This window comes from Scyliorhinus torazame, chromosome 15 (assembly GCF_047496885.1).
Source record: "Scyliorhinus torazame isolate Kashiwa2021f chromosome 15, sScyTor2.1, whole genome shotgun sequence".
In the NCBI taxonomy this organism is placed as follows: domain Eukaryota; kingdom Metazoa; phylum Chordata; class Chondrichthyes; order Carcharhiniformes; family Scyliorhinidae; genus Scyliorhinus; species Scyliorhinus torazame.
Genome location: NC_092721.1, coordinates 105,898,686 through 106,020,581, shown reverse-complemented (window position 1 = coordinate 106,020,581; position 121,896 = coordinate 105,898,686). Strand labels below are relative to the sequence as shown.

General features: G+C 49.7%; 2 protein-coding genes and 2 long non-coding RNA genes across 4 annotated transcripts; 3 read left to right on the top strand and 1 right to left on the bottom strand.

Annotated features, from left to right (window-relative positions):
• Positions 1–3,581: 3,581 nt before the first annotated feature.
• Positions 3,582–10,196, top strand: LOC140391739 (uncharacterized). The gene is made up of 3 exons (XR_011935162.1): positions 3,582–3,791; positions 9,363–9,709; positions 10,066–10,196. It is a non-coding gene; the product is annotated as an uncharacterized lncRNA (long non-coding RNA).
• Positions 10,197–14,850: 4,654 nt separating this feature from the next.
• LOC140391738 (uncharacterized) lies at positions 14,851–19,151 on the bottom strand. Its single transcript, XM_072476548.1, has 2 exons — positions 17,394–19,151; positions 14,851–16,504 (listed from the first exon to the last, which is right to left on the bottom strand). The coding sequence occupies exons 1-2, from the start codon at positions 18,456–18,458 to the stop codon at positions 16,223–16,225; spliced, it is 1,347 nt and encodes a 448-aa protein (XP_072332649.1). The 5' UTR covers positions 18,459–19,151; the 3' UTR covers positions 14,851–16,222.
• Positions 19,152–20,261: 1,110 nt separating this feature from the next.
• Positions 20,262–65,797, top strand: ddias (DNA damage-induced apoptosis suppressor). Its single transcript, XM_072476547.1, has 5 exons — positions 20,262–20,343; positions 24,478–24,598; positions 29,401–29,562; positions 51,458–51,575; positions 62,907–65,797. The coding sequence occupies exons 2-5, from the start codon at positions 24,486–24,488 to the stop codon at positions 65,511–65,513; spliced, it is 3,000 nt and encodes a 999-aa protein (XP_072332648.1). The 5' UTR covers positions 20,262–20,343; positions 24,478–24,485; the 3' UTR covers positions 65,514–65,797.
• Positions 65,798–81,649: 15,852 nt separating this feature from the next.
• LOC140391425 (uncharacterized) lies at positions 81,650–96,932 on the top strand. The gene is made up of 3 exons (XR_011935060.1): positions 81,650–81,776; positions 81,914–82,351; positions 95,892–96,932. It is a non-coding gene; the product is annotated as an uncharacterized lncRNA (long non-coding RNA).
• Positions 96,933–121,896: the final 24,964 nt, after the last annotated feature.

The following is a 121,896-nucleotide window of genomic DNA, read 5'->3' as shown; positions in this document are numbered from 1 at the left end:
GGAGAGTTTGAGTGATGGGGAGGGGAGTCTGAGTGATAGTGGAGGGGAACCTGAGTGATGGCGGGGGGAGTCTGAGTGATGGGGAGGGGAGTCTGAGTGATGGGGGAGGAGAGTCTGAGTGATGGGGGAGGAGATTCTGAGTGATGAGGAGGGTAGTCTGAGTGATGGGGAGTCCGAATGATGCGGAGGGGAGTCTGAGTGATGGGGAGGGAAGCCGTGAGTCATGGGGAGTCTGAATGATGGGGAGGGGAGTCTGAGTGATGGGGAGGGGCGTCTGAGTGATGGGGAATGGGCATCTGAGTGATGGGGGAGGGGCATCTGAGTGATGGAGAGGGGAGTCTGAGTGATGAGGAGGGGAGTCTGAGTGATGGGGAGGGTTGTGTGAGTGATGGGGAGGGGAGTCTGAGTGATGGGGAGTCTGAGTGATGGGGGAGTTTGAGTGATAGGGAGTCTGAGTGATGGGGAGAGTGAGTGATGGGGAGGGGAGTTTCAGTGATGGGGAGGGGAGTCTGAGTGATGGTGGAGGGGAGCCTGAGTGATGGCGAGTGAGTCTGAGTGATGAGGGGAGGGGAGTCAGAGTGATGGGGAGGGGAGTCTGAGTGATGGGGAGGGGAGTCTGAGTGATGGGGTGGGGAGTCAGTGTGATGGGGGGGGGGGTCTGTGTGATGGGGAGGGGAGTCTGAGTGATTGGGAGGGGAGTCCTAGTGATGGGGAGGGGAGTCTGAGTGATGGGGAGGGAAGTCTGAGTGATGAGTGGGAGCCTGAGTGATGGGGTGGTAGTCTGAGTGATGGGGGGAGTCTGAGTGATTGGGAGGGGAGTCTGAGTGATGGGGAGGGGCGTCTGAATGATGGGGAGGGGAGTCTGAATGATACGGAGGGGAGTCTGAGTGATGGGGAGGGGAGTTTGAGTGATGGGGAGGGGTGTCTGAGTGATGGGGATGTCTGGGTGATGGGGAGTCTGAGTGATGGGGCGAGTGAGTGATGGGGATGAGAGTTTGAGTGATGGGGAGGGGAGTCTGAGTGATAGTGGAGGGGAGCCTGAGTGATAGCGAGGGGAGTCTGAGTGATGGGGAAGGGAGTCTGAGTGATGGGGAGGAGAGTCTGAGTGATGGGGGAGGAGATTCTGAGTAATGAGGAGGAGAGTCTGAGTGATGGGGAGGGGAGTCTGAGTGATGGGGAGTCTGAATGATGGGGAGTGGAGTCTGAGTGATGGGGAGGGAATTCTGAGTCATGGGGAGTCTGAATGATGGGGAGGGGAGTCTGAGTGATGGGGAGGGGAGTCTGAGTGATGGGGAGGGGCATCTGAGTGATGGGGAATGGGCATCTGAGTGATGTGGAGGGGAGTCTGAGTGATGTGGAGGGGAGTCTGAGTGATGGGTAGGAGGGTCTAAGTGATGGGGAGGGGAGTCTGAGTGATGGGGAGGGGAATCTGAGTGATGGGGAGGGGAGTCTGAGTGATGGGGAGGGGAGTCTGAGTGATGGGGAGGGGAATCTGAGTGATGGGGAGGGGAGTCTGAGTGATGGGGAGGGGAGTCTGAGTGATGGGGGAGTCTGAGTGATGGGGAGGGGAGTCTGGGTGATGTGGAGGGGAGTCTGAGTGATGGGGAGGGGAGTCTGAGTGATGTGGAGGGGAATCTGAGTGATGGAGAGGGGAGTCTGAGTGATGGGGAGGGGAGTTTGAGTGATGGGAAGGGGAGTCTGAGTGATGGTGAGGGGAGTCTGAGTGATGTGGAGGGGAATCTGAGTGATGGAGAGGGGAGTCTGAGTGATGGGGAGGGGAGTTTGAGTGATGGGGAGGGGAGTCTGAGTGATGGTGAGAGGAGTTTGAGTGATGGTGAGGGGAGTCTGAGTGATGGGGAGGGGAGTTTGAGTGATGGGGAGGGGAGTCTGAGTGATGGGGAGGAGAGTCTGAGTGATGGGGAGGGGAGTCTGAGTGATGGGGAGGGGAGACTGAGTGATGGGGAGGGGAGTCTGAGTGATGGTGAGGGGAGTCTGAGTGATGGTGAGGGGAGTCTGAGTGATGGGGAGGGGAGACTGAGTGATGGGGAGGGGAGTCTGAGTGATGGTGAGGGGAGTCTGAGTGATGGTGAGGGGAGTCTGAGTGATGGGGAGGGGAGACTGAGTGATGGTGAGGGGAGTCTGAGTGATGGGGAGGGGAGTCTGAGTGATGGGGAGGGGAGTCTGAGTGATGGGGATGTGGTATCTGAATGTCATGATATGCACTCATGCACATAATGAGATAGACAGGCAGTGACAGACACCCAATACAGCCAATCAACCCACAGCACAGAACACAACCAATCACCAGACAGAACACTAGAGGGGGGTTTCCCACTATAAAACACACGAGGCATCAGCACTCCGCCTCTTTTCACTGGTGACAACTGTATTGACAGTCAGGGTGTTTATATCAGTTAGCACCTTCTACACGTGGCTCAGAGCTAGTCTGGTCTAGTTAGTTATATTTCACACACTTCGAGTAGTAGAGTGTCAACCCACAGCAAGCTGTGTGCACTGTTACAGAAGTTCAATAAATCGTATTGAACCAACGTCTAAGTTTGGTGTCTGCTTTCCAGTACAACTGCATCCTGTTGCAGTTCATGTTACCCCAGGGTGAATAACACGACACTGAATGGAGTCTGGTGGGAGGGAAAGGGAATCTGACTGTCTTTTGGTGGGGTGAATTTTAACGGATGAGTGGGAGGGGAGTCTGGCTGGGGGACAGAGTCTGTAGCTTGAAAGAGGCCTGTAACTGTCCGAATGAAGTGACGAAGTGGAAGTGACAGGAGCTGGGGCGTCATCAAAGAAGAAGGAAGCATTGTGTAAACATCAGGAATATGTAACTGAGCATTAGAACGAGTACAGCTGACACAATAGTAAAACTGCAACTTAATGGATATGGGGGTGGGGGGTGGGGGAGAGGTCTGTAACTGACAGGCAGCAGATGGTGTTTTACTAACAAAATGTGGTGGTTTTGTATGTCTAACTGGCAGGAAAAAAGAATGCAAAAGGAAGAAGGCTCAGTAAGACAGTAATTAACAGGAAGATTGCAGATGGTTTGTATTGCGCCACACTGACATAACAGATTCCAAGGTTCTTTTTCAAGGGCGTTGACAAATAGTCACCCAGACTCGAAACGTTAGCTCCCTTTTCTCTCCACGGATGTTGCTGAGATTGTCCAGTATTTTCTGTTTTTGTTTCAGATTCCAGCATCCGCAGTAATTTGCTTTTATCTATTTGAACAGGAACTGGGAAGTCTTCCTGCTCTTCTGGTTATATAATCCCTCAACCAAAATCACTTAAAAAGAAACAGAATGGTCATGGACCTGTTTACGAAACTGTGTTGTGCATACATTGTTTCTGTATTTGCCTATATCAAAACATTGACTATAATTAAAAATATTTCTTTAACTATGAAGTGTTTTGGACATCTTTAAAGTGTGAAAAATGTTATGTAAATACACACTTTCTTTTTTTATGTATTTTACAGATTTTCTCCCCCAATGTCCCAGATTTTCTTGTTTTTTATATAAATTTAGAGTACCCATTCATTTTTTCCAATTAAGGGGCAATTTAGCCAATATACTTACTGTGCTATCTTTGGGTTGTGGGGGCAAAACCCACGCAAACGCGGGGAGAATGTGCAAACTCCACACGAACAGTGACCCAGGGCCGGGATCGAACCTGGGACCTCGATGCCATGAGGCAGCAGTGCTAGCCACTGCACCACCGTGCCGCCCGTGTCCCAGATTTTCTGCTTTACCAGGAGATTGCATGCTTGAAGGTGGCAGGTAAGAGTATATATTGAGATGCCTAAAGACTATCAGGGGTTCCGCTGAACGATGTTTTCTTGGCCATTCATTTTTGCATCTTCACAGATACATAATCGCTTAGCTGTTTCCTTGCGATACAAAAATTAAATAATAAATCACAGGATTCAGCAATGAGTCGTATTTATGTTAAAGCAAAAAGCATTCAAAACAAAATTGGAGGTAGAAGCATTGTATGCGAAAGTAACTATAAATTTGTATAAAGCATATTTATAAATGTGGATCTATCATAATTACCTTCTCAGTTGAGGTGCATTCAGTACCAATGAATGGTGCTTTTTAAAACTTCTAAAATCTTTAATTGTTGCATTGTTTCCAGTGTGGTGTCACCAGGAGCTGTGTGCTGGAAGGACAGTACTTTCCTCCACTTCCTCGACAAGAGCTTTCCCAACTAAGATGGTCACAGGAAGTGTGGACTAACGTGGAATCGGTGCAACAAACATTAGCTGTGCCGCCTAATCAGGCTAAATAAGCCTCCTTTCTTGCTACGAGATTTGGGGGATCTTGCAAAGACACCACTGGCGGTACTTCTCCAGTTCTTTAAGGTGCCTGATGCAAGTTGTTAAAGTGTCTGAAGCATATAGGACTGAGGATCACTGTTGCCTGGAAAACCATGGATCTTGGTCCTCAAATACTAATTTCTTTTCCTCGGTCAACCGAAGGCTGAGCTGGCACATTGGAGCAATGAAGGTTTCCATTGTCTACATTTGCCTTGTCTCCCAAGGTACAGAAAATGGTCCACATTTTCCAGGATCTCACCATTGATCTTAATCGACAAGGAGAGATGTTGTGCTGTGGGAGTCGATTGGCGAGTACTTTAGTTTTCCAGGTGTTTGGTAGAGGACCCATTTTTTTCATATGCTTTGGGGAAGGAGTCAACAATGACCTGGAGCTCAGTTTCTGAATGAGTGCACATCCAAGCATCATCTGCAAACTGAAGCCGAATAGGAGGTTAAAGTGATTTTGTCTGCTCTAACATGTGATCTATTTCCACCCTACAGCCTGCTGAGAAAGCACATGTACTCAACTCAACGCCAACTTGACTGTTAATTTTTCTCAACTTAGGGAACCTGCAAGCTGTCAGAGATGCAATACCACTGTGTCTAGTGGTGGGCGACTCTTTGCATGTTGCACCTATAGTTGGGTGGGCCTTTAATTGCTGTTGCTGTTCCTCTGCCAATCCACTGTGTATCTGCAGCTTCATCCTTGGAGAATGGCTGAATGTTGCTCTTTACTTCCAAAATGTGCTCCTCTGCCTTCCTGCACCAGCTACACAAGGTACCCATGGTCAACTAAAGCTTTGCTAAGTCCTCGTGTATCCCACTCCCCACCCCACCACCTTGAGCAGATCAAAGACTTAAAAGCTATTTCTTTATCATGTGATATGGTGCAGACCTGCTACCAGAATACCCGAAAATTCTCATAGATGGCTAAATGCACATGTATCAGTGTGATTGCCTTTTGAATTCAGTTTGTGAAATGAGAAAAAAGTGTTTTCCTGTGCTCGCGACGAGCTGAACCTCCTCCAATCCCTTGTGTCACTACCTGGCAAATTTGTATAATATTTTGGCCAGCTGCCATCCCTTATTTTGAATTAACTTAGCACTCTGGAATTCACTTGGCCACAATTAGTTAGGCGCCATTGTGCAACCTGTTTAACAAATTCTGCAACTGACTGCACTAGACTATCAAAGCCTGAGGCTGCACTGAACTGCCTTGATCTTTGCTTATTCATAATCTCCTTGGTATCTACATCTTCTTCTTGAGTTCTCTGCCTGATGGCAGGTCCATGGTCCCTGGCAATATACACTTTTCATGTCGTAGTTCTGAAGCTGTGAATAATAATGGTTGAGGCTCCAATTTCTTCCCACCACATGGATGACCAGGAATTTCTCCCACTCTTACTGTCTGCCACTGGCCTATGTTGGAAGGATTTACACGTTAATACCCAACCTGTTTGGTCACGTTATGAACGTATCTTCCTTGGCCATCAAGTCCTGAAGTGGGACCTGAACCTGCAAAGCTACTACCTACTGAGCCACAGGATCTCTAGTATCTACATTTCCTACTAAGTAAATGGATGCTCTGGACACTTCTGTGACCCATGTGACTGAAATATTTTCGCCAGTATCTGGCCACACGTACTTCTATGATCAATTCCGGCTTGGGCCACTGTCTGTGCGGAGTCTGCACATCCTCCCAGTGTGTGCGTGGGTTTCCTCCGGGTGCTCCGGTTTCCTCCCACAGTCCAAAGATGTGCAGGTTAGGTGGATTGGCCATGATAAATTGCCCTTAGTGTTGGGTGGGGTTACTGGGTTATGGGGATGGGGTGGAGGTGTTGACCTTGGGTAGGGTGCTCTTTCCAAGAGCCGGTGCAGACCCGATGGGCCGAATGGCCTCCTTCTACACTGTAAATTCTTTGATAATCATCCATCACCCCCAAAGGTAGGCAACATTGCTTTTATGTAATGCAGTCATTTACCAGGCAGGCGGCAGTTGCACGGTGGTTCGACTTGCTTCACAGCGCCAGGGACCTGGGTTCGATTCCCAGCTTGGGTCACTGTCTGTGCGGAGTCTGCACATTCACCCTGTGTCTGCGTGGGTTTCCTCCGGGTGCTCCGGTTTCCTCCCACAAGTCCCAAAAGACGTGCTGTTAGGTGAATTGAGCATTCTGAATTCTCCCTCTGTGTACCCGAACCGACGCCGGAGTGTGGCGACTATGGGGCTTTCACAGTAACTTCATTGTAGTGTTAATGTAAGCCTACTTGTGACACTAATAAAGATTACTATTATTACTATTGCAAAGGACCAGCCAGTGTCTCACAACTCTCTTACACTTGTCTTAGTCACTGCATAATTGGCCAACTTGTCCCATGCAGGTTATCACAGAGGCCCTGTTTGCATCACTAGGCTTCTAAGAGACCAGCAGTGGTTTTCCTAATAATAATAATCTTTATTCGTGTCACAAGTAGGCTTACATTAACACTGCAATGAAGTTACTGTGACAACCCCTAGTCACCACATTCCGGCGCCTGTTCGGGTACAGTCGGAGAATTCAGAATGATCAATTCACCTAACAGCATATCTTTCGGGACTTGTGGGAGGAAACCGGAGCACCCGGAGGAAACCCACACAGGCACAGGGAGAACGTGCAGACGCCGCACAAACAGTGATCTAAGCCAGGAATCGAACGTGGGACCCTGGCACTGTGAAGCAACAGTGCTAACCACTGCCTCACCGTGCTGCCCAGTGGCCTAACTCACCATGTTTAAAAAGAATGAGCTCATTATCCTGAAATCTCTGATGCATACTTAACTACCTCTTCACGACAAGCTCAGGAGCTGGCTCACCATGTGATTCTTCCATCAGACAGTGTCTGGCCTTCACTAATACGGCAATCTAGGCTCTTCAGACTGTGCAATGATCACCATGTTGTCTCACTGCCCATGATCAAGTAACCACATCCTTAAATCATCTGGAATAATGTCCAAATATCTGTCTCAGGGATAAAGACAGTTCTTCATAATCTGCTATAGTCTTCTGTTTTTCAGCATTATTTGCACATGTCTTTGAGGTATAAGGACTACCTTGGCACATTGACTCTTAAAGCAATAAGTTAGTTCATACTATTTGCAAAATTGATGAGAAAAATAAACAATCACTGTGGCATATGGGGAGGCTGTGGTGTAGTGGTGTTGTCACTGGACTAGTAATGTAGAAACCCAGTGTAATACTCTGGGGCCCAGGTTCAAATCCCACCACAACAGATTTCAAATTCAATTTAAATTCAATAAAAATTTGGAATTAAAAGTCTAACAGATTGCTTGTTGTTAAAAACCCATCTGGTTCATAAATGTACATGAAGGAAGGAAATCTGTCATCCTTACCTGGTCTGGTCTATGTGTGACTCCAGACTCTTAGCAATGTGGTTGACTCTTAAAAACCCTCTGAAACAGCAAGCCACTAAATAGCAATTAGGGATGGGCAATAAATGCTGACCGAGCCAGTGATACCCACATCCCAAATAAGATGTTTTTTAAGAACATTGTCCATTACCTATGCTGCTGGGTGAATTGGACATTCTGAATTCTCCCTCTGTGGACCCGAACTGGCGCCAAAGTGTGGCAACTAGGGGATTTTCACAGTAACTTCATTGCGGTGTTAATGTAAGCCTACTTGTGAAAATAATAAAGGTTACTATCTATTCATATTTATACCACTTGGGACCAGCTAATGTTCAATAAATTTAAATTTGGAATGAAGAACTTCCATTAATGTAACACCTTCAGTATCCAGAGGATGACTCAAAGAAATTCACTTTGACGTTTAGTTGCTGTTATCATGGAAGCATGTGCAGCAGCCAATTTACGCACAGCAAGATCCTATGAGTCTGACAAGTAGCACTGCGATCAAAAACAAATTTTCCCTCTTGGTAATGGTAGTGTTGTTTCAAGCATAAATACTTGTCAGGACACCAGGAAAGTTTCCTGATTTTATTTGAATAGTTGCATTGTCTTTGTTTGATGTCCATTTAAGCATGCAACCAAGGCAACAGTTTACCATCTCAGCCAAAGGGAAGGTCTGCGATAGAGTGGAAGACAGGTGAGGTTAAATGGTAGAACGGGATCACAGTGCAAGGTCAAAGGGAGTAATAATAGGAGAAGCAAAGAAACAAAATATTATTTTTCATAGAATCTATAGTGCAGAATAGTGGGGCAGCACGGTAGCACTATTGCTTCACAGCTCCAGGGTCCCAGGTTCGATTCCCGGCTTGGGTCACTGTCTGTGCGGAGTCTGCACGTTCTCCCCATGTCTGCATGGGTTTCCTCCAGGTGCTCCGGTTTCCTCCCACAAGTCCTGAAAGACGTGCTGTTAGGTAATTTGGATATTCTGAATTCTCCCTCTGTGTACCTGAATAGGCGTCAGAATGTGGCGACTCGGGGCTTTTCACAGTTACTTCATTGCAGTGTTAATGTAAGCCTAATTGTGGCAATAAAGATTATTAAAATTAAATAAAAAATTAGAAGGAGGCCGTTCAGCCCATCAGGTCTGCACTGATCCTTCGAAAGAGCACTCTATCCAGGCCCACTCCTCCACCTTATCTCCGTAACCTGCACATTTCTGGACACTACATGGCCAATCCACCTAACAGCACGTGTGGACTGTGGGAGGAAACTGGAGCACCCACACAGACAGTCATCCACACAGACAGTCATCCAAGGCCGAAATTGAACCCGGGTCCCTGGCACTGTGCGGCAGCTGTGCGAACCACTGTGCCACCGTGCTGTCTAGAGAAGGTGAAAATTGGAAAAACAGAATCATGACATAAGCAAAACACAAATCCACAAAAAATGGAAAGAGAAGTTCAGATCTGAAATTGCTGATCACAATGTTAAGTATGTAAGACTGTAAAATACCTGTAAAAGATGAGGGCTATCCCTCAAGCCAATGATGAGCTTCATTGGAATACTATAAGAGACCAAGAATAGAGTGGGAGAGGGATACTCAATTAACTTTTCTTCCTCCTTTCAGGTGTCAAAGATCAGCAGCTTCAAAAACTCTCATTTTAATGCTCTGCCCCACTCCCACTGATCTCTTTGTCCGCTGTACTTTCCAATCTCGGGACTCAAGGAGGTTCACAAGAATGATCCCCGGAATGAAGGACTTATATGAGGAGCAGTTGAGGACTCCGGGTCTGTACTCAATGGAGTTTAGAAGGATGAGGGGGGATCTCATTGAATCTAACAGAATACTGAGAGGCCTGGATAGAGTGGACGTGAAGAGGATGTTTCCACTTGCAGGAGAAACTAGAACCCAAGGGCACAACTCGGACTGAAGGGATGAAACAGAAGAGGTGGAATTTCTTCAGCGAGAAGGTGGTGAGTTTGTGAAACTCTTTGATGTAGAAGGCTATGGAGGCAAAGTCATGGAGAGTCTTTAAGATAGAAACAGATCGGTCCTTGATTAACAAGGGAATCAGGGGTTATGGGGAGAAGGCAGGAGAATGGGGATGAGAAACACACTCGATGGGCCGAATAGCCTAATTCTGCTCCTATGTCTGATGGATTTATGGACTCGACTTTGGATCCAATAATTTCAAATTGTAACCTGTTTCTTTTTATTTTGTGTTTGGATGACAGCTGTTGATTGTGATTCTCCTTTCGGTTTGAACCTTCTCTCGATCCATCTTTTGTTTCTTTACTTGTCCCATTAGCATCTCCTTTTGCCTTTCTAGACTTATAAATATCAGGCCCTTCTGCTCATTCATTGGACTTCACCTCGGACCTGAGTCGAGACAGGTGTCAGGAGCCGAATCTCGAAGCTGCCTTCGACACCGGAGTTCCCAACGAGCTGATGGGCGAGAGATATGTGTTGTATTCTTATCTTATATTATTCTTATGTTATATTCTTATATCATATTATTCTTATCAATAAAGTAGAGTAGACAAACGTCTGTCATTGTTCTTTTAATTACATTGCGTCCGAATGGAGTAATCCAAGACAGACCTCAACTGTTCGCATTATATATTAATGATTTGGACGAGGGAACTAAATGCATTATCTCCAAATTTGCAGATGATACAAAGTTGGGTGGGAGGGTGAGGTGTGAGGAGGATGCAGATGATTCAGTGGGATTTGGACAGGCTAAGTGAGTGGGCACATGCATGGCAGATGCAGTATAACATGGATAAATGTGAGGTTATCTGCTTCGGTTACAAAAGTAGGAAGGCAGATTATTATTTGAATGGGTGTAAATTGAGAGGTGAATACTCAGCGAGACCTTGGTGTCCTCGTGCATCAGTCACTTAAAGTAAGCGCGCAGGTACAGCAGGTAGTAAAGAGGCAAATGCTATGTTGGCCTTCATAGCGAGAGGATTTGAGTATAGGAATAGAATTACTGTATTCATAGAGGGCATTGGTGAGGTCACACCTGGAGTATTGTGTGTGGTTCCGGTGTCCTTATATGAGGAAGGATGTTCTTGCTAAAGAAGCAGTGCAGCAAAGGTTTACAAGGCTGATTCCTGGGATGGCGGGACTGTTATATGAGGAGAGACTAAGTCGGTTAGGATTATATTCATTGGAGTTCAGGAGAGGGGATCTCACAGAAACACAAAAAATTCGAACAAGATTAGACAGGGTAGATTCAGAAAGTATGTTCCCGATGATGGGGGGAGTCCAGAACTAGGGTCATAGTTTGAGGATAAGGAGTAAACCTTTTAGGACTGAGGTGAGGAGAAATTTCTTCACCCAGAGAATGGTGAATCTGTGAAATTCACTACCACAGAAAGTAGTTGAGGCCAAAATGTTGTGTAATTTCAAGAAGGAATTAGATATAGCTCTTGGGCTAAAGGGATCAAGGGATATGGGGGAGAAAGGCAGGATCAGGGTATTGAACTTGACGATCAGCCATGATCATAATGAATGGCGGAACAGGCATGAAGAGCCGATGGCCTTCTCCTGCTTCTATTTTCTATCTTTCATCAGGATGACACCACATTTTCAGATATGCCTCATGTTGCACTCTTCATTGAACCAGGGTTGATTCCCCAGCTTCATGGTTAAGGTAGGGTGGAGGATATGCCAGGCCATGAGATTACAGATTATGGTTGTATATAATTCTGCTGTTTCTGGTGGTCCACAGAGCCTTAATGCCCAGTTTTAAATTGCTACTTCTGTTCAAAATCTATCCCATTTAGAACGGTGATAGTGTCACTCAACACGATGGAGGGTATCCTCAATGTGAAGATGAGACTTTGTCTCCACAAGGACTGTGCGGTGGTCACTCCTACCGACACTGCCATGTAGAGATGCACCTGCAACAGGTAGACTGGTGAGAATGAGGTCAAATAGGTTTTTCCTTCTTGTTTGTTCCCTCACCACCTGCCACAGACCCATCTTAATGCGCACAACCTGCCGACAATTAAGCTAAATTAGCATACAATTATCTGGCAGTGTTCTATCTGGCAGTGTTCTCGGCGTGACCATCTTCCGCTGCTTCAATGACCTCCCTTCCATCTTACAAGTCAGAAATGGGGATGCTTGCTGGTGATTGCAGTGTTTAGTTCCACTGTCTATTCCTCAGATAACGATGTAGTCTGTGCCCACATGCAGCAAGACCCGGGCAACATTCATATGTGGGCTGATAAGTAGCAACTAACATTCATGCCACACAAACACCAGGTAATGGTCACTTTTAATAAATTAGATCTAACCACCTTCCCTTGGCTTTCAATGGAATTACCACAACTTAAATACCCACCATCAACATCCTGGGGGTCACCACTGACCTTAAAATGAACCAGGTGAGCCATTTAAAACACTTTGGCTATAAGAGCAAGTCAGAGCCTGGGCATTCTGCACTAACACACTTCTTAAATCCTCAATGCTTTACCACTATCAATAACACTTAAGAAGTTCAATGCCACCCAGGGCATAGCATCCCATTTGATTAGCAGCTAGGGCAAATGATAGCCTTGCTAACAATGCCACATCCCATGATGAAATAAAAAAAAGCTCTTTAGTTGATTGAAAGGCCCCATATTTACTGGTCTTTCTTCGATAATCTACCTTTAATAGGGATCAATTTTGTGTGCATTCTCAACCGTTTTAGCACAACTATCTGCAACTTCTACCATTTGGTTACATATATTCAACTTCCTTCGTTGGTTGGTGCTCCGCCATAATTGAATGCTCAGCAGTGAGTGAAGGAATGTGTGTGGCCAGAGGCGGGATTCTCCGACCCCCCCTGCCGGGTCGGAGAATCGGTGGGGGGGGGGGGGGGTGTGAGTGCCGGCGACGGGGGTGAGTGCCGGGAGAGGGGGGGGGGGGGGTGAGTGCCAGCGAGGGGGACGGGGATGAGTGCCGGGGGGGGGGGGGGTGCCAGGGTCGGGGGTTGAGTGCCGGGACCAGGAGGGAGGGGGGACGAAAGAGTGCCGGCGAGGGGGGCGGGGGGATGAGTGCCGGGTACCGGGGGGGGGGGGGGGGGGGGGGGGGTGATTGCCAGGTACGGGGGGCGGGGGGGGGGGGGGGGTTGAGTGCCGGGGAGGGGTGTGAGTGGGCAAGGGAGTTTGTCCGCCTAGCCAGGTGCCATCCTCCAACAGTCGTGCCCATGCAGCCCATGCCACCTGGCTGGGGGGGGTACGGGCAATGGTGACATGTCGTCGTTCCCCCTGCAGGCCGTCATGTTTTCTGATCAGCCAGCGATGTTGGCCGCCGTGGTGACAGCCGCTATTCTCCAGGTTGCCCTGGAGGAGGAGGAGGAGATGCGTGCCAGAGGCGGTGATGCTGCCGCAGAGGAGCATGCCGCAGAGGGACAGGTGGCAGCCGCCCAGGCTGGAGGGACACCCGCCCGACAGGACGAGGAGGAGGAGCAGGGGGTGCACGTAGTGGAGGAGGAACACGAGGAGGGGGTGGGGGACGTCGCGGCGCCATGGCAATGGAGGCACCCGAGGAGGCCCCATGTGTACCGGCCCCGGTTGTCGCACTAGGACCTCACGGACCGGGAATGCAGGAGACTCCGGATGACCTGGGAAACCGTGGCACACATCTGCCACCTGCTGGCACACCCGGCACCGCGTGGCACTGGGGGGGACACTCCCTCACCCCGTGTCCGTCAAGGTTACGGTGGCCCTGAACTTTTATGCCACGGGGTCATTCCAGACGCCAGGTGGGGACCTGTCCGGCATCACGCAGACATCGGTGCACCGGTGCATCCGGGCAGTGACAGACGCCCTATATGCCATTGCGGACCGCTACAGCCGCTTCCCTGTGGACCGGGCCAGCCAGGATGCCCGGCCGTGGGCCTCTCTCCCATGGTCCAGGGCGCGATCTATGGGATGCACGTCGCCGTGCGGCCACCTGCAGATAACAGGGCCGTGTTCACCAATAGGAAGGGGACCTATTCCATGAACATCCAGCTGGTCTGCGATCACCGCATGATTATCCTGCACGTCTGCGCCCGGTACCCGGGAAGTGTACATGACTCATACATGTTGTCGCGGTCTTACATCCCCCGCATGTACAAGGGACGCCACCCCCGGCTGAGGCTGGTTGCTGGGCGACAGGGGTTACCCCGGCGGTCGTGGCTGATGACGCCTATACGGAGGCCACAGAATGACGCGGAGAACAGCTACAATGATGCCCATGCAGCGACAAGGGTCGTGATAGAGAGGTGCTTTGGCGTGCTCAAAATGCGTTTCAGGTGCCTGAACCTCTCTGGGGGCGCCCTCCAGTATACATCAGATAGGGTCGGCCGCATCATTGTGGTGTGCTGTGTCCTGCACAACATAGCACAGCAGAGGGGCGATGTTCCGCAGGCAGAGGAGGGCGGAGTGGAGGAGCAGCAGGAAGAGGCGCAGTCCTTCCCAGATGAGGGGGATGGGGCAATGGTCAGGGCAGACGGGCTAGACATGGGCGGGTGGCTGTCCACCATTACCGGCTGGGCCAGCGGGCACGGGACAGGCTGATAGCCGCTCGCTTCACTGACTAGGGGGGGCGTGGGAATCGGCGAGTATGGCCACATACTGCACAGCATGGCAACACCCGAACACCCTCACCCCCCCACCCATCCAGCACCCTCACACCCCCACCCATCCACCCACCCAGCACCCTCAACCCCCCCCCCCCAACCACACCCACCCCACCTGCATGCACACCACTCCTCCATTGCAGATCCACCTGCGGCACGACGGCCGGGCTCTCACGGGCGCCGGTGGAAGCGTGTCTATTGCAGGCCATGGAGGATGATGACAACCCGCCCTGCGATGAGCTCCTGGCTCCACATCGGTGGACGATGTCTGACCCATGGCCACAGTACCACCATCCCTGCATGCGGCTGTGACACTGCAGCGCACGGAACCGTCCTCTGCCCGGGGGGGGGATGGTGAGGGCGGCCCAGGGGACGGCGGCAGACTCACCTGAGGCTGATGTAAGACCACCCCTCACACACACACTGGCGCTCAACGTACATGACACCCCCGCACGCTTCGGACAGAGCACAAAGGCAGCTTCTGTAGGCGTTAAAGTGATTTTAATAACAAAAAGTGCATACACGTGCCCTAGCCCCTGAAACTCGTCTGTGCCCTGCACCAGTGCCAAGTTACTCAGTGTCTAATTGTTTGGCCTTACGGGCCCTTTAACTACGTCTAGGTGATTCCCCAGACGGTACAGCAGAACTGGAGGTAGACTCCTGCGATTCCTGCCCTCTGACTCGGGATCCCTTTGGGCCAGGCTGCGGCCCGGGCGACTGGGATGGCAAGCTGCCAGCCTGTCCTGCCCGTTGCCCACCCGATGCACCTGGAACGGAAGGGGGGGGGGGGGGGGGAAAGAGTCCGAGTTGCTGCAGTGTTCCTGGACCTCCCCTACAGGGGCATCAGGGACGGGCGCCAGCAACTCCTCCTCCCTCGGGGTGCCCAATTGCCCCCAGGCCTCTACATGGGTCAGGGGTGCGAACGGACCGGCCATCCGATGTCCCTCCGACACCTGGCGCTGCCAGTCCTGTGGGCCCGTGCTCGTATCGACAAGGGTCTGCAGGTATGGAGCTCAGGGAGTTGGGCATCCCTGTCTGTGACTGTGCGATGCGGGCTAGCACATGGGCAATGGCGCCGATGCCCTCAGCGATGGCCTGCTGAGACTGGGCCATGGCCTGCTGAGACTGGGCCATGGCCTGCTGAGACAGGGCCACGGCGTTGAGCGCCTCTGCCATCTGCCGCTGGATCATGGCCTCCTGTGAGAGGGCAGCCATGTCCTGGGCCACAGACGCCGCCTGCACGGAAAGCCCCAGGCCTCGCATACTGCTCCCCATGTCTGACACCGTCGCACCCATTGCCTTCACCGCGGACGCCACCCGTGCGGTCTCGGCCTGGGTGGCACGCATGACCGGCACCACTCCCAGCTCCTGGACGCGGGTGCACTCCTCCACCTGCGGCTGCAGCCGCTGCAAGCCAACCGTCACCCTCTTCGCTCGTCCCAGGTTCGGTGGTTGCATCGGGGCTATGGGTTGGTGTGGTAACTCCAGGAACCCGGGATCCAGCTGCGCAGCAAATGTTCGCTTGCGCCAGGATGCCCTCCGACCTCCCGGCCCCTCTGCTGCTCCTACCTCCACCTGCTGTACCGGGACGGCTGTGTTGTGCACACCAGTGAGTGTACCAGATGCCTCATCACTAAAGTGCCCAACCGAGGGGAGTGTCTCTGCGATGGTGGAGGGTGTTGGAGACAGCAGTGGCGTTGAGTCGGGCGCATCGTCCAACTCTTGAGTCCATGGCACTTTGGGGTGGCGGTTCGTCTCCACCCATCCACTCTGAGTCACTGTCCTGTATTTCAGTTTCCTGGGTAGGGCTGTCCTGGGTAGTGGTTTCGTGGCTCGGCTGCGACGGGGGCCTATGGCTGCCCCCCTATTGCTCCAGGTCTCTCCGTCTTCCGTGGTCGCTGTGGGGCATCCTGCGGGCGTCGCGTGCCAGAGGGTCCGGGTCTCTCCGTATCCAGTGGTCGCCGTGGGGCATCCTGCGGGTGTCGCATGCCAGAGGGTCCGGGTCACTCCGTATCCCATGGTCACCCTGGGGCATCCTGCGGGCGTTGCGTGCCAGAGAGTCCGGGTATCTCCGTATCCCGTGGCCGCCCTGAGGCATCCTGTGGGCGGTCGGCATCTGCGGGGATGGATGCCTCGACGTTTGTTCCTGCAATACACAATGAAGCATGCATGGTTAGACACACAGGCGGTGATCAGGTGATATGGGGGAGGGGGGGATATGGGGGAGGGGGGATATGGGGACGGGCTGTCGGTGGGCTCCCGACCTCTGCATCGTCAACCTCCCGGTCCTCAGGTCCGCCAGCCAGTTCCAGGGTCCTTTCCTCATGTACGGTGAGTGGCCTCTCATCAGCTGGGCCCCCTCCAGTCCTCTCATGCTCCCTATTGTTGTGTGCGCGCTCCTCCTGTGGGGGGCGGATGGGTGGCAGGGGTAAAGGTCAAGTGTTAGACAGGTATATGAATGCATGCCATCGGTTGCGCGTATAGTGCAGAGGTTAGGGTTGGTTTCGTCTGGGGGTGTGCCGCACATCGGGCAGGGAGGTGGGGGGGGACTCACCCTGACAAGATCGTTCACCTTCTTGTGGCACTGGGTGTCTGTCCGTGGTGTCAGAGCCACAGCACTGACGGCCTCTGCCACCTCCCTCCACAGACGACGGCTGAGGCATGGAGCGACCCTGCGGCTGTGTCCGGGGGACAGGGACTCCCTCCTCTCCTCCACTGCGTCCAGGAGCGCCTCGATGTCGCGGTCCTGGAACTTCGGGGCTGCGGTGGGCGGCCATCTTGTCGGGTCTTCCGGGGTGGGGGGGCGCGTCTTTTGAGCCGTCATGCCGTGCAGCGTCACCATCCACGTTGGGCGACGCCATCGCGAATGGCGTCAAGCCACTGCTAGCCCATTTGGGGCCGGAGAATGTGCGTTGTTTGGGGGGGGGGGGGGCCGACGCCGGAGTGATCCGCGCCGTTTTTGGCACCGAGTCCCAGGCATCGCGCCAGTTTTCAGAGAATCCCGCCCAAGATCGCAACTTCTCGGTTTCATTCACCGTGTCGGTATTTTCCCATCTTTTTCTCTTCTGTGCCAATTTTTTCAAAGTGTATAACGTCGGTTGAAGGTCCTGTGCGCTAAGTAGTCGTTTCAGTGATTCTTCGCCGTGGGTCCAAAGGAAAAAAATGTCATCGATGTATCTGGTGTATAACGTCGGTTGAAGGTCCTGTGCGGTGAGTAGGTCCTGTTCAAACTTGTGCATGAAGATGTTGGCGTATTGGGGTGCGAATTTGGTCCCCATGGCTGTTCCGTGCGTCTGGATGAAGAACTTGTCGAAGGTGAAGACGTTGTGATCCAGAATGAAGCAGATGAGTTGCAGAATTGCATCTGGAGATTGGCAGTTGTCGGTGTTGAGTACTGAGGCAGTTGCAGCGATGCCGTCGTCATGGGGGATGCTGGTATAGAGTGCCGAGACGTCCATTGTGACGAGGAATGTTCCTAGTTCAACTGGTCCATGGCTGTTGAGTTTCTGTAGGAAGTCCGTCGTGTCGCGACAGAAGCTGGGCGTACCTTGTACGATGGGTTTCAAGATGCCCTCGATGTAGCCAGAGAGGTTCTCACACAGGGTCCCATTGCCTGAAACGATAGGACGGCCTGGTGTGTTGGCCTTGTGTATTTTCGGGAGGCAGTAGGGATCTCCAATGCGGGGAGTACGTGGGATGAGAGCACGTAGGGTGCTCTGAAGACCTGGATCCAAAGTCTTAATCAGTCTGTTAAGTTGGCGGATGTGTTCCTTGGTCGGATCTGCGGGTAACTGTCTGTAGTGTTCAGTTGTCGGTATACTTCTTTGCAGTAGTCCGTTCTGTTCAGTATGACAGTGGCCCCTCCTTTGTCTGCTGGTTTGTTGACGATGCTGCGGTTGGTCTCGAGAGCGGATGGCATTGCGTTGTGCTTGGGTGACGTTCGGGGCTGTCTTGTGAATGCGACTGATGAATCTGGCATTGACGCGACTCCTGACGGCTTGAGCATACATGTCGAGTCTAGGGCAGCGGCCTTCCGGAGGGGTCCTCTTTCCTCTTCGGTTGCCGTACCGCAGATCTCTCGGTCTGCTGTTCCGGTTCATTGATAGTCTGCTTGGGTTCGCTGTTGGCCTCTTGGGGTCTGTGGAAGAATTCCCGGAGCCTCATTCGCCTGATGAATTCCTCCGTGTCTGCCGCGAGACTGATGGGGTCCATTTTGGTGGTGGTGCAGAAATTGAGCCCTCTGCTGAGGACTTCGATTTTGTCTGGTTGAAGGGTGTCGTCTGACAAGTTGACAATAGATTTCCCTGTATTGTTTTCTACTGTGGTACCGGGGGTGGCTAGGTTGCTGCTGGTGGTGATGCCGAGTTTCTCAAGCTTCCTGTTCTTGGTATGCATATAGGTGGCATAGTATTGTTGTCTCATCTGTTTGGCGGTGTTCCGCAGCTGGTCTGCTGCGTCCTGAGCGCAAGTTGAGAATATGGCCTCTATCTTGGTTTCCAGGTTGCGTCGTCTGCTGTAGAGCTGGCGTACGAGGTGGTTGAGGAGTGTGAGAGAGGTGCGACGACAGAGTCTCTCAGCGTAGTCTGTGTCTGTTTGTAGGTCGACTTGAGTGGGTTTGTGATCTGTAGCCCTTTCGGGATCTTGTCTGCTTTCTTGCATCTTTGTAGAAACTTAATGTCAGTGTCTATATGCGCGATCTTCCTGGAGATCCTCTCCACTTTGAGCCGGCAGTTTGTGGTGTAGATGGTAGCCATGATGTGGAGATGCCGGCGTTGGACTGGAGTGAGCACAGTAAGAAGTTTTACAACACCAGGTTAAAGTCCAACAGGTTTGTTTCGATGTCACTAGCTTTCGGAGCGCTGCTCCTTCCTCAGGTGAATGAAGAGGTATGTTCCAGAAACATATATATAGACAGATTCAAAGATGCCAGACAATGCTTGGAATGCGACCATTAGCAGGTGATTAAATCTTTACAGATCCAGAGATGGGGCAACCCCAGGTTAAAGAGATGTGAATTGTGTCAAGCCAGGACAGTTGGTAGGATTTTGCAGGCCAGATGGTGGGGGATGAATGTAATGCAACATGAATCCCAGGTCCCGGTTGAGGCCGCACTCATGTGTGCGGAACTTGGCTATAAGTTTCTGCTCGGCGATTCTGCGTTGTTGCGCGGCCTGAAGGCCACCTTGGAGAACGCTTACCCGGAGATCAGAGGCTGAATGCCCTTGACTGCTGAATATGTTTCTGGAACATACCTCTTCAATCACCTGAGGAAGGAGCAGCGCTCCGAAAGCTAGTGACATCGAAACAAACCTGTTGGACTTTAACCTGGTGTTGTAAAACTTCTTACTATGCTCACCCCAGTCCAACGCCGGCATCTCCACATCAATTTTTTCAAAGTACGTTTCCTCTCCCAGAGTTGCAACCATCTGGATATTTCACACAACTAGTCCTGTGCATCCCTGATTACCTCATTGACTATTTTTCACTGTGCCCCACACTTAAATCGAAGTGTAATAATCTCCAATGTAAATGCCCAAATCGTTCCCCCGAGCCGAGTGGGTGGCTCTGCTTCCCACCCTCCAGCTGCAACCCTGCACTTTAACAAGTGACTAACAGTGAAGGACCGGATATTAGAGTTTACAGGCTCCGCTCCACCGAGGCCTCGACCGGCCCCAAGGCCGCTCCCCAACATCCCGCAAACATCCTCCGGGACCCCGCCAACTGTTGAGGATGTTAACACTGACCGATCCGCCAGAAACGTGTCTTCAAGCTCAATTCGCTATTCCTGTCCACTCTGCTGTAAAGTTTTTTTTTAAAAGGGGGGAGACCCGGAAGGGAATCCACCCGGACGATTGGCGCCGAAGCCCAGCTTCCGGGAACCTAAAGGGCGACGGACACGAGAACAATCCCCATTGGATGATCACTTCCGGCGGTATTTTCAGAAAAAAGAGTCTCCTTTAAAAAGCGGCGACGGCGAAAGTGCCGGTGAGTGTCAGGCGGCGGTCAGATGCACATAGCCTAGCTCTTTCTCGCTTCTCGGCCTTTTGACTAAGATCAAGTGTAATGTAGATTGAGCCTTTGGTTCAGATCTGGTATGTCTCTCTTGTGGGGACCATGAATTGGATTCAATTTGAATTCGTTTTTTGGAGCTGGGTTAGGGGTTCGCCCCTGACCCGCACTCTGAGCCCTGGCTTTGTAACTTTAAAAAAAGCCCTTTCTCTCATGGCGAATGTACAGCAACAACTATAATTTTGCCAAAAGGAGAATACTGCGGTTGCTAGAAATGCGACCTAAAACAGAAAATGCTGGGAATACTCAGCAGGTTGTTGTCAACATCAGTGTTGGAGAAGCTAAGTTAAAATTCCAGCTCCGCCACCTTTGGTCTGCACTGGAAAAAGTTAGAGATGTGACAGGTTTTGACTGAGGGGGGAGTGGGGCAAGGATAAAAGGAAAGGAGGCCCGTGATCGGATGGAAGACAGGAGACACTGAATTACGGAATGGCTAGTCTTCCAGGGCCAAAGGGAATGGATTTGGGGCAAGAAAGGAAACTTAAAGATGTGCCTCGAGCAGGTGTGCTGTTAACGGAAAGAGGAAAAACCTAGAAGAAGCAAAGAAAAGGAAATAAAATGGGTGCTGAGATTTTGAGCTTAATGTTGAGTCCATAGGCTCTAAAGTATCTAATTGAAAGTCGTAACTGGGACAGTACAGTAGGCCAAAGACCAAAATATCAGTGTGAGAACAGAGGTGTTCCGCAAAGCGGTCACCCGGTCTGTGTTTGGGCACCTCCTATGTAGAGGAGGCCAACTGTGGTCTAAACTGAAAGAAGGATGTGTAAATCACTGCTTCATCTGGAAGGAATGTTTGAGACCGTGGATGGTGAGGAGAGAGGAGGTAAAAAGGCAGGTGTTACCTGATTTTAATTTATTGTCACATGTACCGAAGTACAGTGAAAAGTATTTTTCTGCGGCCAAGGGAACGTACACAGTACATACATGGTAGACAAAAAAGAATAATCAACAGAGTACATTGACAAATGATACATTGACAAACAGTGATTGGTTGCAGTGCGGAACAAGGACCAAACAAAGCAAATACATGAGCAAGAGCAGCATAGGGTGTTGTGAATAGTGTTCTTCTAGGGAACAGATCAGTCCGAGGGAGAGTCGTTGAGTCTAGTAGCTGTGCGAAGAAGCTGTTCCTATGTCTGGATGTACGGGTCTTCAGACTGTACCTTCTGCCTGATGGAAGGGTCTGGAAGAAGGCAAAGCCTAGGTGGGAGGGGTCTCTGAAAATGCTGTTTGCCTTCCTGAGGCAGAGGGACGTGGATACAGAATCAATGTGAGGGTGGCAAGCTTGTGTGATGCGTTGGGCTGAGTTCACTACACTCTGCAGTTCCTTGTGATCTTGGGCCGAGCAGTTGCCATACCAAGCTGTGATGCAGCCGGATAGGATACTCTCTATGGCACAGCTGTAGACGTTTGTGAGAGTCGATGCAGACATGCCGAATTTCTTTAACTTCTGTAGGAAGTAGAGACGTTGTTAGGCTTTCTTGACTGTTCCATCAATGTTAGTGGACGAGGACAGACTGTTGGTGATGGTGACCTTCCCCAAGAGCTTACCATCTCCACTTCCGAGCCATTGATGCAGACGACGACGGGGGTCGTGCTACGCTTCCTGAAGTCGATGATCAATTCCTTGCTCTTTCCGACATTTAGAGAGAGGTTGTTTACGGCACACCATGCAGCCAAGTGATCTGTCTCCCTTCTGTAGTCTGAATCGTCGTTGTTTGAGATATGACCCACCACAGTCGTATCATCCGCAAACTTATAGATTGAGTTGGAGTTAAATCTTCCCACACAGTCGTGTGTGTATAGAGAGTACAGTAGAGGACTGAGCACACATCCTTGCGGGGCCCCGGTGTTGAGGACTATTGTAGAGGAGGTGCTGTTGCCAATCTTGACAGATTGCAGTCTGTTGGTGAGGCAGTCAAGGATCCAGCTGCACAGGGAGGGGTCAAGTCCAAGATTGCAGAGTTTGGTTATAAGTCTCATCAGGGTAATGGTGTTGAAGGCGGAGCTGTAGTCTTGTGAACAGCAGTCTCACGTAGGTGTCCTTGTTGTCAAGGCATTCGAGTGTTGATTCTCGAGCCAGAGAGATAGCATCTGCTGTGGACCGGTTGCCGTGATAGGCAATGGATCGAGACCGTCTGGGAGGCAGGCGTTGATCCTTCTCATGACTAGCCACTCAAAGCATTTCATGATAATAGATGTAAGGGCCACCGGCCGGTAGTCGTTGAGGCACACTACCTTGTTCTTCTTTGGTACTGGTATTATGGTAGTCTTCTCTGTTTGCATGGAAAGGTGCTGTAGGAAGTAGTTAAGGTGTTGGGATGACTGAGGTGTGGATCACAGAGAGATTGGTCCCTTTCGACTCCTGGGAGGGAAAGGGAAGATATATTTGGTGGTGGTATCATGCTGAAAGTGGAGGGAAATAATCTACATGGAAAATTAGGACAAGGGCAATCGTATTGCAGTTCTAGGAGGGATGGTAAGGGGTGAGAGCAGAAGTGCGGGAAATGTGGCAGACACAATCGAGGGCTCTGACAACCAAGGTGCGGTAGAATCTTCGGTTGAGAAAAAAAATGGACATCTTGTGAGCGGTTTAGGTATTCCGGATCCAAAGGGACTATCATACTAACCTATTTCAGGCTAAGCCACCAAAAGAAGGAAATCTGTGTCTCTGGTAAGACTCCAAATAGCTCTCATGAGGAGAGGCTACTTTTCTGTGTCCCAAACAATTAAATAGGATTTCAGTTACTTTTTAATGGGCTGTGTATGTTTGAAAAAGGCACTTATGACTAAACCCCCACCCCTATCGGTCGTGGATCCTTGTCATTTAAGACTTCCTAAATGAGTGTCTAGGATCTAAAACTTATTGAGAGTAAGACTGCACAGTTTTATTATAAGATATTCTCAATTGATACATACAGAATTGCAAAGTTAAAAATATGAATTGATTAACAGTCCTTTGTTATCTGCTAACAAACTAACTTCTCTAAGAGAAGGATACATCTAAACATTTAAAATCCTAAAATATCTCATCAATTTCCAATACATTTTAATAGAAACATACTTACAAAAACCACAGTGGTCTTTGTTTGATGAAACCGGCTGAGGAAAAGAATTTTCACGCATTCTTAGCAGGCGAGAGAGTGAGTGATGATTCTGCCAATCTGCTTGTCTTTTATACATATTTCTCCCTATTTAGTGTGCGGCCATCCCTGTGTCTTATCTCCCCCACTGGGCAATTTCCTATAGCCAAATAGCCAGGTTTGTGGTTTATCAACAATGTGATTTAATGATCTTAGTGCCTGCTTGAATGTCAGATGTCTAAGATCTATGGTCTGACAGGGAGTTGTTGGAGACTTTTGTCTATTCATAGAATTTACACTGCAGAAGGAGGCCATTCGGCCCATCGAGTCTGCACTGGCTCTTGGAAAGAGCACCCTACCCAAGGTCAACACCTCCACCCTATCCCCATAACCCAGTAACCCCACCCAACACGAAGGGCAATTTTGGACACTAAGGGCAATTTATCATGGCCAATCTACCTAACCTGCACATCTTTGGACTGTGGGAGGAAACCGGATCACCTGGAGGAAACCCACGCACACACGGTGAGGATGTGCAGACTCCGCACAGACAGTGACCCAAGCCGGAATCGAACCTGGGACCCTGGAGCTGTGAAGCAATTGTGCTATCCACAATGCTACCGTTCTTAATGTGTCAAGATTCTTAAATATATAGATGTCCAGATAGCCGCTATTCCAAATGGCATTATCTTAAGTTTCAACGGTTATATAGTTAAGAAGGAAGTTTGCTTAATTTATATGACTTGTTATCTCTGTATACCTTCCTGGATGGGCTGTAATTTCCCAGGGTGGACAAGAAGTTGGTAAGGGATTGGGGGCACCGTATCAGTCGATTATCAATTGACCCACTACAAACATTGTCCATTCCACCTTTGAACGTTTTGACTGAAGAATTTCACTATTTTGTCTTACTCTAATATGAAAAGGTTATTAACTCTATGGTCTTGTGTTGTACTCTTTTTCCTAGGGAACCTCATGAATGGAAATAGATCCTTTGTGATTGCCTCAATATTATGTCTTCATGACACTTGTTTTCTATATCCAGCTTGCCACAAATGTGGATCGCGGTTACTTTTAAATCTTGGCAGGTAAGAAATTAAGGTGACTTAAGTGTTTTCAGATGAAAATAATATTACACTACATCACAGAATTTAATATATCATTCCATATTTGTCTGTTTTTCTATTTAAACCTCTGCCCGTGCATTTTGAATTATAGCGTTCTTTCATTCTAGATTTTAGTAATATCTATCAACATTTTGAAGCTGTGAGGATTGACACAACTTATTTTACAGTCTTCCGTTATACCCAGCTTAGATTGGCATTTGAAAATATTAATTGAATCGCTCTGATGACTATGGAGTTCTTCTTCCCTTTGAGAAATTTCTCATTTTGGCAATTGGATTAAGATTGGGAATTTACCGTACGAGAAATTTTAGGATTAACCCCATATTTATCACTGTGAAAAATAAATTGATATATCAACACAATTCATAATTATTCCTTTCCATTTTGTGTAGCATCCTGGAGAATCTATAATAACCTGGGAATATAATTTATATTTCATAAACTAACCCAATACAGAAGAACGAATGTGAGAATATTAATTGCATCCAATGGGTTCAAGCCCCCATCAATGATCAGTGTGCAATATAGGCCAGTATTTCAGTGTGGTACTGAAGGAATGCTGTTTGCTTTAATCATATCTTTTTGATAAGGCATTATACCAAAAAGAATAACTGTTCAGGCGAAAATAAAAGATCCAATGGCATTATTTTAAAAAATATATTTTAGTGTCTGAACCCTAAATTCTCAATCAACACTAAATATCAACTTGTAGTTTTAATATAGTAAAACACCCTGACACTTTTTCACAGGGGTGCTGTTAGACAAAATAAAGACAGGCTTGCATTTATATAGTGCCCTTCATGACCATCGAACATCCCGGCCACAAACTTTTTTTTTTGAAGTGTTGTCACTGTTGTAGTGCAGGAAAATTGGACACCAAGCCACAAAGAGGTGACATTAGGACATGTGACCAGAACCTTGGCCAAAGAGTGGGATTTAAGGAGTGCCTTAAAAAAGGAGAGAGATAGGACCAGAGAGGTTAGGGAGAGAATAACTTGGCACCGGGAAAGCTAAAGACATGGCCACCAAGGACAAAGGAAATCGCAGATTGGCGAAATGCAGAATTTACAGAGGGTTCCGGGGCTGGAGATGATTAGAGGTAGGAATGGGCAAGGCCATGGAGGGATTTGAGCATTAGAATGAAAATTTTAAATTCAATGTTTTGCTGACCTAGACTCAGCAAAACCTAGGGCTGCGATCAGAGCGAATGATGGGTGAACATGATTTGGTGTGAACTGGGGTGCAGGCAATAAGAGTTTTGATTGAGCTCAAGTTTCCAGAGGGTGGAGGAGGAAAAGCTGGAAGAGTTGAGTCTGAAGAGGAAGGAACTCTCCATTGGTTTGAGCCAAACCTAGAAAAAAAGGAAGATGGTTGCGATTTTTTTTTTTTTTTTTTTTTTGAACGCCAATCATGTCAGCTCCAGGATATAACTGCAGGAGTTTCTAGGTTAGTTTCCGAAACCTACACATCTTCAGCTGCGTCATTGACCTTACTTCCAACATATGGTCAGAAGTGAGGATGTTCACTGATGATTACATGGTGTTCGGTATCATTCGCAACTCTTCAGATACTGAATCAGTCCATGCTCACAAGCAGCAAGACCTAGACAAAGTTCAGGCTTGGGATAATAAGTGGCAAGTGATGTACATGCCACGCAAGTGTCAGACAATGACCATCTCCAACAAGATAGAATCTAACCATCTCCCCTTGACATTCAATAACATCATAATAATAATCTTTATTGTCACAAATAGGCTTACATATTACCATCACTGAATCCTCCGCCATAAAAGTCCTGGGCCGGCTTCCGGTGACGGCGGGCGGGAGGCAGCCGCACAATGGAGGGCTCCCGTTCGCGAACGGCATTTTCAGGGCTTTAAGCCCGGTCCCAGGGTCCACGGAGGCAGCAAAAGCAGGGAGAAGGCACAGAGGAGGCACAGTGAAGGCACAGTAAAGGAAGATGTCGAGGGTGAGCAGAAAAACGGCCGTAAAAAAACAGCTGAAGGTCCGTCGGGGAGTGGAAAGGTCACCGCGGGGTCACCAAGGAAAATGGAGGCTGGAGCACTTGGGGAGGCCGCATTGCTTACGGCTGAAGAAATAACTAAGGTGATGGCTGCGAAATTCGAAAGGCAGTTTACAAAATACATGGAGACAATGAGGAAGGAGGTGAGAGAGGTTTTGAGTGTGCTGGTGGAGGAGGTGATTTCCCCGGTAGCGGTGGTGAGCGCAGTGGCGGAGGTGCGGGAGTAAGGGGAGGCGCTGAAGGAAGTGGAGGAGAAATTATTGCAGCACAGTGATCAACTTACCTCGATGCAGAAGGAGATGCGGAAGGTGATGGAGATTAACAAGGATCTGCGAGGAAAAATGGAAGACCTGGAAAACAGATCCAGGCGACAGAATTTGACGATTGTGGGGCTGCCCGACGGAGTTGAAGGACCGAGGCCGACTGAGTATTTTGCCGCGATGCTGGCAAAACTATTGGGGGAGGGGGAGGATCCTTCCCGATATGAACTGGACCGGGCTCATCGGCCGTGGAGGCCTGTACCAAAGGCGAGTGAGCCGCCAAGGGTAATGACTCTGTGCTTCTGAAGTTACAGTGTGAAGGAAAAGGTCCTGTGCTGGCCAAGCAGAAGCGGGTGGTGCAGTGGGCTGGAGCTGGTATACGTGTATACCAGGACTTAACGGTGGAGCTGGCGAGGAGGCGGGCTGCCTTCAACCGGGTGAAGAGGGCACTGTACATTAGTAAGGTGCAGTGCGGCATTGTATATCCAGCGAAGCTGAGGGTGACTTACAAGCTCAAGGACTTTTATTTTGGAACGGCGGAAGCAGCGGAGGAGTTTGCGAAGGCAGAAGGACTGTGGCAGAATTGAGAAATGGCCATGTGCCGATGTAACCTCATGACTGTATTTTCTTCTTTTTTGTTTCACTGCGTGCGGGTGTATAGGCTAAAGGAGCCAATGTTGTATATATTTGGACAAGGGAAGTGATGGGACTTTCACTCAAAATTAGGGCTCTTTGGGGTATAGGTGGATATGCGGGGTTTGTGTGCTAAAAGGGGATTTCTGGGCTTTCCTAGGGCCGGGCCAGGGGGAAAGGGACCCAGGCGGGGGCCTCCATGCTGGCTGGTTTAAGCCGGCCAGTGAACGGGAGTGAGGTGGGGGGGGAGGGGCTGCGGCCATTGGAGCCTGGCAGAACAGGGTCCGAGTGGTCTCGCCGGGGTGGAAAGTTGGGGGGATGGAACCGAGGTTGGGGGGAGGAGTTTTACAAGAGGCAGTGGACGGGAGGGGGGGGGTTTACAACTCTTGGGTATCATGTACGGTACTCTTTCAGAGGTTGGATGGCGTTGAGTGTAGGGGGGGGTAGTGGACTCTATAGATTAATGGTGACCATGGGCGGTTCCCGGACTCCTTTTTTTTTCCTCCTTTTTTTTTGTTTCCACCGTGGGAGGGTTTGTTTTATTGGATGCATATATTGACAGGTGGGCCGTTGTTTGGGGTGGTGGGAGGATGGGATCGTTGTTATTGTTAAGGGGATTGATTTTGTATTTGTTACCATTTACTGTTTGTGGGCGGGGTGTAAATTTTGGAGGAAAATGTGAAAATGGAGAATAAAAACATTTTTTTAAAAAAGTCCTGGGCCAGGATTGGCCAGAAACCGAACTGAACCAGCTATATAAATACTGTGGCTATTAGGGCAGGTCAGAGGCTGGAAGTTCTGCAGAGAGTTACTCGCCTCCTGACTCCCCAAAGTCTTTCTGCCATTTAAAAGACACAAATTGAATATCCCCACTTGCCTGGATGAGTACACTCCAACAACACTCGAGGCCTGATTGGTCCCATCCATCAAATTAATCATTCACTGACACACAGTGGCAGCAGTGTGTACCATCTGCAATAACTCAAATGCTCTTTCAAAATCAATTTTCATAGCCACAACCACTACCACCTAGAATGCTGCGGACAACAGATACAGGGACTGCAGCGGTTCAAGAAGGAGCTCACCACCTCCTTCTCAAGGGCAATTAAGGATCAGCAACAAATATTGGCTTTTCCAACAGTGCAACATTCCCTAACAAATTTTAAACACTTCAGTATTAAATGACCGAATGTAGAATTTTCCTTTTTTAATTCATATTTCCCATGTCAACAGTGACTGAATTGCTGTAATTTTATCTCTGTTCATATGGAGCTTCCAAGCAAATTTTAAATAAGCATCTTGACAATTGCTTTCTTTTGACATTTTATAACAAACCAGATGTAATTTTGTTGCTGATGATAGTTGTTCTTTTCTGGTCTTTGGCAATCATGGGCGAATCATAGAATTTACAGTGCAGAAGGAGGGCTTTGGCTCTTGGGTTCTGCACCGGCCCTTGGAAAGAGTATCCCACCCAAGCCCACACCTCCACCCTATCCCAGTAACCCCACCTATGCACACTTGACGGGCAATTTAGCGTGGCCAATCCACCTAACCTTCTCATCTTTGGACTGTGGGAGCAAACCGGAGCGCCCGGAGAAGACCCACACAGACACGGGGAGAAAGTGCAAACTCCACACAGACAGTCACCCGAGGTGTAATTGAACCTGGGACCCTTGAGCTGGGAGGCAGTAGTGCTAATCACTGTGCCACCCTACACTGTATGTGTGCATTCAATTCTTCCAGTCGCAAGGTGTGCAGTGCAACTTTCTATGTAATACAAGCATAAGAAATGTGTGTCTTGTGAAAACTGAATTACGGTGATTTTTTTGCCCCCAATTCTTCTGTAGGTTCCATTGCCCAAAAGATGCCTGTGAGTCCACAGCAGAGAATACAAATTACAGATATAGACTTTCTGTTAAAGCTTCTAGGGAAAATGAGATATTTAACATTACCGTCTTTGGGAGCTGCCTCGAACCTTATTTTGGAACAACAGCAGGATGTCTACACAGGTAAAAATTAAATATTTTAAAACATCTTGGTAACACCATCAGCCCTGATTATAAAATGTAAAGTTTCAATACCTATAGACAAAGAATAGCCTATTGTGGCATAATAATTGGATCCTTCAACAATCTAAGTTTCAAAATAACGCTTAAAGTATTTTAATATAAAAGCAAATTATTGCGGAAACAAAAACAGAAATTGCTGGACAAATCTCAGCAGGTCTGACAGCATCTGTGGAAAGAAAAGGGAACTAATGTCTCGAGTCTGGATGACTCTTTGTCAAAGCTGAAGTAAAGCTACAGTATTTTGATTGCTGAAAAAAATGCACACCTTTCGAATGGTGCATATATTACAAAATTTTGAAATACATATCACATTCAGAACGCAGAGAATGGTTGATCCCTAATACAAAAGTATATTATCAGTTCTATTTCTATTCAATTTGTAGAAACAGAGAATAAACAACAACACAAAAGTCTTAATTAATCATTATAGTCGAGAGAAGTAGCAAAAGACAGGTTGCAATTTTTTATTGAAGATTATGAAGTTAGTCACATAGAACATCTATTTGATCAGGTAGTTTATTAAATATAGTTTTTTTTTTTAATACAGCACTTTGCCAAGACCACGCAAGTGATGTATCATATGATGAGCAACCTTGTTCTACAATGAGATATAAAAGGGATATGTTAGAAAAAGGATTCTAAGCCATCTTAAATGAGTGTGTGAACATGTACTGTTAAGGATCTTTTTGTTGGCAAGTAGTTAGTGCTTGTTATTTTGCACATTTAATGAACACCATGATCAGCACACCATGTATAACAGCAAAGCAATATGCAAAAATCAACATACCTATTCGTTTAGAAAGTTGAACATTTGGTAAATTTCCGAAAGGAAAATCTGGGAATGCTGAAAATAAAAACTGAAAATGCTGGAAATACTCAGCAAGTCTGGTCACATTTGTGGAGAGAGAAACAGAGTTAACATTTCAAGTTGTGACCATTGTTCGGTAAGACTTTTCCCGATACATGTTGATTTCAATTTTGCCAGATCATCTTGATGCTATATTCACTCAAATACTGCTTTGATGTCAAGGGCTATCACTCTCTCCTCACCTCTAGAATTCTCTCCTCATCTCTAGAATTCAGCCCATTTGTCCATGTTTAAACCAAGGCTGTAATGAAGTCTGAAGCCAACTGGCCGTAGCAGAACTCAAACTGAGCATTAGTGAGCAGAGTATTGGTGAGTAACACCACTTGGAAGGTGTTATCGACATTGCTATCATCACTTTTCTGATGATTGAGAGTAGGCTGATAGGGCAAGAATTGGCTACGTTGGTTTGTGTACCGGGCATACCTGGACAATTTTCCGCTTAGTTGTGTTGATGTTGTTTTGCAAATGTACTGGAATAGCTTGGCCCAGGGCACCATTTATTATGGAATACAATCTTCCATATCAGAGCAAATATATTATGAGAGTTCATAGCCTATCCAGTGCAATAAGCCCACATCCTGGTGTTTTGTGGAATTAAAACAAATTGGCTGAAAACTGGCTCTGTGATGGAGATCTCTGGGAGATGCTGAGACAAACATTTACTTGGCACTTGTGTCAGAAAATGGGTGTAAATGCCTTATGTATTGTACTGTACTCATGTGCTGGCCTCCCGCATCATAGAATCATAGAATTTACAGTGCAGAAGAAGACCATTCGGCCCATCGAGTCTGCACCAGCCCTTGGAAAGAGTGCCCTACCCAAGCCCAAACCTCCACCCTATCCCCATAACCCAGTAACCCCACCCGACCTTTTTGGACATCAAAGGCAATTTGGCATGGCCAATCCACCTAACCCGCACATCTTTGGACTGTGGGAGGAAATCAGTGCATCCAGAGGAAACCCACGCAGATTCGGGGAGAACGTGCAGACTCTGCACAGACAGTGACCCAAGCCTGGAATCAAACCTGGAACCCTGGAGCTGTGAAGCAACTGTGCTGCCCATGCTGCAACATTAAAGTTAGGGTGTTTTTAGCACCTCCTCCTCCAATTGTTTAATAATCTGACACCATTCACAACTGGATATAACAGACTGCAGAGCTTTGATCTGATCCATTCTTTGAGAGTTCAGAACCTAGAACAGTACAGCACAGTACAGGCCCTTCAGCTCACAATGTTGTGCTGACCATTTATCCTAATCTAAGATTAACCGAACCTACACCCTTTCAATTTACTGCTGTCCATGTGCCTGTCTAAGAGTCGCTTAAATGTCCCTAATGACTCTAACTCCACCACCTCTGCTGGCAGTGCATTCCACACACTCACCACTCTCTGTGTAAAGAACCTACCTATGACATCTCCCCTATACCTTCCTCCAATCACCTTAAAATTATGTTCCCTTGTGACAGCCTTTTCCACCCTGGGGAAAAGTCTCTGGCTATCCACTCTATCCAGGCCTCTCATCACCTTGTACACCTCTATCAAGTCACCTCTCTTGCCTTCTTCGCTCCAGTGAGAAAAGCCGTAGCTCCCTCAACCTTTCTTCATAAGACATGCCCTCCAGTCCAGGCAGAATCCTGGTAAATCTCCTTTGTACCCTCTCCAAAGCATCCACATCCTTCCTATAATGAGGCAACCAGAACGGGACACAATATTCCAAGTGTGGCTAACTAGAGTTTTATAAAGCTGCAACAAAACCTCACGGCTCTTAAATTCAATCCCCCTGTTAATGAAAGCCAACACACCATAGACCTTCTTAACAACCCTATCAACCTGGGTGGCAACTTTGAGGGATCTATGTACGTGGACCCCAAGATCCCTCTGTTCCTCCACACTTCCAAGAATCCTGCCTTTAACCCTGTATTCAGCATTCAAATTCGACCTTCCAAAATGAATCACTTCACATTTATCAAGGTTGAACTCAATCTGCCACTTCTCAGCCCAGCTCTGCATCCTGTCAATGTCCTGTTGTAACCTGCAACAACCCTTAACACTATCTACAACTCCACCAACCTTTGTGTCATTGGCAAACTTACTAACCCACCCTTCCACTTCCTCATCCAAGTCATTTATAAAAACCACAAAGTGCAGAGGTCCCAGAACAGATCCTTGCGGGACACCACTGGTCACCGGCCTCCAGGCGGAATACTTTCCATCCACTACCACTCGCTGTCTTTCGGCCAGCCAATTCTGTATCCAGACAGCCAGATGCCCCCTAACTTTCTGAATGAGCCTACCATGGGGAACCTTATCAAATGCCTTACTGAAATCCATATACACCACATCCACTGCCCGACCTTCATCAATGTGTCTCGTCACATCCTCAAAGAATTCAATGAGGCTTGTGAGGCATGACCTGCCCCTCACAAAGCCGTGCTGACTCTTTAATTAAACTATGTTTTTCTAAATAATCATAAAACCTATCTCTCAGCATCCTTTCCAGTATTTTGTTCACCACAGATGTAAGACTGATGGGTCTGTAATTCCCAGGGATTTCCCTATTCCCTTTCTTGAATAGGGGAACAACATTCGCCTCCCTCCAATCATCCGGTACTACTCCAGTGGAGAGTAAGGACGCAAAGATCATCGCCAACGACGCAGCAATCTCCTCCCTCGCTTCCCGTAGTAACCTTGGGTATATCCCGTCAGGCCCAGGGGACTTATCTATCCTGATGCTTTTCAAAATTTCCAGCACATCCTCCTTCTTAATTTCAACCTGTTTGAATCTATTAACCTGGTTCACACTGTTCTCATGGGTAACAAGGTCCCTCTCTCTAGTGAATACTGAAGCAAAGTATTCATTTAGGGCCTCCCCCCATCTCTTCAGACTCTAGGCACAAGTTCCCTCCACGAGCCCTGATCGGCCCTACTGTCACTCTGATCATCCTCTTATTTCTCACATAAGTGTAGAATGCCTTGGGGTTTTCCCTAATCCTTCCCACCAGGGCTTTTTCATGCCCCCTTCTAGCTCTCCTCAGCCCATTTTTGAGTTCCTTCCTGGCTACCTTGTAACCCTCTAGAGCCGAGTCAGATCCTTGCTTCCTCAACCTTACGTAAGCTTCCTTCTTCCTCTTGACTAGAAGCTCCACTTCTCTTGTAATTCAAGGCTCCTTCACCTTACCATTCCTTCCTCGTCTCAGTGGAACAAAACAATTCAGCACTCGCAGCAAGTGCTCCTTCAACAATCCCCACATTACTGTTGTGCATTTCCCCAAAGAACAATTGTTCCCACTTTATGCTCCTCAGCTCCTGTCTAAAACCAGTATAATTTCCCCTCCCCCAATTAATTACCTTCCCATACTGTGTGTTCCTATCCCTTTTCATGACTATGGTAAAGGTCAAGGAGTTGTGGTCACTGTCACCGAAATGCTTTCCCACCGAGACATCTGACACCTGGCCTGGTTCGTTGCCGAGCACCAAGTCCAATATGGCCTCCCACCTAGTCGGCCTTTCTTGCTTAACTCTGGCTGCTTCCACTGCTGAGCATGCATGTAATCCTCTTAAATTGCAATGGCTATTCAGTGTTGACCACTTATCTTGACCTCTACCTCTCCATTATTTCTTCCAATCGAGTTAACTTGTGCCTTTTCTTTTTTAATTAATTTTCATTCCGTAAGCTTTCACCACTATTCATTAGTATCTATAGATTTTCTGTTGAACTAGCCACCACATCCTGGTCATCTGCAAATCTCACTACCTTCTCTAATTTTAATTTTTGCACCTTTCTTTACTTCATTGTTACAAATGCAAAGTTTTATGAAATTTTGTTTCAGGACTGTCTTTAATTCAGGATAAAATGGAGAAATTAATTGGTTCACGTCACCTATTCTGAATTCTACTGACAGCAAACCTGGGTGGCTTGTGTGTTAAAGATTAATGGGGGCCCAGTTTGTTTTGCTGGTAAGAAAGCCTGTAAACAATGACCAAAACATCTGTGCTGACAGTGAATAGACTTCCAAAAATCCAAGAAGTTGTTAGGAATGTCAGGTTTTGTAAACTGTTATCCTTGAAGCTGTCTGTTTAGTTTCAAAATAGAATGAAGTTGAAGCCTAAAAGAGAGCTAATTCACATTTCTACCTGCATAAAGGGTCCATATGATTTATATTGCTATGGAGGTGGGTTGTGAAAGAAGGTGAGTCCATAGGAAGCCATGAAGGGTCAAGTAGCAGAGTATTTTCTTAAAATATCACTGAACCTCACATCAGGGTCAGTCTGACAGAATCCGAGCGAGCTGAGAGATAGATGCAGTAAGTCCCCGTGGTTTGCCATGCAAGAACCGCCATGCAAGAACCCAGATGATTTGATTTGAAGAGACCAAATTTGTTATGATTTAAACAAGACTGGAATATTCACCCAACTTTGGCTAGAGGGAGGAATCTCCAGGGTAACCCTACCGTAAAAGCCTGTTCAGGGATTAGAAGTTATCTGGCTGGAAAAGATGAAAAACAGGTAAGCAATCCCTCTGGAACAAAGAATTACTTTGGACTGGATCCAAGAACATAGGGCGGGATTCTCTCAACCCAGGGAAGGAGCGGTGAATCCCCGCGACCGGCGCAAATCGCAGCACGACGCCCCGATTCGATTCTCCACAGAGCAGCGAATTGGCGGCGGCGGGCGGCCCCCCGCCGATTCTCGGCCCGTCGTAAAAAAAAACGAGTCCCGCTGGCGCCGTTTACATCTGCTCTCAGCTGGCGGGACCTCGGCGTGGAAGGGTCCGGGGGCGGCCTGTGGGATGCGAGGAGGGGTCCGACCCCGGTAGGGGGCCGAATGTGGCCTGGCCCGCGATCGGGGCCCATCGATCGGCGGGCCGACCTCTCTGGCTGGGGGCCTCCTTTCATCCATGCCGGCCCCTGTAGCCCTGCGCCATGTTGTGTCGGGGCCGACGCGGAGAAGGGAGCCACTGCGCATGCGCGTGTTGGCACCGGTGCCACTGCACATGCGCGGACCCCGCGGCGCCCAGTTCACGCCAGGATCAGCAGTTGGAGCGGCATGGATCGCTCAAGTGCCGTGATGGACCCCTGTAGGGGCCAGAATTGCTAATACTGAGGCCGTGTTGACGCCATCGAGAAACACAACGCCGTTTCCGACGGCGTCAACACTTAGCCTCAGGATCACAGAATCCCGCCCCCTGTGTCCATTTAGAGATCGAGTGAACTATAACAATGGAGGGAAATTTTCGGTCACATTAAGTTGCTTACAAAATAGTGTTTAGTTGATATTGCTTTTAATTTGTTTGTGAGTTACAGTAAAAGTCTTAAAACATGAACGCTTGTGCAATTCCTTTAAGCTCGCCACTAGGAATTTGAATTTACTTTTTTAAAATTATCCATCTCTGTGGGGATTGTATTATCGTCTAGTTTTTCTTTCATCATGGCTTCCACAAAAATGTTAATAGTGATAGTAAACTGCCTTGTCCCACGCTGCCTGAATACACTAGATTCAGCTTCACCAAATACTGTTCCGATTGCCTGTTCCAGGTATAGAGCTACAATTGGAATTTTCCCACCTGTCAATTCTGATCACCGGCACTTTAAACAGCTTTTGCGTCAAATCAGATGATGGTTACTGCTGTAACTTCTTCAAACATTAAGATTGCTCAGCAGAAAAGTGAGTCGAGTAAGAAGAGAATCACCAAGACTGTAATTTCAAGTGTCTTGTTGCACAGGGCTAAAGTATGGTCCTTGAGAAAAGCAGACATCCTTGGTGAGAAAATTATGAATGGCATTCTGAAGAAGGATAGAACAGGTCAGTTGGAGAGAGCGTTATTAATGAGGAAGTTCTTGGGATGATGAAGGAGGAAAGGTAACTGAAGAATATCATCAAGAAAACAACATTCGATTGGCAATCTTCTGGCGCATGAGAACTTCATGGCGATTTAAAGGAAGATTAAAGGGATGTAGACCAAAAGGAGAAATAGAATTACGATGTTAGACAACTTGAAATTGAATGAGTAGTTCCAATGAGCAACTGAAGAAGAAAGTGCAAGATGAGGAATATGCTGGACTAGAGGCTACAAATTGTCTGCCTCATGAATGCCCAGTTTTGAGCTGAAAATTCTGTTCTAAATCTATTCCTTTAGCATACAACATAATGGAGGCTGTCCTCTATACAGCTAGGTTTTCATCTACACAAGGACTGTGTGATGGTTACTCCTGCCAATACTTCAGAGGATAGATGTATCTGCCACAGTTTGGTGAGAAAAGGGACAAGTACCTTTTTCTCAGGGCGGCATGTGGCACAATGGTTAGCACTGCTGCCTACGGTGCAGAGGACCCAGTTTCGAATCCGAGCCCTGGGTCACGATCTGCGTGGAGTTTGCACTTTCTCCTCATGTCTGTGTGGGCTTCATCCCCACAACCCAAAGATGTGCAGGTTAGATGGATTGGCCGTACTAAATTGCCCCTTAATTGGAAAAAAAATTGGGTACTCTAAAATTTTTTTTTTTTTTTAAAGGTAGCATTTTCACTTGTTTTGTTTCTCTCACCACCTGCTGTAGGTACAGTTCAGTAGCTATGTCCTTCTGTTCTGTTAGTTGTTGTGCTATCAAACCACTGTTGGTAGTGGTCATCCCTCACCCATCTGTGCTTCTGGCAAGTAATGCTCACCATCCTCGTCCTTCAGGTGCCATGCCCTAAGAGGGCATTGGAGACCATGGACATCAGTGGATTGGTCCATAATTATGTTTGGCAAGACACTGCAGTGGTATGCTGTTGCCTTCTGCAGTATGGGTGACCAGGAAACTCTCCCGCACGTTACACCGTGCCATCGGATGTATTGGAAGAATTTACTGACTGATAATCGACCTGTTTGGCAAGTTATGAACCTTCTATGGCCATCAAGTCCTGAAATTAGTCCTGACTATTCCGAAGGACAGACAGGAAGGTAAGGGAAGTGTTGTAGCTCTGATATGCAAGGATGACATTAGGGTGGTAGTGAGAGATGATATAGGTTCTATGGAGAAAAAAGTTCAATCCATTTGGGTGGAAATGAGAAATAGTAAGGAGAAAAGGTTTCCCAGGGTAGAGGGGTCAATTATTTCCCAGGGTAGAGGGGTCAATTTGATAGTCAGAGACTTTTTCCTAGGGTAGAGGGGTCAATTACTAGGGGGCACAGATTTAAGGTGCGAGGGGCAAGGTTTAGAGGAGATGTACAGGCGGCGGAATGTGTACTTTTCACACTAACTTCATTTGAAGCCTACTTGTGACAATAAGCGATTTTCATTTTGTTCATTCATTTTCTTGTACGAGGTAAGTTTTTTACACACAGGGTAGTGGGTGCCTGGAACCCGCTGCCGGAGGAGGTAGTGGAAGCAGGGACGATAGTAACGTTTAAGGGGCATCTTGACAAATACATGAATAGGATGGAAATAGAGGGATACTGTAGCCACCTGGGTTGGCCAACTCCCGATGTAAAATGGAGGACAGCAAAGGCTGCAGGGAAATTCAGCCAACAGAGGCAGAAACTAGCAGGTGCAAGTTTACTGTGTATTAAACTGTGCAAAAGCTCAGGCAGCATCGATACAAGCAGCCATCTGCATAATAATGTAGCAGCCATCTACATACTAATGAACGATCCCCGGGAACAATCGAAACATTTGGGATAAACAAAGCCAAGCCAGACTCGCCGGCGCCAGCAGTAGCCAACACAAAAGAGGTTAACGGACACCTCCAGACCGCCCATCGATCAGGTAACCGCTGCAGTATTGGAGAAATCGAACCAAGCGATTGGAACGAAGTCCAATCACCTAGAACGAGGTACAGGGTCCGCCCCGAAAGGCGGGAAGCCCCTGGGGACTATAAAGTTAAGCCCCCAAGTTCAAATCGTTCTTCTTGACTGGGTCACTCAGCAACGCAAATCATCCCTTGACAGTGACCGGTGCAGCTGCCGCCGATATCCAGTAAGTCTTAAGTCAACGCTCGCTACGAGATAGGCGCTCCTAGCTACCAGTCCGTACCAACTTCGAATCCCGCAGACTCAGAACCCGAACGAAAGGCCATTTGTTCCCCTGACCTGGTGGACCAGTCCGAAGCTAAGTATAGGCCTGTTAGTTGTAGAAGTAGCTTAGGAGTAGAATTTATGCATGAGTAGCGATTACTGTGTATAATAAATGTGTTTTGATTTGAATCTTACTAATTGGTGTATTGAGTTATTGATCATTACTTGAACCTGAACCTCGTGGCGGTATAAAGATACCTGGCGACTCGAGAGCAAAGGTTATAAAACAGAGCCAATTGAACCAACCCAAAGTTAGCAACATATTACTGGCGACATCTGATGGGACCCGAACTAGAAGTGGCTTAACCACTCCGGAAGAACCCAAAAGTTTGAATTAGAGATCCAATTGGGAACAGAAAACCACAAGTATTCAAGCAGTTCTGATCAGTTCCTCATAATTCGGAAGTGTGTTAAATGCATGCTTAACTAACAGGGTTATAAGGTAATACTGATAGATCTTTTTGTTACGACAAAACTGTCGGGAGTTTGTATTTCGGAAATTAGCGAAAGCCTTACCCGTAATTACAGCACCGCCTTGGACCCCTTGTTCCAAATTTAAAAGAAGCATTCAGATAAGAAAGATGGTAATGCAGGCAATGCAACGCCTCATGAACCCAGAAGATTTTGTGGTCGCAGCGACCAGCAGCAATAGAGTAGGACAATGTCCCGTATGGGAAGAAGAAATCAGGAAGTACCTCAAAGGGAAAGGATGGCCCATTTGGAGCGAATTCTGTAGCAATGAGGAAACATGTCCCAGGAATATAGGACATACTTGGTGGGAGAACCTGAGCGAGATTCACAAGAAGAGCTTAGGAAAAGCTCACAAGCCGATGGCAATCGTGTCCTGCTTAGCACAATTGCGAGGCACAGAGGAGGTCGTTAGGACGCTCCTGAAAGAGAAAGAAGGCATACATCGAATGAGCAACGTCGATGTTAGTGAGGTAGAAAGAGAGAATGTAGAGTTAAGGAGGAAGTTGGCAGCAAAAGACGGAGAGGTGGATGATGCCAAGTGGACACACCAGTCTTGTCTGGCGCACCTAAGCAGCTTCCAGTTCCAGTATGAAAAGGCCTATCAGGACACGCAACGTGCAGTTCTGGTACAAGAAGAAACCGAGAAGCAGGTAGAGGCATTGCAGAGGCAGTGTAGTGACCTGAAGGCAGCGTTAAGGGCACTCCATGCTGCCACCACGGAGCAAAGACAAAGCTCACTAGAACACGCAAAGTGCCGGAAGCAGATTGCAGAACTGCAATCTCTGCTTTCAGTTCAAAAAGGATTCCAGGAAACCTTTGGAGCAAAATTAGATGAGGAAGACGGCCCTGATTGGGAAGAGTTGAATGAGACAGCGCAGAGATATGTTCAGGGAACATGTGCGCATGGAAAGCCCCAATAGAGGAAAGCGTCCCACCCCCCACAGAGCAGATAGTTCAGGCTCCAATGAACCCAGTCACCACCCACTGCACAGCCACATCGGACGACACAGAATTTCTGTACACCACCCCCTTAACAGTGACCCAATTACGGGACGCGTGCGAGAAAATCACACTGTTCCTCCCCACCTCAGACCCCCACCACTTCTTTGCCAGAGTAAAGCAGCAGGCGACCATGTACAGCCTGGATGAGCGAGAGCATGTAAAGCTCACAGTTTTGAGTCTAGACCCTTCGGTCGTAGCCGCCCTTCCCGACCCACAGAATGTAGGAGGAGGCACCCTTGCAGAAATGCATACCGCGGTCCTAGACGCGATCGGGTATAACAGAGGTGACCCCGTAGATGGCCTCAATAAATGCAGACAAAAGAAAACCGAGCACCCCACAGCGTTTGCTGGATGCCTGTGGATCCACTTTGCAGCAGTTTTGGAGACTGACAAACAGACAACATGGCCAAATGGACCCGCACCCTTATCTCCCATGCCACAGAAACAGGACAAAAAGCTTGCGTGAATTATGATCCCTCAGAGGTGGCTCATAATGAGAAATGGGTCGTAAAAAGATTGCCCCTCACCTGGGAGCAATCTATACAATACAAACCCGCAGTTAAAAATTCCGAGGAACAGCAGGCAGAAGCAGACACACAAGCAGTTAAGGCACACCAGAACCCCGCATGGGTAAATGAAAGCAAGAACAGCCCCCCACCAAAGTCACAGGAGTGTTACAACTGTGGACAGTTGGGACACTTCGCAAGAGAATGCAATGCCCCACGAAAGCCACAGAGAGCCCAGCAGACGGGCACTCTAAGTAAGAATAAGACAGAGTCCATACATAGTGTGAGCACCCGTTCAGATCAGACGGACCTGAACGGAACGGACTGACGGTGTTTGGGCTCCCCCAGTTGGGTCTGCGACACCCTATGGGATAGGTCCGGACGACCGGTAGTTGCAGCGAAAATACGGGGACAGCCCATTGAGTTTCTCTGGGACACAGGAGGGTCCCGCACCACAATAAATTCCTCCACCATGTTCCAAAAGGACACGTGGCCCACTACAGCCACTATCACCCTCAGCGGCTTTACAGGCCACTCACAGCAGGGACACATCACAGCCCCTGTACCCATCCAAATCGGCAACATCACCACCAAGCATCCCATTGTTTTAGTCGATCTACCCCACACAGCAGAACACATTTTAGGCATAGACTTTATGAACTCCCACCACCTTTCATTTGATCCAATCAACCAGTGTGTCTGGAAAATAGCAAAATCTGCAAGAGCCCCCACAACGCTCACAATAGGTGAATACGCCAACAAAATTAGCGCAGTAGGCGAATTTAAGCTTAACCCGACGACAATTAGCACGGACAAGCAGATTAGGGCAGTGTTACAAAAGAACAGGACAGCATTCGCGACCCACAAACACGACTGTGGCCGGATGACTGGTTCAGTACAAATCACAGGACCTGAACCTAGACCCCAAAAGCAGTATGGATTTCCCCAAGAGGCAGAGGGAGAAATCTCAAAAGTAATCGACAGCTTATTAGAGCAGGGCGTACTTAGATCAGTAGCCTCCATTAATAATGCCCCGATAATGGCCAGTGAGAAAGCCCGATGGATCATGGCGACTGACCATCGATTACCGGGAACTCAACAAAATCACCCCCACAGCTGCCCCCACAGTAGCAACAAGTCCCAAGACCATGCTCAAGCAGGGACTCAATTCCTGATACTTTACGGTTTTGGATATCAGTAATGGATTCTGGTCCATTCCATTGGCAAAGGCGTGCCAGTACAAATTTGCCTTCACCGTTAAAAATCAACAGTACACGTGGACATGCCTTCCACAAGGATTCCACAACTCCCCTTCCATTTGCCGCCGGCAGCTGGCAAATGGTTCAGCCAAATTTTCTCGCCCCGAATGTCTGGTCCAGTAAGTAGATGACCAACCACTGCAGACAGACACCAAGAAAGAACACATCGAGCTTCTGTCCGAACTCCTGGAGCTCCTACAAGCAATTGGATGTAAAGTTAACCCCAAAAAGGCCTGGATTTTGGAACACAAGGTGATATATTTGGGTACAATTATCACACATGGTAAACGCGAGATCGAGCATAAAAGGATTGACTCGATTGCTAAATTGCCCCTTCCCCAGAACGTTTCAGCCCTCCGGTCATTTTTAGGACTGGTTGGCTACTGCCGAAACCATATCGATGGTTTAGCCAGCAAGGTAGCACCCCTCTCAGACCTCCTAAAGAAAGGAGCCCCCTGGGAATGGCTTCCGCAGCATACGGATGCTGTGGACTCTTTGAAACAAGCACTCATAGCAGCCCCCGCACTACAAGTTCCAGACCCGCTTTCCCCCTACGCTATAGAGGTAGCAAGCACAGACCGCACCCTTTCGGCCGTGCTCCTTCAGGAACGGCACGAGCAGTTAAGGCCCGTAGCTTATGCCTCCAGAGTTTTAGATGCTGTGGAGCAGGGATTTTCAGCCTGTGAAAGGCACCTGCTCGCAGTTTTTGGGCAGTACAGTATTTTCCTTACATAACTGGACTAAACCCCATCACAATCCTCCTGGAACACACCCCCACCCAACATTTACTGGACGGACGACTCCAGGACGGTACAGTTAGTCAGATTAGAGCAGCTAGATGGACCCTTCTTTAGCAGGGACTGGACATCACTGTTAAAAGGACAAAGACCCACACTTTTTTAGCCGATAACCTACAATACCCCGGAACCCCCCATGAATGTGAAATTATCTCTCCGCACCACAACACAGGCCCCTTTAATGCTAAAACACCCCCAGAAAGAAGGGGAAACACCCCCACAATATTAGAAGGGAAACGCATAACAGGATGCGGTATTTACGTCGAGGACGCGCCCTAGAAGAAATAGCAATAAAACTTCCAGGACACTTAGGCGCGCAGGCAGCAGAACATGCGGCCATCGCATACATAGTGGAACACCCAGATTCCTTCCCCAGCCCAGCAGACATATATTCGGACAGCCTCTATGTCTGCAACAGCCTTACGGAATTCCTACCCCTGTGGAAAGAAGGAGGATTTGTTTCCGCAGACGGAAAACCCCTCCCCTCAGCCCCATTGCTCCGTCACATTTTAGAGCGAGCACAGAACAGGACCTTTGGAATAGTCAAAGTTCGAAGTCACCATCGTTCCTCCCCCCCCCCCCCCCCCCTGGAAATGTAAAAGCCGACGCACTGGCTAAAGCAGGTTCCAGGCATGGATATTCTTGGACCCCCCCCCCCCCCCCCCGAAAGCGCACCAGTGAATGCAGTTCAGGTCTCGCAGACTAATATCGAGGATTTAGTGCAGGCCCAGAAGCAGGACAGCAATCTCTGGGAGATTTTGAAAGGAAACTATCCAGCCCCCTATGATAGATTTAAAAACGCTCTGACCACACATGACGGTGTGGTGTTAAAAGACACCCTTTATGTGGTTCCTGAACAGGACAGGAATCAACTGATTTTTTTATTCCATGACAGGCATGGACATCAGGGAATTGATCGAACTACAGCCCACCTCAGGCAGCTCTGTTGGTGGCCGAGTTTGAAAGAAGATGTAACTCACGACGTTGAGAATTGCCTTATCTGTGCCCAGAACAACCCGGACAGATACGCAAAAAAAGCAACTCAGTCACACCCGACCCGTTAATGGCCCCTGGACTCACCTCCAGATTGATTATATAGGACCATTGCCCCCTTGCAGGAATGGTTATAAATATGTACTCGTGGTGATAGACACGATTACAAAATGGGTGGAAGCATTCCCATCCAGAACGAACACGGCAAAGACCACAGCCAAGATTTTAACCCACCACATCTTTACGAGATGGGGACTCCCCCGCAGCATTGAATCCGACCAAGGTTCCCATTTTACGGGACGTGTCATGAAGAACGCCCTCACGATATTTGGCATTACCCAAAAATTCCACATTGCATAGCACCCCCCAGTCGAGTGGTATCATGGAGTGCATGAATCTGACCCTAAAATCAACCCTCAGAAAAATGGTCCAGCAAAACAACACCACTTGGGACTCGGTCCTCCCTTTTGCGCTAATGTTTTTGCGAAATACAGTTTCCACATCCACAGGTTACACCCCACACGCCCTCATGACCGGGCGCCCCATGAAAGGCACAGAATTTTTCTTAGGATTAGATTTGACCAGCCCCGAAGTGACGGCCCTCACACACGAGAAAGCAGTAGAACAATTAGTGGTGAATGTTAAAACGGCTCAGCTAGCAGCCGCAGTGAAATTGGGCACAAGGAAGAAACTGAGCAAGGCCCGTTTCGATAAGACAGTGCATGCGACTGAGTTCAGTGTAGGACAGCAAGTCATGCTCTCCGTATACAACCCCAGCACATTCCTGTCACCAAAGTATTCGGGTCCGTACTCCATTGCGGACAAAGTCAGCCCTTCCGTCTACAAAATAAAGTACTCCAATAGAAAGACTGCGTGGTTCCATATCAACCAGATGAAGGCATATGGAACACAGTCTAACCACGTCATGCTCGACGCAGCAGACCACGCCCCGCCCACAGCCAACGTAACCCTACCCTCCCCCAACACATCCAGCCCGGACACAACCTCAATTCCACCCCTGAACTATACACTCTGCCCTGGAACGCCCACAGACAGCAGCGACTGTGACTCAGACAATAGCCACAGCACGCCTCCCTACTATCTGCATGCAACAGGACCGACACCCAGCAAATCTGACCACGATTCGAGTGATCCCATCATGATCACTTTCCTAAACAAGTGATTTCCTAAATGACCACCGACCTACAATGACAACCCCGATTCCGTCCCCACAGAACCAGACACCACATTTTGGCACCGAGATAATTCATACAGACTCGTCCGGAATGACGAAAACGATCCCAGATCACATCATGCAGCCCTATCAGCCCTGATACACTCGAGAGTTTGGCATCCGGGAGAAGATGACGACTTTGAGTCTGACTCCCAAAACGAGAACCCCTTTGCAACCCTGTTCGCAACCGATAACTGAGGTGTCCAGATGATGTTTTAAAAAGGAACCGCTTGGGAGAAAATGGTGTCCTTTCTGATGGAACCTGCAGCATGTTTTATGTTGTTTGTAGTGTATTGTTAAATGTTGTATGTTAGACCGGAATTTTTTTTTCCACGGCCCCACGCCACCACCCTTCTGACACCCACTGGCAGTCAGAGAAACTAGTTTGGCCAGACGCTAGTTCAGAGGAACTAGTTTGTCCACAGAGACTTGTTAATGTCCCAGACGCCAGTTCAGAAGAACTCGTCTGTCGACAGATACACAGACCCCCGTTCGTAACTGCCCTTCTGGTTCGAAGGAAGAACCTCACGGCAACCCCCCACGATGACTACATCTCTTGCCCGTTCTTGTCGGTTGCTCAGGCAGTGGAGAAACGGCATTGGGACCCGCCCTGCCTGGGAACCCCCCTCTGGTCAGCTTCCCTCGGGTAGGGCACACACGGCATTGGTCGCCGTCCTACCCGGGGACTCCATCCAACTCTCACCCGTCGCGGCCCATACGCACCTCATTTTGGAAATTTTAGTTCAAAAAGTTTGTTTGTTTCAGGTAACCCTTAGGTTGCCAACCCTCTGCTATTTACATCCTCAAACATTTGGATGGTAAACCGCACAGTCTGCGAGACAGCTCGCACTGGTTCAGTATTTGTAAGTGTCTTGTCCTGAAATTCGGTTTTTGAAAAAAAAAATGAGGGAGTCACACATAGTGACCAATTATAAAGGGAGTAGTTGGCACTGAAGGACAGACAGGCTATCATACGAGATATTAAACCAAGATAGTAACAGACACTATGCTTGATCACACAGAACTCCAGAAGCTCCAGGACCAGAGAGGAGAAAAGAAGTGAAAGAAGAAGAACCATGAGGACATCCTCCGCGTGGCTCATAACCCTAATGGACATTTGGTTGCGTGCGAACGCGAACCCGCTGACCCCGAACCCCCCCCAGCCGTTAATGATTCACTTCCCCACAGTACCCAGAGCCCAGTCACAAGCGACACCACACCTTCTTGGTGTGACCGGTTTATAACCTGGTACTCCCTGTCCTACTTGATAGAATCCCTATTAGTATTGGCGATACTCTGCTGCATCGTGCAGACTATTCGTCTGAGAAAATGGAGAAGGAGAGTCTACTGCGCTCGCACCCCTGTATAGAATAAGATCCCCTATTTTCGGATATGACCAGACCCCCGACCCCCGCGATCGATAATAAAGAGCATTCGTTTGCGATTTGTTGTAAATAAAGAAATGTTCATGAGCAATTGTACAATCCTGAGTTTGACTGCCAAGCCAGAAAATGTGTATAATACTGCTATGATTTTGTTTGTATGGTTTAGGAAGTTAGTGTGATGAAATATTTGAGTGAGTGTAGTTTATTAAGGATAGTTAGAGGTTCCGATTTTCTTGTTTTGGAATGCGTGTCCCTGTTTGACATAGCGCCCCTCAGAATTGTCAGTTAAAAAATGTTTGCATAGTTATGGTCAGTGTAGAGGCCATAGGAGAGTGCTCGCCGGGTCAGGGAATGAAAAACAACGCAGTTATGTGATCCTTCACGCTTCGCGTTAGGATCACAAGGAGGGAATGTAGCCACCTGGGTTGGCCAACTCCCGATATAAAATGGAGGACAGCAAAGGCTGCAGGGAATTTCAGCCAACAGAGGCAGAAACTAGCAGGTGCAAGTTTACTGTGTATTAAACTCTGCAAAAGCCCAGACAGCATTGATACAAGCAGCCATCTGCATAATAATGTAGCAGCCATCTACATACTAATGAGTGATCCCCGGAAACAATCAAAACATTTGGGATAAACAAAGCCAAGCCAGACTCCCCGGCGCCAGCAGGAGCCAACGCAAAAGAGGTTAACGGACACCTCCAGACCACCCATCGATCAGGGAACTGCTCCAGTATTGGAGAAATCGAACCAAGCGATTGGAACAAAGTCCAATCACTTGTAACCAGGTACAGGGTCCGCCCCGAAAGGCGGGAAGCCCCTGGGGACTATAAAGTTAAGCCCCCAAGTTCAAATCGTTCTTCTTGACCGGGTCACTCAGCAACGCGAACCAACCCTTGACAGATATCCAGTAAGTCTTAAGTCAACGCTCGCTACGAGATAGGCGCTCCTAGCTACCAGTCCGTACCAACTTCGAATCCCGCAGACTCAGAACCCGAACGAAAGGCCATTTGTTCCCCTGACCTGGTGGACCAGTCCGAAGCTAAGTATAGGCCTGTTAGTTGTAGAAGTAGCTTAGGAGTAGAATTTATGCATGAGTAGCGATTACTGTGTATAATAAATGTGTTTTGATTTGAATCTTACTAATTGGTGTATTGAGTTATTGATCATTACTTGAACCTGAACCTCGTGGCGGTATCATAAAGATACCTGGCGACTCGAGAGCAAAGGTCTCAAAACAGAGCCAATTGAACCAACCAAAAGTTAGCAACGATACGGATCCCGGAAGTGTAGAAGATTTTAGTTTAGACAGGCAGCATGGTCGGAGCAGGCTTGGAGGGATCAAGGGTCCATTCCTTGGCTGTACTTTTCTTTGTTCTTTGAAAAGGTCACTGTTAGGCGTAGTCTATAGGTCACCAAATAAAATAATCTAATAATAATCTTTATTAGTGTCACAAGTAGGCTTACATTAACAACGCAATGAAGTTACTGTGAAAATCCCCTAGTCACCACACTCCAGCGCCTGTTCGGGTACACTGAGGGAGAATTCAGTATGTCCAATTCACCTAACAGCATGTCTTTAAAACTTGTAGGAAGAAACCCACGCACACACGGGAAGGACGTGCAGACAGTGACCCAAGCCGGGAATCGAACCCGGGTCCCTGGCGCTGTGGAGCAGCAGTGCTAACCACTGTGCTACCGTGCAACATCATCGTTGGGCGGGCAATAAACAAATAAATAACTGATGCATGTAAAAATGGTATGGCAGTTGTTATGGGGCATATTAATCTACATGTCAATTGGTCAACCAGCCTTGAGGAGAAGTTCACAGAATATATCCGTGAAAGTTTCCTCGAACAGTATGTAATGGAACCTACGAGGGAGCAAGCTATCCTAGATCTGGTCCTGTGTAATGAGACAAGAATAATTAATGACCTCGTAGTTAGGAATCCTCTCGGAAGGAGCGATCACAGTATGGTTGTATTTAAAATACAGATGGAGGGTGAGAAAGTAAAATCCAATACCAGTGTTTTGAACTTAAACAAAGGAGTCTACAATGGGGTGAGGGAGGAGTTGGCGAAGGTAGACTGGGAGCAAAGGCTTTATGGTGGGACAATTGAGGAACAGTGGAGGAATTTTTAAAGCGATTTTTCACATTGCTCAGAAAAAGTTGCATACCAGTGAAGAGGAAGGATTAGGAAAAGGGTTAATTAGCCATAGATATCTAAAGAGGAAGGACTAGGAAAAGGGCTAATTAGCCATGGATATCTAAAGAAATAAAGGAGGGTAACAAAATGAAAGAAAATGCATACAAAGTGGCAAAGATTAGTGGGAAACTAGAGGATTGGGAAATCTTTAAATGTTAACAGAAAGCCATGAAAAAAGCGATAAAGAAACGTAAGATAGCTTATGAGAGCTCAGAATTTAAAAACACAGCAAAAGTTTCTACAAATATATAAAAAGAAAAAGAGAGACTAAGGTAAACTTTGGTCCTTTAGAGGATGGGCAAGGGAAATGAGGAAATGGCCGAAGCATTGAACAGTATTTTGTGTCGGTCTTCACAGTGGAAGACACAAATAAATTGCCAATAATTGATGACAACGAGGCTATGGCAGGTGACGATCTAAAAACAATCATTATCACAAAGGAGGTAGTATTGGGCAAGCTCATGGGGTTAAAGGTAGACCAGTCTCCTGGCCCTGATGAAATGCATCCCAGGGTACTAAAAGAGATGGCAGGGGAAATAGAAAATGCACTCATGGTAATTTACCAAAATTCACTGATCTCTGGGGCGATCCTGGCCAATTGGAAAACATCAAATGTGACTCCACTGTTTAAAAAAGGAGGTAGACTATAGGCTGGTTAGCTTATCTTCTATAGTGGGGGAAATGCTTGAATCTATCATCAAGGAAGAAATAGCAAGACATCTGGATAGAAATTGTCCCATTGGGCAGCATGGGTTCATGAAAGGCAGGTCATGTTTAACTAGTTTATTAGAATTCTTTGAGGACATTACGAATGCGGTGGACAACAGGGAACCGATGGACAACAGGGATGTGGTGTATCTGCATTTCCAGAAGGCACTCGACAAGGTGCCACACAAAAGACTGTTGCATAAGATAAGGGTGCACAGCATCACGGGTAATGTATTAGCGTGGATAGAGGATTGGTTAACTAACAGAAAGCAAAGATTGGGGATAAATGGGTGTTTTTATGGTTGGCGATCAGTGGCTAGTGGTGTGCCTCAGGGATCAGTTTTGGGAACACAATTCTTTACAATTTACATAGATGATTTGGAGTTGGGAACCAAGTGTAATCTGTCAAAGTTCACAGATTACACTAAAAATAATTTTAAAAATAATAATTTTAGAGTACCCAATTCATTTTTTTTCCGATTAAAGGACAATTTTGCATGGCCACTCCACCTAACCTGCACATCTTTGGGTTGTGGGGGGGAAACCCACGCAAACACGGGGGGAATGTGCAAACTCCACACGGACAGTGACCCAGAGCTGGGATCGAACCTGGGATCTCGGCGCCGTGAGGCAGCAGTGCTAACCACTGTGCCACCGAGCTGCCCAGATTACACTAAAATGAGTTGTAGAATAAAGTGTGCAGAGGACACAAAGTCTGCAGAGGGATATAGATAGATTAAGTGAGTGGGCAAGAGTAGCAGAGGGAGTACAATGTTGCCAATTGTGAGGTCATCCATTTTGGCAGGAATAACAGCAAAATAGACTATTATTTAAATGATTAAAAAATTGCAGCATGTTGCCGTGCAGAGGGACCTGGGTGTCCTTGTGCATGAAACACAAAAAGTTTGTTTGGAGGTGCAGCAAGTAATTAAGCAGGCAAATGGAATTTTGTCCTTCATTGCTAGAGGGATGGAGTTTACAAACAGGGATGTTATGTTCCAGCTATATAGGATGCTGGTGAGGCCACACCTAGAGTATTGTGTACAGTTTTGGTCTCCTTCCTTGAGAAAGGGTGTACTGGCACTGGAGGGAGCGCAGAGAAGATTCATTAAGTTGATTCTGGAGTTTGAGAATTGGCTTATGAGGAGAGACTGAGTAGACTGGGACTGTACTCATTGAAATTTAGAAGAATGAGGGGGGATCTGATAGAAACATATACATTTGTGAAGGGAATAGTAAGATAGAAGCAGTGAGGTTGTTTCTATTGGCGGGTGAAATTAGAACTAGGGGGCATAGCCTCAAAATAAGGGGGAGCAGATTTAGGACTGAGTTGAGGGGGAACTTCTTCGCCCAAAAGGTTGTAAATCTGTGGAATCTCCTGCCCAGTGAAGCAGTTGAGTCTACTTCGCTGGATGTTTTTAAGGCAGCTTGTTCCAGACACTCACCATCCTCTTGTGGAAAAAACGACCCCTCTAGACCCTTTTGCATCTCTCCCCTCTCACGTTAAAGCTATGCCGTCTAGTTTCAGACTCCCCTACCTTTGGAAAAAGATGTTGACTATCTACCTTATCTGAGCCCCTCATTATTTTATAGACCTCTATAAGATCATCCCTAAGCCTCCTATGCTCCAGGGAAAAAAGTCCCAGTCTATCAAGCCCCTCCTTATTATTCAAACCATCAAATCCAGGTAGATTTTATAATAATTTTTGGGATGTACAGGTTTGTCTCAACTATTGTAAATCTAATTCTTATAGATTATTACACCCTCTGAAGTTTGTGTTTGTAATCTGTGATATACATTGTGTTTTCTGGAACATGTCTAACTTCATGTTGTGCACATTTGCATATGTAATGGTTTTAATCATTGTGGCACTCTGGTAAAAGCCCTAACCCCTCAACATGATTTTCTATGTGTAGCTTTGATGTCACTAATTAGGTTATAGTCATCCTCTACCACGGCAGCACGGTAGCATTGTGGATAGCACAATTGCTTCACAGCTCCAGGGCCCCAGGTTTGATTCCCGGCTTGGGTCACTGTCTGTGCGAAGTCTGCACATCCTCCCCGTGTGTGCGTGGGTTTCCTCCGGGTGCTCTGGTTTCCTCCCACAGTCCAAAGATGTGCAGGTTAGGTGGATTGGCCATGATAAATTGCCCTTAGTGTCCAAAATTGCCCTTAGTGTTGGGTGGGGTTACTGGGTTATGGGGATAGGGTGGAAGTGTTGACCTTGGGTGGGGTGCTCTTCCCAAGAGCCGGTGCAGACTCGATGGGCTGAATGGCCTCCTTCTGTACTGTAAATTCTATGATAATCTACGCTCCTTCCTCCTAATCATGCAGCATCTTCAATTTGAAATAGGTACTGTGAAGATTTGAAGAAGAAATTGCAAAAGTCAGAGGGAGAGAAGGTTCAGGATTTTCTCATCCAGGCTGTGGAACACTGCTTTATTGGAAGAAGCTTTATCTTCGGATTGAAGGTAAATTTTGCAGTTTTTCCTACAGGGAATGGGCTTCTTCATTATAAATTGTGAGCCAAAACAGTTTCATACCTTTGGTTATTTCTGCCAATAATTTCATAGTGATTAATAATAGTAGTGCTTAACCCAGGTAATGTCAAAAATCCAAGGCTAATTAACAGGAGGAAAAATCTGGAAGTCCCTCGAGGCAATTGAATCTAGCTCAGCAGAACAATGACAATTGTAGCGCACAAAGACTTACGAGAGACGAATAGAGATGAAGTCGATGAGGCTTTATTAAGCGTGACTTGTTCCCCGCAGTTCAGTAGCTGACTGGCCTGCGGGGGAGAACTCCAGGTTCTTATACTCCGCCTTCAGGGCGGAGCTAGAGGTCAACAGCCAACCAGGACCCGGGATCTGTCAGCCAATGACATCACAGCTTCACAGTCCCACATGACCCCTAATGCATACTACCACATTCACCCCTTGTTAAAAATGAACCCGGCGGGGTGGTGCTTCGTATGGTGGTAAGGGTTTACAAGGCTGGTCCTGGGAGGAAAACTTTTGCATGTAGAGAGGTTTTTTTTTGTTTTGAACTATTTACAGTAAAAGGGGGAAAAGGAAAACGTTCTCGTTACAGTCCACAATATAGTAGTGTTACATTGATGCCACAAGTCGGTCGGGCGGTCTGGTCATCCTCGTCGATCGCCTCGGCCCCGGTGGTGATGCTTGTTCCCGTGTTGTCGTCTCCGGGAGCCTTACGGTTTCTGCTTCTGCTTCACTTCTGGTCGGACCTGGGAGGAGGACCGATCCCCCCGGGAAGGGGGCGCTCGCGGGGTGCGCCGGTGGCAGGGAGGGGGTGATTGGTGTCGGGGGGGTGTGTGTGTTGCCGGCGGGCGCCAGATCTCGCAGGGAGACCGTGTCCTGTCGGCCGTCGGGGTACTCCACGTAAGCGTACTGCGGGTTCGCGTGGAGGAGGCGAAACCTCTCGACCAACGGGTCCGACTTGTGCGCCCGCACATGTTTTCGGAGCAGGATGGGTCCTGGGACCGCCAGCCAGGTCGGCAGCGACGTTCCAGAGGAGGACTTCCTGGGGAAGACAAGGAGGCGCTCATGAGGCGTTTGGTTAGTGCTAGTACACAGTAGCGACCGGATGGAGTGGAGAGCGTCCGGGAGGACCTCCTGCCACCGTGAAACTGGGAGGTCCCTGGACCGTAGGGCCAGTAGGGCGGTCTTCCAGACCGTGCCGTTCTCCCTCTCTACTTGCCCGTTCCCCCGGGGGTTGTAGCTGGTCGTCCTGCTCGAGGCTATACCGTTGCTGAGCAGGAACTGGCGCAGCTCGTCACTCATAAAGGAGGACCCCCTGTCGCTGTGGACGTATGCGGGGCAACCGGACAGTGTGAATATGGTGTTAAGGGCTTTAAAGACTGTGGCCGCTGTCATGTCAGGGCAGGGGATGGCGAAGGGGAAACGGGAGTACTCGTCCACCACGTTCAGGAAGTATATGTTGCGGTCGGTGGAGGGGAGGGGCCCTTTGAAATCCAGACCAAGGCGTTCAAAGGGACGGGAAGCCTTGATCAGGTGCGCACCATCCGACCTGAAAAAGTGCGGTTTGCACTCTGCGCAGATGTGGCAGCTCCTTGTGACTGTACGGACCTCCTCCACAGAGTAGGGGAGGTTGCGGGACTTTATAAAGTGGTAGAACCGAGTGACCCCCGGGTGGCAGAGGTCCTCGTGGAGGGTTTGGAGGCGGTTAATTTGTGCGTTGGCACATGTGCCGCGGGATAGGGCGTCGGACGGCTCATTCAGCTTTCCGGGACGATACATGATCTCATAGTTGAAGGTGGAGAGCTCGATCCTCCACCTTAAGATCTTGTCGTTCTTAATTTTGCCCCGCTGTGCATTATCGAACATGAAGGCTACCGACCGTTGGTCCGTGAGGAGAGTGAATCTCCTGCCGGCCAGGTAATGCCTCCAATGTCGCACAGCTTCCACTATGGCTTGGGCTTCCTTTTCCACTGAGGAGTGGCGGATTTCTGAAGCGTGGAGGGTTCGGGGGAAAAAGGCCACGGGCCTGCCCGCTTGGTTAAGGGTGGCCGCTAGAGCTACATCGGAGGCGTCGCTCTCGACCTGGAAGGGGAGGGACTCGTCGATGGCGCGCATCGTGGCCTTTGCGATATCCGCTTTGATGCGGCTGAAGGCCTGGCAAGCCTCTGTCGACAGGGGGAAGGTCGTGGTCTGTATTAGGGGGCGGGCCTTGTCTGCGTACTGGGGGACCCACTGGGCGTAATATGAAAAAAAACCCAGGCAGCGTTTTAGGGCTTTTGAGCAGTGCGGGAGGGGAAATTCCATGAGGGGGCGCATGCGTTCGGGGTCGGGGCCTATTATCCCATTGCGCACTACATATCCCAAGATGGCTAGCCGGTTTGTGTTAAACACGCACTTGTCCTCATTGTATGTGAGGTTCAAGGCTTTAGCGGTCTGGAGGAATTTTTGGAGGTTGGCGTCGTGGTCCTGCTGATCGTGGCCGCAGATGGTCACGTTGTCGAGGTACGGGAACGTGGCCTGCAACCCGTGTTGATCAACCATTCGGTCCATCTCTCGTTGGAAGACCGAGACCCCGTTTGTGACGCCAAATGGGACCCTTAGGAAGTGGTATAATCGCCCATCTGCCTCGAAGGCTGTGTACTTGCGGTCACTTGGGCGGATGGGGAACTGATGGTAGGCGGACTTGAGGTCCACGGTGGAGAAGACCTTATATTGGGCAATCCGATTGACCATGTCGGATATGCGGGGGAGAGGGTACGCATCTAGTTGTGTGTACCTGTTGATGGTCTGGCTATATTCTATGACCATCCTTTGCTTCTCCCCTGTCTTTACTACTACCACCTGTGCTCTCCAGGGACTGTTGCTGGCCTGGATTATGCCTTCCTTCAGTAGCCGCTGGATTTCGGACCGAATGAATGTCCGGTCCTGGGCGCTGTACCGTCTGCTCCTACTGGCGACGGGTTTGCAATCCGGGGTGAGGTTTGCAAACAAGGATGGGGGCTCAACCTTGAGGGTTGCGAGGCCGCAGATAGTGAGTGGGGGTATTGGGCCGCCGAATTGAAACGTTAGGCTCTGCAGGTTGCACTGGAAATCTAATCCCAGTAATGTGGGCGCGCAGAGTTGGGGAAGGACGTAGAGCCTGTAGTTTTTAAACTCCCTCCCTTGCACCGTTAGGGTCATTATGCAGAAGCCTTTAATCTGTACGGAGTGGGATCCTGCAGCTAGGGAAATCTTTTGCGCACTGGAACGGATGGTCAAAAAACAGCGTCTTACTGTGTCGGGGTGGATGAAGCTTTCCGTGCTCCCGGAGTCGACCAGGCATGGTGTCTCGTGCCCGTTTATCAGCACCGTTGTTGTCGTCGCCTGGAGCGTCCGGGGCCGTGCTTGGTCCAGCGTCATTGAGGCCAGACGTGATCGTAGTGTTTGAGCTTCTTCCTCGAACCCCGTGGAGCCGTCGACACTGGGGTCCGTTGTTGCCGTCCAAGATGGCGGCGGGGGTGAACAAAATGGCCGCCCCCATGCATCGCACATGGCTGGGGGGTCACAAGATGGCGGCGGGGGTGGACAAAATGGCCGTCCCCATGCGTCGCACAGGTCTGGGGGATCCCAAGATGGCGGCGCCCCTCCTCCCCTCGTGGTGGCCGGGACCCAAAATGGCGGCGCCTGCGGGTCGCACATGGGGCGCTGGGGGGGTTGGGGAGCATCAGAAACGCGCAGATCGCCTTGTTCTCCGGGGACAGCGGTAGTCGGGACCCAAACTGGTTGCGCCTGCGGGTCGTACATGGGGCGCTGGACAGCGGTGGCCGGGACCCAAACTGGTTGCGCCTGCGGGTCGTACATGGGGCGCTGGGGGGGTTGGGGAGTGTTAGAAGCGCGCAGGAATCCTTGTTCGCCGGGAACCGCGGCGACCTCCCGGGACCGGCACACAGCCGCGAAATGGCCCTTTTTCCCGCAGCTCTTACAAGTCGCTGCGCGGGCCGGGCAGCGCTGCCGGGGGTGTTTCGCCTGGCCGCAGAAATAGCAGCGGGCTCCCCCGGGACGACTTGGCGTCTGAACCGCGCAAGCCTGTGGGGTGGGGGGGAGGGGGGGGGGGTTTGTCGCGACGGGAGTCCACGGAGCCCAAGGGGCTGCCACACGGTCGGGGCCGTAGGCGCGGGCGTTTCGCGCGGCCACATCTAGTGAGGCTGCAAGGGCCCGTGCCTCTGAGAGTCCTAGCGACTCTTTTTCTAAAAGTCTTTGGCGGATTTGGGAAGAGTTCATATCAGCCACAAATGCATCACGCATCAACATGTCCGTGTGTTCCATCGCGTTTACCGGCGGGCAGCTGCAGGCCCGTCCCAAAATTAGTAGCGCGGCGTAGAAATCATCTATCGATTCTCCGGGACTTTGCCGTCTCGTTGCGAGTTGGTAGCGTGCGTAGATCTGGTTCACTGGGCGAACATAGATGCTTTTTAGTGCTGCGAACGCTGTCTGGTAATCCTCTGCGTCTTCGATGAGAGGGAAAATTTCCGGGCTTATCCTCGAGTGCAGGACCTGTAGTTTCTGGTCTTCTGTGACCCGGCCGGGGGCCGTTCTGAGGTAGGCCTCGAAACAAGTCTGCCAGTGTTTGAAAACTGCTGCTGAGTTCACTGCGTTGGGGCTGATCCTCAGGCATTCCGGGATGATCCTGAGCTCCATAGTTCTTTTAAGCACGCTTAATAAATTGTAGCGCACAAAGACTCACGAGAGACGAATAGAGATGAAGTCGATGAGGCTTTATTAAGCGTGACTTGTTCCCCGCAGTTCAGTAGCTGACTGGCCTGCGGGGGAGAACTCCAGGTTCTTATACTCCGCCTTCAGGGCGGAGCTAGAGGTCAACAGCCAACCAGGACCCGGGATCTGTCAGCCAATGACATCACGGCTTCACAGTCCCACATGACCCCTAATGCATACTACCACACAATATACAAGATGATAAAAGGTATTGACAAAGTAGATGTAGAGCAGATGTTCCTCTTGTGGGGCAATCTAGAATTAGAGGTCATAGTTTTAGGATGAGGGATAGCAGATTTAAACCAGATATAAGGAGAGATTATTTCACTTAAAGGGTCGTGAATCTATGCAATTCACTACCCTGGATGCCGGGACATTGAGGAGATGGACAGATTTTTAATTAGTAATGGGTTGAAGAGTTATGGAGAACAGGCAGGAAAGTGGAGTTGAGGCCGAGATGAGATCAGCCATGATCGTGTTGAATGGCAGAGCAGGCTCGAGGGGCTGCATTGCCTAATCCTGCTCCTGGTTCTTATGTTCTTATGACTTGTACTACTTGCTACCTCCCTTGCGTATGATGCAATGTCAACCTCAGCCAGGAAGCAGTCCAGCTCTCTTGTCGATATACAGTGAGCCAGCACTACATTTACATAAAAGCTGAACAATTACGATAACATTGGAATGAAGGTAGCTTGCCCTCTTTTAGTGAGGTTAATCACCTATACTTTAGGTGAAATTTGCAGGTCCAGTTTTTTTTAGAGCCAATCAAATTTACATTGGTTTTTGAAAGGAATATGAATGTAAGAAGTGGACTTTCTGTGGTACCCATGGAATGAGTGGTCGCACACAGGGTGGCTCCTGCTTGAAGGCAATGGGTTTGGTCCCTTTTACCCGACCGTCGGGGAATTTTGGCGGAAAGGTTGTGCGGAGAGTGGAGGGGGATCAATTCTCTCTGGGATGGGCATGTCTGTGGATTATCAAACTCAACAGAAAACACTGAGTCCTGGCTTAAGAGATGGAGGAGACTCGTGGTGCAGATTTAATTGGAAAAATAGCGGAGGGGGAAGGGTCGTGTCGCCTGGAAAGATGCCAATGGAGCAGTTGATAAGCTTCATTAAGGACGAATTTCGGCAGCAGCGTAGAAAAATGTCGAGCGACTGGTCGATGGCGATTAAGGGGGCAGCAGCACCTCCTTGTGCGACTGGAACAGGTGGAGAAGAGCTTGGGGGTGCAGAGGGCAACAATCCAAGAGGTGGAGAAGGTTGTGTTTGACCAGGGTGACCGGACTCTGTCACTAGAAGCAGAGATGGCAGTCCTGGGGGACGTGTGCAAGATGCCGTGAGCAAAGGTGAAGGACCAGGAAAACAGGTCCCAGGCGGCAAAATCTTCGGATTGAGGGCCTACTGAAGTGAGTTGGGGAAACGAGTGCACGAGCTACGTCGCAAGGGTGTGGGCCAGGTTGGTGGACAAGAAGGTGCTCGACAAGGCCCCAGAGGTTAAACCTGTGGTTCCCTGTGGCAGAAGCCAAGAGCGGGGGAGCCGCCACTGGTGGTGATTGTGCATATGCACAAGTTCCAGGATGTTCCAGAACAAAGAAAATATCCTGAGGTGAGCCAAGGCGCAGCGGGACTACGATTGGGAAGGAACTGAATTTGGATTTATCAGGACATTGGTGCAGAGGAGTTCAACAAGGCCAGGATACTGTTGTACCAGCGCCAGATTCGGTTTGGGGTGTTGTACCCGGCCAAACTTTGGGTCACTTTCAAGGGCTGGAAATATTACTTTGAGACACCGGCAGGGGCAAATGACTTTAGTAAAAAACATAAGTTGGGGGAGGGCTGAAAGAGGAACGTGGGTGGAAGTTCTGTCTCTGTTAAATTTTGTTGCATGTTTTTGGAAGCCGATTGTTTTTGAAAACTCACCACTATTCTTAGAATTCCCCCTATACCAAAAAGAGCCGACATTCTAAATGGTGATCAGGGATTCTCACTCCCCGACTCCGACGCAAGCTTCAGTGGGTGCTATTCAGGTCAAACTATATTTTCAAGTTATCCCCCAGTATAACCCATACCTTCACCGACAATTTCATCTACTTACCCTTCAGTAGCATTGATATCCTGGGTCCTGCGTTGCTAAGTAAGTAAAGTAGGCTAATAACCACTGTTTCAGGTTAAAACTTTTAAGTTATTTTGTTATATATATTTTTTTCTCTTTTTCTAAAAGATGCAATCACTGTCTTTACAGAAAAGTAAAAAGATCTTGCTTCTGGATCCTTCTGGTTGGTTGAAAGGACCTTCAGGCCCAACTTGACAATCAATCTTCTTTAAAGTCTGGTCTTCTTTAGATGTATTCGCTGATTAGCTCGGTTGCTGTGTCCTATCTTTCCATTGTACCGAGCTATGAGAGCTATCTCTGATCTGATTCTGAGCTAAATCTGCCTATTCTTTAAATTCTTGTCTTCCTTAGATGTATCAGCTATTTTAGCTCGGCTGCTCTGCCCTGTCTCTTTCCCATGACCGAGCTGACTGTAATCTGACTCTAGCTGCTTGTTCCTTCTCTGCTTCTCTCTCGCCCTCTGAGCTCTGGTTCTCGTTCTGGTTCTTCCTGCCCTGGTCTCTTGGTTTATATTCGCTTTCTAACAGTTAAGTTTTTATGATGTTATTGTAAAGTAACTCTTATTTTCTTTGATTGTAAAAAGTATCTTTGATCGAAACCTTTTAATCCAACTAAGTATTCATTTTGACATGACTTCATCTCATAGATCTGATTACATTGTTTCCTTTGTGATGTTCAAAATGCTTTGACTTCAAGAGGTATTACTTTTAATTCCTGTCATTTCGATAGTTTTATTTTCCAATTGTGTCCTCAGCTCAATTTTGACTTTGATTTTGGCTTTGAATTATGTTTCTCGTAGACTGATAAACCTGGTATTAGCAAATTTTCAACCTAGAATTATCACCAAATTCAACTGAACCTCATCCATTCTTTTCCAGATCCTTACTAAGATAGTTACTTTCAATGAAGGTGTGAGCCATTGTTTTTGGCTTCATTCAAAATCCTGTTTGTCTTTGCTAAGCCTGCTTTACCAAGGCTATCTGCGTTTTACAATCCTTCCCTGGCAGCTGCTGTTAACCCTTTGTGGGATCTTTCCCTGTATCCTCATGTTTCTCTCAGACCAGATATTGCCAGACTTCCATGTTTCAAATGACACATCTTTCCATATTATCAATTACACGATTGAGAAAGGTTGTTGCACCCCTCTTTTTTTTTTGTTCTTTTTTTTATTGAAGTTAAATTGCTGCTTTTTTTCAGAGAGGGGCCCTTCAGTGCAGGGGATATAACGTTTAAGTGTATCGCACTCTGTTATGCTCTGTACAGTGCTTGAGGTGTTGGTGTGGGGCTGTTCCAGAATGTTCTGTATAGGAGCCATTTTGTGGTGATGTTTCTTGCATTGGGTTAAGTGTGGGGTACTGGGGGGTGGGGCCGAGGAAGAGGACTGGAGAGAAGCAGTGGCGGGTGGGGGTGACGTTGGGGTTAGGGTCTTCGGGTGGGAGTCGCCACGCTAGCAAGAAATGCTTGTGAATTGGGGGGGGGGGTGGCTGGCTGCGTTGGTAGCCAATATGGGTCGGGGTGTTGGCAGTTGGGAGAGATGGGTGGGGGAGGGGTTTGGAAAAGGGGGAGGCAAGGTGATGTGGCAGATATGTGGGGCGGGCGGGCCATCTTGAGTGGGCATGATTTAGAGTGGGGTGGAGCCTTAGGATGCTGATGGCAGATTCTAGGGGGGAGGGGAGGTGGAAGCCTCCGGTGAGAATCATGACATGAAATATCCGTGAGCTAAATGGGCCGGTTAAGCGATCTCGGGTGTTCACGCACTTGAAAGGTTTGAGAGCAGAGGTGAGTTTCTGCAGGAGATGCATCTTCGGGTGAAAGATCAGATGAGGCTGAGAAAGGGATGGGTGAGGAAACTGTTCCACTCGGGTTTGACTCGAAGTCTAGGGGGGCTGCCGTACTGCTGAATAAGAAAATGGTGTTTACAGTGGCTAGGGAGTTGTGGGGCCCAGGGGGGAGGTTTATGATAGTTAGTGGGCTGCTAGCGGGGATTCCAGTGGTATTGGTGAATGTGTATGCGCCGAATTGGGATGACACTGAATTCATTGGAGCGATCCCAGACTTGGACTCTCACCAGCTGATTATTGGAGGGAGGGGGTTAAGTGTGTACTGGAGCCGAGGGTGGATACATCGAGCCCTAAGCCGATGTGCAGTTCGAGAATGGCATGAGAGCTCAATGGGTTTATGGAGAGGATGGGGGTGGCGGATTTGTGGGAGTTTAGACACCCAGGAGAGACAGAGTACTCCTTCTCGCATCTGTATAGGGTATATTCCCGGATTGACTTTTTTGTGGTGAGCCGAGCAGTGCCGATGGGGGTGGAAGGGATGGAGTATGCGGGAATAGTGATTTCTAACCTCGCTCTGCACTATCCAGACGTGAGACTTTGTTTGGGTCAAGCACCGAGGCCGGGGTGGAGGTTGGATTCGGGGCTTTTGGCTGACGAGGAGTGCTGTGGGAAGGTGGCGGTGGCGATTGGGAATTTTGTTCAATCAGAATGGGAAGGTACCAGCAGCAATGTTTTGGGAGACTTTGAAAGCGCTGGTCTGGGGGGAACTTATTTGTTCAAGGCCCACAAGCATAGGATGGGAAGAGAGGAGAAGCGGTGATTGTTGGACGAGATAGTTGAGGTGGATAGGAGGTATTCTGTGGCCCACACGAAGGAGTTGCTGGAGGCTGCAAGGACAGTTTGACCGGTTCACATGGGAAGGGAGTTGGGTCAGGTGCAGGAGATGCAGTGATAGTATGGGGAGAAGCTGAGCCGCATGTTGGCCCACCAGTTGTGCGACAACGGGCGGCATCGAGGGAAATCCTTTGGGTGAAATGGAAGTTGGGGAGTGTGGTCGGATTGGCAGAGAGGATAAATGAGTTCGAGGAGGAGTCCTGGAAGGGGATGAGCCTGCCTGAGGGTCCTTGTGATGGCCCCAATGCCGATCGCCCTGAGGAAGTACACGAGCAGTGCGGTGGGGAGTCATCCATAATATGTTTGTGAGGGGGGGGGAAAGAGAATGAGGAGGGATGGAGGGAGGAAGAGCTAGTGTGGGTCAGGGACATGTTTGTGGAGGGCACGTTTGCTAAGCTAGAGTAACTGCGGGAGACATTTGAGCTATCAGATACTGGTAGGTGTGGAATTTTGTGCGCAAGGAGTTGCCTTTATTCCCTCGGGTACCGGAATGTACGCTTTTGGAGAAAATATTGCTCCTGGATGAAGGTGAGGATTGTAGGATTGGGGACATATATAGGTGGTTGGGAGAGCAGGGCATGACCTTCGTGAAAAGGATCAAGCAGAAGTGGGAAGAGGAGTTGGGGAGTTGAGATGTGGGCTTTGGTGCAAAGTAATGTGCCGAATGAACCTCCTCCTTTGCAAGGATGAATCTTATACAATTTAAGGTGGTGCATAGAGTCCACATGACTCTGGCCCAGTTAGGGGTGGCACGGTGGCTCAGTGGTTAGCACTGCTGCCTCATGCAGCTGAGGACCCGGGTTCGATCCCGGCCCCGGGTCACTGTCCGTGTGGAGTTTGCACATTCTCCTCGTCTGCGTGGGTCTCACCCCCACAACCCAAAGATGTGCAGGCTAGGCAAATTGGCTAAATTGCCACTTAATTGGGGGGGAAAATAATTGGGTACTCTTTAAAAAAAAAAAATTTTTTAATGACTCTGGCCCAGATGAGTGGGTTTTTCTTGGAGGTAGTGAACGGTGTAAGAGATATGGGAGGAGGCCGGCAAATCATGCCCATATGATTTGGGTGTGAGGAGTTGGAGAACTTTTGGGAGGCGGTGTTTAGGAACTTATCGAGGATTGTAGGGTTTGAGATGAAACCGGACCCTGTTGTGAAAATCGTTGGGGTGTCTGAAGTGCTGGAGTTGCTTGGGGAAGGGGGCCGATGTCATGGCCTTCGCTTCTCACTGCCTAGTGACGGATACTTTTGAATTAGAGGTTGACTACACCACCAGGGGTCGCCATGGCTGGGGGACTTGAGTTTCTCAGGTTGGAGAAAATCAAATTTGCCTAAGGGGGTCGGAGGAGGGCTTTGAGGTATGGTGGTGGCCCTTCATGACTTTATTTGAGGAGCTGTTTGTCGCGAGGGTGGGGGGGGAAAATGGGGAAATTAAGTACAAACCTTATACTCTGTTGGATGTTAAGGTTGTGTTACTATGTTGAACATGTTTGGAATAAAATACCTTTCTTTTTAAATGAATATGAGAAGTGGCTGACTTTTGTTCTGGAATATATTTTTGTAGTTACAAAAGATATTTAAAGTATTTCAAGGTTTATGGAGGGAATGTGGTCAGTTTGCAATGTTCTGTAAACGTTCAGCTGCAATTTAATATTTAGATGATATTTAAGATGATATTTAAGATTGCAGATTTATGTAATCTGATTTTATATTTGTCGTCAAATCTTATACTTGCACCATTTCAGATTTTCTTTTTTATTCACAGGCATCTGAATTTCTACCTGGCATCCTGTCATCATCTGCGAATCCCTTACAGACTACCATTAACAAGAATAAATTTAAAAAGCACCTGGTAGCCTGCCAGATTGCAGTTCCAAACACTGCAGTCTATGGATGTACCGTTTTCAATTATTACATGAAATTATTGGGTTCAGGCAGTATCCAAGGTTTGTCTCCCATATCACTGCTATCTGATAGTCCTTTTATTGCTGTTAACCAGTCTAGTAACATGATCAAGAGCTTAACAAGCTTGTTGTCTGGTAACACTCAATCCTTCACACAGTTGAATGATGTGAACCAATTATCAAATCCTTGGCTACAGGACTTTGCACTTGCTTTATCCTCTGTTGATTGTATTACTATTGAAGAGTTTTCAACAGCAGAAACTAGCAGGGTTCGTTCAAAATGGAGCATCAGCCGTCCTTACCATGTAGAGGAGGCAAGCCAAAATGGGAAAGATCATAAAAGTATCTTGTCAGCTTTTTCTACTCCGGTTTCTCAAAATGGAAGTGATATCAATAGCTGTGGTACAAATACAATGGTGAGACTCCCATCAAGTTTGAAAGTACAAAGGTTGTCTACTAATGACTGTACAGGTCAATGTTATAGTACCAGCTTTGATGAATTACAGGAAGACTGCTTCAAATCACGTTTCAATATGCAAAGATGTTGCATGCAAAAGCCTGAGGACTCCTCGACTAATGGCAAAGACCATGATGAGTTCCAGCCTGCTGATAAATCTTATTGTCTACTCGAGGACAGCATGGATGACAGTGACGCTACATTATGGGATGACTTAGTCTTTTCAGAAAGTCTGGATGAATTTATAGCAAAGGTGGAAGCAAATCAACAAAGATGTGACGAAAAAGCTGCATTGTTCACTGGTGTGACTGCTGTTGGTGATTCCGTACATTCCTGCGGTTTGCAAAAACTCAAAACTGATTACCTTCCCAATGGAACCCGACGGCAGAATTCCAGAATCAGGGATGTATGTACAGATTCTACGAACTGCAATTTAACTGGAACTAGAAAAAATTATTGTGATGATTCTAACAATCCACAGGGTCTCTTAAATGAGGTAATGGATGGTTTCAAGTGTGATGATACCACAGGAAAGGAGGTACACCTGGCAACAGCATTACCATTGCGCTCAGTTGATGACTCTGTTACCAGTGATGTGCACACTCCCAGTCAGGAGGCAGTTATGCAGATTTGCAGTATCTTTCTAAGCCCAATAAATGCAGGTAATTGCAGTACGAAACGTACTCAGATGTGTGAACCAAATCTGCACAATGTCGAGGAGAAGCAGATGGGTGAACATTCAAGCTTTCTGTCTGCATGTAAAGCTACTGAAGTTAACAAACTCACAGATCCCTCTTACACTACAAATGAGTCTTGTTTACTGGGTGATTTCGATTTTCAAACTCTATTCCCATCTGCGAACCAACTTCTAAAAGTGAAGGACAAAATTCACAATGTGTTTCAAAATCAAATATGCATTAAAGGATGCAATGTAGATGCATGTGACATTAAAGCTGCAAGTAGATTGTCTCCTACTTTTAATCTCTATCAAAACATCTCATTCCAAAATATGAGTTTCAATTCCACTGAGCAAGGCTACGATGTCTCTGGAGATCTCTTCAATGATACTGGAGGTAATAAAGAGGAACCTTCAATATGTCTCAAAACAAATATGTCTATTTTATCTAAACCAATGTCTACATCTAAGGCACTCAATGAGACTAACTATAAGCTCAATGAGCAGCAATCTAATATTTCCCTGTGTTGTTTAAATGGAGCTGCTGGTGCTGTGGAAAAAAACAATAATAATTCTCCAGAGAATGATTCATTGAACTTGTCTGAACATGACTTTTCAGACTCACGGGACTTTGTCCCATTTTCTCAGTCTACACCTGTTTCAAGATTTCAAAGTTTAAAACTTTTCAGGGGTAGAGAATCTAAACCTCTTAAAATGGCACCCTATGTTAGGCCAAGTATAAGGCCAGCTGCTTTCAGACAAAGGCAAAATGGTCAACCTAAACAGCAAACGCTTCCAATCCAAAATATGCTTCACCAGCCGTCTGGGAAAAATCAAACCTCTATGTCATTAAATTCCTCTTTGTTAAGCAACAGTATAATTAGCAAGTCTGAGAGTGACTCTGATGAATGGATTCCACCTTCGACAACCAAAACTCGAATAATGTCATCTCATTTATCTTGTGCGTTTAATATAAACAAATCACGAGGTGTTAAACTATTTACACATGTGTCATATGCCAATGCTGCTATGGAAACTGCTGATTCCAAGGCTACAACAGAGGGCAACAAAGAGAATGACAGTAGCAACCAGTGCAGGGGCAACCTATATATGAATAGGCCACCTGCAGGAAAGCATACCAAACCATCATTACAGCAAAAAGTATTCAACTCAACAAAGGTTCCTCCGAACAAAACAGAAAAACCCGGGTCCCTTGTTTCTAGTGAAATTCAGATTATGAAAAGTTTAAAAGTGAATGACTGCACCCCAGCTGCTTTTCATTCATTTTATGTAAAGAATGAGGCACCAAGTTGTTACTCACCAGAACTATTTTAGACAACCAGAGATTTTTGAAGATGAGTGCTAGCCACTTGAAAGAAAGGTTTCTGGAAACCTAAAAGCGAACTATGATGTTTTTTCTTCTCAGCAAGGGAGAAAATGAGTTATTGCTTAAGGCACTTTCTATTTTTTGTAATTCAGAGTTAGGAGGTGAATTTCTCTCATGTTCTGCAGCTTAAGAGCTACAAAAGCCCTGAAAAAACCTTTATGACAACGAAGCAGAACCTTCTTTGGAAATTTGCCCCATGGTGTCATTATATTAAAATAATATCTGAACTATCCGAACATTTGCTGGTACTGTCTTAAAGGGAATGTTCATGAACCCTTAGAAAAAATGCTTCTTTCTTCTTTAATGTTTTCTCCCTTCCAAACTGTTTGTTGTTTATTGGTTAGAGGCAAAAAATCCCTTGATGGCTAGGGATTGGGCCTGTGATTGGTAAATTACATTTTTTAAAAGCATGTTGCATTTATATTGTGCTTTTAATGTTGTAACATACCCCAGACCCCTCCACAGGAGCAATATCAACAAAATTTAACCAGAGTCTCATAACAAAATAGTAGGGCAGGTGCTCAAAACCGTGTCAGAGGTTGGTTAAAGAGCACTTAGGAGAGGTTTTGGGGAGGAATGCCAGAGCTGAAGGATGAGGTGTTACTGCTAATGGTGGAAATGGGAATGCACAAGAAGCTGGATTGGAGGAGCACCAATATTTGGAGGTTTGATTGGCTGAGGACGTTACAGGGAAAGGGAGGGGTAAGACCATGGAAGGATTTTGAAAACAAGAATGATAAAATGGAATCATTAAAATGGTTTAACAAAAACATTTATATAAAAAATAAAGTCTTTTTGCTAAAGTGTAGCAATTTAAAGTCCATGAACACTGCCATGGAAAGATAGCTGAAACGAATAGGGTGATGGGCTTTATTTACAGAACAATTCACGATAAAAGCAAGACATACCTTTTTGTCCCTGTATAATGCATTGATTTAGCCTCAGAATGGTTTTTATTTTGGTCTCCTTATACTGTGAGTAATATTGAAAGGGTGCAGAGGAGGACCAGAAGATTAATTCCAAATTTAGGACATCTTAGTTGGCCGCTGGAACTCTTTACTTCCAAGAGCTAAAGTGGCAAGTAACATTCATGTCATACAATGGACACTTTCAACAAGAGAGAGAACCGAACCACTTAATTACATTAGTAGGATCCCTTACTAATTAATTCCTGGTTTCTTTCGCAGTATCTCCCAAAACTAGCCTCTCCAACTAGAAGGGCAAGTGCAGTAAATGTTTAGGAAGTTAACACGTCCAGGTTTCCACTGCCACACCTCACCTCCTGCCCAAGTCATCTACCATCATGACATCTGACATATATTGCTGTCCCTTCATGACCTGTCAGTCAAAATCCAGGAACTTCCTATCTAATAGCACTGTGGAACTACATTCACCACACGGAAGAGTTTAAGAAGGGGCTCATAGAATCCTGACAGTGCAAAAAGAGGCCATTCAGCCCATAGAGTCTGCACCAGCCCTTGGAAAGAGCACCTGAATGGACAATAAATACCAGCTTTAACCAGTGCCCATCCCAATATTTTTTTTAAACTCAAAACTAGGGTCATTATACAACATTCAGATCTGTCATTAATTCTGAAAGTTACTGATGTGTGTGCTAGGAGGTAGGTGAATTGGTTTTGTGTTAAAATATGGTAAACGTATTTCCCACAAGCTGGCAGCAGAAACAAAGTATCATTTTAATAAAAAGAATATAAAGTTTAGAAATGTATTTGTAGTACTAAGTCACAATTCCACATAATTGAGTTTTTGTTGTACAGTATAATAACAATCCAGCACAATGGAGATCTTTCCACTTTATCACACTCAAAGGTTCAGAACGTGCCTTGGAAATAGGAGATCCTGAATTCCAATTGCAGCAGTGCTTGCAGATCATGCTTGTCTTCATGTTTTGGATAGAAGAGAAAAAATGCTCAGGATTGTGGGGAGCGATCTGGAAATGGGACTATGAGTTGTTTTTATAGAACTCAGTCATGGATACAACAGGCGGAATGGCCATCTTCTGTGCTGCAGCCAGTATATAAGTCAGAGCTACCACTAGCTAATTACAAATAAAGATACGAATGTTAGGTTATTCTGGCCAATTTACATATGATTGGGAAATGACCACTTGCAAAGTATTACCCCAATAGGTTCTTCTCCCTCCCACAAATTACTTTTTCATACTTAATTTCCCTGCCTGTTGGTGCTAATGATTTAAAAATACAATTAATTACTGCAATTCAAAATCAGCTCTTACACACTGGCCAGATTATACCCTTCCAACGACCAACCATTTTCACCTCGCCCAGTACGAAATGCGCCACTACCTCCAAATTAATCATGCAGACCTACCCAATGCAAACTGCCCCATCTTGCAACACACAGACCTCCTCCAAAGAAAGGAAAAGTATAAACTGCAGAAAGTTAACAGCACAATGAATGTCACCGTATTAATCCCAAGAACTACACTGCTAGGTTCACCCTTAAACAGGAAACTGTCCCTAGAATGTAAACAACTGTACTGATGATCCCCATAGCATTGGTATCACTACCCACTGTGGTTCATCTGCTACAGAAACCTTCACCCATGTCATTGTTACCTCCAGACGTCATTGTTCCAATACTCTTCAGTCTGGATGGGGTCGAGCAACGGCAGGGGGACCTGCCAGCAATGTGACCACCCCCGCCTGGAAAGCTTTGGCCATGATAGTGAACGCTAGCTCACTCCATAAGAGGATGGGGCTACAGTGCCGAAAGAAGACCATCTCCATGCAGTCAGGGTAAGTCTGCCTCCTCATGTCTCGCTTTGCACTCTTTAACACCCCCCCCCCCCCCCCCCCACCCATGGTGATCTGTCTCGGAGCCCACAGAGTCCCAACACTTGTCATCCCAACCCCCCCTCACCCCTCTGTAATTGATAATGTGGAAAGATGTGTCATTTGAAACATGGAAGTCTGGCAATATCTGGTCTGAGAGAAATATGATAGGATACAGGGAAAGATCCCACAAAGGGTTAACAGCAGCTGCCAGGGAAGGATTGTAAAATGCAGATAGCCTTGGTCAAGCAGGCTCAGCAAACAAGACTAACAGGATTTTGAATGAAGCCAAGGACAATGGCTCACACCTTCATTGAAAGTAACTATCTTAGTAAGGATCTGGAAAAGAATGTATGAGTTCAGTTGAATTTTGTGATAATTCGAAGTGTGAAAATTTGCTAATACCAGGTAAATTAAAGAAAACTGGAGGCTCTCAGTCTATGAGAAACATAATATCAAAGTCAAAATTATGAGCTGAGGACACAATTGGAAAATAAAACTATAGAAATGACAGGAATTAAAAGTAACACCTATTGAAACCAAAGCATTTTGAACACCACAAAGGACACAATGTAATCAGATCTATGAGATGAAGTCATGTCAAAATGAATACTTCGTTGGATTAGACTGTTTTAGATCAAAGTTCCTTTTTACAATCAAAGAAAATAAGAGTTAGTTTACAATAACATCAAAAAACTTAATTGTTAGAAAACAAATATAAACCTCGAGACCAGGGCAGGAACTATCAGATTCAGATCCAGAACCAGAGCTCAGAGGGAGAGAGGGGAGAAGCAGAGACAGATTATAGTCAGCTCGGCCATGGGAAATGGACAGGGCATAGCAGCCGAGCTAAAATAGCTAATACATCTAAAGAAGACAAGACTTTAAAGAAGATTGATTGTCAAGTTGGGCCTGAAGGTCCCTTCAACCAACCAGAAGGATCCAGAAGCAAGATCTTTTTACTTTTCTGTAAAGACAGTGATTGCATCTTTTAAAAAGAGGAAAAAAATATATAATAATAAAATAACTTTAAAATTTAACCTGAAACAGTGGTTATTCCAAAGTCTACTTTACTTACTTAGCAATGCGGGACCCAGGATCGATGCTACTAAGTGGTAAGTAGATGAAGTCTTCGGTGAAGGTATGGGTTATACCGGGGGATAACTTGAAAATATAGTTTGACCTGAATAGTACCCACTGAAGCTTGCATCGGAGTCGAGGACTGAGAATCCCTGATCAGCATGTAGAACGTTGTCCCTTTTTGGTATAGGGGGAATTCTAAGAATAGTGGTGAGTTTTCAAAAACACCTCCCAACCAACACACTCACCCCATGACCCCCTGCAGTAGCTATTCTGCTCCTCACATCCCACGCATGCCAGACTTCATCACCATCTGACTTTGCAGGTCTGCCACCTACCCTACACTCTTCCCATCTGTCTTATTGCGGAACAAACTTTTTTTTATAAACAATTTTATTAAGACATTTTGGCACAATAAATAACAACAATATAAAACTGCAAAAAACAATCATTACAGTGCAAGACAACCAGCTCCCCTCCTACAAGGACCAGCCTAACTACCCCCTAATCTACGTTACCCTAACCCCCTCCCCTGCTGACGATTAATTTTCCGTGAAGAAGTCAAGAAATGGTTGCCACCTCCAGGCGAACCCTGACAGTGACCCTCTCAAAGCGAACTTAATTTTCTCCAGACCTAGAAAACTCGCCATATCCGATAGCCACCCTGATCCGAACACGAAAAGCCCCCAGTGCCATATACCTGAACTACCCTCTTTTTCCAACAAAATCTCAAATACAGGAGAGAAAAAGAAAAACCCGGGGAAAAAAAGAACATAGCACCAGAAAAATGTGTAAACATCGCTCAGTGTCTTTTTAACACGTCTTAAAAGTCCTCAGTTCGGCACCAGCCTTTCTCTCTTGGCGAAGTCCATCGCATCCTCGAGTTCCTCAAAGTAATGGTGCCGTCCCTCGTGCATGACCCACAGGCGCGCCGGGTACAGCAGCCCAAACTTCACCTGCTTTAACAGAATCTCTTTGACTTGCCTGTAGCCTGCCCTTCTTCTGGCCACCTCCATGCTCAGGTCCTTGTAGATGCGCAAGACACTGTTATTCCAATGGCAGCTCCGCCTGAGCTTGGCCCACTGTAGCACCCGCCCCTTGTCCGGGAACCTGTGAAACTGGACCACCATCACTCGCCTGCGCCCTGTCCACCTCCACCGGGCGAGGGAAGACATCATCCCCCCAACAGCTTCTGAAACATGCCCATTACATACGCTGCGGCATCCTCTCCCTCAGTCCTCTCTGGGAGACCAACGATTCTCAAATTCTGCCGACGAGACCTATTTTTCAGGTCCTCCACCTTTTTCAGGAGCCTTTTTTGTTGATCCTTCAGCCTCTCCGCCTCCACCACCATTTGGTGATCCTCCTGCCCCTCCAGCACCTTTTCCAGCTTCTGGATCGTCCAATCCTGGGCATCCAGCCTATGCTCCAGGCGCTCGATAGATTTCTGAATCGGGTCTAAACTGTCCCGCTTCAACGTGGTAAAGCCCTCTTGGATGACCTTCAACAGATGCTCCGTCGTTGGCTGGGCTGTCTGCACCGGGGTCCGGACATCGGCCATATTGTCCTCAGCAGCAGCTTCTACACTATCCTTGTTTGCCCACTTCTTCAGCTGTTTGCGATTCTTTCTGCTTCTTAATTCCATACACCTATGTCTGGGGCCACGCCTGAGTGCCTATGCCTTCTGATCCAGCACTCAAAAGTACAAAAAAGTCGGGGGAAAAGGTCCAAAAGTCCGACCGGATCGAGAGCCACCAAATGTGCGACTTACTCCTCCATAGCCGCCACCAGAAGTTCCATTGCGGGACAAACGTGAGCACAACCGACGTGAGTAGGCAGTCTGCCTGAGTCATGCAAGAGCTGAAGACCCTTTCTCCCTTTTAGGAAACAGACTTTGAGCTGGCCAGTGAGGATTAGGTCTGCACTTGTGCAGGGAGAAAGGTGGGGAGCAAGAGAAAAGTGTGAACCCTCAACACATGCAGCCATGATGCAAGCCTCACATGAGTTAACTTTCTCCCATCAGTCTGTCCTTGTGATGCACCTCACTTCCCTTGCACATCAATCAGTCGACCAGCGCGGACCATCCTCACGCCATCTGGAGACCACAGGCCCGAGCAGCTCTGAGGGAGACATCTTTGAGACAAGCATCGAACAGGCATCACAGCTGTCACCCACACCCTCCATCGGCGTAGATACTCACACCTGGGTGGGATTAACTTGTAGACAGGCATCTGGGTCATTCATTGATAAGCACCTTACAGCTGAAGATCCACAGCAGGTGGAGGCAGGGACGTTCCGGGGATCCGGCACTCAGAGGAATGCCAGAGCCCAGGCTCTATTGAGCCCCAGGCTAATGACGTGCCCTTAGATACGGTCATCCCAGACCTGCTGGAGCTACAAAGGCAGAGTCATGAGCATCAGGAAGGGATGACAGCATCCCTCCTTGGACTGCAAAGCCGACTGGAAGAGTCCCATTACCTACTGTTTGTGAAATTCAGTCCAAACAGTGGCGCATTCAGATGGGTTCACAGCAAACCCACGCCATGAGTGACATCAGGTCTGGGCACCACCGCTTTTGAGGCCACAGATGGCATTGGCTGTGAGCCAGAACCGCACCGCCGCATAATATGCCAACTCATGGGCTGTCATCCAGCCCACTCCTCTGTCACCCAGCATGTCCTGATCCTGGTCACCCTGGCAGCCATAGGCCATCGCTCTGTCAACCACCAGAAATGGTAATAGTGGAGGTGCTGATGCCTCAGCAACAGCTCCCTGAGGACAGCCGCTACTCCATATGGGGGAGAGCTGCGGTGCGAAGTGACCATGTTCCAGACTTTGAGTAGGTCCTGGTAAAATACGGGCAATGCCTGCAAGGAATTACAAAGACCTATCAGGTCTATGAACGGGAGTTGCACATTATAGTTCAGGCCATGCACCTGGCAGAAGAAACACATCAGGAGGGCACGCCATCTAGGAGGCGGCTCGACATAGAGGTATCGCTGCAAGGTCTGAAGGTGTAAGGTCGCCACGGGTGTGAAGGCTCACCAGCACCTGACCGCCCTCCCTCAGTGCGAGACTCAGAGCCTCAGCAGCGACCCGTACAGTGTTTTGTCCCAGAAGAGGTGGATGAGTATTCTCTGAATATTTGGGACAAAATCATGGGGAGGCATCAAAGTGAGCAGCCTGTACAACATGGAGATAATCAGCTGATTAATGACCACAACCCGACCCCTGTAAGACTACTCTGAGCATCCTGTCCAGCGTTTCAGGTGAGCGGTGACCTTGACCTCCAGCTCCTGCCAATTTGCCAGCCAGGATTCCTCAGATGAGCAAAGATTATGAAGTAGAGGAGGGTGGTCCTGCTCCACGTCGAGCAACTCCTCAACGTTGGATTTCCACCTGTTTGACGACCCCCTCACATACTCTTGACAGAAGATACGAATGTGAGTCTTGCCCACATCCCATCATAGCCTCAAGGAGGGGAAGCCTCACCACTTCCTTTTCCAGCTGGCCCAGAAGCGACGAAACAAGTCCAGGGACCGCTCATCCTCCAGCAGCAGGTTGTTAAAGTGCTAGTACGCAGACCCCACTCAAGCACAGGACGGAGCGAGCTCCACCCACATCAGGTGGATCTGAGCATGGCACCAGCTGCTCGGAAGCGATAGAACGCAGGGCAAGTACACATTCAAAATGTAAAGGGTGTTGATTCTGGATGCTCTGACTCCAGGTCATACGAAAGTGAACATTTTGGAGTCAGGATGGAGATGTCGCAGATGTCCACCAAGTCGACTGGCCCAACCAGGTCCCTCAACATCTCCACCGCTGGCGTGCGGCACTGGGCACTGAGGTGGTTGCCATTCTCACTGATGGGTAACGTAGGCTCAAAATCGCCCCCAATGTTTTCAAATGCAGCAGAGGGCTCACCTCAAACTCTATAACCTCCACGATCTCTAAATTCCTCCAATTCTGGTCTCTTGGTCGCTCCCTACATTCATCACTCTGTGATTGGGGTCCCTACCTCCAGCTGCCTAAGCTGTATGCTCCAGAACTTCCTTACCCTCTCTACGTCTCTCTCCTTTAAGACCCTCCTTAAAATCTACCCCTTTAACCATATAACCTGTCGTACATCTCCTTGTGTGGATTTATTAAATTTAATTTGAATAAATTCTTGAAGTACCTTGTTACAGTTTATTATGTTAAAAGGGCTGTGTAAGTGAAAGTTGTTGAATTCCACTGTTAAAATTAAATCATACCAGCTAAGAGTTGTTTATTTGATCTAACATCTGAAAGAAATATTTCCATTTAAATAGTTTCTGAAGGTCACAGCACAATCAGGATTCAGATAAGATTTATAAACAAACAAGTTGTGTTTACACACTTGGACCTCGTCTGAATTTCTCAGCCCTCTATATGCAATCTTGCAATTTCAGACATCAGTTCACTTTTGCACAAAGTGAGTAAGAATTTCCAATCAGGAAATTTTTTGCCAGGCTGAATTGGGAAAGGGTGGATGTCAGGGCCTCTCATCCCTTCAGCAGTCTAACCTGGCCTCTGTTGGGAAATTTCCCAGGCCTTTAATGCATGTTATATTATCACTCAGCAAATTTGTGTTCTCCGATTTTCTACCTTCCTGGAAGCACTGATTTGTACTAGGACGTAGTTCACCAACAACCCTCTGCTTCCTCTACAAGAATCCATTTTCTATAGCTGGTTATGAAATATTCAGCATATATTGATTGTATTTAATCTTATTCATGGGGTCACGGTAGTGAACACCCTGACTTCCTGAAGGAGGGGCACTCACGTGGCCCACTCACTAACTTAGGTTGCCCATATCTGTTGTGACACGTCAAGTCCTGATTGAGCTTCAAACAGTTAACTCACCACAGAACAACTATAAATTGAGAAAAGGTTTTTTAAATTATATTATCTGTGTAAGGCATATACAAATACATTTGAAGCAATGTTCTGAATTTTAACAACACAGATGTGTAGGCCATAGTTTTAGAAGGAATCCTGTCATTGTTATGTTTTGCACTTGAACTGAACATACCTCGGATGGTGATGTCTAGCACGAGGGGACATAGCTTTAAACTGAGGGGAGATAGATAGAAGACAGGTGTCAGAGGTAGGTTCTTTACTCAGAGAGTAGTAAGGGCGTGGAATGACCTGCCTGCAACAGTAGTGGACTCGCCAACACTAAGGGCATCCAAACGGTCATTGGATAGACATATGGACGATAAGGGAATAGTGTAGATGGGCTTTAGAGTGGTTTCACAGGTCGGCACAACATCGAGGGCCGAAGGGCCTGTACTGCGCTGTAATGTTCTATGTTCTATACATACTGAATTAAGATAATCAAAAACAAAATCAGAACATGGGTGGACATGGGGCGGCACGGTGGCACAGTGGTTAGCACTGCTGCTGCACAGCACCAGGGACCCGGGTTCAATTCCAGCCTTAGGTGACTGCGTGGAGTTTGCATGTTCTCCCCATGTCTGCATAGGTTTCCTCCGGATGCTCCTGTTTTTTCCCACAGGCCAAAGATTTTAAGGTTAGTTTTACCTTCAGCATAACGAGTCCTTTAGGGAGAAGAAATACAGAGCGAGTGCCAATAGAACAGTTAGGTGAGGTGACCAAAAAAAGTGTCAAGGGACTATGTTGATGAGGGAAGGAATAGCAAGGTGGGGAAGTTTCGGGAGACAGTTTCACAGATAAAAGACTCTGCCACAGGTAATGGCATAAGGGAAAGCTGGTAGGAATAAAAACAGATATTGCTAGAAAAACTCAGTATGTTAACACCATCTGTGGAGAGAGAAACCGTGTTAATGTTTCAGGTCTGTGACCTTTCATCAGAACCAGCCTGTTATTTTCTGTTCCATTTCACGTGATCGACTACTGGCAGTCTGTTTCCACATTTTGGCATAAATCCAAAAAAGAAATCTGGCTGTTAATATTACTGTTCTGCAAAGCCTATTTTTTTTTTTTAAACCTCTGCTTTTAATTAATACTTGCTAGTGCCATTCTCTGAATTAATAATCATACCTACTGTACTCATTTTCCTTTTCCTTTCTCCATTTCATATTTTGTGGCTTATTGCCACTTCTGATGAAAGGTCTTCGACCTGAAACAATGAGTGGAATTTTCCATTAAAAACATTTTTTTAAATTACTTTATCAGAGTTACAAAGCCAGAGCTCGGAGTGCGGGCAGAGGCAAACCTCTAATCCAGCTCCTTGCCTGCTCCAAAAACCAATGCAAATTGAATCCAATTCATGGTCCCCACTGTTGTGTTATGTACTCTGGGATAACACAGGCTGCAACTGGATGCAGCTTTAACCAAAAGATACTCCAGACCTTGAAGTTAGTTCAATCTGATTTATTGAACCAGGAGCACAGTTAGCACAGTTCTCTATGAGTTCGACTCTCTGCTAACCTAAGTGTGGTTATCTGTCTGACTGAACCAGACTAGCTCTTAGCCACGTGCTGGAGGTGCGATACTGTACATACACCCTGACTCACTCTGTAGATGTTCATCAGTGGAAAGAGGCAGAGTGTGAGCGCCTTTTGCCTTTTATCGTGAGATACCACCCCTAAGTGTCCTGCGTGCTCATTGGTCATGTCCTGTTCTCTGTGTTCATTAGCTGCCTGTCTGTGCCTGTCTGCATATCATTATCTGCATGTCTGCATATCATGACGTCTCCCTTTTTAAAAATGTTTTGTTGGCATATGGGAACGTACTTACATGTGGTGGCATATATTAACATATTTACAAGCTGTGGCATATGTGAATGTATTTACATGTGAAGACAGCTGTCTAATGTGAGAAAACAGAACATAGCAAACAAAACAAATATTCATAAGTCCAGACTCTGGGGCTTGGGTCTGATCCTTGTTGACCGCCGGAGAGGTGGTGGTGGGGATGACGGCGCCTTGACAGGCGGGATGGAAGCCTGACTGGTGGCCTCGTAGTTCGAGGCATCAGGAGGTGTGGAAACAACGGACTGAAACGGAGAAGAAAGCGGTTACGGGCAGGCAACTTTGCGCAGTGCCCGTCTGTTTCATCGCACAACAGAACCATCAGCCATACATACAACATATGAGTGGGGCGCAGCCTGTCGAACAACGACAGCTGGAGCAGACCAGCCACCATCCGGTATCTTGATCCTGACAGTGTCTGCCGGGGATAAGATGGGCAAATCGGTGGCATGAGCATCATAACCCTGCTTTTGCTGGTTTCGGAGCTGCTGCACCTTCTGCAGCACCAGGAGGTGATCCAGATTGGGCAAATGTATGGCTGGAAGTGTCGTCCGCAGGTCCCTGTTCATCAGGAGTTGAGCCGGCGACATGCCAGTGGACAGTGGGGTCGCCCTGTAGGCAAGCAGCGCGAGGTAGATGTCAGAAGCAGAATCCACGGCCTTGCAGATGAGCTGTTTCACAATGTGCACCCCTTTTTCAACCTTCCTATTGGACTGCGGATAGTGTGGGCTGGAAGTGACATGTTTGAAATGGTATGACTTGGCAAACATAGACCACTCATGACCGTTGAAGCACGGGCCATTGTCACTCATGACAGTGAGTGGGATACCATGCCTGGAGAACGTCTCCTTACAGGCCTTGATGAAGGTCCGAGATGTGAGGTCTGAGAGCTTCACAACTTCAGGGTAATTGGAGAAATAGTCAATAATCAACAAGTAGTCACGACCATTCGCACGAAAGAGGTCGATGCCAACCTTGGACCACGGGGAGGTCTCGATTTCATGCTGCTGGAATGTCTCCTTGCTCTGCGCTGGCTGGAAGTGTTGGCAGGTCGCACAGTTGAGGACCATGTTCGAGATATCCTGGCTAATACCGGGCCAGTAGTCAGCCTGCCTGGCTCTGCGTCTGCACTTCTCGACACCCAGGTGTCCATCATGGATTTGGCGGAGCACCAAGCTCTGGAGACTGAGTGGAATGATAATGCGGTTCTGCTTGAGGAGGATACCATCAATCACCGTCAGATCGTCCTTTACATTGTAAAATTGAGGGCACTGCCCTTTCTGCCAGCCATTGGCGAGGTGGTGCATGACACGCTGCAAGAGGGGGTCTTTGGCTGTTTCCTCACGGATACAAACCACCTTCTCATCAGACACCGGGAGGGTGTAGCACACAGCTGCACCTGTGATTCAATCTGCCGGATGATTTCCAGCGGTTCACTGGGCAATGTGATGGAGCGGGACAATGCATCAGCGATGATGAGCTCCTTGCCAGTCGTGTACACTGAGTCAAATTCGTTCCTTCTGAGTTTGAGGAGGATGCGCTGCAACCGAGGCGTCATGTCGTTCAGGTCCTTGTGGATAATGTGGACCAGAGGCCTATAATCCATCTCGACAGTGAATGTCGGCAGGCCGTAGACATAGTCGTGAAACTTGAGAATGCCAGTGAGAAGACCCAGGCATTCCTTCTCTATTTGCGCATACCTTGTTTCGGTGGGCGTCATGGCCCTCGATGCGTAGACTACCGGTGCCCAAGGTGAAGTGTCATCGCGTTGAAGCAGCACCGCACTGCACACATGGCTCACATCTGTCGAGATCTTCGTCTCCACATCTGGGTCGAAAAATGCCAAGGTGGGTGCAGTGGTGAGCTTGGCTTTCAGCTCCAACCACTCTGACTGATGTGCTTGCCTTCCACTCAAAGGCAGTGGACTTTTTTACCAGGTTTCATCGGGCCGTAGTGTGAGGCCAGGTTTGGGATGAACTTGCCCAGAAAATTGACCATGCCCAGGAAGCGCAACACCGCCTTCTTGTCTTCAGGGACCTTCATGGCTTCGATGGCCTTGACCTTGTCTGTGTCCGGGCGCACGCCCTGCTGAGAGATCTGGTCACCTCGGAACTTGAGTGTCGACATGCCAAGTCAACATTTGGACCTGTTCAGCTTTAGGCCTTGGCATGGACACGGCAGAATACCTGCTGGAGACGGGAAACATGCTCTTCAGGGGTCGTGGACCATATGATGATGTCATCCACGTACACACGAATCCCTTCAATGCCCTCCATCATCTGCTCCATGGTGCGATGGAAGATCTCCGATGCCGAGACAATGCCAAATGGCATGCGATTATAACAGTATCTGCCAAACGGTGTGTTGAAGGTGCAGAACCTTCTGCTGGACTCATCCAGCTGGATTTGCCAAAATCCACGTGATGCATCTAACTTGGTGAAAAACATGCGTGTGCCATCTCACTGGTGAGTTCCTCCTGCTTCGGGATGGGGTAGTGTTCACTCATTATATTCTTATTGAGATCCTTGGGATCAGTGCAGATGCGCAGGTCTCCCGAAGGCTTTCTAACCCGTACCATCGAGCTGACCCAGTCAGTCGGTCGGTTACCTTGGAAATGATGCCCTGTTGCTGATGATCCTTGAGCTGTGCCTTCAGGCACCCCCTCAGCGAAGCCGGGAGCCGGTGTGGTGCGTGGACCACTGGCTTGGCATCAGGTCGTAGCAGGATCTTGTATCGATATGGCAGCGTGCCCATCCCGTCGAACACATCCGGATACTGAGCGAGGATTTCGTCAATGCCGGCCTGAAGATCCACATTGGAGGATGTCGTTGTGTAAACCCGCTTCACAAGGTTCAGCTGCTTGCAGGCCTGCGCGCCAAGTAGGGATGCCCTGTCTGGCTTGACAATTTCAAAACGTTACTGTGCATGGGTGCTCCGTTTGGAGACGAGTAGATGGCAGGATCCCAGTGTCGTGATGGCATTTCCGTTGTAGCCCAGGAACCTGCAGGCTGCTGGAAGGACCTTGAGGAGGCTTCTTGATGCGTTTGAAATCTGCCTGTGAGAGGAGGTTGGCAGAAGCACCTGTGTCCAGCATAAACTGGATGGAGCAGTGGTTGACCTGCATCACCGCACGCCATTCGTCCGCAGAATCCACAGCGAGGATGGATTGAATTTGTGATGAGTTGGATGTGGCATATTCACATTTGGTAATGATGCCCACACAGTAGGCGGAGTCCAGGCATTCTTCCTCTGGGTCCGTTGTGCTGCCAGGATCAGAATCCTGTAATCGTTGTTGCACACTCTGAACGCGCCGTCGTCGGAATTGGGAGTGCTGGCCCCTGACTGGTGGTGCAGACCTGCACAATGCTGCATAGTGTCCAGGCTTCCCGCAGTTTAAACATCGCCTGCCTCTTCCAGGGCAGTGTTTCTTTAAGTGGGCATTGCCGTAGTTCAAGCACGTCATGATGTCGGCGTCCTGATGCTCCACGTGTCGTCGCACATGCGCAGTGCGGGTGTCGGCCGCTTCGTTATCGCGTTCGCATCGCGCATGCGTGGGGCCACAGGAAAAGTGCACAAAATGGCCACTTTCATCAATGCTGATGCGCTGCATCCAGGAGATGGCCTGCACACTCTCTGCCTCGTGGGAGGCATGTTTCTCATTTTCAGCCGATTTGTACTGGGCATAGCGATTTTTGGCGTGGCACTGTGCATGTTTCAATCGCAACTGGCAGGGTCATATGCTTGATTTTCAGTAGCTACTCTCTCAGAGGATCAGAGTGAACTCCAAAAACGATTTGGTCTCTGATCATGGAGTCAGCAATATCACCAAAGTTGCAGGACATCGCTAGCAGGCGGAGGTTAGTTAAGAAGGAGTTGAAAGATTCATCTCTACCTTGTAGACGCTGTTTGAATATGTAGCGCTCGAAGATTTCATTGGTGTCCACTTCACAGTTCTGTCAAACTTGTCCAGGAAGGTCTTAAACTTTGTCTTGTCCTGGCCTTTGGTGAAGTGAAAAGAGTTGAAGAGTTCGATGGCTTGATCACCCGCTGTTGAGATGAGAACCAGACTAGCTCTTAGCCACATGCTGGAGGTGTGATACTGTACATACACCCTGACTCACTCTGTAGATGTTCATCAGTGGAAAGAGGCAGAGTGTGAGCGCCTTTTGCCTTTTATAGTGAGATACCATCCCTAAGTGTCCTGCTTGCTCATTGGTCATGTCCGGATTAGCTGCCTGTCTGTGCCTGTCTGTGTATCATTATCTGCATGTCTGCATATCATGGTCCCCACAAGAGAGACATACCAGATCCAGGCATTACAGCTGACCGCATGCTCATCTTAGCCAAAAGGCCGAGAAGCGATGAATTTTCCATTTTTTGAAACTAAGTCCCACGGCGGCTGGGTTCCAAGACACCTTTCCCTCTCGGCAGTGTGGTGGGATATTGCTCCTGATTCATGCTCGGAAGCAAATTAATTATGCACAGGTGAGTATCTCTCCAAATCAAGTGATAGTTGGAGAACTGTTTAATCCGCCCCGCTGCCACCTAATACGGTAGAAAGTTTGTGCCATATTTAAACACCACCCGAACATACATATTAATTCATCAGTGGCACTGTGGTTAGCACTGCTGCCTCGCAGCACCAGTGACCTGAGTTTAATTCCAGCCTTGAGTGACTGTCCATGTGGAGTTTACATTTTCTCCCCATATCAGCATGGGTTTCATCTAGGTGCTTCGGTTTCCTCGCATGTCCAAGATGTGCAGGTTAGGTAGATTGACCATGATCAATGCACGGGGTTATGGGTTAGGGTGGGGAAGTGGGCTAGGTAGAGTGTTCTTCTGGAGGGTTGATGCAGACTCAATGGGCCAAATGGCCCCTTCTGCACTGTAAGGATTCTGTGATTCTCTCCAGACCAGATGTGGGAAGGAAATGTCTCCAGGTGGCTGTGTCCAAGAATAAAGTGGCCCCAAAGTTCACAATGACTCCTTCGAGGCCCTCATCAACGGGGTCCACCAAATCAGGATGTGCTCTACCTAATGGATGGCTCCAGGATGCCTCACTTCACTGGCCTGGGAGATTGTTGCAATTTTGGGTACCCACCCGAGAGGATGAGTGATCTTATCTGCTCTGCTAGGGTAAGTCAACCTTTAGCTCACTCCAAGCTCACACACTCATAATGGCATCATGCACTCAAAGGGATACATTGTTCAGGCATCTCACAAAATATTATAGGGGGACACATCAGAACTGATGGTCTCATGGACACTTTAGCATCACCAGCATCTCATCTATCATGCTGTACACACTCCATCCTCAGTCCTTACTGCGGAGGGTTCAACACAAACAGCAGTTGTGAAGGCTTCCCAACCTCTCCTCCACCTCTTCTCATCATATTCCATCTATTTCATTTGTCTTCATCCAGGCCAAGCTTGCCCACAACAAAAGAGAAAGATCCCAGACTGGAGGAGGGAGAGCCAACATCCTGGAGTTGACCATATTCGAGAATGATGCCACCGGGTTGGTGAGCAAGGAAAGAGATCGCTCCAATTTGTGAAGGTGAGATCGGCCTCTTCTAGCAAACTAGTACGGATGAACCCTCCATGAGTTCATCACATCATAATGATCACAACGAGTGACATACAATGCTGCATTCTACCCGCTAATGAACTAAATCTATCTTCTTTCTCTTACAGACATCAGCAGGCACCAACATAGGCCTGAAACTGTAGGCCACCTCAAAGGAAGAAGCAGAAGAGCCATTGGGAGATCTGTCACTGACTTCATCTGCATCTCCCCCCAGCTCAGAGACATACATGCCAATAGGTCATGGATTAAATTCTGGGGAACACCTCACAGACATGTCTCTGCAGCAGTCAGAGGCAGTGACAGCCCAGGTCTCAGGCACTCTGAAGACTGCTGGAGATCAGACATCTGCTGAGTCCAAGATTGATGATGAGCCTCTGGAAATGACCAATATCACACACCCTGCAGATGCAAAGACATGCGACTGAAAACTAGGTAGAGTTGTGAGAGGCAGTCAACAGACTAGAGCGAAGAATGGAGGAGTCCGTCCTGGTTCTGTGTGATATCATGGCTCTGACAAGCGAATGCCTTGAGGTCCCCTTGGGAAGGTAATATCACTCTCATATTTCTCATGCACTGGAAAACAGGCTGGAGGGGATGTGTTTGTTGTAGTTGGATTAAGAGACAAAGTGACTGCAAGGGTCTAACATCACAGTAAAATGTGGTTTTGATATGTGAATGAACAAAGAGGAACTTCAGTAAGAATTTACATAAGGAAATAAAAGAAATAGTTTTGATGTGTGTTCAACAGCCTGTTTGAGGGGACAGCTGTTTAGATCAGTGTGAACAAGGCCAGACCTGGAGAATCAGTAGCTGTCAGCCTCACAATGGATACCACAAGGGAAAAGGGCACTGTGTGTGGTATAATTATGGTATTCTATAGATGAAATGAAAATTGCTTATTGTCACAAGTAGGCTTCAATTAAGTTTTTTAAAACATATATATTTATTAAAGTTTTTTAACACAATTTTTCTCCCTTACAAACAATAACCCCCCCTCCCCTCGTAACAAAAAGAAACAAGAAATTGCGCAGAGCAAGATATATACATGGCAAAATGATATATTTACACAGCTTTGTACACTGGCCCTCACCCGTACGTGCCAGTTTCCCCAACCCTTCATGTTATCTCTTGCTCATCCACCCTCCCAGGCAGTCCCCCCCCACCCACCCCCCCAGGATGTCCCCTCCACCCCCCCCCCCCCCCCCCCCCCCCCCCCGGTTGCTGCTGACCGACCTTCCTCTAACGCTCCGCGAGATAGTCTAGGAACGGTTGCCACCGCCTGTAGAACCCCTGCGCAGACCCTCTCAAGGCGAACTTAATCCTCTCCAACTTTATGAACCCAGCCATATCATTTATCCAGGCCTCCAGGCTGGGGGGCTTCACCTCCTTCCACATTAGCAAGATCCTTCGCCGGGCTACTAGGGACGCAAAGGCCAGAATGCCGGCCTCTTTCGCCTCCTGCACTCCCGGTTCGTCCACTACTCCAAATATTGCTAGCCCCCAACTTGGCTTGACCCGGACTTTCACCATCTGAGATATTGCTCCCGCCACTCCTCTCCAGAACCCCTCCAGTGCCGGGCATGACCAAAACATATGGACATGGTCCGCCGGGCTCCCTGAGCACCTTCCACATCTGTCCTCTACCCCAAAGAACCTACTCTTTTTTTTAATTAAATATTTTATTGAAAACTTTTGGTCAACCAACACAGTACATTGTGCATCCTTTACACAATATTATAACAACACAAATAACAATGACCTATTTTATAAACAAAAAATGAATAAATAATAAATAACAAAAATGAAAACTAGCCCTAATTGGCTTGTCACAAGTAACACTCTCCAAAAATATTATTTAACAGTCCAATATATAATTATCTGTAGCAACGACCTATACATACTATACAGTATATATTAACAACTCTGAGAGTCCTTCTGGTTCCTCCTCCCCCCCCCCGCCGATCCTGGGCTGCTGCTGCTGCCTTCTTTTTCCCGTTCCGTCTATCTTTCTGCGAGGTATTCGACGAACGGTTGCCACCGCCTGGTGAACCCTTGAGCCGACCCCCTTAGGAGGAACTTAATCCGCTCTAGCTTTATAAACCCCGCCATGTCATTTATCCAGGTCTCCACCCCCGGGGGCTTGGCTTCTTTCCACATTAGCAATATCCTGCGCCGGGCTACTAGGGACGCAAAGGCCAAAACATCGGCCTCTCTCGCCTCCTGCACTCCCGGCTCTTGTGCAACCCCAAATATAGCCAACCCCCAGCTTGGTTCGACCCGGACTCCTACTACTTTTGAAAGCACCTTTGTCACCCCCATCCAAAACCCCTGTAGTGCCGGGCATGACCAAAACATATGGGTATGATTCGCTGGGCTTCTCGAGCACCTCGCACACCTATCCTCCACCCCAAAAAATTTACTGAGCCGTGCTCCAGTCATATGTGCCCTGTGTAATACCTTAAACTGAATCAGGCTTAGCCTGGCACACGAGGACGACGAGTTTACCCTGCTTAGGGCATCTGCCCACAGCCCCTCCTCGATCTCCTCCCCCAGCTCTTCTTCCCATTTCCCTTTTAGTTCATCTACCATAGTCTCCCCTTCGTCCCTCATTTCCCTATATATATCTGACACCTTACCATCCCCCACCCATGTCTTTGAGATCACTCTGTCCTGCACCTCTTGTGTCGGGAGCTGCAGGAATTCCCTCACCTGTTGCCTCGCAAAAGCCCTCAGTTGCATATACCTGAATGCATTCCCTTGGGGCAACCCATATTTCTCGGTCAGCGCTCCCAGACTCGCGAACTTCCCATCCACAAACAGATCTTTCAGTTGCGTTATTCCTGCCCTTTGCCACATTCCATATCCCCATCCATTCCCCCCGGGGCAAACCTATGATTGTTTCTTATCGGGGACCCCCCCAAGGCTCCAGTCTTTCCCCTATGCCGTCTCCACTGTCCCCAAATCTTCAGTGTAGCCACCACCACCGGGCTTGTGGTGTAGTTCCTCGGTGAGAATGGCAATGGGGCTGTCACCATAGCCTGTAGGCTAGTCCCCCTACAGGACGCCCTCTCTAATCTCTTCCACGCCGCTCCCTCCTCCTCTCCCATCCACTTACTCACCATTGAAATATTAGCGGCCCAATAATACTCACTTAGGCTCGGTAGTGCCAGCCCCCCCCTATCCCTGCTACGCTGTAAGAATCCCTTCCTCACTCTCGGGGTCTTCCCGGCCCACACAAAACCCATGATGCTCTTTTCAATCCTTTTAAAAAAAGCCTTCGTGATCACCACCGGGAGGCACTGAAACACAAAGAGGAATCTCGGGAGGACCACCATCTTAACCGCCTGCACCCTCCCTGCCAGTGACAGGGATACCATATCCCATCTCTTGAAATCCTCCTCCATCTGTTCCACCAACCGCGTTAAATTTAACCTATGCAATGTGCCCCGATTCCTAGCTATCTGGATCCCCAGGTAACGAAAGTCCCTTGTTACCTTCCTCAACGGTAGGTCCTCTATTTCTCTACTCTGCTCCCCTGGAAGCACCACAAACAACTCACTTTTCCCCATGTTCAATTTATACCCTGAAAAATCCCCAAACTCCCCAAGTATCCGCATTATTTCTGGCATCCCCTCCGCCGGGTCCGCCACGTATAGTAGCAAATCGTCCGCATACAAAGATACCCGGTGATCTTCTCCTCCCCTAAGTACTCCCCTCCACTTCTTGGAACCCCTCAACGCTATCGCCAGGGGCTCAATCGCCAGTGCAAACAATAATGGGGACAGAGGGCATCCCTGCCTTGTCCCTCTATGGAGCCGAAAATATGCAGATCCCCGTCCATTCGTGACCGCGCTCGCCACTGGGGCCCTATACAATAGCTGCACCCATCTAACATACCCCTCTCCAAAACAAAATCTCCTCAACATCTCCCACATAATAATCCCACTCCACTCTATCAAATGCTTTCTCGGCATCCATCGCCACTACTATCTCCGTTTCCCCCTCTGGTGGGGCCATCATCATTACCCCTAACAACCTCCGTATATTCGTGTTCAGCTGTCTCCCCTTCACAAACCCAGTTTGGTCCTCGTGGACCACCCCCGGGACACATTCCTCTATTCTCATTGCCATTACCTTGGCCAGGACCTTGGCATCTACATTTAGGAGGGAAATAGGTCTATAGGACCCACATTGTAGCGGGTCCTTTTCCTTCTTTAAGAGAAGTGATATCGTTGCTTCAGACATAGTCGGGGGCAGTTGTCCCCTTTCCTTTGCCTCATTAAAGGTCCTCGTCAGTACCGGGGCGAGCAAGTCCACATATTTTCTATAGAATTCGACTGGGAATCCATCCGGTCCCGGGGCCTTTCCCGCCTGCATGCTCCTAATTCCTTTCACCACTTCTTCTACCTCGATCTGTGCTCCCAGTCCCACCCTTTCCTGCTCTTCCACCTTGGGAAATTCCAGCCGATCCAAGAAGCCCATCATTCTCTCCCTCCCATCCGGGGGTTGAGCTTCATATAATTTTTTATAAAATGTCTTGAACACTCCATTCACTCTCTCCGCTCCCCGCTCCATCTCTCCTTCCTCATCCCTCACTCCCCCTATTTCCCTCGCTGCTCCCCTTTTCCTCAATTGGTGTGCCAGCAACCTGCTCGCCTTCTCCCCATATTCGTACTGTACACCCTGTGCCTTCCTCCATTGTGCCTCTGCAGTGCCTGTAGTCAGCAAGTCAAATTCTACATGTAGCCTTTGCCTTTCCCTGTACAGTCCCTCCTCCGGTGCTTCCGCATATTGTCTGTCCACCCTCAAAAGTTCTTGCAGCAACCACTCCCGTTCCTTACTCTCCTGCTTCCCTTTATGTGCCCTTATTGATATCAGCTCCCCTCTAACCACCGCCTTCAACGTCTCCCAGACCACTCCCACCTGGACCTCCCCATTATCATTGAGTTCCAAGTACTTTTCAATGCAACCCCTCACCCTTAGACACACCCCCTCATCTGCCATTAGTCCCATGTCCATTCTCCAGGGTGGGCGCCCTCCTGTTTCCTCCCCTATCTCCAAGTCCACCCAGTGTGGAGCGTGATCCGAAATGGCTATAGCCGTATACTCTGTTCCCCTCACCTTCGGGATCAATGCCCTACCCAGCACAAAAAAGTCTATTCGCGAGTAGACTTTATGGACACAGGAGAAAAACGAGAACTCCTTACTCCTAGGTCTGCTAAATCTCCACGGGTCTACACCTCCCATCTGCTCCATAAAATCTTTAAGTACCTTGGCTGCTGCCGGCCTCCTTCCAGTCCTGGACTTCGACCTATCCAGCCCTGGTTCCAACACCGTATTAAAATCTCCCCCCATTATCAGCTTTCCCATCTCTAGGTCCGGAATGCGTCCTAGCATCCGCCTCATAAAATTGGCATCATCCCAGTTCGGGGCATATACGTTTACCAAAACCACCGTCTCCCCCTGTAGTTTGCCACTCACCATCACGTATCTGCCCCCGTTATCCGCCACTATAGTCTTTGCCTCGAACATTACCCGCTTCCCCACTAATATAGCCACCCCCCTGTTTTTCGCATCTAGCCCCGAATGGAACACCTGCCTCACCCATCCTTTGCGTAGCCTAACCTGGTCTATCAGTTTCAGGTGCGTTTCCTGTAACATAACCACATCTGCCTTAAGTTTCTTAAGGTGTGCGAGTACCCGTGCCCTCTTTATCGGCCCGTTCAGCCCTCTCACGGTCCACGTGATCAGCCGAGTTGGGGGGCTTCCTACCCCCCCCCCCCCCCTTGTCGATTAGCCATCACCTTTTTCCAGCTCCTCACCTGGTTCCCACGCAGCTGTATCTCCCCCAGGCGGTGCCCCCCCGCCCATCCTCTCCCATACCAGCTCCCCCCTCTCCCCAGCAGCAGCAACCCAGTAATTCCCCCCTCCCACCCCCCCCCCCGCTAGATCCCCCGCTAGCGTAATTACTCCCCCCATGTTGCTCCCAGAAGTCAGCAAACTCTGGCTGACCTCGGCTTCCCCCCGTGACCTCGGCTCGCACCGTGCGACGCCCCCTCCTTCCTGCTTCTCTATTCCCGCCATGATTATCATAACGCGGGAACCAAGCCCGCGCTTCTCCCTTGGCCCCGCCCCCAATGGCCAACGCCCCATCTCCTCCACCTCCCCTCCTCCCCCCATCACCACCTGTGGGAGAGAGAAAAGTTACCACATCGCAGGATTAGTACATAAAACCCCTCTTTGTCCCCCACATTCGCCCCACCACTTTGTTCGAACGTTCTTTTTAATAACCCGCTCATTCCAGTTTTTCTTCCACAATAAAAGTCCACGCTTCATCCGCCGTCTCAAAGTAGTGGTGCCTCCCTCGATATGTGACCCACAGTCTTGCCGGTTGCAGCATTCCAAATTTTATCTTCTTTTTATGAAGCACCGCCTTGGCCCGATTAAAGCTCGCCCTCCTTCTCGCCACCTCTGCACTCCAGTCTTGATAAACGCGGATCACCGCGTTCTCCCATTTACTGCTCTGAGTTTTCTTCGCCCATCTAAGGACCATTTCTCTATCCTTAAAACGGAGGAATCTCACCACTATGGCTCTGGGAATTTCTCCTGCTCTCGGTCCTCACGCCATCACTCGGTATGCTCCCTCCACCTCCAACAGGCCCGCCGGGGCCTCCGCTCCCATGAACGAGTGCAGCATCGTGCTCACATATGCCCCGACGTCCGCTCCCTCCACACCTTCAGGAAGACCAAGAATCCTCAGGTTGTTCCTCCTTGCGTTGTTTTCCAGTGCCTCCAACCTTTCCACACATCGTTTCTGATGTGCCTCCTGCGTCTCCGTCTTCACCACCAGGCCCTGTATGTCGTCCTCATTCTCGGCTGCCTTTGCCTTCACGACCCGAAGCTCCCGCTCCTGGGTCTTTTGTTCCTCCTTTAGCCCTTCGATCGCCTGTAGTATCGGGGCCAACAGCTCTTTCTTCATTTCCTTTTTGATCTCTTCCACACAGCATTTCAAGAACTCTTGTTGTTCAGGGCCCCATGTTAAACTGCCACCTTCCGACGCCATCTTGGTTTTTGCTTGCCTTCCTTGCCGCTGTTCTAAAGGATCCACTGCAATCTGGCCACTTTCTCCTCCTTTTTCCATCCGTATCCAGGGGGGATTCCCTTCTGGTTTACCGCACAGTGTTTTTAGCCGTCAAAATTGCCGTTGGGGCTCCTATCAAGAGCCCAAAAGTCCGTTTCACAGGGAGCTACCGAAACGTGCGACTCAGCTGGTCATCGCCGCACCCGGAAACCCCCCAAAGAACCTACTCAACCTCGCCCCCGTCAAGTGGGCTCTGTGGACCACCTTAAATTGTATCAGGCTGAGCCTGGCACACGAGGAGGAGGAATTAACCCTACCTAGGGCATCAGCCCACAGACCTTCCTTGATCTCCTCCCCCAGCTCCTCCTCCCATTTCCCCTTCAACTCTTCTACCAGCGCTTCCCCCTCTTCTTTCAACTCCTGGTGTATTTCCGACACCTTGCCCTCCCCGACCTATACACCCGAGATCACCCTATCTTGAACTTCTTGTGCCGGGAGCAATAGGAATTCCCTCACCTGTCGCCTCACAAAAGCCCTCACCTGCATATATCTAAAGGCATTTCCCGGGGGTAACTCGAACTTCTCGTCCAGTGCCCCGAGGCTCGCAAACGTCCCGTCGGTGAACAGGTCCCCCATTCTTCCAATCCCCGCCCGATGCCAGCTCTGGAACCCCCCGTCCATCTTCCCCGGGACAAACCGGTGGTTACCCCTGATCGGGGTCCACACCGATGCTCCCTTTGCACCCCGGTGCCGTCTCCACTGGCCCCAGATCCTTAGCGTTGCCGCCACCACCGGGCTCGTGGTATACTTTGTCGGCGAGAGCGGCAGCGGTGCCGTCACCAATGCCTCCAGGCTCGTTCCTTTACAGGACGCCATCTCCATCCTCTTCCATGCCGCCCCCTCTCCCTGCATAACCCACTTGCGGATAATCGCCACATTTGCTGCCCAGTAGTAGCTCCCCAGGTTTGGCAGCGCCAACCCTCCTCGGTCCCTACTGCGTTCCAGGAACCCTCTCCTTACTCTCGGGGTCTTATTCGCCCACACAAACCCCATAATACTCCTGCCTACTCTCTTAAAAAAGGCCTTAGTGATCACGATGGGAAGGCACTGAAACACAAACAGAAACCTCGGAAGGACCACCATTTTGACCGACTGCACTCTACCTGCCAGCGAGAGCGGTAACATGTCCCATCTTTTGAAATCCTCCTCCATTTGCTCCACCAACCTCGTCAGATTCAGTTTATGTAGGGTCCCCCAACTCCTGGCGATCTGGATCCCCAGATACCGAAAGCTCCCCTCCGCCCTCCTGAGCGGTAGGTCCCCTGTCCCTCTTTCTTGGTCCCCCGCCTGTAATACAAAGAGCTCACTCTTCCCTACATTGAGCTTATAGCCCGAAAACTCCCCAAACTCCCTTAGAGTCTGCATGACCTCCACCATCCCCTCCATTGGATCCGCCACGTACAGCAACAGGTCATCCGCATATAGCGACACCCGATGCTCTTCTCCCCCTCGGACCACCCCCTTCCATTTATTAGACTCCCTCAATGACATGGCCAATGGTTCGATCGCCAATGCGAACAACAGGGGGGGACAGGGGGCACCCCTGCCTCTTCCCTAGGTCCAGTCGAAAGTACTCCGACCTCCGCCGGTTCGTCACTACACTTGCCATCGGGGCTCTGTAAAGGAGCTTAACCCAATTGATAAACCTTACCCCGAACCCAAACCTGCGTAGCACCTCCCAGAGGTACTCCCACTCTACTCGGTCAAAGGCCTTCTCCACGTCCATAGCTGCCACTATCTCCGCCTCTCCCTCCTCCGATGGCATCATTATCACGTTTAAGAGCCGCCGCACATTGGTGTTTAGTTGCCTGCCCTTTACAAATCCCGTCTGGTCCTCGTGGATTACCCCCGGGACACAGTCCTCGATCCTCGTGGCCAGCACTTTTGCCAGCAACTTTGCATCCACATTGAGGAGCGAGATCGGCCTGTACGATCCACATTGCAGTGGGTCCTTGTCCCGCTTTAGGATCAAAGAAATTGTCGCTTCCGACATTGTCGGGGGCAGGGTCCCCTCCTCTCTTGCCTCATTAAAGGTCCTCACCAGTAGCGGGGCCAACAGGTCTGAGTACTTCCTGTAGAACTCCACCGGGAATCCGTCCGGTCCCGGGGCCTTCCCCGCCTGCATGCTCCCCAAACCCTTGCTCAGCTCCTCCAACCCAATTGGTGCCCCCAAACCAGCCACCTCTTGCTCCTCCACCCTCGGGAATCTCAGCTGATCTAGGAATCGTCTCACCCCCTCTTCCCCCGCTGGGGGCTGGGATCTGTACAGCTCTTCATAAAAGGCCTTGAATACCTCGTTTATTTTCGTCGCACTCCGAACCGTGGCTCCCCTTCCATCTTTGACTCCCCCTATTTCCCTCGCTGCCATCCTCTTACGGAGCTGGTGTGCCAGCATCCGACTAGCCTTTTCCCCATACTCGTAGGTCGCCCCCTGCGCTTTCCTCCACTGTGCCTCCGCCTTCCCTGTGGTCAACAGGTCAAACTCCGTCTGGAGCCGTCGTCTTTCCCCAAGTAATCTTTCCTCTGCGTATCTCCTGTCCACTCTCAAAATCTCCCCCACTAACCTCTCCCTTTCCATACCCTCTGTCTTCTCCCTATGAGCCCTAATGGAAATTAGCTCTCCCCTGATCACCGCCTTCAACGCCTCCCATACCACCCCCACCCGCACCTCCCCATTGTCGTTGGCCTCCAAGTATCTTTCGATACACCCCCTCACCTTCCCACACACCACCTCGTCCGCCAGCAGTCCCACATCCAGCCGCCACAACGGGCGTTGGTCCCTCTCCTCTCCCAGCTCCAGTTCCACCCAGTGCGGGGCATGGTCCGAAACGGCTATAGCCGAATACTCCGTCCCCTCCACCCTCGGGATGAACGCCCTACCCAGAACAAAGAAATCTATCCGGGAGTAGGCTTTGTGTCCATGGGAGAAGAAAGAAAATTCCCTGGACTGCGGCCTTGCAAACCGCCATGGGTCCACTCCCCCCATCTGATCCATAAACCCCCTAAGTACCTTGGCCGCCGCCGGCTTCTTTCCAGTCATTGATTTGGAGCGGTCCAATGCTGGATCCAACACTGTATTGAAGTCCCCTCCCATTATCAGGCCTCCTATCTCCAGGTCCGGAATGGCTTCAATGAAGTTACTGTGAAAAGCCCCTAGTCGCCACATTCCGGCACCTGTTCGGGGAGGCTGTTATGGGAATTGAACCGTGCTGCTGGCCTGCCTTGGTCTGCTTTCAAAGCCAGCTATTTAGCCCTGTGCTAAACAGCCACTTTTTAAGAATCTATCAGGGTTGTTGCCAAGCAGAAAAGAGAAGGTTAGGTCTGAGCGTTGTTTAAGTTAAGGGGCGCGATTCTCCACTCCCACGCCGGTTGGGAGAATCGCCTGGACCGCCGAAATTTCCGGGGCCGCCGGTCCGACGCCCTCCCGCGATTCTCCCGAGTGGCGGGAACGGGCCAGTCGGGTTTCGCGGGCCGCAGGCCGGAGAATCGCCCGAGATACCCAAAATGGCGATTCTCCGGCACCCCCGCGATTCTGAGGCCCGGATGGGCCGAGCGGCCAGGCCAAAACGGCGGGTTCCCCCCAGCGCCGTCCACACCTGGTCGCTGCAGTCGTGGGCGGTGCGTGAACACTGGGGGGGCGGCCTGTGGGGGGGCGAGGGGGGATCCTGCACCGGGCTTCACCTTGAATGTGCCATGGACCGCGATCGGTGCCCACCGATCGTCGGGCCGTCCTCTCTGAAGGAGGACCTCCTTCCTTCCGCGGCCCCGCAAGATCCGTCCCCCATCTTCTTGCGGGGCGGATTTGGACAGGACGACAACCACGCATGCGCGGATGACGTCCGTTATGCGGCGCCGGCCGCGTCATCTATTCGGCGTCACTTTTACGCGGGTGACAAGGCCTGGCGCGGGTAGATGACGCGGCCCCGATACTGGCACATTGTCAGGGCCTGAATCGGTCGGGACCGGGGCCATTCCGCGCCGTCGTGAACCTCGACGGCATTCATGACGGCGCGGCCAATTCGGCGTGGGGGTGGAGAATCCTGCCCCTTGGTCTTTTGGAACTGTTTTAAAGTACTGTTAACTGCACAAAGCCATTCTTGTGTTTAAGTGTAATTTAATATTTTTTGTTGATTTACTTTTTAATAAATGTCTACTTTAATATAAAATCATCACAAATGTTTGGAGATTTCAGAAAACCTCATAATATACAAATTTCAAAAAGTGTTGTGGCAGTTGTGGGGATTGGACAGCTTGGCATTTACCATCAGCTGTGCCTTAACACCTTGATCAACCAGATTCTGCTGGATTTGCGCTCAGACCTGCACTCCACCTCTACAGGCATTATTGGTGAGGCGAGAGAGGGGCAGGGCACTTTGATGCCCCTCCAGGAGCCCCTTCTCCTCAAAAAGGCAGGCAAGGGTCCAGCAACTGGAGACCCCAGGGCCATCCATCCAAGTGACTCCTAGAGACTTTAGCCAGCTCCAATTCCTTCAGTCTGTAACCCCATCACCTCCAGCTGAGGGGGTGTATCTACCCCATAACAGTACACCCAAAGCGGGCCCGTGGCGCACAAGTCTCAGTCCTCAATAGGACATCCTCCAAAGTCACCAAAGACAACAGGGCGCAGCAATCAGCAGCCTGCCTCCACCCCTGCTGTGGTGGGGTTAGACAAATTAAGAAACTTTGACATAATTTCTGGGTCACGGGCGTACAATGTCTGTTAATATCATACACCTTTGTTCATAAGAATGGCCTCTTCATTTGAAAGCATCATGCATGTACATCTATATGCCCTCTTATTGTGAAGGTCAGCCATGTTCCGGTCGGTATTCGCCTCCTTTTTGTACCTGTCATGTGAGCTGTCATGTGAGAGTACCTTTAAGACATGGATGTTTAAGCAATGTACCTTTAAGAAAACAGTGATGTCAGAGAGTCGGTGGAGCTGAGGTCAGGTCAGCCATTTTGCAGTTTAGAGCTGCAGTTTGGAGGAAAAGAGCTGGGTGTCTGTCTGTGTTTTGCAATAAGCTGGATTTGCTGTGATCTCTGCCATGTAAGACTATCTCTGGATCATTTGGGTGATTTAAACTCATAATAGTAAAGCCTTTAACCTAATGTGATTCTGTTTAAAGGTGTTATGCCTCTTGGAAGTTTGAAGGAACATTTTAAGGAATTATTTACTGTTGCAATATTTTCGGAGTTATCTTTGAAGTAAGGGGTGTTAAGAGATCCAATGTTTATTTAAGATGTTAAGTTGAGTTCATGAAATAAACAGTGTTTTGTGTTTAAAAACCCACGTGTCCATTATTGTAATCACACCTAGGGAACAAGCCGTGTGCTAGTAAAAGCAACAAATGCATTAAAGGGAGAGGTTGGTTGAACTCCATGATACATTTTTGGGGTTCTGAAAATGCCTCACCCATAACATACCTCACATTCATGTGATGTGTAGTTGACATATGGGGCGGGATTCTCCGACCCCCCGCCGGGTCGGAGAATCGCCGGGGGCTGGCGTAAATCCCGCCCCCGGCGGTTGCTGAATTCTCCGGCACTGGATATTCGGCGGGGGTGGGAATCGCGCCGGTTGGCGAGCCCCCCCCCCGGCGATTCTCCGGCTGCGATGGGCCGAAGTCCCGCTGCTGGAATGCCTGTCCCGCCGGCAAGAATCAAACCGCCTCTCTTACCGGCGGGACAAGGTGGCGCGGGCGGGCTCCGAGGTCCTGGGGGGGGGGTGGGGCGATCTGGCCCCGGGGGGTGCCCCCACGGTGGCCTGGCCCGCGATTGGGGCCCACCGATCCGCGGGCGGGCCTGTGCCGTGGGGACACTCTTTTCCTTCCGCCTTCGCCATGGTCTCCACTATGGCGGAGGCGGAAGAGACCCCCTCCACTGCGCATGCGTGGGGATGCCGTGAGCGGCCGCTGACGCTCCCGCGCATGCGCCACACGGCAAAGTCAGTTTCGCGCCAGCTGGCGGGGCACCAAAGGCCTTTCCCGCCAGCTGGCGGGGCACCAAAGGCCTTTCCCACCAGCTGGCGGGGCGGGAATCAGTCCGGCGCGGGCCTAGCGCCTCAAGGTTAGGGCTCGGCCCCTCAAGATGCGGAGGATTCCGCACCTTTGGGGCGGCGCAATGCCGGACTGATTCACGCCGTTTTTGGCGCCGGTCGGCGGACATCGCGCCGATTACGGAGAATCCCGCCCGTGCTATTTACACTACACCTGTTTTATGTCAAGGAATTATGACAAACTCTTTACTGGAAGTGTTTTGTTATGGGCCCCGGTTTAGAGAACCCCAAAGTGTATCATGGAGTTCGCCTGACCCACAACTTTTAATAGATTGTGGTATGGGGAGCACACGGCCCACTCTACAGGTGTGGTAGAGCAGAAATGGAAAAGTATTTTTTAAAGCAAAACAGTGTTTATTCTATGAACTCAAGTTAACCTTTTTAAAACATACAGTGAACATCTTAGCAACCATTAATTCAAATAAAACCCCCAAAGAATACAGCACTGAGTAATCCTTAAGCTGTCCTTTTAACATCCTTAAACAGAAGCACATCAGGTTAAAGTCACTACTGAGAGCAGTTGTTAGTTTTAAATCACCAAAGGATCGATTTACAGTTTTTAGATTACAGAGAGAGAGACTAATACCCCTTCTGGCTGTGACTGCAGCTATCCAGCTCCGAAAACGAAACTAAAACACACCCTGCAGCAAACAGCCTAAAACAAAAGTAAAAAGCCGACAGACAGCCCAGCTCCTCCCACACTCTGACATCACTGATAAACACCCATTTCTTAAATGTACATTTCTTAAACACCCATTTCTTAAAGGTACTCTCACATGACAGTTAGCAAAATGCATTAGCAGCCATACTCTTTACAAGACAGCATGGAGTTAGACATCCTCACCAGCATTGTAGGAGTAGCTGTAATTTTCTCTCTAAATTACAGGGCTGTCTTCATTGGTAGTGCCAAAGCACAAGACCTGCATCCGTAATGGCCTCTCCAACCATGTGCACATCTCATTGGTCTCCAAAGTAGTGGATCGCCATTGACAGGTCGATCCCGGGGTCTCGCACAATCGATTATCATTGCATTCCAAATTGCGCAAGACTTAGCATTCTTGTAATGACAAGTGAATCAGCTCATCGCCTGCCGAAACGCCCTAATTCACGCGAGACTCGGGATTTCTCAGAGTGGAAAATCGAATTAGTTGAATCGTGAACTCCAGCGGAGAGACAAAGGCTTGTCACACATGATCAGTGCAGTGAATGCGTTCAAGTTGAAACTGGGCCTGAGATACTCTCAGTTAAAGAACAAAATTGCTGAGCACTTGCCAAATCTGGAGGAAGTCCAACAACAGGTCAAACAGAAAGTTCCATCCAAACAAATTCTGTGACCACCTGAACATATTGGAAAAAGAATTCAGCAGATGATTTCAGGAGTTGGACAAGGTGGAACAAATCACTATGCTTGTCTCAAATCCTTTTCTTCACGTGGACAGCAACATTTCAGCAGGTGTTTGAACAAAGCAATGGACTTAACATGGAAATCATTGCCATGCAAAATGACAGAACTGAAAGCTAGGTCACGGGACAAATACTTTTTAGGATTTGTAAACTGAGAGAAGTTCTATCTTCTGACATCTTCATACTTAATGTGAGTGAAGGCCTACTTTGGTTCCTGTAATGACACCTTGGACTATTGCGTGGTCAATTCCCACCCCACTTGAACCGGAGTTGTAACACGGGTGAAATAAGATTTTATTTCAAATACTCGAGGTCCTTGGTTGAGCCCAATAAAGTACAGTCACCAGGTTTGTAGCTCTAACACAAGAACCCTTTTACTATTCACAGTATTATAATTAAACTGTCAGAAAATATAACTGATTATCTAATACCCCTTTCCCAACCCCCTCCCCTCTTTCTAACTACCCCCACTCTTTACACACACACAAAACACAGAGGGGAAAAGGTGGTGGAAACGGAAAGAAAATACTAATGAAATAAAAGGATAAAGATCTTTGATGCACTCGGATGATTTCTGATTAGTGTCTTTCTGGAATTCAGCCTCTGTTTTGATACTTCTTCCTTATAGGCTTGAGAAGGGTGTCTCTGGCAAGATATCCCTCATCTCTACAGACTCCGCATCATTCCAAGTTCACAGCAAAGGATGTGCCAGGCACTCACTGATTTCAGAACAATAACACAGTTCTTTCACTTCAGCAAGCAGGAGAGAGAGTGTTCCTTTCACTTCCAAGGTCTAAACACTTCTGCCCAATTCTCTCCAAATGTATCGCACAGGAACCAATCACTGATCGTTGTCAGGTAAAACTATCCCTGGACAACCCATCAGTTGTCAGCCAACCAATCGATCCGACTCCCTCCAAACCTGGGTACCTTAGATCCACTTGGTGCCGAGGAATCTGACTTCTCTCTTCCAAAAACAAGATCTGGGAAACATAGTGTCCTGACAAGCAGCTTCAACTTTGAGACTTCTGCCTAAAGGCATAATATAAAATAAATGGGAACAAAGGAAATAAACAGGACGGACTCTTACATTCCACATATCTTTGTGAGATGGCATTTTCCCAAATCAAAATCATCAAGTCCAAATATCGCACTCGTCTCACAGATGCCCATCTGATGGACTTTATGAGATGGGACATCTCAAACTGCAACCCAGACTTCACAGCACTCATAGACAATTTTGCAAGCACATGCGTCACACTCAGAATAGGTGAGTGTTCATACATTTTTGGCGGTTTTAGTAAAGTTGAATTTTTTAATGTAGATCTTGTGCTGCATTTGGTTTCTTATTGGCTTATTATTGCTTAATAAGGTTGGAGATCATTGCTTTAGAAATAGTGTCTGCACTGTTGTGCTGACTTTCATTTCCCAGAATGCATTATAGGGTTAACCACTGGCCTTTCCAAAGAGTAGTGCCTGGTGAATTATGAGGGCTGAAGGGGCAAGTCCAGATGCTGGACTTGCTCTTGATGCTACTGGTTGCAAAGGCCTTTCAGTGCAGTGGCATGCCACTAAAGAATTGTGGCCATGTCCCACTGCCTGCACCTTACTCCTCCTGTAAGTTTGTGGCTCTCAGTGTGGCACGGGCACATCTTCCATGTCGTGCTTCTTTGAAGGCATTCTCATGTGGAAGCTGACCCTCATCTCCCTCTTCAGATTCCTGCCTTCCTGCTCATCATCGCCTGAGGATTTCTCAGCCTCCTCCATGTCTCCCTCTGGACCGATTAGGTGCCAGGTTGTGAAGGGTGCAACGGACCACAATTATGCTGGACAGCCCCTCTGGAGAGTACTGCAGAGCCTCGCCTGAGCAGTCCAAACATCGGAAGCGCATCTTCAAAATGCCAATGGTCGGCACAATGATGGATTATATTGCATTGTACATTCTGAGGATGATGCATGGGTGTTACAAGCCATTGTCTGATCAGGTACCCCTCATCTCCAAGTAGTCATCGCTGTAATTGCTGCAGCTCTTCGAATCTGTGAGGGTCCTGGGAGTGAGTCACAATGTTTGAGTCATGGAAAGTCCCAGGGTACCTGGCACAAATATCTGTGATGTGCTTCTGATGACCCCACACCAGTTAAACGTTCAGGAAGTGGAACCCTTTTCTGTTAATGAATATCAGGGGCTGGTGACATGGAGCTTTCACTGCCACATGTGGGTGATCAATTGCACTCTGCACTGTCGGGAAGCCTGAGATATCTGCAAACCCCAGAAATCTAGCAGCCTGGCTAGCTTCATCAAGTGTGAAGTTGACATAATGATGAGCCTTACTGTGGAGTGTATCTATCATCGCTTTGGTAAATTTCTGTGTTGAGGACTGTGAGATGCCGCATAGGTCCGCTATGGATCCTTGGAAAGATCCGTGGTCAAAAAGATTGAGTGCCACTTCCGGGTCGCGGCGATGTGGAGCTAAGCCGCGTGTGTCGGCAGCTCCGGCAGAAACTGACTTTTGGGCCCGCTAACGGAGCCCCAACGGACCTGTAAAAAAAAAAACCTGTGGGGAAGAACGGAGGAAGCCCCCTACAGCCCTGCATGGACCGGATCTGTGGTGAAACGGCAAGGAAAGCGGCCCTGGAGCAGGGGAGAAGAAAGAAGAAAAAAACAAAATGGCGGCGCCCACGGACAGAGAGGAGATGAAAGAGTTCATCAAGGGCTGCTTCGAGGAGCTGCGTAAGGAGATGGTGGCGCCTATACTGGCAATGGTGGAAAAACTTGGAGCAACCCAGAAAGCCCAAGAGGTGAAGATCCAGGAGATCCAGGAAAAAGTGAGTGAGAACGGCGATGAGCTCGTGGGCCTGGCGGAGAGAGTGGAGCGGCACGAGGCGCTGCACAAGACGTGGGCGGGAAGACTCGAAGACCTGGAGAACAGATCAAGGAGAAACAACTTGAGGATCCTGGGTCTCCCAGAAGGAGTGGAGGGGGCCGATGCCGCGGCATATGCGGGCACAATGATCGGGACGCTGATGGGCGCGGAGGCCCCCCCGGGGTTGCTGGAGCTGGATGGGGCGCACCGAGTGCTAGCGAGGAAGCCCAATGCAAAAGAGCCACCAAGGGCGATGGTGGTGAGATTTCACCGATTTACGGACAGAGAGAGGGTCCTGAAATGGGCCAAGAAGGAACGGAGCAGCAAGTGGGACAATGTGGAGATCAGAATATACCCGGACTGGAGCGCGGAGGTCGCTAAGCGGAGAGCGGGTTTCAACCGGGCCAAAGCGGTGCTGCACCGGAAAGGGGTGAAATTTGGAATGCTGCAGCCAGCGCGACTGTGGGTTACACATAATGGCCAACACCACTACTTCGAAACGCCCGAAGAGGCGTGGACCTTTATATTAGCTGAAAAATTGGACTCTAATTGAGGGTTTGTGTGGGAGGGGGGTGTTTGAGGGGTGAAGTATGATGGTTGTTGTACATAGGGGGTCAACCACGCACAGGAAAGGATATATGGGCTGGGGGAGAGGGATAAGGCCATGACAGGAGCAGCGCCATGGGGGGGGCGGGGCAGGCTTTGGGAAGCGAGGGTTTTTTACCTCGCGCGGCAAAAAATAAAAATAAAAAGGGCGGGAAGGGGACAAAGGAATGTACATTGATTGGGAGAGTCCCACACGGGGGGATTAAAGGGATGGCGGGGGAAGCCGGGGTCAGCAGGTGTCAGCTGACTTACGGGAGGGATATGGGGGAGCAAAAAAGCTAGACGGGGATCTAGCAGGAGGTGGGGGGGGAAGGGGGTGGGAGAGGAGGGAGGGGGGGGGAGAGGAGGGAGGTGGGGAAGGGGGGGGGAAAGGGTTGCTGCTGCACTGGCCGATAGAGAACGGGACACAGAAGAGGTGGCTGGGACGGGGGTCCCCCAGCTGGGGGACTGAAGAGTGAGGGAGACGCGGACAAGGGACTGGCCCAGAAAAGGAGATGGCTAGTCGGCGGGGGGGGGTGTGAGAGTCCCTCCAATCCGGCTGATAACGTGGAACGTGAGGGGCCTGAATGGGCCGGTGAAGCGGGCTCGAGTGTTCGCGCACATGAAGGGACTGAAGGCAGATGTGGCAATGCTCCAAGAGACACACCTGAAGGGGGCGGACCAGGTCAGGTTAAGAAAGGGATGGGTAGGACAGGTATTTCACTCGGGATTGGACGCAAAAAATAGAGGGGTGGCAATTCTGATGGGAAAGCATGTGTCATTTGAGGCCAAGACTATCGTAGCGGATAATGGAGGGAGATATGTGATGGTGAGCGGTAGGTTGCAAGGGACGTGGGTGGTGTTGGTAAATGTATACGCCCGAACTGGGATGATGCTGGATTTATGAAGTGCATGTTGGGGCGCATTACGGACCTGGAGATAGGAGGACTAATAATGGGAGGGGACTTCAATACGGTGCTGGACCCAGCACTGGACCGCTCCAGATCAAGGACGGGAAAGAGGCCGGCGGCGGCCAAGGTACTTAGGGGGTTTATGGATCAGATGGGGGGAGTGGATCCATGGAGGTTTGCAAGACCGCAGGCCAGGGAATTTTCTTTTTTCTCCCACGTGCATAAGGCTTACTCCCGGATAGATTTCTTTGTTCTGGGCAGGGCGCTCATCCCGAGAGTGGGGGGGACGGAGTATTCGGCCATAGCCGTTTCGGACCATGCCCCGCACTAGGTGGAACTGGAGCTGGGAGAGGAGAGGGACCAACACCCGCTGTGGCGGCTGGATGTGGGACTGCTGGCAGATGAGGTGGTGTGTGGGAAGGTGAGGGGGTGTATTGAAAGGTACTTGGAGGCCAACGACAACGGGGAGGTGCGAGTGGGGGTGGTATGGGAGGCGTTGAAGGCGGTGATCAGGGGAGAGCTGATCTCCATCAGGGCTCATAGGGAGAAGACAGAGGGAATGGAAAGGGAGAGGTTAGTGGGGGAGATCTTGCGAGTGGACAGGAGATACGCAGAGGCCCCGGAGGAAAGATTACTTGGGGAAAGGCGACGGCTCCAGACGGAGTTTGACCTGCTGACCACGGGCAAGGCGGAGGCACAGTGGAGGAAGGCGCAAGGGGCGACTTACGAGTACGGGGAAAAGGCTAGTCGGATGCTGGCACACCAGCTCCGTAAGAGGGCGGCAGCGAGGGAAATAGGGGGAATCAAAGATGGAAGGGGAGCCACGGTTCAAAGTGCAACGAAAATAAATAAGGTATTTAAGGACTTTTATGAAGAGCTGTACAGATCCCAGCCCCCAGGGGGGAAAGGGGGGATGAGGCGATTCCTGGACCAGCTGGGGTTCCCGAGGGTGGAGGAGCAGGAGGCGGTTGGTTTGGGGGCACCAATTGGGCTGGAGGAGTTGAGTAAGGGTTTGGGGAACATGCAGGCGGGGAAGGCCCCGGGGCCGGACGGGTTCCCGGTGGAATTCTACAGAAAATATGTGGACCTGCTGGCCCCGCTACTAGTGAGGACCTTCAACGAGGCAAGAGAGGAGGGAACCCTGCCCCAGACAATGTTGGAGGCGACAATCTCCCTGATCCTAAAGCGAGACAAGGATCCACTGCAATGTGGATCGTACAGGCCAATTTCGCTCCTCAATGTAGATGCTAAGCTATTGGCGAAGGTACTGGCCACTAGGATTGAGGACTGTGTTCCGGGGGTGATTCACGAGGACCAAACGGGATTCGTAAAGGGCAGGCAGTTAAATACCAATGTGCGGCGGCTCTTAAACATGATAACGATGACATCGGAGGAGGGAGAGGCGGAGATAGTGGCAGCTATGGACGCGGAAAAAGCCTTTGACCGAGTAGAGTGGGAGTACCTCTGGGAGGTATTGCGCAGGTTTGGGTTCGGGGGAGAGTTTATTAGATGGGTTAAGCTCCTTTACAGCGCCCCGGTGGTGAGCGTAGTGACAAACCGGCGGAGGTCAGAGTACTTTCGGCTGTACCGAGGGACGAGACAGGGGTGCCCCCTGTCCCCCCTGTTGTTTGAATTGGCGATCGAACCCTTGGCCATATCACTTAGGGAGTCTCAGAAATGGAGGGGGATAGTCCGCGGGGGAGAGGAGCATCGGGTATCACTATATGCGGATGACCTGCTGCTATACGTGGCGGACCCAATGGAGGGGATGGTGGAGGTCATGCAGACTCTGAAGGAGTTTGGAGAGTTTTCGGGCTACAAGCTTAATGTAGAGAAGAGTGAGCTTTTTGTATTACAGGCAGGAGACCAAGAAAGAGGGATAGGGGACCTACCGCTGAGGAGGGCGGAGAGGAGTTTTCGGTATCTGGGGATCCAGATAGCCAGAAGTTGGGGGGCCCTACATAAACTGAATTTGACGAGGGTGGTGGAGCAAATGGAGGAAGATTTTAAAAGATGGGACATGCTCCCGCTCTCGTTGGCGGGTGGGGTGCAGTCGGTCAAAATGGTGGTCCTTCCGAGGTTTTTGTTTGTGTTTCAGTGCCTCCCCATCGTGATCACCAAGGGCTTTTTCAAGAGGGTAGGTAGGAGTATTATGGGGTATGTGTGGGCAAATAAGACCCTGAGGGTTAGGAGAGGGTTCTTGGAACGCAACAGGGACCGAGGAGGGTTGGCTTTGCCAAACCTAGAGAGTTACTACTGGGCAGCAAATGTGGCGATGATCTGTAAGTGGGTTATGGAGGGAGAGGGGGCGGCATGGAAGAGGATGGAGATGGCGTCCTGTAAAGGAACGAGCCTGGGGTCGTTGGTAACGGCAATGCTGCCGCTCTCGCCGACAAAATACACCACAAGCCCGGTGGTGGCGGCAACACTAAAGATCTGGGGCCAGTGGAGAAGCCACAGGGGTGCAATGGGAGCATCGGTGTGGTCCCCGATCAGGGGTAACCACCGGTTTGTCCCGGGGAAGATGGACGGGGGGTTCCAAGGCTGGCATCGGGCGGGGATAAGAAGAATGGGGGACCTGTTCATTGACGGGACATTTGCGAGCCTAGGGGCACTGGAGGAGAAATATGAGTTACCCCCGGGAAATGCCTTTAGATATATGCAGGTGAGGGCTTTTGTGAGGCGACAGGTGAGGGAATTTCCGTTGCTCCCGGCACAAGAAGTTCAAGATAGGGTGATCTCGGGGGTATGGGTCGGGGAGGGCACGGTATCGGAAATATACCAAGAGATGAAAGAAGAGGGGGAAGCGCTAGTAGAAGAACTGAAAGGTAAATGGGAGGAGGAGCTGGGGGAGTAGATCGAGGAAGGTCTGTGGGCTGATGCCCTTGGTAGGGTTAATCCCTCCTCCTCGTGTGCCAGGCTCAGTCTGATACAATTTAAGGTGGTTCACAGAGCGCATTTGACGAGGGCGAGGCTGAGTAGGTTCTTTGGGGTAGAGGACAGATGTGAAAGATGTTCAGGCAGCCCAGCGAACCATGTCCATATGTTTTGGTCATGCCCGGCATTGGAGGGGTTCTGGAGAGGAGTGGCGGGAGTAATATCCCAGGTGGTGAAAGTCCGGGTCAAGCCAAGCTGGGGACTAGCAATATTTGGAGTAGTGGATGAGCCGGGAGTGCAGGAGGCGAAAGAGGCCGGAATTCTGGCCTTTGCGTCCCTAGTAGCCCGGTGAAGGGTCTTGCTATTGTGGAAGGAGGCGAAGCCCCCTAGCCTGGAGGCCTGGATTAACGACATGGCGGGGTTCATAAAATTGGAGAGAATTAAGTTTGCTTTGAGAGGGTCTGCACAGGGGTTTTACAGGCGGTGGCAACCGTTCCTAGAATATCTCGCGGAGCGTTAGAAGAAGGTCGTTCAGCAGCAGCAGCAACCCTGGGGGGGGGGGGGGGGGGGGAGGGGGGAACGAGAGATTGTTTGAGGGGATGGACGCGCGGGAGATAGCATGGAGGGTGGGGGGAAACGGTACGTGCGGCCAAGAGCCAGTGTATAAAGCTATGTAAATATACCATCTTGCCTTGTATATATCTTGCTCAGGGAGAATTTGCGTTATTTTGTTACCGGGGGGGGGGGGGGGTTATTGTATGTAAGGGGAAAAAATTGTGTTGTTAAAAAACCTTAATAAAAAATTTATTTTTTTTTAATTAAAAAAAAAGATTGAGTGCAGCGGTGACCTTCAGGGTCACTGGCAGGGGATATCCTCCCAGTCTGTGAGGCATTAGCCCCTCCTACAGAATATGACAGATGTGATCCACCACCTCTCTTGACAAGATGTCACTCCTCTTCAGATAGGAAAGTCTTTTTCAGTAGCCCCTTGAAATGCTGGTTACCTCCATCCTCTGCGTGTTGCTAGGACTCCCCTAGACCTGAGGCTGGACCTCCTCTCAAAGCTGGATTAGGTGGCTCCAGGTCCTTTCCCTCCTCCTCTATCGGATCACTGCCATTAAGAAGGCAGCATTGAGCCCAGGCTCCATTATTCAATCCTCCTTCTCCCTGTGGACTGATAGATGCAAGATTAATGAACGCTGCACAAATGTTGTAGACCTCCCACTCGCAAACGGAAAACCAATGTCATGCCCTAGTGCTGCGTCTGTGCTTCTAGCTTTTCACTGATAAAGTCTTGTTGCTAAGGAGCACATTCACATATCTAAATGACCACAATGTGATCCCTCATACTTGTCATTTCAACCCCACTGAGATGAGAAGGGTTTGGACACATATATGAAATGTGCCACCTTACCAAAGGCACTTCTATAATCTATGATCTGGTATACTGATTAAGCTCAACTTACACTTCAGCAATCACTCGATGCCCTTTGCCTTGAACAGGCAAACTCAAGAAAGCACATCAGGGGCTTTCCTTGATGATCTGGCAGGTATGCAGCAGCTGTGCTTTGTTATCTGTTGCCTATTTTCAAAAAACTACCTGTTGGACCTCAAATTGAGCGACTGTATTGTGAAGCCAATAACACCTGCATTCTCCCGTTAAAGCTCAACAAAAGGCAATGGGCGTCATTCTCCGACCCCCCGCCGGGTCGGAAAATGGCCGTTGGTCGCCGTGAATCCCGCCCCCGCCCCCGCCGAAGTCTCCGGTACCGGAGATTGGGCGGGGGCGGGAATCGGGCCGCGCCGGTTGGCGGGACCCCCCGCTGGATTCTCCGGCTCGGATGGGCCGAAGTCCCGCCCAGGAATTGCCTGTCCCGCCGACGTAAATCAAACCTGGTATTTACCGGCGGGACCAGGCGGCGTGGGCGGGCTCCGGGGTCCTGGGGGGGGGGGGGGGGGCACGGGGCGATCTGACCCCGGGGGGTGCCCCCACGGTGGCCTGGCCCGCGATCGGGGCCCACCGATTCGCGGGCGGGCCTGTGCCGTGGGGGCACTCTTTCCCTTCCGCTTCCGCTACGGCCTCCACCATGGCGGAGGCGGAAGAGACTCTCCCCACTGCGCATGCGCGGGAAACTGACAGCGCCCGCTGACGCTCCCGCGCATGCGCCGGGAAACTGACAGCGGCCGCTGACGCTCCCGTGCATGCGCCACATTTCCGCGTCAGCTGGCAGGGCAACAAACGCCATTTCCGCCAGCTGGTGGGGTGGAAATCCCTCCGGCGTCGGCCTAGCCCCTCAATGTTGGGGCTAGACCGCCAAAGATGGGGAGCATTCCGCACCTTCGGGCCGGCGCGATGCCCGTCTGATTGGCGCCGGCTTTGGCGCCAGTCGGCGGACATCCCGCCGTTGGGGGAGAATTTCGCCCAATGTCTCCAATTGCACTTCTCAAGGAAGTCTTCCTCTTTTCACTCAGTTCTGTCTCCATTTCAATCTTGAGACACCAAACAGTTTAAGGGTGCTCCCCCCCGAAGGGAACCTGAATGCATCCCCATACTCCTCCCACACGGACTCAGACACCCTCCGGTGCAGATTAGTTTCTACGTTCAATTTTAGACTCTGCAACAACTTCGGGCTTGCAAGATGGTGGTAATGCATTTTTATTTTGAGACCAGTTTTCACCTTTGCCCCTTCAGTGTTTAGGTCTCTCCAATATTCCTGGAACCTCGTGATGTACTAGTAGACCTACCTCTGGTTATTCTCCAGTCCTCCCAAGTGACCCAGGATCCCATTGCAATTGTGGTCGATATTCAAACCCCCTAACCTGAACCCATCACTGTAGATATTCCCATGGATCAATGTGGACCTCACCTCTTCCCAACTCATAGCTGTGTGCATGTTCACGTCCAGAGGAGCACCACCCTCCTGGAAAGTTTTGAATGCCCCCCTCTGAATTATGTATTCCTTCTTTACAGACTGTAGATGCCTCCCTTAACCAGGACCATCACATCTGCAGCCCAGTACCAAGCCAGACAAGCCCATAACCAATGACTGTAATTCCTTGACCACGCCCTCCACATCAAGCTGTGCCTTATCCCAACTGAGCATACAACCCGAGCACCACTCCCCCACACACATACCCCGAGCAGGACTACGACATGTGTCCATACATAGTTCTGTAGCATGCCCCACAAAGCCCCAGGACTGCATTTAATCTCTCACTCTGACTGTGAGGTGCACACATCCATGGGACTGTCTTCAATCTATCACTCGGGTCCCGAGAGTCACAATACTGGAGGCACTGCTGGACCTGGACAGGATGGAGAAAGGGAACTGTGGGAACTTTTACGGACGATATTTAGGAAGGGCGAGAACACCACTAGGTCGAACAAGACAGAAATGGGAAGATGAACTAGGGACGGAAGTAGGTTGGGGAATCTGGAGTGAAGCACCAAATAGGGCCATCTCCACCTCCTCCTGCGCAAGGCTAAGCCTCATGCAGTTCAAAGTGGTGCACAGAGCGCACCTGACCAGAACCCGAATGAACAGGTTCTCTCCCGGAGGTGGAGGACAAGTGTGAACGGTGCCAAGGAGGCCCGGCTAACCATGCCCACATGTTCTGGGCATGTCCCAGACTTTTGGGTTCCTGAAAGCCTTCTTCAAGGCGATGTCCATAGTTGTGGGGGTGAGGGTGGAGCCGAGCCCCAGAGTGGCAGTCTTCGGGATATCGGACCAGCCAGGACTCCATATGGGGAAGAAGGCCGATGCCCTGGTTTTTGCTTCCTTAATCGCACGCCAAAGAATCCTGCTTGGCTGGCAATCAGCTGCGGACTGGCTGGCAGACAGGACGGAATTTCCTCCTCCTGGAAAAGTTCAAATACACCATCCGAGTGTCGGATGATGGCATCCACAAAGCGTGGGGGCCATTCCCCAGCCTGTTCCAAGACCTGTTCAAGGCAAACAACGACTAGGAAGGAAGGGGAGGGGGGGGGGCAGGGAGGGCAATGGATGCCAACAGGACCACACAAAGCAGACAGGAATACGAGTAAGGGGTGGTGCAGCAAGGGAAGTGGGTGGTTACGGGAGTGGAGGCGTGGGCTTAAGTAGGGTGCTCTTTCCAACAGCTGGTGCGGACTCGATGGGCCAAATAGCCTCCTCCTGCACTGTAAATTCTCTGATTCTATGAACCCAGGAGGGGACACTGGAAAAGAGCGAAGAGGGAGCTAGTTGCCCCCCCCCCCCCCCAACAAAGCCATAGGGGTAACAACAATAAATACAAGACGAAAGACAGACTGTAACATAGACATATAATATAGATGGTGTCCGAATAACAAAAAAGGGAGAAGGGAGAATGGGGGGGGGGGGGAGGGCGGCCAGGGTGACGTCTGATGCATCGCTCTTGACTTGGAAGGGGAATGGCTCGTCGACCGCGTGCATCGCGGCCTTGCCGATGTTGGCCTTGATGCGGTTAAAAGCCTGGTGAGCCTCGGCCGTCAGAGGAATGAGTGGGCGGGCCTTGCCCGCATAGTTTGGGACCCACTGGGCGTAATACGAAAAGAACCCCAGGCAACGTTTTGAGGCCTTGGGCAGTGGGGGAGGGGGAGTTCCATGAGGGGGTGCATGCGATCGGGGTCGTGCCCCAGAACTCTGTTCTGGACCAGATAGCCGAGGATGGCTAAGCGGTTCGTGCTGAACACGCACTTCTCCTTGTTAAACGTGAGGTTGAGGAGAGTGGCGGTGTGGAGAAATTTGGCAAGATTGGCGTCATGGTCCTGCTGATCGTGGCCGCAGGTGGTGACATTGTCCAGGTACGGGAAAGTGGCCCGCAGCCCGTACCGGTCAACCATTCGGTCCATCTCCCGTTGGAAGACCGAGACCCCGTTGGTGACGCTGAAGGGAACCCTAAGAAAGTGGTAAAGGCGGCCGTCTGCCTCGAACGAGGCTCACCGGGCCTTTAACCATATCAAGGCCGACATCGCCAAGGCCGCGTTGCGGATGGGGAGCTGGTGGTAGGCAGATTTCAGGTCTACTGTCGAGAAGACCCGGTACTGTGCAATCTGATTGACCATGTCAGATATGCGTGGGAGGGGGTACGCGTTGAGCTGCGTGTACCGATTGATGGTCTGACTATAGTCAACGACCATCCTGTTTTTCTCCCCAATTTTGACCACTACCACTTGGGCTCTCCAGGGGCTGTGGCTGGCCTCGATGATGCCTTCCCAAAGCAGCCGCTGGACCTCAGACCTGATGAAGGTCCTGGGCGCTGTACCGTCTGCACCTAGTGGCGGCGGGTTTGCAATCCGGGGTTAGGTTTGCAAAAAGGGAAGGTGGGTCGACCTTAAGAGTCGCGAGGCCGCACACAGTAAGGGGTGGTAAGGGCCCGCCGAATTTCAGGGTTAGGCTCTGGAAGTTCCACTGGAAGTCCAGGCCGAGTAGCAAGGCAGCGCAGAGGTTGGGGAGGACGTAGAGCTGGAAGCCGCTGAACTCTATGCCCTGGACAGTGAGAGTGGCGATGCAGTACCCCCGGATTGCCATGGAGTGGGACCCGGGGGCCAGGGAGATTCTCTGGTTAGCGGGGTGTACCGCGAGGGCGCAGCGCCTTACCGTATCGGGGTGAATGAAGCTCTCAGTAATCCCGGAGCCCAGCAGGCAGGAGATCTCGTGCCCGTTGACCTTCACTTTGGTTGAAGCAGTCGCGAGGTTGTGTGGTCGAGACTGGTCAATCGTGACCGAGGCAAGGTCGTTGGCGGTTGCAGGCGATGAGCGGCCGGATGAGGTGCCCGACGGGCATGGGTCCTGAGTTGAGTAAGATGGCAGCACCCACGGGCCTCACGTGTCGTGGGGAAAGCAAGATGGCGGCGCCCGTTGGTCCTGAGAGGAACAAGATGGCGGTGCCCACGGGCCGCACGTGTTGCGAGTCGAGCAAGATGCCGGCATCCACTGGCCGTACGTGGTCCTAGGAGGGGAAGATGGCGGTGCCCACTGGCTGCACGTGGGGGGTGTCGGGGCAATAGCGGCGATTGAGCGGGCCTGGCACACTGCAGCGAAATGTCCCTTCTTGCCACAGGCCTTGCAGAGGGCGCTCCACGCCGGGCAGCGCTGTTGGGGGTGTTTTGACTGCCTACAGAAGTAGCATTTGGGGCCCCCGGGGTTGGTTGGCTGCCGCGCGGCAGAGGAGTGGGATTGGCTGAGGGAGGCCGCTGATGGGGTCCACGATGGGGCGGCCGTCTGCGGAGTCCACGATGCACAGGGTGGGTGGGCCGCGCGCTCGGGGGCATAGGCCTGAATGTTGCGTGATGCGACCGTAAGTGAAAGCGCTAGTTTTTGGTCACCGCGAGGTCGAGCGTGGCCTCCTCTAAGAGGCGCTGGTGGATGTAGTCAGACCCTATGCCCGTAACAAATGTGTCTCTCATTAGCAAATTCGAGTGTTCCATGGCCGAAATGGCCTGACAGTCACAGTCTTTAACTAGGGGGAGCAGGGCGCGCCAGAAATCTTCCACCAACTCACCAGGACGTTGACGCCGCGTGGAGACGAGGTGCCTGGTGTAGAGTGTGTTAGTCCGCTGAGCGTAGTTTTCCTTCAGTAGCGCCATAGCCTCTGCTTCCTGGACAAGTGGAGAGACGTTGGAGCCGCGTGTCAAGGATCTGGAGCTTCTGTGCTTCTGGAATTTCGTCTGCCGCAGACCCGATGTACGCTTCAAAACAGGCTAGCCAATGTTCAACGTCCTTTTTGGCGTTGTCTGCTTGTGGATGCAGCTGCAGGCGATCCGGCTTGATGCGGAGGTCCATCTTCTGAAAACTCAGTGTAATAAATTGATGCACGATCAGTGACACAAAGACGAGAGTAGGATGTAATCGAGGCTTTATTACCTGATATGTGTGGCCTCCTACAGCAGCTGACAAAATGGCTGCTGTACTGGAAGCACATATATTTATACTCCACCTACTGGGCGGAGCCAGCAGGCAGGGATCTACCCCCGTACCTGTAGTACAGGGGCCTTACCGTAAAGCACCTATATCAACATCCTACACATAGATTATATACATCAGTGGTGACTCCCACAACCGCAAACAAGGACAATGGACTCATGAACTGTGCACATATGTGTTATGTCTTGCGCGGGACTGTGCTGTCTTGTCTCAGAGCAAACAGGAGGGCGAGACAAGGGCCAGTAGGAGAAAGGTTAAACAGGGCCAGAACTGGGCAAATACTGGGAGGAGGGCCACCGTACTATCGAGGAGGGCCAGCACGGGAGGGCAGGAAGGAAGAAGGGCCGCAGCACCCCTCTCAGGGGAGGGGGAGCGTCTGGCACAAGGAGGGGAGGGAGGGGCAGAAGGGGAGGGGAGAATGCCGGGGAGGGGGGGGGCAAAGGGTCAGGGGCTAGGGGGGGGGGGGGGGGAAGAGAGGAGTCTGGGGGAGAACACAGAACAAAAGGGAAGCAAAGAGAAGGGTGAGATAGTGAAGCAGTACAGACATAGGCCTCGGCGGGCAGGAAGCAGGGCGAGGAACCAAGACGGCGCCGCAAACAGCCACTCGAGAGGGCATCAGGGCAGAGGGAGACCCCGGAGTGCAGGGGCGCACCCGCGTGGCGTACACACAGCTGGTGGCCACATTGGGTGCCCCCTGGGCAAAGGGAAACCACTGAGCGCTGGGGCCCGACCCCATGGCGAGAGCGGTGACCTTGGCCATTTTGGACAGCCCCCTAGCAAAGGGAAACCCCGGAGTGCAGGGGCGCGTCCACCAGGTAAGTATGGGTGATCCCACAGGACCGGGGTGTCAGAAACCCCCCACCAGGATTGTTACCTGGAATGTCAGGGGACTCAACGGCCCAGTGAAAAGATCCAGAGTGTTTGCCCACCTACGAAGCCTGCAAGCAGACATAATCTACCTACAAGAGACGCACCTGAGGGAGAAGGACCGACTGCTGGTAAGGAAGGACTAGGTGGGACAGACGTACCACTCATGCTGTGGGACGAGGGCTAGGGGGGGGGTAGAAATATTAATTAGCAAAAGGACGAGGTTTACAGGAACCAAGACAGTTACGGACCCAGGGGGGAGGTACATCATAGAATCACAGAATTTACAGTGCAGAAGGAGGCCATTCGGCCCATCGAGTCGGCACCGGCTCTTTGAAAGAGCACCCTACCCAAGCCCACACCTCCACCCTATCCCCATAACCCAGTAACCCCACCCAACACTAAGGGCAATTTTAGACACTAAGAGCAATTTAGCATGGCCAATCCACCTTACCTGCACATCTTTGGACTGTGGGCGGAAACCGGAGGAAACCCACACACACACGGGGAGAACGTGCAGACTCCGCACAGAAGTGACCCAAGCCGGGAATCGAACCTGGGATCCTGGAGCTGTGAAGCAATTGTGCTAACCACCATGCTACCGTGCTGCCCATGGTCAGCGGTGTCCTGGAAGGGGCACCTGTCGTACTGGTAAATGTGTACGCTCCCAACTGGGACGACTCAGAATTCATAAAGAAGACCATGGCAGAAATCCCCGACCTTTACACACACCAACTGATTATGGGGGGCGACTTTAACTGCGTGCTGGACCCACAGACCGACCGATCAAACTCCAGAACGGGGAAAACGTCTGGCATGGCTAGGGAGCTAGGAGCCTTCATGGAACAGATGGGGGCGGTGGACCCATGAAGGTTCCTGCACCTGGGAGAAAAGGAGTTCTCGTTCTTTTCGCAGGAGCACAAGGTATACACTCGTATCGACTTCTTTGCAGTGGGGAAATCGGTGCTTCCAGGGATCACGGGAATGGAATACTCCGCAATCGTTATCTCCGACCATGCTCCACACTATATGGATGTGAGGTTGGAGACAGGCCGGGCCCAGCGCCCCACATGGAGGCTGGACACGGCCTCCTGGCCGACAAGGCTTTCTGCCAAAAAATATCGCAGGCCATAGGCGATTACATTAGTAACAACCAAAACGGGGAGGTCTCACCCTCCACGTTCTGGGAGGCACTGAAGGCCATGATCAGAGGAGAGATCATAGCCTACAAGGCAAGTAGAGATAGGGAAGAGAGGGTGGCCAGGCAACAGCTAGTGGACTCCATTCTGGAAGCCGATAGAAAGTACTCCGAGGCACCGACTGTAAGACATTCTACCAGAGACTGTACACCTCCGAGCCCCCCGACAGGGATGCGGGAATGAAACAGTTCCTAGACAGACTGGAACTGCCAGTGGTGGGGGAAGACAGACGGGGGGTGGGGGAGCTGGAAGCACCAATAGACCTGGGAGAAATCATGGAGAGCATCAGCTCCATGCAGGCGGGGAAGGCACCGGGTCCCGACTGGTTCCCGGCAGAATTCTACAAACAATTCGCACCAGTCCTGGCCCCACACCTAAGGGACATGTTCGCGGACTCACTGACAGGGGCACACTACCCCCAAAGCTAGCGCAGGCCACAATCTCACTAACACCCAAAACAGATAAAGACCTGACATATGGATTATAATGGTATAGTGTAGGTTAGATGGCTTTTGTTTCGGTGCAACATCGTGGGCCGAAGGGCCTGTACTGCGCTGTATTGTTCTATGTTCTATGTTCTATGAAATGTGCATCATAAAGACCCATTTCTCTGCTGAACGTGGATGTGAAAATACTCGCAAAGGTCCTGGCCAAAAGGCTGGAGGACTACGAACCAGAGATGGTCGCAGAGGGCCAAACAGGCTTTGTCAAGGGTAGGCAGCTCACAGCGAACATCAGGAGGCTGCTGAATGTGATAATGAATCCCCCCGGGGAGAGAACACCAGAGGTGATCATCTCCCTAGACGCAGAAAAAGCCTTTGACAGAGGTGAATGGAGCTACCTCCTCGAGGTACTGGAACAGTTTGGGCTAGGAGCAGAATTCACCGTCTGGGTGAGGCTCCTGTACAACGCTCCCAAAGCGAGTGTCCTAACTAACACCACCAGCTCTGAATACTTCCAGCTACAGAGAGGAACAAGACAGGGCTGCCCCCTGTCCCCACTCTTGAACGGACCCCTGGCGATAGCCCTGCGGGACGCAAAAAGCTGGAAGTGAATCCAGAGAGGAGGCAGAGAGCACAGAGTCTCACTCTATGCAGATGATCTGCTCCTCTATGTCTCGAACCACAGGAGGGACTGAAGGCAATACTGCAATACTGAAAGAGTTTGGAACCTTCTCCGGCTACAAACTTAATCTGGGCAAAAGCGAGACATTCCCAGTGAACCCAAAAGGGTTTCAGAGCTGAAGGGGCTCCCGTTCAAAACGGCCCAGAACAGATTCCGTTACCTGGGGATCCAAATAGCCAGAGACTGGACACAGATCCACAAGTGGAACTTGACCAGCCTGGTGGAGGAAGTAAGAAAAGACCTTCAATGGTGGGGCTCACTCCCACTCTCCCTGGCAGGTGTTTTGTTACCTGTAAAGCAGGTAATCTGTGCTACTCAACTCAGTTACAATAGAGGCTTTGGAAGAAGGCTCGAAGTCGTCCAGAAGTTTTACAGAAGGTTTATTGAGCAACACCACTTAAATAACTGCCTGAGCTCTTACTTTAAGAACTGTACTAGTAGAAAGGTTACAACTTTTCTGTGCTCTACAACTAGGCCTGACCACACTAGCAGCCCTGAGCTAAATTTCTGCCCAGTTCTCCTCACAGTCAAATCAGCCAAAGAGCCAGACGGCTGCTTGCGTCCCGCTTTTATACATGCCAGTGCTGCCCCCTAGTGGTCTTTCCATTACCCATCAGCCCCTTCTGTACAGATCCATGTAAAGATCACGACAGCGGGAAGAGTGCAGACGATCAAGATGAACGTACTGCCAAGGATCCTCTTCCTGTTTAGATCCATCCCGATCTTCATTCCCAAGGCCTTTTTCCAAAACATAGACAGGCTAATCATGGCGTTTGTGTGGGGGGACAAGAACCCGAGAATTCCCAAAGCGACACTGCAAAGAGGGAAAGTCAGAGGGGGCCTGGCTCTACCGAACCTACAATACTACCACTGGGCAGCAATGGCAGAAAGAGTGAGGGGATGGGTACAAGAACCCGACACAGATTGGGTACAAATGGAGGAGGCATCCTGTAAAGGAACAACCCTGCGGGCCCTGGCCACAGCAGCACTCCCATCCTCCTCAACAAGGTACACAATGAGCCCAGTGGTAGCGACCATGCTGAGAATGTGGACCCAGTTGAGACAGCACTTCGGGAAAACCAAAATGTCCCTGATGGCCATCATCTGCGGTAATCACAGATTCCACCCAGCCATGCTAGATACGTTCAAAAGATGGAGGCAGGACGGGGGCTCACTGACGGTCGGGGACTTCTACGTAGGGCGCAGACTGGCGACACTGGACAAACTGACGAGGAAGTGGAAACTATCAAGAGGACAGGAATGGAGACACCTCCAAATAAAGCACTTCTTCCGCAAAGAGACAGTAGGGTACCCCGGAGCCCCAGAAAGCACACTAGTAGAGGACCTGATAGGCACAAGCAGCGAGAAGGGGGGGGCTATGTGGGAAAATATACGGACAGCTACTGGACAGGACCAGCCAAAAATGAGAGGATGAACTGGGGGCAGAGGTGGGATGGTGACTCTGGAGCGAAGCACTGATCAGGGTGAGCTCCACCTCCTCCTGCGCAAGGCTAAGCCTAATGCAGCTCAAAGTGGTGCACAGAGCGCACCTGACCAGAACCTGAATGAGCAGGTTCTTCCCAGAGGTGGAGGACAAATGTGAGCGGTGCCAGAACGGCCCGGCCAACCACACCCACATGTTTTGGACTTGCCCCAAGCTTGCTGGGTTCTGGACAGCCTTCTCCGAGGCAATGTCCAAGGTTGTGGAGGTGAGGGTGAAGCCATGCCCAATAGTGACAATCTTCGGGGTATCGGAGCAGTCAGAGTTACACATGGGGAAGGGGGCCAACGCCCTTGCTTTCGCTTCCCTAATCGCACGCCGGAGAATCCTGCTCGACTGCCGATCGGCAGCACCACCCACAGCTGCAGACTGGTCGCTGACCTCTTGGAATTTCTCCACCTGGAGTAGGTTAAGTATGCCATCCGAGGGTCAGAGGAAGGCTTCCTGGATACTTGGGGGCAGTTCGTCGGCCTGTTCCAAAACCTGTTCGAGGCCAGCAATGAGGAGTAAGCCAGGGCAACAAAAAGATGAAGAACCAAAGGACTGCGCAACCCAGGGGAGGAGGGGGGGTGGGGGAGAAAAATGGGGAAACCACAAGAGAAGAGGAAGGGTGCTGAAACCAATGGGGGGAGGAGGAAGGGGGGATATCATAGACCGATCCAGAGGGCAGCAAAATGTACATACAGTTAGTCAAATGAAGGACAAAACAAACCTCTCTGTGAAGTAAAGCAAATTAGCGTGGGCAAGAAAAATGTAATGTATATAAGTAACAACTGTTTATAAATATGAGAAAAGCCATTAAAAAGATTTTCAAAAAAAAGAATACTGGTGACATAGGTGTCTTTGTTGTAAGATTTGGGAGAGGCAGTGGTGGTGGCAATTTTGGGTAGGCCCGAAACCAAGATGGGCCTGGATCTGGCTGGATCTCCTCACAAAGTAGGGATGGCGGATCCTAATAGAGGGGGCATTCAGAGACCCCCTGTTAGATGATTACATGGAACATGAGGGGGTTAAATGGCCCGGTCAAAAGATCCCAGGTGTTTGCCATTTGAAGAACTTGAGCAGATGTTATCTTCTTGCAGGAAATGCATTTGAGGCTGAGGGATCAGATGAGGTTAAGGAAGAGATGGGTGGGGCTCAAGTTTTCATTCAAAGTCAAGAGGCAATCCTGTTTAATAAGAGATCAGCCTTTGCAGCAGCCAGTATGGTTCTGGATCTGGGGGGACAGTATGTATGGGCGAGTGGTGCCTTGGCATTGCGGCGGTAGTCTTAGTCAACATTTATGCTCCAAACCGGGATGACATGGATTTTATTAAGAAAGTGTTGGTGGCCATCCTGGATCTACACTCTCATCAACCTTTGAACCCAGGACGGGCAGATCGAGCCCCAAGTCTTTCGTAACATCAGGGATAGCGAAAATATTGGTAGCGTTTATGGAACGGATGGAGGCAGTGGACCCGTGGAGGCTTAGGCATCCGGGAGAGAAAGAGTTTTTCTTCTTCTCCCACGTGTATTCCTGAATAGACATTTTCATGGTGGGGAAATCGGTATTCCTGGGGATTGTGGGGATGGAGTACACTGCAACGGAGATATTGGATCATGCTCCACTTTATGTGGATGTGAGGCTAGTGACAGGTTGCGCCCAGGTTAGATATGGCGCTCCTGGTGGACAAGAATGTTTGCGTGAAGGTAGCCTCGACCATGGGAGCTACGTAAAGTTCAACCATAATGGGGAAGTCTCACCCTTCTTGATTTGGGAGGGGCTGAAGGCGGTGATCAGAAGGGAGGTAATTTCCATGAGGCCCACAGGGAGAAGGTCGAGTGGATGGAAAGGCAGAGGTTGGTTGACTCTATTCTGAAAGTAGATCGACAGTACTCCATGGCCCCTCAAAAGAGCTGTTAGCAGAGAGAAAGAGGTTGCATGTAAAGTTTGATTTGGTATCGACAGGGAAGGCAGCGAATCAACTATGTAGCTCAGTGGGAGCATTCTTTGAGTATGGGGAGAAAGCCAGCTATCTATTAGCTCACCAGCTGAGAAGACAGGCAGCGGCATGAGAGATAGCCCAGGTTAAGGAAAAGGGGAGAGACAGCTGGTGACAGCTCTGGACAAAATTAATGGCGCATTTGAGAGATTTTAATCGGAGGCTATATAGGTCTGAGCCCCCGGCGGAGGCAGGCTGGACTTTCCTGTGGTGGAGAGGGGGAGGGTACAGGGGTTCACGCGCCCTGGAGGAGATAATGGAGTGCATTGGTTCTGTGCAATAGGAGAAGGCACCTGGGCCAGGTGGTTTTCTTTTTTTAAATAAATTTAGAGTACCCAATTCATCTTTTCCAATTAAGGGGGCAATTTAGCGTGGCCAATCCACCTACCCTGCACATCTTTGGGTTGTGGGGGCATAACCCACGCAAACACTGGGAGAATGTGCAAACTCCACACAGACAGTGACCCAGAGCCGGGATCGAACCTGGGACCTCGGCGCCGTTAGACTGCAGTTCTACCACTGCGCCACCGTGCTGCCCTGCCAGATGGTTTTATGGTGGAATTTTATTCGCAATCTGTAGGATTACTGGCACCTTATTGGGGATGAATAATGACTCTCTGCAGAGGGGGGGGGGGGGGAATTGCCAGCCACGATGCCGCAGGCATCCGTCTTCCGTCTTCCTGATCCCGAAGAAGGATCTGTTGGAGTGTGGATTTTGTAGGCCCATTTTGTTACTGAACACCGAAGTGAAGGTGCTAGCAAAGGTCATGGTGAAGCAGCTGGAGGGTTGTGTTTCGGAGGTGGTCTCTGAGGACCAGACTGGCTTTGTTAAGGGGTGACAGTTGTTGATTAATATTAGGCGACTCTTGACTTCCGGTGGCGGCTATGAGGGAGTAAGTCGCACACTTGGTGGCTCCCGCTCTGGTCGGACCTTTGGACCTTTTTCCCTGACTTTTTTGTGGTTTTGAGTTTTGGCTTTGAAGGCACAGATAATTTGGCTCTGGGTCCACACATTGGTGGATGGAACGGAGAACCCCACGGGACCAAAAAGGAAGAAATAAAAAGATAAGCAAGGACTGGGTGGAGGCTGCGGCTGAAGACAACATGGCCGGACCCCTGCTGCGACGGCCCAACCATCAACTGAGGAGCTGATGCAGGTCATCCAGGAGGGCTTTGCCAGACAGAAACGGGACTGTCTTGACCCGATAAAGGAGTCGATCGATCGGCTGGAGCACAGGCTGGATGCTCAGGATCGCACAATTCAGAAGCTGGAGAAGGCTCTGGTGGACCAGAAGGAGCACCAAACGGTGGTCGAGCTAGAGGTGGGGATGCTGAAGGATCAGCAAAAGAGGCTGCTGGAGAAGGTGGAGGATCTGGAGAACAGAGTTTGCCGGCAGAGCTTGAGAATTGTTGGTCTCCCTGAAGGGGCTGAGGCTGGCGCGTTTGTGGTAAATATGTTTCAGAAGCTTCTGGGGAGGGGGCTTTTCCCTGACCGTTGGAGGTGGACTGGGCGTACCGGGCGATAGCGAGGAAGCCACGGCCGGGGGACCCCCAAGGGCGACGGTGGTCCGATTCCATAGATTTTTGGACAAGGAGTGTGTTCTCCAGTGGGCCAAGCGTACGCGGAGCTGCAAATGGGACAATAGCATACTGTGGGTCTATCAGGACCTGAGCGTGGAGGTGGCCAGAAGGAGGGAAGGCTTCCAGCAAGTGAAGGAGATCCTGTTTAAGAAGAAGGTGAAATTTGGGCTGCTATACCCGGTGCGTCTTTGGGTTACGCACGAGGACCAGCACCATTATTTCGAGTCGCCCGAAGACGCGATGGACTTTGCCAAGAAGAAAGGGCTGGTGCTGAACTGAGGACGTTTTGGTTTTAAGTTCTAACTTTTCTGAGCGATGTTTATATGTTTTGATTGTCGTTTTTCTTCTGCTTTTAAGTTTGAGTGGAAATGGGGGAAGTAAAAGTTATTCGGTTCTATGAGTTTTCGGTGTTTTGATGGGGGTGGCTTGCGGGGGCTTTTTATTACTCTGATTTGCACTATTGGGGGGGTTGTTTGTGGGATTTTTTATCTGTTTTGGGGTGTCTCCTATGGTAATTGGGAGATTGTTCGGTCTCGGTTTGATGAGGGAAATGGTTTCGATGGGCGGGGTGGGGAGGGGAGTAGGGAACAATAGGTGGGAGACTTCTTGGTGCCGGAGGCGAGGGCCACCAGGCTAGCTGGGTGAGCTAGTCAACGGAAGCACAGTGGGGGGGGGGGAATATATGTTCAATATATGGCAGGGGTTAGGTAACAAAGTGGTGTTGCTAGGGTGTTGGAGTTATTCTGCTGATGAAGGAGGGACTTAGGTTTCGGGACAGAGAGGAGGTCGGGGGTGGGGGCTGCCAGGAGGCGGGCCGATGGAGGTGCGGCGCATGGGCTGGAGGCAGGCCCAGGAAAGGGGATGGCTGAGCAGCGGAGGGGGGCATGGGTGTTCACGCGTCTGAGGGCTCGGAAGGCAGATGTGGTGATGTTGCAGGAGACACACCTGAAACTGGCGGATCAAGTTAGGCTTAGGAAAGGCTGGTGCAGTCAGGTCTTTCATCGGGGCTGGACACCAAGACTAGAGAGGGGGCGATTTTAATCAATAAGCGGGTGCAATTTTAGGTGGGCAGTATAGTCTCGGACGGGGGGAGGGGGGGGGGGCGTTATGTCATGGTGAGCGGCAAGCTGGAGGGGAGGAAGGTAGTCTTGGTTAACATGTAGGCGCCAAACTGGGGCAATGTAGAATTCATAAAGAGGGTACTGGGGAAAATACCTGACCTGGACTCGCACAAGCTGGTGATGGGAGGGGATTTTAATACGGTCATCAACCCCGGCCTGGACCGGTCGTGTTCAAAAACGGGGTGGGTGCCAGCAATGGCAAAGGAGCTGTTAGGGTTCATGGAGCAGATGGGGGGGGGCGGGGGGGGGTCGACCCATGGAGGTTTATGCAGCCGACGGGGAGGGAGTTTTCTTTATATTCGCATGTGCATAAGGTTTATTCCCGGATTGATTTTTTCATTTTGATCAGCGATTTGCTGGCGAGGGTGGTGGACACGGGGTACTCGGCCATCACTATTTCAGATCATGCCCCACACTGGGTGGAACTGCAGGTTGGTGAGGACAACTTCCAGCACCCACAATGGAGATTGGATGTGGGCTTGTTGGCAGATGAGGCTGTGCGAGAGGGTGAGGAAGTGCATGCAGAACTACCTGCAGGTCAACGACACAGAGGAAGTCTCAGCAGCGGTGGTCTGGGAGCTGATTTCGATCCGGGCTCATAGGGACTGGACGGATAGGGCAGAGACGGACCGACTGGTTAAGGAGATTCTACAGATAGATAGGAGGTATGCGGCGACCCCGGGGGCAGAGCTTTTAAGGGAACGTCGGAGGCTGCAGGCTGAGTTTGGGGTGTTGTCCACAGGCAAGGCAGTGGAGCAGCTTAGAAAGGCGAGGGGTGCGTTTTACGAACATGGGGAGAAGGCCAGCAGAATGTTGGCACAGCAGCTTAGGAAGAGGATGGCGGCCAGGGGAATAGAGAGGGTGGTTGATGGGGGTGGGAACCTGGTAGGGGACCCGGCTGGGCTAAACAGGGCGTTCCGGGACTTTTACAGTAGACACTATCGCTCGGAACCCCCCGCGGGGTTGAGACGCTTTTTGGACGGACTGACCTTACCAAGGGTGGGCAGGGAGCTGGTGAATGGGCTGGCGTCCCCGATTAGGGCCGAAGAAATAGGGGAGGGCTTGAAGGTAACGTAGTCGAGTAAAGCCCCGGGGCCGGATGGGTATCCGGTGGAATTCTGTAAGAAATTCTCGGGGATATTAGGGCCGTTGCTGGTCAAGGTTTTTAATGAGGTGAGGGATAGAAGGGTGCTGCCCCCGACGATGTCACAGGCCACTATTTCGTTAATATTGAAGCGGGACAAGAACCCGGAGCTATGTGGGTCATTTAGGCCGATCTCACTGCTTAATGTGGACGCCAAGCTGCTGGCCAAGGTTTTGGCCTCCAGGATTGAAGATTGTGCCGGATGTGATTATGGAAGATCAAACCGGGTTTGTTAAGGGCGGCAGTTGGTGGCCAATATAAGAAGGCTGCTCAACGTGGTTATGATGCCCCCGGAGAGCAGGGAGGTTGAGGTAGTTGTGGCCATGGATGCGGAGAAGGCGTTCGACCGGGAGGAGTGGGACTTTCTATCGGAGGCATTGGGACGATTTGGGTTAGGTAGGGGCTTTAACGACTGGGTTAGGCTGCTGTACCAGGCCCCAGAGGCTAGTGTAAAGACGAATAAGACGACCTTGGACTATTTTAGACTGTACCGGGGGTCAAGACAGGGTTGCCCCCTCTCCCCACTGCTGTTTGCGTTAGCTATAGAGCCGCTGGCAATTGCTCTGAGAGCTTCAAGGGGCTGGAAAGGGCTGGTTCGGGGGTGGGGGGGGGTGGAACATAGGGTCTCGCTGTACGCGGATGACCTGCTCTTACATGTAGCAGATCCAAGGGCAGGGATGGGTGAAATCATGGTGACTTTGGGGGAATTTGGCTGGTTTTCGGGATATAAACTGAATATAACAAAGAGCGTGATGCTTGCAGTCCAGGCAAGGGGACAGGAGGGTCGGCTGAGGGAGTTACCGT

What these genes read in the sequence shown, in the direction of transcription:
- LOC140391738 (XM_072476548.1), bottom strand. Translation starts at nt 18,458, where the DNA reads ATGAACCGGAACAGCAGACCGAGAGATCTGCGGTACGGCAACCGAAGA. An exon ending in GATGGGAAAATACCGACACG is followed by an intron (nt 16,505 to 17,393) that starts GTGAATGAAACC and finishes TGTGTATTGCAG; the next exon opens with GAACAAACGTCGAGGCATCC.
- ddias (XM_072476547.1), top strand. Translation starts at nt 24,486, where the DNA reads ATGAATGGAAATAGATCCTTTGTGATTGCCTCAATATTATGTCTTCAT. An exon ending in TTACTTTTAAATCTTGGCAG is followed by an intron (nt 24,599 to 29,400) that starts GTAAGAAATTAA and finishes ATTCTTCTGTAG; the next exon opens with GTTCCATTGCCCAAAAGATG. An exon ending in ACAGCAGGATGTCTACACAG is followed by an intron (nt 29,563 to 51,457) that starts GTAAAAATTAAA and finishes AATTTGAAATAG; the next exon opens with GTACTGTGAAGATTTGAAGA.